This window comes from Chiloscyllium plagiosum, unplaced genomic scaffold (genome assembly GCF_037043375.1).
Source record: "Chiloscyllium plagiosum isolate Xiang-an unplaced genomic scaffold, Cpla_swu_hap1 HiC_scaffold_4, whole genome shotgun sequence".
Taxonomy (NCBI): domain Eukaryota; kingdom Metazoa; phylum Chordata; class Chondrichthyes; order Orectolobiformes; family Hemiscylliidae; genus Chiloscyllium; species Chiloscyllium plagiosum.
The window spans coordinates 148,435,428-148,579,606 of NW_028270142.1; the positions used below are offsets into that span (position 1 = coordinate 148,435,428).

The window sequence follows — 144,179 nt, forward strand, 5'->3', positions numbered from 1 at the left end:
CTCAGACATCATATTCTATACAACTTCCAACCTCTGGGTGATTTTTTAAAAAATCTCAAAACCCCTCTAAACAACTTACTTCTCACCTCAAACTTGTGCCCTCTGGTCTTAGAAATCTACCCTGTCTAAGCTTTTCGTGTTCAAATGCAACAAGATCAGGACATCCAACTTGGACTGACAAGTGGCAAATAACAATTAGTGACACACAAATGCCAGGCTGTGACCATCTTGAATACAAGACCATCTAATCACTGTCCCTTGATATTCAATGGTGTTACCATAAGTGAATTCCTAACCATCAACATCCTGGGAGCTACCATTGACCAGAAAATGAACTGGAGTCACTATATAAACACAGTGGCTACAAGATCAGGTCAAAGGCTAGGAATGCTGCAGTGAATAACTCACCTCCTGACTCCCCAGAGCCTATTTACTATCTGCAAGGCACAAGGCAGGAGTATGATGGAATATTCCACACATGCCTGGATGAATGTATCCCAACAACACTGAAGAAACTTGACACCATCCAGGACAAACCATCCTGCATCCACAAACATCCACTCCCCCCATGACTGACAATCATCAGCAGCAGTGTGTACTATCTATAAGATGTTCTGTAGAATTTCACCAGAAGTCCTCAGACAGCACCATTCAAGCTATCGATCACTTCCATCAAGAAGGGCAAGGGCAGCAAATGCATGGGAACATCACCCCCTGCAAGCTTCCCTCCAAGACACTCTCCATCCTGACTTGGAAATACATCACTGTTCTTTCAGTGTCATTGGGTCAAATATGGGAATTCCCTCCCAAAGGGTATTGTGGGTCTACCCACAGCACATGGACTGCAGCAATTTAAGAAGGCAGCTCACCATCACCTTCTCAAGGGGCATCTGGGAATGGGCAATATATGCTGGGCCCAACCAGCAATGCCCACATCCCACCAGTGAATAAATTACAGGTCAAATGCTTTGAAATGGGTTTGGAGTAAATAGAAGTAAAGATGGTTACTAATTGGGCTGGAAGACCTCTTCCTGTGCTGTAATTCCCTAACTATATGTATTCTGTAAAATGTTAATCAGTTATATTAGACTTTGACAAGTCCACAGTTGGAATATTGTGTACAATCTTTGTCAGCTCTTGTGGTGGAGTGGTAGTGTCCCTACTTTGAAGCCAGGAAATCAGGTTCAATTCTCACCTACTTCAGAAGTTTCTAGCAACATCTCTAAATTGGCTGAGTCATGATGTCTGTTCAGTTTAGAGGGTCACACTTTGGAAGGCTGTGATAGGATTAGAGTGTGAGAAAGACGTTTATGAGAATGATTCCAGGGTTAATGAGTAGTAGTTATGAGGATAGATTGGAGAAGTAAGGAGTAACTTGTTTTGGTGTGAAATGGGAAACTGAGTGACTGATAAATGTCTTCAAAATCATGAGACCTTTGGACAGTAAACTGTTCCTGCACTGAAAAAGCACAGATTTAAAGAGAACAGTCAAATTTAGGCAAGAAAACAAGAATTCTATTAGGGCAAATCATTTCACGCAGTGAATGGTTCAAATCTGAAAGGCATTGCATAAGACAGTTGAGATCACAAATCAACCACGATCTCATTAAATTGCATTACAATTTGACAAACTCCTCATCTTCCACTTCCCATGTACATCACTGACAGTCAATGTATGTGTGTGGGAGTGGACCCCAGTGAGTCAGTGTGCACGTTTGGAACAGTACTTCAGTGAGAGAGAGTGTGTTTGTGTGTGAGAGAGAGATCCAGACCCCAATGCTGCTACAGCAATATGGTTGACTCTTAACCAGAGACGCCCACATCGCATGAATGAATTTTAAAAGCACTGGAGATCACAATTGCAGTGTAATTCCCTGTACTCCCACTAAGTGAGGTTGATGAGCTGTATTGTGATTCGGAGATGCCGGTGTTGGACTGGGGTGTACAAAGTTAAAAATCACCATGGACATCCAGTTTTCACCATCTTCACCATGGACATCCAGTCCCTGTACACCTCCATCCCCATCACGAAGGACTCAAAGCCCTCCGCTTCTTCCTTTCCCGCCGTACCAACCAGTACCCTTCCACTGAGACCCTCCTTCGACTGACTGAACTGGTCCTCACCCTGAACAACTTCTCTTTCCAATCCTCCCACTTCCTCCAAACCAAAGTAGTAGCCATGGGCACCCGCATGGGCCCTTTTCGTAGGATATGTGGAACAGTCCATCTTCCGCAGACACACTGGCACCACACCCCACCTTTTCCTCCGCTACATCGATGACTGTATCGGCGCTGCCTCGTGCTCCCACGAGGAGGTGGAACAGTTCATCCACTTTACCAACACCTTCCACCCCGACCTCAAATTCACCTGGACCATCTCAGACTCCTCCCTCCCCTTCCTAGACCTTTCCATTTCGATCTTAGGCGACCGAATCAACACAGACATTTACTATAAACCGACCGACTCCTCCCACCCTGCCCCCTGTAAAAACGCCATCCCATATTCCCAATTCCTTCGTCTCCGCCGCATCTGCTCCCAGGAGGACCAGTTCCAAATCCGTACAACCCAGATGGCTTCCTTCTTCAAGGACCGCAATTTCCCCCCCGACGTGGTCGATGATGCCCTCCACCGCATCTCTTCCACTTCCCGCTCCTCCGCCCTTGAGCCAAGCCCCTCCAACCGCCACCAGGACAGAACCCCGCTGGTCCTCACCTACCACCCCACCAACCTCCATGTACAGCGTATCATCCGCCGTCATTTCCGCCACCTCCAAACGGACCCCACCACCAGGGATATATTTCCCTCCCCTCCCCGATCAGCGTTCTGAAAAGACCACTCCCTCCGTGACTCCGTCAGGTCCACACCCCCCACCAACCCAACCTCCACTCCCGGCACCTTCCCCTGCAACCGCAAGAAATGCAAAACCTGCACCCACATCTCCCCCCTTACTTCCCTCCAAGGCCCCAAGGGATACTTCCATATCCGCCACAAATTCACCTGCACCTTCACACACATCTATTGCATCCGCTGCACCCAATGTGGCCTCCTCTATATTAGGGAGACAAGCCGCCTACTTGCAGAACGTTTCAGAGAACACCTCTGGGACACCCGGACCAACCAACCCAACCACCCCGTGACTCAACACTTCAACTCCCATTCCCACTCCACCAAGGACATGCAGGTCCTTGGACTCCTCCATCGCCAGACCATAGCAACACGACGGTTGGAGGAAGAGCGCCTCATCTTCCGCCTAGGAACCCTCCAACCACAAGGGATGAACTCAGATTTCTCCAGTTTCCTCATTTCCCCTCCCCCAACTTGTCTCAGTCAAATCCCTCGAACTCAGCACAGCCTTCCTAACCTGCAATCTTCTTCCTGACCTCTCCGCCCCCACCCCACTCCGGCCTATCACCCTCAACTTGACCTCCTTCCACCTATCGCATTTCCAACGTCCCTCCCCCAAGTCCCTCCTCCCCACCTTTTATCTTAGCCTGCTGGACACACTTTCCTCATTCCTGAAGAAGGGCTTATGCCCGAAACGCCGATTCTCCTGTTCCTTGGATGCTGCCTGACCTGCTGCGCTTTTCCAGCAACACATTTTCAGCTCTGATCTCCAGCATCTGCAGTCCTCACTTTCTCCTAAAAATCACACAACACCAGGTTAAAGTCCAACAGGTTTAATTGGAAGCACACTAGCTTTCGGAGCGTCGCTCCTTCATCAGGTGGTAGTGGAGGGCTCAATCCTAACACACAGAATTTATAGCAAAAATTTACAGTGTGATGTAACCGAAATTATACATTTAAAAATTGATTGTTAAGTCTTTCATCTGTTAGAATACTATGATAGTTTCACTGAAAGAAGTGAAACTAACACAGTATTCTTACAGATGAAAGGCTTAACAGACAACCAATTTATCAATGTATAATTTCGGTTACATCACACTGTAAATTTTTGCTATAAATTCTGTACTTTAGGATTGAGCCCTCCACTACCACCTGATGAAGGAGCGACGCTCCGAAAGCTAGTGTGCTTCCAATTAAACCTGTTGGACTTTAACCTAGAGCTGTAATGTGAAAGCTCCAATTGCTGTAACTTTTTTTGTCCCTCATTCAATTGTCCAGGCTATCCTTAACAATTCCCTGTCCTATGGACTTCTTTACTCTTGGCAATTCTGAAGTACAAGAACAAAATATCGCAAAAGTTAAATGACAGATTGAGGTTACTCCCTTCAAAGCGAGAAGTTTAAGGACAGATACAATGGAGTTTTTCAGTTATTAAAGGTGTTGTTCAAATGCACATGGAGAAACGTCTTTGCAGCAGAACGTGGAGAAATTCAGGAACATAATCTGTGATGAAAAGGGGGAGGCAGGCACAAAGTGGCACGAAGTCATAGATTCAGAGAATGACACAATCCTGATGAAGGGCTTTTGCCCGAAACGCTGACTCTCCTGCTCCTCGGATGCTGCCTGACCTGCTGTGCTTTTCCAGCACCACACACTCGACTCTGATCTCCAGCATCTGCAGTCCTCAATCTCTCCTAGCAATGTATAAAGAGTCCATCCAAGTCAATGAGCCTATACCACTCGGAGAGAGTAAGCCAATTAATCCCAGGTCCTTGTACATTTCTTTTCAGATACAGAATGAAGCTTCCTACACTATTTTAAACTGCAAGTAAAGCACCCTGACATTGTCTCAAACACCCCCAGGACAGGTACAGTACGGGGTAAAATCCAGAGAAATGCTTCCTGAACACGGTCCAATCAAACACTCCCAGAACAGAAACTTGCCTGCTGCACTTGGACGCTTACTTTCGGCTACTGGTGCATGAGGACACCCAGGTCTTGTTGTATCTCCCCCTTTCCCAATCTATTGCCATTCAAATAATGATCTGCCTTGCAGCCAAAGTAGATAATCTCACGTTTATCCACATTATACTGCATCTGCCACATATTTAGCATCTCACTCACCTTGTCCAAATCACAGTTCTGCATCCTCCTCACAGCTCACCCTTTTCACCCAGCTTTAGTCATATGCAAACCTGAAGATATTTTGTTTAGTTCCCCCATCTAAATCATTAATATGTATTGTGTATAGCTGGGATCCAAGTACGTGTGATGTAGAATTGCCTGCCCAGGACTAAGGCAGCAAAAATATTTGAAGGACTAGCAAGGCATTTGGAGTTAATGCAAATACAAGAGACTAACTAGGTATTCCAAGGATCGAGACATCAGAATCAGTTAATATCAAGTTAGAGTTAAGATAGCTTGAAATTGAAAAATTAAAAAGCTGTAGACAGAATAATTTTTTGAAAAAACATCTTAAAAGATTGGAATAAGATGAAAAGGGATAAGAAAATGAATTTGAGGCTCAAAGAGGAGTTGTGATACAGAGACGGACGGAAAAATAATTCAAACTTAGAATTATGCATTTAAAATAAGATGCCAGGTGCTGGAATCCATCTGGGTCCTTGGCGCTGCGCCGGTAAACTGTGTAAAGAGATGGCTGCAGTTTTTAGAAAATCATGTTTACTACAGTCCATTGAATCATGTTCACTACTGGAATTCCTGAAGAAGGGCTTATGCCCGAAACGTCGATTCTCCTGCTCCTCGGATGCTGGCTGGTCTGCTGTGTTTTTCCAGCACCACACCCTCCTCTCTGGTCTCCAGCATCTGCAGTCCTCACTTTCTCCCATTACTGTGTATTTCCCGGAACAGTGCAGCAGAAACAGATAACACTGATGGATTCGGAACTAAAGGAATACTGCTTGGGAACAGCTTTCTGATTGGCTTCTGACAAGGTGACCATTGCTTTTCAGAAACAGTGCAGTACAGAACCACCAAGGCTGGAAAGAGAAAGCATCGAAAAATCTCCGTCTCTCTCCTGTGAAGGAGGGACAAAATACCTTTAAAGATGGTGAAAGGACTAATTCTCAGTCAATGAATGAAGAGAGCACCGGTGTGTGAAATAACCATGTGTCAAAAGGAAGGAAGTTAAAAGGAATTGGAGAAAAAGAAAACAATGCATCAATCCCTGTGCTCCAGGCTGATGCTATCGAGCTATGTTTCCATGACTTTTTTCCACCCTTAATATCCATGTCCTGTCTGATCTTGTGTATCTGTCTGCTTGTGAAAGGAAATATTTAAGGGTGACAGAGTTTAAGTTGTAGAGCTATAAGTTAACAATCTATAATTCATTCCTATTTGCCAGTGGCTAAAGACAACTTGTCTGTAAAAAGTTAAGTACAGAAACCCGGCGAGAGTTTTCTTTTAGGTAAGTTGAATACTTTTGACAGTTTAAGTAATTTTTTTTTCACATTTGTTAAATCCTCTTGTAATTAAATATCCCATCAAGCTTCTTGATTAGCTACTGTACCTCCACATTAGTTTTTTGATTAGATACCTCTGCACCTCAAAATTTTAGTCATTCTACCCTGCATCTTGATCTTCCTACCAAAGTCAACAATTTCATGTTTTTCCATATTATATTTGTCTTCTTTACTATTTACTTCCCTGTCTATGTTTGCATCATCTGTAAATTTAGCCACCATGCATTTGCTCATCTCAACTCTGTCATTGACGTACATTATAAGTTGAACATAGTAGACTAAGTACAAAGCAGAGAAGCAATTCATTTTGTAAGAACACGTTCCTTTGTAAGGAAAGACAATATGAAAAGTATAACTCTAAGGAGGGAGCAAGAGCAGAGGGACTGGAGTGTACATAAGTCAGGAAAGGTGGCAGGACAGGTTCAGAGTACAGTTACTAAAGCAGACAGTATTTTAGGCTGTATAATACAGACAAGGAGTTCAAGAGAAAGGAGGTTATATCAAATTTGTAAAGACACTATTTCAAAATCAGCTGGATTGTTGCTTAAGAGTGCAGAAATGATTCATGAGAACAGTGAGCTTTGAGGGACTTTAATTATATGTGGAGGAGATGTCTTCTTTAGTGAAAATTAAAGATGCGTTGAGAGAAGATTTGATCAAGATTCTCAAAACCACGGGACGTCTGAACAGAGAGGGAGAAACTACTCCCATTGGTGGAAGGTTCAAGAACCAGGCAGCACAGATTTGAGGTGATTTGTTAAAAAAAAAGTGACATGAGGAAAAACATTTAAGTTAAAATTGAACATGCTGCCTGTAAACTTAGATAAAGAATTTCAAGAGGAAACTGAATTATCTGAAAAGGAAGAATGTACAGGGTTACACGGAGAAGGTGGGAGAGTGGAACTGGGCAAACTGCTCATTTAGAGAAAAGGTGCTGATCTGACAGGTGGCACGGTGTTTAGCTCTGCAGCCTCACAGCACCAGGGTACCAGGTTCGATTCTAGCCTCGGGTGACTGTGTGGAATTTGCACATTCTCCCCGTGTCTGTGTGGGTTGGTGGGTTTCCTCCAGGTGCTCCGGTTTCCTCCCGCAGTCCAAATATGTGCAGGTTAGGGTATGGACTAAATTGTCCGTAGTGTTAGGTGCATTAGTCAGAGGGAAATGGGACGGGGTGGGTTACTCTCCGGAGGGTCGGTGTGGACTGGTTGGGCCGAAGGGCCAGTTTCCACACTGTAGGGAGTGTAAAAAATAAATAGCCTCCTGCACCCTCAGCATTTTGTGATTCTATTTATTCTATATAGTGTGATGAGAGACCTAGACAACGTGATAATTGTCAGCACTTTCAATACTCAAGTAATGTTCAGTGTCTCAGATGGTTTGAGAGAGAATAAACTCTGACATCTTCTTTGTGTTTATTCCAGAGTATTTTTTTAATCCCAGCAGGTTACACTGGATCATTCCTTAGTTGTGGTGATACAAACAACTTAAAACTAGAAAGAAAGGCCAGCACACCAGTGGATCCGTTCTAAGATAAACACATTTGAAACCTTATCCCCTTTTTCGTAATGCTCCAAACACATATCTTACATTTAAAAATGTGACTTCAACACTCTCTGTGGACTTGGTTTGTAATTTCACCACTTTTTCATTCTATTCACATTTAATTCAGTTTTTAAATCCATGCCATCTTCAAACAGAAGATCCTTTTAAAACCCAAAAACCCACCACTCAAAAATTCACCGAAACATTGCATTTAGCTAAGACCACATCATCCCTGCCAACCCTGTCCCCAATCCAGCCCATCACCAAACTGCCCTCTTCCCAAACCCAGCTGGAATTAAAATTCACTCACATTCTGCGTTCCAGTGACTACCTACAACCCACACATAAACATATGAGCATCTGTTAACTACTGTAATCCAAGTCAGGCAAACTCACCTGGTCATGTTTACCAGGCAGTAGGTCTATATGGGGCACTATATCACATGTCCAACAGGAGGAAGGCAGCTCCAGATTGGTTCCTCACTGAAGAATGGATCCCAATCATTTCACAACTGTCCTTATCTCCTACCTTCCCACAGGACAGCCTCCAGTTAACACCATATTTAGGTAACCAATATTTCCCTAGCAAGTAGCATCACCAACACTGTTACCATAGCAACTACCATCACCAACACCCTCTCCCCTCACAATCATTAATACCAATATCCTCTGCCACAGCAACCACCACTACCAACATCACCTCCCTTAGCAACCACCACAACCAATACCCTCTCCCCTCACCACCACTGATACCAAAACCTCTCCCCTAGCAACCACTAGAACCAGGGTCCTCTCTCCAGAACAGAGTGTCACCAACAACCCCTCCCTAGCAACTACTGGCAACATCTTCTTTCAATGCAACCACTGCCACCTATAACCCCAAACATAACAACCACCATCACCAGCACCCAGCCCACTAGCAACCACTGCTACCAATCCCCCTCCCATTGCAACTACAGTCACCAAATCCCCTGCCCTAGCAGGGGATTCAAATAGTATGGTTTGAATCAAATTCAAATAGTATGGTTTCAGTGTCATTCTCCACTATTATCCTCTCCCTGAGCAATAAGCCACCAAACTCTTCTTGCCTTGCAACTGTCATCTTCACCAAAGTTCCCACCCCTAGCTACCATCATCTCTATAAATGTCCAGCGTGGTCATTAGCCCCACACTGATCATAGTACAGGATATAAAAGATCTTCACCCATTTTAGTCTAATGTCGCCATATTGTTTCAAGTTCTCAAAAAAAATGACATTTACATTATTTGTATCTGAAGGATCTGCTGTTGACTGAAGTGGATGGAATTTCTAGCTCTTAATCAAAAGTGAAATATGGAGTTTTTGTTCTGTGTCAATGCATCCACTGACTTCCTGGATAGGTGGAGATCTAAAAACATTCAAAAAGTTCAATACAACCCAGGACAAAGCAGCCCACTTGATTAGCATCTCATCAATTACCTCCAACATTCACTGTCTCCACCACTGATGCTCAGCTATTGCAGTGTGTACCATTTACAAGATGCACAGCAGAAATTCACCAAGGTTCTTTCAACAGCACCTTCCAATCCAAGACCAAACCATCAGGAAGGACAAAAGGCAACAGCTGGAAAACAATGTCCTACAGAACTGCTCAGGGAGTTCAGAACTGGTTGAGATAGATCTCCTTTGAGCAGTGCGCCAGTATCACAACATCTGAAGTATTTTCCAACTTTGTTGGTTAGTATCCTGACTCTGCATTGTCCACTCCTCAGACAGGAAACCAGGATTGCTAACAGTGCTGAAGCTGGGAGGTCCCTCTATGTTAGAGCCACTCAGAATCTGCTTCCCAGTGCTTTGACTATCCAACAACCTCTTGCCAGTGGAAAGGGTTGCAAAGGTGATTGGAGGCAGATGACGGGATGAAAGATAACCGCAGCAGGAGAGGGCCAATAAACATTGATTAAAATAATGAAACCTCCCTGCAAATTCTCAACTGAACAAAAGTATTATTCACACTCCAAGGCTCTTCATTTAAAAAGCCTATCATCTTCAAGGGTGGTATAAAACATGTGGCAGTAGTTAGCATCTGAACACACTAAAGCAGAAAAAACACAGGAAAGACTCTAACTCCACTCTGAAAAAACAGAGGAAGTGAAGAAAGAGAGAGGAACAGCATTGTCGGAATTCCAATTGTTTCGATGTTGCAATTTCCAGGCATTCTGACTGCTGATGGTCAGGTGGTTCCATTTCACCTAAATAGAAACAGGAGCAGGGTACAAAAAAAATCAACTCTTTGATCGTCATAACTGCACATCCAGGAGTCTTTTCCGTAAATAATGCTTAACTTCCTCTATCCCGTTCAGTTTTTCGAGCTCATGGTAAGGCAGCTGTAGGTGAGAGCAGAGGACAAAGGGACACAGTTAGGTTTGCAGTACGTGCAAGGTGATGGTTAAAGTGCACAGGATTCTTTTTAAACAAGATAGACAACCCTCCCAAACTCAGTTCAAGGACTCATGTAGATCAGATCTGAAACTAGTGCCTAGCTGCTCGCAGGAGGAGCACGGATATGATTAGATTCAGATTAGATTCCCTACAGTATGGAAACAGGCCCTTCAGCCCAACAAGTCCACAATGACCCTCTGAAGGGTAACACTCAGACCCATTCCCCTACATTTACCTCTGACTAATGCACCTAGCACTGTGGGCAAATTTAGCATGGCCAATTCAACTAACCTGCACATCTTTGGACTGTGGGAGGAAATCGAAGCACCCGGAGGAAACCCACGCAGACATGGGGAGAATGTGCAAAATCCAAACAGACAGTCGCCCAAGGCTGGGATCAAACCCAGGTCCCTGGCGCTGTGAGGCAGCAGTGCTAACCACTGAGCCACCGTGCTGCCCATATGGGTGATGTTGTTCAGGCAGTGATGCCATTGAAGCCTTGTCAAAGATGAGTGCTTACATCAGGGACAACCAGACAGTGAGAAACCAGAGTTACATTGACACCCAGACACTGAAGGTGGCAGGTTCCCTTCCATGAAGGACACAAGTGATCCAGTGGGGTTTTCCACAGTACAGCAGCTTTCATAGTGATATTTCCTGGTGTCAAATCACAAGTTATCTGATTGACTCAATTCAATTTTGCAGTTTTTGCTGATGAGGTTTGAGTCACAATTCCTGGATTTGTCGTCCAGGACCTGACCGACTAAGGCCACTTGCTGCTTTGGCTGCCATGGCCAAGACAGCGATCCTGAATTCACGAAGAAAGGTGGAAATAAAAACTGGCCTCGGTTAAACTGATCTTGATGCTGACAGATTGCTGAAAAATATCCAAAAAAAATACAAAACAAACTCTGAAATTGAAGCGAGGTGGCATAAGTCATAGGAGGCTTATACTGAAAAACCTTTGCATACTAGTGGTTGGCACAATGTGCTTTGCTTGTTTGATCGATGAATTCAAATTCATCATAATTTTCAAAAGGAAACTGGACAATTACTTGAAAGAGGAAAAAAAAATGCTGGGGAATGGGACTAACCAAATTCCTCAAACACCAGCACAAAACGATCTCCTTCACTGCTTTTTGACTCTGTGATATAATTGTAAAAGCTTGCTTGAAATACAGGGTGAAAACATGGTTTATCATAAGAACTGCATGCTCTTGAGGGAGCAGAGTCTGTCAGGCACAAAGAAAAGCTTTGGGCAATTTCAGGACAATGAGAAAACAAAAAAAAAATTCTTTTGCAGAAAGAGGCAACAAAAATCAATCCATGTTTCCATGGATGCCAACCAGGTTAGCCTGAAGTCAGTGCGAGTTAGTTCATTGCACTCCAACTGCCCTCTGAACAAACTCACAATCCAGGTTCTGAATGATTGTACACTCTCCAAATTGGTTTCCTGCTTTCCATTCTGTTAACTTCTCCTCAGCAAATCCTGTACACACATCAACCCCTGTGCACTGGGCTCCCAGATAAGCAATCCCTCAACTCTGAAACTGGCATCTGAATTTTCAAATCTATCCAATCCCTTGTTTAATTCTTGACATTTGATAGTAATTAAATTTATATCTTCTCACCCTGTCTCAGCTGATTTCTCTGATGCTTCATTCCTTAGCTCTGGTCTAGGAACTCAAACTGTGACCCATGGATCAGTCCAGTGTCTTTTCACTGCTCTGCCTCTAGTAGCAGAATCTTCCAGAGCAAACAAATTTCGAGAGATCTGGCGATGAGTTGTAAAAGGCAGATCGTGCTTAGCTCATCAAAGTGAGCTTTTTGGCAAAGTATCATTGAAAGTTCATGAGGGGAGTGTGGTGGCTGTTGTCTGTATGTTTTTGACATGGTTAAAAAGGTTGATTAACAAAATTGAGGCTCATGGATTAGGAAGGTCAGGGTTCACTTAGAAAAGCAAATTGGCTTAAGGCCAGAGAGCAATGAGTGGATAGTTTTTTCTGGGATTGGAGAGTGGTACACATAGTGGTGTTTCTCAAGGGTCACTACTAGGTTCATGGATATACCACAAAAAACAATTTCAATATCGAAATCATTCAGAATAAAAGTTCAAAACTTTTTGATACCAAACTTGGAGGAATGTGAACAGCAAGGATGATAACAAACAATTGGAAAAGATCATAATACAGCAGAATTAGGCCATTCAGCCCATCGTATTTGCTCCGTCATTTGATCATGGCTGATATCTTTCTCAACCCCATTCTCCTGCCTTCTTCCCATAACCCCTAATCCTCTTACCAAGCAAGAACCTATAATATCTCTGTCTTAAACACAATGACTTGGCCTCCACAATTGTCTGCAGCAATGAGTCCCACATATTAACCTCTGGCTGAAGAAATTCCTCCTAATCTCAGTTCAAGAAGGTTGTCCTTTCATTCTGAGGCTGTGTCCTTGGATCCTAGTCTCTCCTTCTATTGGAAACATCTTCTCCACTGTGTCCAAGCCTCTCAGTATTTTTTAAGTTTCAATCAGATATCCCTTCACCCTTCTAAACTCCATCGAGTACAGTCCCGGAGTCCTCAACTGCTCTTCATATGACAAGGATCATTCTTGGAAACCCTCTCTGGACCCCCTTCAATGCTAGCATATTCTTTCTTAGATACAGGGTTCAAAACTGCTCACAATATTCCAAATGCAGTCTGACCAGAGCCTTATACAACCTCAGCAGTACATTTTTGAGCTTGCTTTCTCGCCGTCTTGAAATGAATGCTAATCATTAGCAGTGCCCTGTGTGGCACCTTGTCAAATACATCATGTCCACTAGCTTTCCTTTGTCTAACTTGCTTGTTACCTCCTCCAAGAATTCTAATAGATTCTTTCAGGTATGACTTCCTCTTGATGCTGACTCAGCCCTACTTTATCATGCACTTCCAAGTACCCCGTAATCTCATCCTTCATCCCTTCTTAAACAGGGGTGTTTCAAAAGCCATTTTCCAGACCTCTGGGACCCTCCCTTACTCCAGTGATTCTTGAAAGATCACAACCAATGCCTCCACAATCTCTCAGCTATCCCCTTCAGAACGTTGGGGTGTAGTCATTATAGGAGAAAGTGAGGACTGCAGATGCTGGAGATCAGAGCTGAAAATGTGTTGCTGGAAAAGCGCAGCAGGTCAGGCAGCATCCAAGGAGCAGGAGAATTGACGTTTCGGGCATGAGCCTGAAGATTCCTGAAGAAGGGCTCATGCCCGAAATGTCGATTCTCCTGCTTCTTGGATGCTGCCTGACCTGCTGCGCTTTTCCAGCAACACATTTTCAGCTGTAATCATTATAGCCCAGGTGATTTAACCACCTTCACATCTTCAGCTTTCCCAACACTTTCTCATTAATGATTGTCACTACATTCAGCTCTGCCCCACTGACTCATTTGAAACTCTGGTATGATGTTGGTGTCACTCAGTGAATACTTATGCAAAGTGTATTTTCAGTTCCTCCACCATTTCTTTGTTTCCTATTACTATTCCTCCAGCCACATTTTCCAGCCGCTTCATGTCGACTCTTGCTTCTCTCTTACCTTTTAGGCATCTAAAAAATCTGATGCAATCTTCTTTTAAAATAGCAGCTGGCCGACTCTCAGATTTAGTTTCTTACCCTTATTGTATTTCAGTATTGTATTCAGTTGTTTTTTAAAGGCTTCCCATTAATCATTGAACCCCTACAGTTTGGAAGCAGGTCGTTCAGACCATCGAATCTACACCATCCCTGCAAAGAGCATTCCACCCAGACTCCCCCATCTTATTTTTTGAGAAGATTTGTAAATGCCTTGCAAGAACTGTAACAAACACTACATTGGCAAACAGCCAGAAAACTAGCCACCAGGATACATGAACATCAACTAGCCACAAAAAGACATGACCCACTCTCACTAGTATCTTTACATACGGATGAGGAAGGACACCACTTCGACTGGGACAACACATCCATCCTAGGACAAGCCAAACAGAGACATGCACGAGAATTCCTAGAAGCACGGTATTCCAACCAGAACTATCAACAAACACATTGACTTGGATCCCATTTACCACCCCTTGAGAAAAACAGGAAATGACATCACCATAGGAAGTGATGTTACCACAGGAAATGATATCAACTCAAGCATATAAATACAAAATGGGCTACACCACCAGTGTTTCATCCGGAGGCTCACTGAAGATGTTACCTAGTGTATGGGGACAAAACGTCTGAAAACGAACCTTCCAGCTCTGCGAGCAAACCAACATCCAGTCATCCATCCTATTCTTGTAACCCTGCATTTCCCATGGCTAATCTACCTAGCCTGCACATCAATGGACACTATGGGCAATTTAGTATGGCCAATCCACCTAAACCTGCATATTTTTGGAGCAAACTCACGCAGACACAGACGAACATGCAAACTCCACACAGACAGTCGCCTGTGGCTAGAATCAAGCCTGGCTCCCTGGCATTATGCCATGCCACCCTTTTTTAAAGCTTGTTCAATCAGATTTTTGTCCCTTGTCTTCAGAGGTCCCTCTCTCACAGGAAGACTTCATCACATTGTCTGCATTTTCTTTTGCTTTTATGCTGTCCCTGACTTCCCTGGTCAGTCATGATTGCCTCATCGTCTCCTTAGTATGTTTCTTCTTCCTTGGGATGAATTTCTGCTGTGTCTCCTGAATTACCCCCAGAAACTCTGCCATCGCTGCTCCACCATCTTCCCTGCCAGATTCCAATTCCAGTAACTCAGGCCAACTCCTCCCTCATGTCTTTATAGTTACCTTTCCTCTACTGTAATACATGTTATTCCAGCTTCTCCCTCAAACTGCAGGGTGAACTCTATCATATTATAATCACTAGTCCCCAGGGGGTGCATCACCTTCAGCTCGCTAATCAAGTCTGCCTCAACATCAAATCTACAAGTGCCTGTTCCCTCGTAAGTTTGACCACAAGCTGCTCCAAAGACCCATCTTGTAGACATTCCACAAATTCCTTTTCTTGAGATCTGCTAACAACCTAACTTTCCCAGTCCAATAGCAGATTGAAATCCGTATGATTATTGTAGTAGTGCCTGTCTTACATGCCTCTTCTATCTCCTGATTTATTTTCTGCTGCACATCCTGACTACTGCTAGGATGCCTGTACACAACTCCCATCAGGGTCTTTTTTCCTTTCCAGTTCCTCAACTCTCATTGAGGTGTGAAACATTTGGACAGAAGAGATAGCGTGAGGCAATGCAGATTGAAGTGGTGACAACCAATCCTCACAGGTCGCAGGACATACTGAGAGAGTAATCAACAAAGTATATGGGATCTTAGATGCAAATTAAGCATTAACTTAAATGCAGTTATCTGGGACAGTGCTTGAATTTGGGATTGCTCCAGCAAACAGCTGGCACAGAAATGAAATGCTGAATGGTCTCCTATGCTGTAACCCTCTATCGTTATATGGCTTCAGGAAGGGAAGAACTGTACCTGCAGAATGGTATATCCTAGTAGTCGCAGGTGTCGATCCCGCATGGCTCGAGATCCCACCAACACATCCGAGTTGTGGCAGTAATGCCATTTGTCATTCACCGACATCACAATCCTGTGGGAAGGAGAGCCTGTTACTGATGAAACATGCAACTCCACTGCTGGACTGGTTCAGTTTAAGTACTACCACTTCCCAGGTTTTCATAGATCCAAGCTGTCACCACAAATGATGTTGTTTGTTACATCCATTATGGGATAAAGTCATACAGCATGGAAACAGACTCTTTGGATTAACACATCCAGGTCTTGCCAATCAGGAATCCTAAACTGAACAAGGTCCCATTTGTCTGTGTCACTCTAAACCTTACCTTTCCATGTACCTATCCAAATATCTTTTAAATGCTGTATCTGTCTCTACGACTTCCTCTGGCAGCCTGTTCCATAAACACATCACCGTGTGTGTGAAAAGGTTTCCCTTCAGGTTCCTTTTAAATCTTTCCCCTTTCACCTTAAACCTATGCCCTCTAGTTTTGAACTCCCCTACCCTGGGAAAAGACCTTGACTATTCACCTTATCCATGCCCCTCATGATTTTATAAATCTCTCCAAGGTCACCCCTCAGCCTCGTATACTCAAGGCAAAAAAAGTGCCAGTCTATCCAGCCTCACCTATAACCCAAACCTTCCAGTCTCAGTAACATCCTTGTAAATCATTTTTGCATCCTTTCCAGTTTAATAACACCCTTGCTGTAGCAGGGCAACCAGAATTGTACGCAGTATTTCAAAAGTGGCCTTATCAATGTCCTGTACAGCCATAACATGACATCCCAATTCCTATACTCAATGCTTGACCGATGATGGCAAGCATCCAAATGCCTGTCTACCAGCAATGCCACTTTCAAGGAACTATGTGCCTGCACCCCTCAGTCTCTTGAAATTGTTAAGGATGCAAACTAAATAAAAGTAACCCCCACTCTTTGCTCATCCACACAGCACAATGCTATTCCATCCATCACTTCTGTGCCCTCTTTTTGAAGAGCAAAAAACTGTCTTTAAACCATTCGGCCAGGTACATACATACAAACATATGAATTCGGAGCTGAAGTAGACTCTTTTCAAATTCATTCATAGGATGTGGGGTTCACTAGCTAGGCCAGCATTTATTGCCCATCCCCAATTACCAAGAGGGCAATCACATTGCTACGAATGTGGGAGTCATATGTAGGCCAGACCAGATAAGGACTGCAGTCTCCTTCCCTAAAGGATATTAGTGAACAGGATGGCATTTTACAACAATCAACAATGGTTACATGGTCAACATTAGACTCTTCATTTTTTATTGAATGCAAATTCCACCATCTGCTGTGGGAGGATTGGAACCTGGGTCCCCAGAACGTTACCTGGGTCTCTGGATTAATAGGCTTTGCAGTAGAAGGGCTTATGCCTGGAACGTCACTTCTCCCACTCCTTGGATGCTGCCTGATCTGCTGTGCTTTTCCAGCACAATATCCTCTGGATTAAAAGTCTAACAATAGTACCACAAGGTTAGCGTGTCTCCCCAAACCTGCTGCCCAATTTGAGAAGATCATGGCTATGTAAAGATCTCATTGTGAGTTGTGTACAATTTCATCTTATTCTAGCAGTGGGGAAGAGAGATAAAGAGAAGTGTGTGTATTGTAGTTGTTGTGGGTGAGTGTGAATGTGATATCAGTTTTATCCAGAAACAATCCTATTGTGGGCGCAGGATAATAACAACCACTTAACTATTTAATGGGTAGATAACTATGCTGAAACTTTATTGCTGGAACAGCACAGCAGGTCAGACAGCATCTAGGGAAAAGGAGATTCGACGTTTCGGGCACATGCCCTTCCTCATTCCTGAGGAAGGGCATGTGCCCGAAACGTCGAATCTCCTTTTCCCTAGATGCTGTCTGACCTGCTGTGCTGTTCCAGCAATAAAGTTTCAGCTTTGATCTCCAGCGTCTGCAGACCTCACTTTCTCCGGGTAGATAACTATGGCATTGGGTGCAAATCTGAAATATCCAGCTTGTAAAGAGAAAACATCTATCCTTCTTTCTCCTCCCCCTCCTCTTGTGTGGGGAAGTAACAGAAAATCTGGCAGCTGTTCTCACTCACTATAAATTGATCTCTCTGCAACTTCCTTTGCTGAAGAGGAAAAGGTTCAAAATCACCATCAGAGACACCAAAACTGAATCCTCAAACAGTTAATTGAAGTCTGAGAATTGGTTTGTCCACCATCTCCTATCATTAGCAGTCAAAAGAAAAAACACTCATCAACACCTGTAACAAGAACAGAACGTTCTAGGAAAACTCAGTGGGTCTGGCAGCATCTACTGAGTCAAAACATGCATCTGAGGAATAAGAGAGTCTCCTGTTCCTTGAATGCTGCCTGACCAGCTGTTGCCACACATTGCTTTTTTCTCCCTTCCTCTAATGTTTGTGTCTGGCTCTGTCTCTATGTGTATCTGTTTAATTGCGTACAGAATTTCACAAATGGGTAGAGTTCAGATTTTGCAGTTAAAAGTTAGCAATTCATGTATTTTTTTCTTGCCATTGGTTAAAATAATTTATTTTCCTGCTTATGAAAAAAATGGTGTGTATATTTTTTTAACCTGAATTTGACAGGCAAAATGGTGCAATTTGGTGATTTAATCAAATTTTTCACATTGTGATGACTCCTGGAAAAGTGGGACTTGATTTCCAGCATATTACCTCAATGAGCGACGACAGCTGAGGTGATCATAATCTCTCTATTTTCCTGTCCGTCCTCCATTCCCTTGTTAATCAAGAATCAAACCTCACTCAGCCTGAATAATATACAATGATCCTATCTTCACTGCTGAGGAAGAGATATTTTTAAACTGCATCTTCTGTTTGTAGTTTTTCAGCATGCATCCCGTCAAATCCCCTCAGGATCTTGCATGTTTCACTAAGATTACATTTTATTCTTCTAAACTGGGCTGGATACAGCGCAAACCTTCCTATCCTCCCTCATAAGACAAACCCTTCAATGCCAAACTCAGTTGAATGAGTTTTTTCTTAACTGCTTCTAATGAAATTGTATATTTTCTTAAATAAGGACCAAAACTGTATATTGCACTCCAGATGCTGTCTCACCAAAGCTCTGTATAACTGTAGCAAAATCTCCCAAGGGAGGCAGTGGGCATAATGGTCATGTCACTGGATTAGTAATCTAGAATCCCAGGCTGTAATGTTCGGGAGGACATAGGGTTGGATCCCACCATGACAGATGGTGAAATCCAAATTCCATAAAAAAAAGAAATCAAAAGCGAGTCTAAAGTGACTGCTTATTATGAAAACCACTCTGGCTCATTAATGCTCTTTAGGGAAGGAAATTTGCCATCCTGACATGGTTTGGCCTACATGTAACTCTAGACCCACAGCAATGTGGTTGTCTCCTCACTGTCCTCAGAAATGGCTTAGCAAGCCTCCGAGTTCTAGGCTAATTAAGCATGGGCAAAAAATGCTGGCCTAGCCAGCAACACCCACATCCCTCAAACAAATACTAAATATTCAATTTCCCTTGCAATAACTGACAATAGCCAATTCGAATTGCTTATAGTACCTGAATGCTACCATTTTGGGATTCATATCTGGACATCTAGATCGCTCTGTTCTGCATTTTCTCTTCAATATATTACTTTCCAAAGTAGAAAACTAACTTTTCCCCACATGATATTCCATCTTCCAAATTTTCTGCACACTCACTTAACCATCTATAAAATTAATATTGCTGAAAAAAAAATTCTCAAAGCTTTTGGACTTTTACTCATCAGGATAATTCACAAGAATACCAATTCAAGGAGAAAATAACCTCTAGTGGCATCTACTAATCAGAGTCCACTGTAGCACTGTCCTCTTACACAATGCAGATGCTGGTTTTCTCTTTTTATTCACTCATGAAATGTAGGCATCTCTGGCTAGTCCCCTATTTATTGCCCATCCCTAATTGCCCAGATGGTAGTTAAGAGTCAACCACATTACTGTAGGTCTGGAGTCACATGTAAGCCAGATCAGGTAAGGATGGCAGTTTCCTTCCCTCAAGGGCATTAAGAAACCAGAAGTGTTTTCTGATAATTGACAATGGTTTAATGGTCATAATTAGACTCTTAATTCCAGATTCTTTACTGAGTTCAAATTCCACATTTGCCATGGCAGGATTTGAACCTGAGTACCCAGAACATTGAGTTTTTGGATTAACAGTCTAGCAATAATACCACTAGGCCATTGCCTCCCCTTACATTGGTATTTCCTGGAAAACAAAAAGCTTCAACAGACAGTGCATTTCTTCTCATAATAGAAAACCCTATTTCTATCCATACCCCTTTGTACAGCCCTTCTGTCATCTTCACAACTTACCTGGCTTGGTGTTGTTGGCAAGTTTAGCAATCATACATTTATTCTTTGTAAATGATTTGAGTCCCAGTAGATCCTGTGATTTTTGACTTGTTACATCATGCTAACCCAAAATTGCCCATTTCTACCTAATCTCTGTTTGCTGTTCACTAACCAATCCTCAACAAAGACAATTTGTTATCTCCTACACCAGGAGGTCTCATTCTGTGTCGTAATCTTTAGAAACATTTGAAGTAGAAGCAGAAAATACCACTCAGGCACGTGATGCTGCCCATCCACGTAGTTAAGATCATGGTTGATCTACTTGTGTTGTGAATTCCAAATTTCCACCTACTCCAGATAAACTCTGTGCCTGGCAAGAATCTATCCACCTCCATCTTTAAAATGTTCAATTATCCCATTTCCATCACCTTCTGAGATGGACAGTTCCAAAGTTGAATACTCTCAGAGTGAAAGATCAACCCCTGATTTTAAATCAGTTCCCACTGATTCTGGACTGACCCCAAAACACATTTTGAAAATGTGCTTTCCATGTCTAACTTGTCAAGACCACTCAATCAAGGTGTCCTTGTGCATGAATCATAGAAGGTTGGCTTGCAGGTGCAACAGGTAATTATGAAGGCAAATGGAATTTTGTCCTTCATTGCTAAAGGGGTTGAGTTTAAAAGCAGGGAGGTTATGTTGCAGCTGTACAGGGTGCTGGTGAGGCCACACCTGGAGTACTGTGTGCAGTTTTGGTCTCCTTATTTGAGAAAGGATGTACTTGCACTCGAGGGGGTGCAGAGGAAGTTCACTAGGTTGATTCCAGAGTTGAAGGGGTTGGTTTATGAAGACAGACTGAGTAGACTGGGATTATATTCATTGGAATTTAGAAGAATGAGGGCTGATCGTAAATTATGAAGGGAATAGATAGGATAGAAGTGGAGAGAATGTTCCCACTGGTGGGTGAAACTAGAGTAAGAGGGCATAGCCTAAGGATTAGTGGGAGCAGACTTAGGACTGAATAATTGAAAAGGCACTCCTTCACTCAGAGGGTTGTGAAACTGTGGAGTTCCCTGCCCAGGGAAGTAGTTGAGGCTTCCTCAGTAAATGTTTATAAAGCTAAGATAGATAATTTTTTTTGAACAGTAAAGAAATTAAGGGTTATGGTGAGAGGGTAGGTAAGTGGAGCTGAGGCCACAAAAAGATCAGCCATGATCTTACTGAATGATGGAACAGGCTCGATGGGCCAGATGGCCGACTCCTGCTCCTAGTTCTTATGTTCTAAACATGAGAATATCTGCTTTGGTATTGCTGTCAAAATCCTGAAATTCCCTCCCTCATGGCATTGTGGATCTACCTACAAGCAGGTGGACTCTGTGGTTCAAGACGACAGCTCAGCACCACCTTCTCAAGGGGCAACTAAGAAATGAGTAATAAGTGTTCTGAGGAATGGTCATTGGACCCAATTTCTTTGATTTCTTTCCACAGGTGCTGCTAGACCTGCTGAGCTTTTCCAGCAATTTTTTTTTGTTTCTGATTTTCAGCCTCTGTAGTTCTTTTGGCTTTTAATGAGTAATAGGTTCTGGCCCAGCCAGTGACAGGAACATCCCATGAATGAATTAAACAAAGGCCACCTCTCATACTTTTAAAGTCCAACAGCAACAAGCCCAGTCTGTTCAACCTTGTTCCACAAAACTGGCTATTTCAGCTATCATTCCAGTAAATCTCTTATGAATCACTTATAATCCATTTATAGTCTTCCTCAGAAAAGGACACCAAAACTACACACAGTATTTAAGATGTGGTTTCACCAATGCCCTGTATAACTAAAACATGACATTCTTATTTTTACTTGCAATTCTTCTTGTTGTAAAGTACCGCATCCCATTCACCTTCTTGATTGTGCGTGTACCTGCATTCGTAACTTCTTGTGGCTCATGCACTAGAACACTTAAACCCCTTAAACCTCGGAATTCTGCAGCCTTGCTCCATTTAAGTAACACTTTGCTTTTTTCAGTCTTTCTGCCAAAGTGAACAACTTCACTCTTCTCACATTACTCCATTGCCAATTTTTGCTCCCCCATTCAGCCTAACTATACATAGATATAATAGATCTACAGATCTAACGATCTCATTTAATTATATGTATAAAATCTTCATATATGATTTCTTCACAACCTATTTTCCTAGTTATGTTGGTGTAGTTGGCAAGTTTAACAACCTTACATTCATTCATCAGCAAATGTAGTCACTACACTTTTGCTCCCTTCACCTTCATCGACATAAAAAGTTCAAACCCCAGTATAGACCCCTGTAGGGTTCAACATGTCACATCTTACCAATTAGTCAAGACCCAGCCACACAAACACTCTTGTTTTCTGCCAGCCAGCTAATTTTCTATCCATGCTGATATGTTGCCCATACAACATAAGCTGGAAATGTGTTGCTGGAAAAGCGCAGCAGGTCAGGCAGCATCCAGGGAACAGGAGGATCGACGTTTCGGGCATAAGCCCTTCTTCAGGAAGGGCTTATGCCCGAAACGTCGATTCTCCTGTTCCCTGGATGCTGCCTGACCTGCTGCGCTTTTCCAGCAACACATTTCCAGCTCTGATCTCCAGCATCTGCAGACCTCACTTTCTCCTCATACAACATAAGCATTTATTTTCAAAAATATTCCCTGATGTGGCACCTTATTAAATGCCCTTTTGAAAATCCAAATTGTGTCTTCAGGCTCTCCATTATCCACAGCACGTACCCCTTCAAAAGAACTTCAATAATTTAAACATGTCTTCTCTTTGAAGAAACCACACTCAGTCCACATTTACCTTGAGATTTTGAAGTGTGCAGCTACACTCTCTTTAATGATTAATTCTAACACCTTCAACATAAGACATTGAGCCAACCAGTCTGGATTTTCATACTGACTGCCTCCCTTCCTTCTTGAACAGACAGGTTATATTTGCTACTTTCTAGTTGACAGAACCTTTCCTAAATTTAGAGAATTTTGGAAAATTGACACCAACACATTCTCTACCTCTCGAGCAATCTCTTTTTCAACCCTAAGATGAAGCTGATCAGGACCTGGAAACCCGACAGCCTGCAATTCTTCAGTACCCTCAGTTTGCTCAGTACCACAACTCTCTGCTGATTTCCCGTGCCCCTTCCAACCCCTTATGTAGAATTATTCTTAGACTGATTTTTATAATCTCAATAGTGAAGACTGAAAGAATATATATGTTCATTTCATCTGCCATTTCCTTTTTAATTCCTATTAACTCCCCATTCCCACGCACTAGAGGACCAATACATATTTTACACATAAACCGAAAGAACTGTGGATGCTCAAAATCAGAAACTAAACCAGAAATTGCTGGAATACCTCAGCATGTCTAGCAGCATCCGTGAAGAGAAATCAGAGTTAACTTTGCAGGTCAAGTGACCCATCCTCAGTACTGACAAGGGTCACTCAGCCCAATACATTAACTCTGATTTCTCTCCACAGATGCTGCAAGATGTGCTGAGCTTTTTTTTTTTAGCAATTTCTGTTTTTGTACACACTTTATATACCTTTCTTTCTTTTTAAATACTTGTAGAAACTCTTGCTATTCTGTTTGTACATCCCCAGCTGTCTCCCCCTCATTTTCTAATTTATTCCTCCTGATTACTTTTAGCCATTTCTCACTTTTTTCTTTATGTACGATATCCGAGGTCCCTGTGTGGTGGTAATTTCCAAAACTGGAATTCAGTGTGTTGGCACAACAAATGGCATGTGAAGAATCTCAGCCACAGGTTAGAAGGAAAGTTAATTCTGACCAAACATCTGACCTGCTACATACCTTTGCACAGTTATATGCTTTTCCTTACACTTGATGCTTTTCCTAAATTCTTTAGTTAACTATGGATGGTGGGTCCTCATTGTAGGACTTTTATTTATATACAGGTCATTCTGTTATAACGCGACAGTAATGTTCCTCTGCAACCTCATGCTATAGAAAATCATGCTATGGGAAACCGCTGTTGAAATCGTGCTGTGGAAAACTCAATATACCCATTCAGCAGAAAGTTTGCATTTTGCAAACAATGTCCATAATTCATCAGTCAGGTTACAGCCAATTCACACTGAAGAAATGTGTGTTATTGAAGAACTACCTGTACAAGGTACCTGATTTATGAATGTCTGACATACGAGTGCCCATACGTACAGACACAATCCAATACAACGGCAACACTTTATTACCCACCCCTAGTTGCCTTTCAGAAGATGGGGGTGAGCTGCCTTCTTGAACCGCTGCAGTCCACCTGCTGTGGGTTGACCCACAATGTCCTTAGCGAGGGAATTGTAGGATTTTTACCCAAAGACAGTGAAGAAACAGCAATATATTTCCAAGTCAGGATGGTGAAGTGGCTTGGAGAGGAACTTGCAGGTGGTGGTATTCTCATGTATCTGCTGCCCTTGTCCTTCTAGATGGAAGTGGTTGAGGGTTTGGAAAATATCTAAGGATCTTTGGTGATTACAATGTCTCTTATTAGAGATAAACATGGTCTGGCATTTGAGTGGTGTGAATATTACTTGCCACTTGTCAGCCCAAGCCTGGATATTGTCTCAATCTTCCTGCATTTGAACTTCGACTGCTTCAGTATCTGAGGAGTCATAGTTGATGCTGAACATTGTGCAATCATCAGTGAACATCTCCATTTCTGACTTTATGACGGAGAGAAGGTCATTGATGAAGCAGCTGAAGATGGTTGGGCCTAGGACACTACCTTGAGGAACTGGAGCTGATATGACTGACCTCCAACAACCATCTTCCCACGTGCTAGGCATGACTCTAACCAGTCGAGAGTTTGTCCCCTGATACCAATTGATTCCAGTTTTTCTAGGGCTCCTTGATACCACACTTGGTCGAATGTGGCCTTGATGTCAAGGATGGCGGATTTCCTTCCCTAAAGGACATTAGTGAACCAGATGGGTTTTTCCAACAATCAACAATGGATTATGTACATCAGTAGACTCTCATTTCCAGAATTTTTTATTGAATTCAAATTCCACCATCTGCCATGGCAGGTTTGAAACCCAGAACATTATCTATGATTATGGAATAATAGTCTAGCAGTAATACCACCAAGCCATTGCCTCCCTAATATATAACGTATGAATGCTTCCTGTACTTACGAACGGCTACTTTACATTGTCCTGCATTGTGTTCCAACTTGTATACAAGTCAACTTGTGAACGGACCCCAGAACAGAACCCATTCACAATCCGGGGACCACCTGTAGTAGGAATACAATTATTCTGAATATTCTGATATATTCTTTTAATTTTTTCCAATTCTCTGTTGATCTATCCCCTAGTCTAATATCCCAGTTCACTTCAGCTGCTCAACTTTCATGCCAACACAGTTGCCTTTATTTAGATTTAAATCACTAGTCTCAGACCTGATCTTCCTTCTTTCAACTCAAATTTAAAATTCAATCATATTGTGGCTGCTGTTACTTTGGGTTGTCTGGAAAGGGTGAGAGAAAAGGATCTGAAAACAGTAACCAGCACTTAAAGCAGCGAGGAGATCCTTAATAAATATTTTGATTCAGTATTCACTACTGAGAAGGACCTTCTGAGGACAGCATGAAACAGATTGCTGTGCTAGAACAGGTTAATGTTAGGAAGGAGGATGTGCTGAAACTTTTGAAAAACATAAGGATAGAGAAATCTCCTGGGCCAGACGGGGTATACCCTAGGTTACTACAGGAAGCGAGGGAAGAGACTGCTGCGCCTTTGGTGTTGATCTTCATGTCCTCGTGTACACTGGAGAGTGGCAAATGTTATTCCCTTGTTCAAGAAAGGAAATAGGGATAATCCTGGGAATTACAGACTAGTCAGAGTTATGTCATTGGTAGGCAAAGTATTGGTGAAGATTCTGAGAGACAAAATTCATGACTACTTGGAAAACCAGAATTTGATTAGAGATAGTCAGCATGGCTTTGAGAGGGGCAGGTCATGCCTCACAAACCTTATTGAATTATTTGAGGATCTGATAAAACACATTGATGAAGGTAGAGCTGTGGATGTGGTATACATGGATTTTAGCAAGGCATTTGATAAGGTTCCCCATGGTAGGCTCATTCAGAAAGTAAGGAAGCATGGGATACAGGGAAACCTGTCTGGATACAGAACTGGCTAGCTCATAGAAGACAGATGGTGGTGGTAGGTAGAAAGTATTCAGCCTGGAACTCGGTGACCAGTGGTGTTCTGCAGTTCTGGAACCGCTCTTTGTGATTTTTATAAATCACTCGGATGAGGAAGTGGAAAGGTGGGTAAGTTTGCCAATGACATAAAGGTTGTTGGAGAAGTGGATAGTTTGGAGGACTGTTATAAGTTGCAATGAGACATTGACAGGATGCAGAACTGGGCTGATAAGTGGCAGATGGAGTTCCATTTGGAGAAGTGTGAAGCCATTCACATTAGAAGGTCGAATTTAAATGCAGAATACAGGGTTAAATGCAGAATTCTTGGCACTGTGGAGAAACAGAGGGATCTTGGGGTCCATGTCCATAGATCCCTCAAAGGTGCCACCCAGGTTGATAGGGTTGTTAAGAAGGTGGATGGTGTGTTGGCTTTCATTAACAAGGGTATTGAGTTTAAGAGCTGCAAGGTTATGCTGCAGTTCTAAAGAGTCCTAGTTAGACCACATTTGGAATATTGTGTTCAGTTCTGGTCACCTCATTACAAGAAAGGTGTGGAAGCTTTAGAGAGGGTGCAGAGGAGATGTACCAGGATGCTGCCTGGACTGGAGGGGATGTCCCATGAAGAGAAATTGATAGCTGGGGCTTTTCTCATTGGAGCGAAGAAGGATGAGAGATGACTTTATAGAGGTGTACAAGATGTTGAAAGGCATAGGCAGAGTGGATAGCCAGAGACTTGTTCCCATGGCAGAAATGTCTATCATGAGGGGGCTTAATTTTAAGGTAATTGGAGGAAAGATTAGGGTAGATGTCAGAGGTAGGATCTTTACTTAGAGAGTGGTGGGTGTGTGGAATGTACTGCCAGCATTGGTAGTAGAGTCAGATACATTAGGGACATTTAAGCAACTCTTAGAAAGGCACATAGAAGTTGGTACGTAGGTTGGTATGATCAGAGAATAGGATAAAAGACCAGCACAGCATCGAGGGCCGAAGAGCCTGTACTGTGCTATACTGTTCTACATTCTAATACTCCCCACTTACCTGGATGGGTGGAGCTCCAACAACACTCAAGAAGCTTGACACCACCCAGGACACTTGATTGACACCACATCCGTAAACATCCACTCCCTCCACTACTAACGCTCAGTACCAGCAGTGTCTACGATCTAGAAGATGTTACATGACACCAGTTTACAGTTCAATCTTGTCCACCCCAGTCCAACATTGGCACCTCCACATCATATTTATAAGATACACTGCAGAAATTCACCAAAGCACTATCCAAACCCACAAGTGCTTCCATTTAGAGTTTGCACGTTCACTCCATGTCTGCATGGGTTTCCTCTAGGTGCTCTGGTTTTCTCCTGACAGTCCAAAGATATGCAAGTCAAATTGCCCCCTTGTGTCCAAGGATGTGCAAGCTTTGGTGGGTTTGCCATGGTAAATGTGGAGTTATGAGGATAGGGGGGGGCTGAGTCTGGGTAGAATGCTCTTCAGAGGGTCAGTAGAGAGTCCATGGGCCAAATGTCCTCTATCTGCACTGTTGAGATTCAATGATCTTCAGCTGCTTCATTAATGACCTTTTCTCCATCACAAGATCAGAAGTGGGGATTTTCGCTGATGATTACACATGTTCACAACATTCATGACTCCTCAGATTCTGAATCAGTCCATATACAAATGCAGCCAGATCTGGACCATACTAGGTTTTGGCTGACAAGTTCTGGATCAGTGGTGCTGGAAGAGCACAGCAATTCAGGCAGCATCCGAGGAGCAGTAAAATCGACGTTTCGGGCAAAAGCCCTTCATCAGGAATAAAGAAAGAGAGCCTGAAGCATGGAGAGATAAGCTAGAGGAGGGTGGGGGTGGGGAGAGAGTGGCATAGAGTACAATAGGTCAGTGGGGAAGGAGATGAAGGTGATAGGTCAGGGAGGAGAGGGTGGAGTGGATAGGTGGAAAAGGAGCTGGGCAGGTCGGACAAATCCGGACAGATCAGGGGATCAAGTTGCTGGAGGTTAGAAGCTAGGATGAGGTGGGGGAAGGGGAAATGAGGAAACTGTTGAAATCCACATTGATGCCCTGGGGTTGAAGTGTTCCGAGGCGGAAGATGAGGCGTTCTTCCTCCAGGCGTCTGGTGGTGAGGGAGCGGCGGTGGAGGAGGCCCAGCACCTCCATATCCTCGGCAGAGTGGGAGGGGGAGTTGAAATGTTGAGCCACTGGGCGATTTGGTTGATTGGTGCGGGTGTCTCGGAGATGTTCCCTAAAGCGCTCTGCTAGGAGGCGCCCAGTCTCCCCAATGTAGAGGAGACCGCATCGGGAGCAACGGATACAATAGATGATATTAGTGGATGTGCAGGTAGAACTTTGATGGATGTGGAAAGCTCCTTTGGGGCCTTGGATAGAGGTGAGGGAGGAGGTGTGGGCGCAGGTTTTACAGTTCCTGCGGTGGCAGGGGAAAGTGCCAGGATGGGAGGGTGGGTCGTAGGGGGGGCGTGGACCTGACCAGGTAGTCACGGAGGGAACGGTCTTTGCGGAAGGCGGAGAGGGGTGGGGAGGGAAATATATCCCTGGTGGTGGGGTCTGTTTGGAGGTGGCAGAAATGTCGGCGGATGATTTGGTTTATGCGAAGGTTGGTAGGGTGGAAGGTTAGCACCAGGGGCGTTCTGTCCTTGTTCCGGTTGGAGGTGTTGGGTCTGAGGGCGGAGGTGCGGGATGTGGATGAGATGCGTTGAAGGGCATCTTTAACCATGTGGGAAGGGAAATTGCGGTCTCTAAAGAAGGAGGCCATCTGGTGTGTTCTATGGTGGAACCGCTCCTCCTGGGAGCAGATACGGCGGAGGCGGAGGAATTGGGAATACGGGATGGCATTTTTGCAAGAGGTAGGGTGGGATGAGGTGTAATCCAGGTAGCTGTGGGAGTCGGTGGGTTTGTAGAAGATGTCAGTGTCAAGTCGGTCGTCACTGATGGAGATGGAGAGGTCCAGGAAGGGGAGGGAGGTGTCAGAGATGGTCCAGGTAAATTTAAGGTCAGGGTGGAATGTGTTGGTGAAGTTGATGAATTGCTCAACCTCCTCGCGGGAGCACGAGGTGGCGCCAATGCAGTCATCAATGTAGCGGAGGAAGAGGTGGGGAGTGGTGCCGGTGTAATTACGGAAGATCAACTGCCCTACGTAGCCAACAAAGAGACAGGCAAAGAGACACACGTATGGGCCCCAGCTATGCCTGTCTCTTTGTTGGCTACGTAGAGCAGTTGATCTTAAACCAAATCATCCGCCGACATTTCTGCCACCTCCAAACAGACCCCACCACCAGGGATATATTTCCCTCCCCACCCCTCTCCGCCTTCCGCAAAGACCGTTCCCTCCGTGACTACCTGGTCAGGTCCACGCCCCCCTACGACCCACCCTCCCATCCTGGCACTTTCCCCTGCCACAGCAGGAACTGTAAAACCTGCGCCCACACCTCCTCCCTCACCTCTATCCAAGGCCCCAAAGGAGCTTTCCACATCCAAAGTTCTACCTGCACATCCACTAATATCATCTATTGTATCCGTTGCTCCCGATGCGGTCTCCTCTACATTGGGGAGACTGGGCGCCTCCTAGCAGAGCACTTTAGGGAACATCTCCGAGACACCCGCACCAATCAACCAAATCGCCCAGTGGCTCAACATTTCAACTCCCCCTCCCACTCTGCCGAGGATATGGAGGTGCTGGGCCTCCTCCACCGCCGCTCCCTCACCACCAGACGCCTGGAGGAAGAACGCCTCATCTTCCGCCTCGGAACACTTCAACCCCAGGGCATCAATGTGGATTTCAACAGTTTCCTCATTTCCCCTTCCCCCACCTCATCCTAGCTTCTAACCTCCAGCAACTCGATCCCCTGACCTGTCCGGACTTGTCCGACCTGCCCAGCTCCTTTTCCACCTATCCACTCCACCCTCTCCTCCCTGACCTATCACCTTCATCTCCTTCCCCACTGACCTATTGTACTCTATGCCACTCTCTCCCCACCCCCACCCTCCTCTCGCTTATCTCTCCACACTTCAGGCTCTCTTCCTTTATTCCTGATGAAGGGCTTTTGCCCGAAACGTCGATTTTACTGCTCCTCGGATGCTGCCTGAATTGCTGTGCTCTTCCAGCACCACTGATCCAGAATCTGGTTTCCAGCATCTGCAGTCATTGTTTTTACCTCTTTGGCTGACAAGTGGCAAGTAACATTCGTGTTAGACAATGGCCATCTCCAACAACAGAGAATTTAATCATCATGACATTCAATGGCATCACCATCACACCCTGCGTGTTATTTTAGAAACTCAATTAGACTAGCCATAAAAATACTATTGCTACAACAGCATGTCAGAAGCTAGGAATGTTGCAGTGAGTAACTCGCATCCTGACTCCCCAAAGCCTGTCCACTATCTAAAAGCACAAGTCTGGAGTGTGATGGAATACTCCCCACTTGCCTGGATGAGTGCAGCTCCAACAACACTCAAGGAGCTTGACACTATTGGAACATGTGCTTTCATCAGTCATGGCACAGAGTGTAAGAACTAGGAGATAATGTTGGAGTTGTACAGAGCGTTGGTCAGGCCACAACTGGAGTATAGTGTGCAGTTCTGGTCACCTCACTACAGGAAAGATTGATAGCACTAGAGAGGGTACAGAGGACCTTCACGAGGATGTTGTCTGGGATAGAGAAACTGACCTATAAGGAGAGACTGGATAGGCTTGGACTGTTTTCTTTAGAGCAGAGAAGACTGGAGGGTTGGGGGGAATGACATGATTATGAGGGGTATGGACAGGATGAATAGAGAGGAGCTGTTCCCATTGGTTGAGGGTCCAATCATGAGAGGGCTTAGTTTTAGGATAAGAAGCAGAAGATTCAGAGGCGATTTGGAGAAAGCTTTTTCACTCAGTAGGTCATGGGAATCTGGAATGCACTGCCTGGGAAGGAAATGGAAGCTGGAATTCTTACAACATTTTGAAAATATTTGGATGAGTACTTCAAATCTCATAACATTCAAAGATACGCGACAAGTGCGGGAAATTGGGATAAGTACACATTCACAGGTAGTTATATCGGTGCAGACTCGATGGGCCAAAGGGCCTTTTCTGCGCTGTATGAATCTATGAACAATCCTGGACAAAGCAGACCCCTGGATTGGCACCGCATTCATGAGCACCCACTCCTTCCACCACCACACTCAGCAGCGTACACCATCCACAAGATGCACTGCAGAAATTCATAAAAGATTCTCAGACAGCGTCTTCCAAATCCACAGCCACTTCCTTCTAGAAGGTCAAGGGCAACAGATACAAGGTCCCAAGCCACCCATGATCCTGACTTAGAAATATATCACCGTCCTTCCACTGTCGCTGGGTCAAAGTTCCGGAATTCCCTCCCTAACATCATTGAGAGTCTACTACACCAAATTAGACTTCAATGGCAAATGGCACAGGCAATAAATGCAGGTCCAGCCAGCAATGCCCAGGTACACAAATGAATTAAAAACAATAACAGTACGAGATTCTTGCTCCCCAGTGTGGAAATAGCATAGTTAGGGGAAGTAATACTGTTGTCCGTAGTGATGACAGACAGTGTGTTGTGTACCTGGTGCCAGGACATCTCTCCTAGGTTGGAGAGCAACTTTAAGTGGGAGGAGAAGGATCTAGTTGTCATGGTCCATGTAGGTATTGATAGGACTAGTAATGAGGCTCGACTGAGGGATTATAAACAGCTTGGGGCTAAATTAAAAAGCAAAACCACAAATGCAATAACTTCTGGAGGTCACTGAAGATTTGAGAAGTAAATCCGTGGTTCAAAGATTGCGGAGGGAGAAGTGGGTTCCAATTCGTGGGGCACTGGCAGCAGTACTGGAGAATTAGCAAGGCCTTCATTTGAACAATGCTGGGACCAGTGTCCTGATAAATTGTATAACGAGGGACTTTAAACCAATTGGGGGGGTGGGCGGTTGGAAAGAAGTTCCATTGAAGGGAACTTTAAACAAAAAATCAAAAAGAAATAAGAGAGCAGACGGCACAAATGAAATAAATAAATATGACTTTATAGCTATTACAGAAATATTGATACAATTTAGTCAAGACTAGGAACTCAATATTCAAGGGTATTCTACCTTCTGGAAGCACAGATAAAAACAAAAAGGAGCTGGGGTAGCTTTGTTAACAAAGGATTGTCTCAGTGCAGTGAAGTGTAGAGATATAATAGATTATGATGCAAAACCAGTTTGTGTGGAAATAAAGAATAGCAAGAGAAAGAAGTCATGGATGGGGTAGTCAACAGTGAAAAGTAGCCTCATTGCAAGACAAAGTTTAAATCAGGAAATAACGATGCCATGTCAGAGGACTGGACGACAGCTGATGTGGTTCCACTTGTCAAGGATGTCAGATATAAACCAGGAAATTACAGATCAGCGAGTCTCACATCAGTGGGAGGAAAAGCTTTGGAGAAATTTCTGAGGGAGAGAATTAATCTTCACTTGGAGAAGCAAGGTCTGATCAGGTAGAGTCAGGTCACACCTAACAAATATAATTGAATTTTGGCAAGTCTGACATTTTGAAATGTCATAACATTCAAGGCTATGGGGCAAGTGTACAAAGTAGGACTTGTGTAGACTGACAATAGTTTTTTGTCAATGTAGACTCAATTGGCTGAAGCTTCTGTATCATATGGTTCTGAGATGTTTCCACAAATGGAGGCATTCTGAATGAGGGTGATAATTACAGAATAAAAAGGAATGCTGAGATACAAAGTAATTTCTTCTCCCAGAGGATAGTTGAATGCCTGGAATTCTCCACCTCAGAGATCATAGTATTTAAAGAATACTGAGGTAATTAATTAATCCTGTCATATTACAACTATGGAGTCTAACATAAACTGATTGGATCCAAAAATGTGCTGCTCTCAGAAACTACCACGAAAGTATTTTATGAAACCCTCATCCAGGCTATTACCAGCAGTCTGATCCTTTCGGTTTGAACAGATTAAAGTTACCCATGATTATTGCCATTCTTTTACAACAAGCGCCCAATATTTCTTCTTGTGTACTTGGGCCCATGTTATGGTTGATGCTGGCCCAACTTGTCAAACGCTATCTGAAAATCTAACTATAGAGTATCCCCTTTATCCATATGGTTAGTTACTTCCTTACAGAACACCACTAAATTGGACAAAACATTTCCCTTGTACAAAACCATGTTGACTTTGTCTGATCACACTATTTTTTTTTGAATGGCCTATTACTACCTCTAATAGGTACACTGGCCCCACCCCCCCCACCTTTTCCTCCGCTACATCGATGACTGTATCGGCGCCGCCTCGTGCTCCCACGAGGAGGTTGAACAGTTCATCCACTTCACCAACACCTTCCACCCCGACCTCAAATTCACCTGGACAGTCTCAGATTCCTCCCTCCCCTTCCTAGACCTCTCTATTTCTATCTCGGGTGACCGAATCAACACCGACATCTACTGTAAACCGACCGACTCCCACAGCTACCTTGACTACACCTCCTCCCACCCTGCCCCATGTAAAAACGCCATCCCATTCTCCCAATTCCTTCGTCTCCGCCGCATCTGCTCCCAGGAGGACCAGTTCCAAAACCGTACAACCCAGATGGCCTCCTTCTTCAAGGACCGCAATTTTCCCGCCCGACGTGGTCGACGATGCCCTCCACCGTATCTCTTCCACTTCCCGCTCCTCCGCCCTTGAGCCCCGCCCCTTCAACCGCCACCAGGACAGAACCCCACTGGTCCTCACCTACCACCCCACTAATCTCCATATACAGCGTATCATCTGCCATCATTTCCGCACCTCCAAATGGACCCCACCACCAGGGATATATTTCCCTCCCCTCCCCTATCAGCGTTCCGTAAAGACCATTCCCTCCGTGACTCCCTCGTCAGATCCACACCCCCCACCAACCCAACCTCCACTCCCGGCACCTTCCCCTGCAACTGCAGGAGGTGTAAGACTTGCGCCCACACCTCCCCCCTCACTTCCCTCCAAAGCCCCAAAGGATACTTCCATATCCGCCACAAATTCACCTGCACCTCCACACACATTATCTATTGCATCCGCTGCACCCGATGTGGCCTCCTCTATATTGGGGAGACAGGCCGCCTACTTGCAGAGCGCTTCAGAGAACACCTCTGGGACACCCGGACCAACCAACCCAACCACCCTGTGGCCCAACACTTCAACTCCCCATCCCACTCCACCAAGGATATGCAGGTCTTTGGACTCCTCCACCGCCAGACCACAACAACACGACGGTTGGAGGAAGAGCGCCTCATCTTCCCCCTGGGAACCCTCCAACCACAAGGGATGAACTCGGATTTCACCAGTTTCCTCATTTCCCCTCCCCCCACCTTGTCTCAGTCAAATTCCTCGAACTCAGCACCGCCCTCCTAACCTACAATCTTCTTCCTGACCTCTCCGCCCGCACCCCACTCTAACCTATCACCCTCACCTTGACCTCTTACCACCTATCACATTTCCAACACCCCTCCCCCAAGTCCCTCCTCCCTACCTTTTATCTTAGCCTGCTGAACACACTTTCCTCATTCCTGATGAAGGGCTTATGCCCGAAACGTCGATTCTCCTGTTCCTTGGATGCTGCCTGACCTGCTGTGCTTTACCAGCAACACATTTTCAGCTATTACCTCTAATAATAAATTCTATCATTTTCTTTATGACAGATGTTAAGCTAATTGGCCTGTAGTTTCCTTTTCCATTCACCCTCCTTCCCTGAACAGAGGTGTTATGTTCATTATTTTCCAATGTGATGTGGCCTTTCCAGAATCTAAGGAATTTTGGAAAATTAAAAATGATTATCTACCACCTTAGTAGACACTTCCTTTAAATCCCCAGGATGAAGTCCACCAGAAACCCTGAGTTTTGACCATAGCAGAATTCAGCCATTCAGTCAATCACGTCTGCTCTGCCATTCAATGAGCTGATCTGATAACTCTCAACTCCATCATCAGCCTTTAATTCTAATACTTTTTCCAGTAAGGGTAAAGTCACCATAGCCCTAATAGTATTGGGCTGCTTTTTCATTAGAGAGAGAGATTAACCCAAGGGACACCACTCCTCAGGGGAGAGGTTGAGAAGGAAAGCCGTTTGTAGCAATCTCAACCAGTACAGGAATTAAACCCATGAACTAACCGATACCCCTCCCTATTCCCGAGCGATAGTGATTGTCATTGTTTTAAGTTCCTCCTTTCCTTTCATCTCTTAATTTATAATTATTTTCGGTATGTTTATGTGTATCTTCTAAGCTGAAGGCAGAAACAAATTATCCAGAGGAAGAATATGATTGAATCAGAGTCGGTGCAAAGGAGATTTGCCAGGATGTTGTCAGAATAAAGGGCACCAATTTAAGACTGGAATGAGAAGGAATTTCTCCTCAGAGGGTTGAGAATCTTTGGAACTCCTTGCCCCAGAGTGCTGAGGGGTCAGAGTCCTTGTGTATACTTAAGGCTGAAATAAATGGATTCTTGATCAGTAGATGAATCAAGGTTGTGGGGAAACCACAGGAAAGTGAGGGGCCGAATAGACTACTCCAGTTCATATTTCTTATGGTGTTATCTTGGCTGCAGTGATTCAGCTATGAAGTGAGTCCAAATAAGCTGGAGTTGTTTTTATTGGAGCACAGACTGAGGAGGGATCTGACTGAGAGGCATAAATAGGTTAGATAAGAGATGTTTTTCTCCTTTGTACAAGGGTCACGACCAAAATCACAGTCTTGAGTTAAGGAGCAGGAGGATGAAAGGGGTTGTTCAGAGTTGTTGTTTTCCACCTGAAGAGTAATAGGTGTCTGGAACTCACTACCTAAAAGGATGGTAGAAGTGGGCACCCTCCAGACATTTGAGACATATTTGGATGAGGATTTGAAACACTATAGCAAGCATGACAACAGGTGAAGTGCTGGGAGTCTAGACTGGGATAAATAGATGTCTGATGAGCAGTGTGGATGTGATGAGCTGAAATACCTTTACCCATCTTGTAAAAACTCCACGATTCAATTTATTCAATGCTTCTGCTATTTCCTTATTTTGATTATCAGTTGTCCAGATGTATCCTCTCGAAGCCCCACTTTACTTACTCTTTCCCCTTGTTAGATGCCTTCAAAACTTTTACCATCTGATTATATATTTCTATCCAGCTTTCCTTCATACTTGAAATATGTTCTTCCTTTCTTAACTCCTTTTCTTTCTGGTTTTATACACTAGCTAAGGTAAGAATCAAACTCAGGCCAAGCTCACACCTATCGAGTGACATGCCAAGTTCATTCCCTTTTGTGTTTACCTGTTCACTTGCTCCATCTCCAGATGTCTCTGTTTCTCAATTAGTGACGATCGGTTCACAGACGGTGGCACAGTGTTCGCCATGTCCACCTGCCCAATACTGCTCTGGCTCTCAGGATAATGTGGGCTGTCGTAAAAATTTGGAGTTGTCTGTTCTGTTCTGAAGAGATTGTGCTCTTGGTTCTGGGATGGTGTTTCAGTTTGCTCATCTAAGATTTTCTCGATGGGAAACTGAAAGAGGGAACTGGAGCCAATAACTGGTGAGCAGCCAGTGGTGTTAGGGACCTGGTTCAAACAGTCAGACGGACTGCTCAGTGTAGAGCTGTCCTGACTCTCCAGTGACTGCTCCTTGGTCAGGCTAGTGTAGTAGTTCGAAGGAGGGTAATAAGTGTTGTACTCAATGGTTGAGTTGGCTAAGACGGAGGCCGAGCCTGAACGTCCACTACTCACTGCAGGCTGGGTGCGTGTGAGGAAATCCACTTCCGCTGTAAGATCACCATCTCTCTTCTCTTTCACTATCACCTCATCATGTCCAAAGGGAGAGAATTTCTGGAAATCAGCGGTGAGGGTGGGGATATCAGGTTGACCATGGATGGAAGCTGTGTTCTCTGTGGGCTTTGAATTGGAACCAGAGGGGCACAAAGAAGTGCCAGCACTGTGAATCGTCCCATTAATATGCAGAACAGTGCCAGAACCATTTATCCACAGCAAGAAATCTGCAATTGAGCAACAAAGAAAATGTAAATAACAGCATCTAACTCAGTCAATCCGTTCCTTCAATCCCACTACAAGCACTTTACTGCTGAGGGGCAGGGAAAGCAAAGAACCTTGTAATATATGATCAAATATCTAACTTGCAGTTCCAGAAATTTAGGTGTCTCCTCTTTCTGTCCAAACATTACACAAACGGTTTGAATCATTGAGAGGATGTGAAGTAAGTGGACAGTAACAGAGCAGAACTGACCTTGGACTGGGAACCCAAATGCCAGTAATTCAAATTTCTTATTAAGGAAATCTTAGCTGATCTCTTAAAAAAATCCCAGTATGATCAGACAAAACTTCTAAATGTCGATGGTGCACAAGGAACACAACACATTAGCATGCAGCTGCAGCAAGCAACGAGGAAGGTAAATGAAATATTGGCCCCTATTGCAAGGTGATTGGAGTACAGGAATACTGTCTGTGGGGCTATGGTAAGACCACATCTGGAATGCTGTGTGCAGTTTTGATTCCCATATTTAAGGAAGGATGCACCTGCTTTGGAGACATTACCATGAAGATCATTAGGTTAGTCCCTGGGATAAAGAGTCATAGAGTCATAGATATGTACAGCATGGAAACAGACCCTTCGGCCCAACCTGTCCATGCCGACCAGATATCCCAACCCAATCTAGTCCCACCGACCAGCACCCGGCCCATATCCCTCCAAACCCTTCCTATTCATATACCAATCCAAATGCCTCTTAAATGTTGCAATTGTACCAGCCTCCACCACATCTGCTGGCAACTCATTCCATACACGTACTTACCCTCTGCGTGAAAAAGTTGCCCCTTAAGGTCTCTTTTATATCTTTCCCCTCTCACCCTAAACCTATGCCCTCTAGTTCTGGACTCTCCGACCCCAGGGAAAAGACTTTGCCTATTTATCCGATCCAAGGCCCTCAATTTTGTAAACCTCTATAAGGTCACTCCTCAGACTCCGAGCTCCAGGGAAAATAGCCCCAGCCTGTTCAGCCTTTCCCTGTAGCTCAGATCCTCCAACCCTGGCAACATCCTTGTAAATCTTTTCTGAACCCTTTCAAATTTCACAACATCTTTCCGATAGGAAGGAGACCAGAACTGCACGCAATATTCCAACAGTGGCCTAACCAATGTCCTGTAGAGCCGCAACATGACCTCCCAACTCCTGTACTCAATACTCTGACCAATAAAGGAAAGCATACCAAACGCCTTTCTTCACTATCCTATCTACCTGCGACTCCACTTTCAAGGAGCTATGAACCTCCACTCCAAGGTCTCTTTGTTCAGTAACACTCCCTAGGACCTTACCATTAAGTGTATAAGTCCTGCTAAGATTTGCTTTCCCAAAATGCAGCACCTCGCATTTATCTGAATTAAACTCCATCTGCCACTTCTCAGTCCATTGGCCCATCTGGTCAACATCCTGTTGTATCCTGAGGTAACCCTCTTCGCTGTCCACTGCACCTCCAATTTTGGTGTCATTTGCAAACTTACTAACTGTACCTCTTATGCTCGCATCCAAATCATTTATGTAAATGACAAAAAGTAGAGGGCCCAGCACCGATCCTTGGTCACAGGCCTCCAGTCTGAAAAACAACCCTCCACCACCACCCTCTGTCTTCTACCTTTGAGCCAGTTCTGTATCCAAATGGCTACTTCTCTCTGTATTCCATGAAATCTAACCTTGCTAATCAGTCTCCCCATGGGGAACCTTGTCGAAAGCCTTATTGAAGTCCATATAGATCACATCTACTGCTCTGCCCTCATCAATCTTCTTTGTTACTTCTTCAAAAAACTAAATCAAGTTTGTGAGACATGATTTTTCACACACAAAGCCATGTTGACTATCCCGAATCAGTCCTTGCCTTTCCAAATACATGTACATCATGTCCCTCAGGATTCCTTCCAACAACTTGCCCACCACCGAGGTCAGGCTCACCGGTCTATAGTTCCCTGGCTTGTCTTTACCGCCCTTCTTTGCCAACCTCCAGTCTTCCGGCACCTCACCTGTGACTATCGATGATACAAATATTTCAGCAAGAGGCCCAGCAATCACTTCTCCAGCTTCCCACAGAGTTCTCGGGTACACCTGATCAGGTCCTGGGGATTTATCCACCTTTAACCGTTTCAAGACATCCAGTACTTACTCCTCTGTAATCTGGACATTTTGCAAGATGTCACCATCTATTTCCCTACAGTCTATATCTTCCATATCCTTTTCCACAGTAAATACTGATGCAAAATATTCATTTAGTATCTCCCCCATTTTCTGTGGCTCCATACAAAGGCCACCTTGCTGATCTTTGAGGGGCCTTATTCTCTCCCTAGTTACCCTTTTGTCCTTAATATATTTGTAACAACCCTTTGGATTCTCCTTCATTCTATTTGCCAAAGCTATCTCATGTCCCCATTTTGCCCTCCTGATTTCCCTTTTAAGTATACTCCTACTTTCTTTATACTCTTCTAAGGATTCACTCGATCTATCCTGTCCATACCTGACATATGCTTCCATCTTTTTCTTAACCAAACCCTCAATTTCTTTAGTCATCCAGCATTCCCTATAGTTACCAGCCTTCCCTTTCACCCTGACAGGAAAATACTCTCTCTGGATTCTTGTTATCTCATTTCTGAAAGCTTCCCATTTTCCAGCCGTCCCTTTACCTGCGAACATCTGCCTCCAATCAGCTTTCAAAAGTTCTTGCCGAGTACCATCAAAATTGGCCTTTCTCCAACTTAGAACTTCAACTTTTAGATCTGGTCTATCCTTTTCCCTCACTATTTTAAAACGAATAGAATTATGGTCGCTGGTCCCAAAGTGCTCCCCCACTGACACATCAGTCACCTGCCCTGCCTTATTTCCCAAGAGTAGGTCAAGTTTTGCACCTTCTCTAGTAGGTACATCCACATACTGAATCAGAAAATTGTCTTGTACACACTTCACAAATTCCTCTCCATCTAAACCTTTAATACTTTGGCAGTCCCAGTCGATGTTTGGAAAGTTAAAATCCCTGACCATAACCACCGTATTATTCTTACAGATAACTGAGATCTCCTTACACATTTGTTTCTTAATTTCCCTCTGACTATTGGGGGGGTCTATAATACAATCCCAATAAGGTGATCATCCCTTTCTTATTTCTCAGTTGCATCCAAATAACTTCCCTGGAAGTATTTCCGGGAATATCCTCCCTCAGCACAGCTGTAATGCTATCCTTTATCAAAAATGCCACTCCCCTCCTCTCTTGCCTCCCTTTCTATCCTTCCTGTAGCATTTGTATCCTGGAACATTAAGTTGCCAGTCCTGCCCATCCCTGAGCCATGTTTCTGTAATTGCTATGATATCCCAGTCCCATGATCTAAACCATGCCCTGAGTTCATCTGCCTTCCCTGTTAGGCCCCTTGCATTGAAATAAATGCAGTTTAATTTATTAGTCCCACCTTGTCCCTGCCTGCCCTGACTGTTTGACTCACTTCTGTTCTCAGCTGTACCCATCTCAGACCGATCTCTTTCCTCACTATCTTCCTGGGTCCCCCCACCCTCCCCCCACCTTACTAATTTAAATCTTCCCAAGCAATTCTAGCAAATTTCCCTGCCAGTATATTAGCCCCCTTCCAATTTAGGTGCAATCCGTCCCTCTTGTACAGGTCACTTCTACCCCAAAAGAGATTCCAATGATCCAAAAATGTGAATCCTTCTCCCATACACCAGCTTTCATCCATGCATTCATCTACTCTATCCTCCTATTCCTGCCCTCACTAGCTCGTAGCACTGGGAGTAATCCAGATATTACTACCCTTGAGGACCTCCTTTTTAAATTTCTGCCTAACTCTCTGGAATCTCCCTTCAGAATCTCAACCTTTTCCCTTCCAATGACGTTGGTTCCAATGTGGACAATGACCTCCTCCTGGCCCCTCTCCCGTGAGAACATTCTGCACCCTCTCCGAGACATCCTTGATCCTGGCACCAGGGAAACAACACACCATTCTGCATTTTCTCTGCTGGCCACAGAAATGTCTGTCTGATGAGAGGCTGAGTAAACTGGGACTACATTCTCTGAGGTCTGGCACACAGATAGCAGTGATCTCATAGAAACATATAAGATGCTGAAGGGGTTTGATAGGGTAGAGTGTGACACTTTGGGCTACATTTTACGTTCCACCGCTGATGTGTTCAGAGGAGAAAGGGACAATTTGTGAATCTTGCAGATGGCCACACTCTTCCCTACCTATCCCCACCCTATATGGGGTTTTACAGTAACAATGAAAGACTTAGGGCTATTGAGGCCCCTAAGGAACCAATTAAGACTCATTTTTATTCATTCACAGGATGCGAGCATCACTGACTAGACCAACATTTATTGCCCATCCCTTAGTGCAGTGCAGAGCAGAGGGCAGTTCAACATCAACCATATTGTGGGTCTGGAGTCACATATTGGCAACGTGGCAATATTGACACATATGGTTTCCTTTCCTGAAGGACTTTAGTGAATCAGATGGGTTCTTCTGACCATCAGCTATAGTTTACTGGTCATTGGACTCTTAATTCCAGATTTTTAATGATTTAAAGTTGATTTAATCCCTTTATTTTGATTTGTTCATGAGATGGGAATCTCCCGAGTTTTGAGAAGATTTGTAGCTCAGGTTGAGGTTTTGGATGTAGGTTTGCTTGCTGAGCTGGAAGATTCATTTCCAGATGTTTCATTACCCTACTACGTAACATCTTCAGTGGGCCTCAGGTGAAGCAATGCTGAAAATTCCTGCTTTCTATTTACATCTTTGAGTTGGTGATGTCATTTCCTGTGGTGATGTTATTTCTTGTGGTAAAGTCATTCCGGTTCCTTCTCTCGGGGGTGGTAGATGGGGGTCTAACTCAATGTGTTTGTTGACAGAGTTCCGTTCGGAACACATCGAAATAATATCACCACAGGAAATGACATCAGAAACCCAAAGATATAAATAGAAAGCAGGAATTTTCAGCATTGCTTTGCCTGAGGCCCACTGAAGATGTTACCTAGTAGGGTAATGAAGCTTCTGGAAATGAACCTTCCAGCTCAGCGAGCAAACTTACATCCAGAATGGGAACCTACCTACTGCACATGGACTGTTCAAGAAGGCAGCTCACCACCACCTTCTCAAGGGGAATTAAGGATGGGCAATAAATAGTCACCCAGCCAGTGATGCCCGCATGTTCTGAATGAATGAATGAACAGGATGTTTTGATTCAATTATGTAGAATATTGGGAACAGTAGGTCGTGAATACTGTTCAGTTTTGGTCTCCTTATTTAAAGAACACCGCAAATGCACTAGAGGCGGTTCACAGGTGGTTTACTAGATTGATACCTGGAATGAGTGGTTGGCTTATGAGGAAAAGTTATACAGACTGGGCTTGTTTCCACTGGAGTTTAGAAATGTGAAGGGAGACTTGATTGAAGAATACAAGAGGAGCTTTGACAGGATCAAAGTAGAGAAAATGTTTCCGTTTGCAGATAATCGAGAATGAGGAGCCACTGTTTAAAAATCAGGAGTTGCCCATTAAAACTGAGGTGAGACAAAACATTTTGTCTTCCTGAAAAGGTGGTGGAAACAGTGTCCTTGAATATTTTTAAAGTAGAGGTGATGAGATGATTGTTAAGCAGGGGATTGAAAAGTTATCAGGGTAGGCAGGAAAGTAGATTTTTAGTTTTAATCAGTTAGTTTTTAGTTATATATGATCTTACCAAATGGCAGCGCAAGCTTAAGGGGCTGACAGGAACACTGTTCCTTGTTCGTATACTCATAAAACTCTTTCTACATGCTGAAGATAGAAGGACCGGGGAGACACAGGTTTGTGGTTTTGAGTGAGAAATACATGAGAGAATCTATGGAATTTATTTTTTAAACACAGTGAGTGGTAATAATGTGGAACAAGAGGATGATCGAAGTGGAAATGATCAATAATTCCAAAAGAAATTTGAAAGGGAACTTATAGAAAATAACTTACAGGGATATGGGGACAGAGTGAGCAAATGGGCTGATTAAAGTGCGATAGAGAGAGCTGACATAGACAATAGACAATAGGTGCAGGAGTAGGCCATTCTGCCCTTCGAGCCTGCACCACCATTCAACATGGTGATGGCTGATTATCCTTAATCAATATCCTGTTCCTGCCTTATCTCCACAACCCTTGATTCCACTATCTTTGAGAGCTCTATCCAACTCTTTCTTAAATGAATCCAGAGACTGGGCCTCCACTGCCCTCTGGGGCAGAGCATTCCACACAGCCACGACTCTCTGGGTGAAGAAGTTTCTCCTCATCTCTGTCCTAAATGGTCTACCCCGTATTTTTAAACTGTGTCCTCTGGTTCGGCACTCACCCATCAGCGGAAACATGTTTCCTGCCGCCAGAGTATCCAATCCTTTAATAATCTTATATGTTTCAATCAGATCCCCTCTCAGTCTTCTAAACTCAAGGGTATACAAACCCAGTCGCTCCAGTCTTTCAGTGTAAGGTAATCCCGCCATTCCAGGAATTGACCTCGTGAACCTATGCTGCACATAATCTCCATAGGACAAACATAATAATTTATGGCACAGAAAGAGGCTATGATGGGTTATTAAACTGAATTGAAACAACCGGGTAACTTGTGGTCTGTCACTATGAAAAATAAATTTGCAGGAAAACTGCTGATGGTCATAAAAATACAATTGGGCTGCTGATGTCTTTCAAGGGCATCTAGGGAACAAAATACATAACTTTGCTCAAGTCACCTACATACTAAAAATAAAATTAGAAATCAGGATTACTCCAAGTCTTATTTTCCTCCTTTTGTTTGCTCGAATCTTCCTGATGCACAGCCTAAGGCCACTGGCTTCATTTGAGACAGCCAAGTACCAGCCTTTAAACATGAGCTTAGATTTAGAGCACAAACAATTCAACTGTGGGTGGCATCACAACCAATGCTAATTCATCCACAGACAAATCACACTAGGTTGCTGTCTGGCTGGACCACATAATCACACAGGGGCAATTAGAAACGGGCCACTTTCAACATTACTTGGCCCTAAGCTCAAGAAATATTCAACTGTTCATTGAGCACCCATCAGAGATCAAAGCGAGAACCCACTGATAGAGGGTCCATCTCTCTTTTTAGATTTTAAATCAAGGGCTTCTTTCCCATTCTTCTCTCCTTGTTCAGAGGAATGCAAAAGATCCTATTGCCAGATTTGAAGAAATGCAAAATCCCCCTAAGTGTCCTACTCAATGTTTATCCCTCAAACAGCATCATCAAAACAAGACAGATTAACTAACTATAAATTGATTATTACAGAAAGAGCAAACCAGGCACTGGGTTTTATGAGATAGGGAGAAGATTGTGAACCAATAGTAAACTTTGGTTAGACCACATTTAGAGTACTATGATAATAATAAAAGCAGAAAGAGCCAGAGAAACTCAGCAGGTCTGGCAGCATCTGTGGAGAGAAAAACAGAGTAAACTTTTGAGTTCAATACGACTCTTCTTCAGAACTGGTTAGACTGACGCCACTGGACCAATTTCACCATCAAATCAACATTCCCAGAACTGGGGCTCTGGATTACTGATCCAGGGACATTAACACCATGCCACTGCCTCTCCTTCCACCAATGGGAACAGCTTCTCTCTCTCTCTACCTCCAGACTCCTCATGATTTTAAAATACCTCTTTCAAATCTTGTCTTCTTCTTGAAGAGAAGATTAACAGTCCCAATTTCTCAAATCTATCCTCAAAATTGAAGTTTCCAGTTTCAAGAACCATCCTTGTAAATTGTTTCGGTACTCTCTCCAAAGCATTTACATCTTGCACCCAGAACTGTACATTATACTCCAGCTGAGGTCTAACAAGTGTTTAATATCACCACCCTGCTCTTGTACTCTATGCCAATTAATAAAGCTGGGGACATCGAATGCTTTATTAATTGCTCTCTCTTCCTGTTTTGCCACCTTCAGTAATCTGTGCATATCTTTACCAAGAAATTTGTCCATATGATAATCAATTTTGTCCAGAATCAACTAAAGTCAGCCACTATCAGCTCTAATTAGCAGCTATACATTCTCCCAGGATGACCTTCCCTCATTCCTTTGTCTGTCCAATTGTTGTCTCTCTCTCTCTCCCTGGGCTCCATCTCCACCTATTGTTTACTCCTCTCCCCTCCCTCACCCCATTGTCAGCAAATACACCAAGAACAGTCACTGGACCCTAAAGATTAACTTTGCTTTCTCTCCACAGATGCTGTCAGACGAGCTGGGGTTTTCCAGTAAATCCCATTTTCTTTCAATTCCAGCATTTTCAGTTCTGTGGTTTTCTTGTTTAATGAAAAACTCATTATTGCAGCCAATGGACCTCCCCCAAACTGTATTAGAAGAAATCTCCATGGCTACAGAAGCACAGACAACTTAAGTATTAACTTCAGACACATATTGTATATATATTGCTAGTCCAAACTTAAAAGAACCAATATTAAATGCATATAAACTATGCAATTTATATATCACAATACTGGGATAGCAGAGTTCACAAGTTACTCTTTAAGTGATGCAGTGTATTAAAACAGGAAGACAGCTCATTTAAGGATCATTACCTGTATAATACCCTGGGGGAAGAACCTCGTCTTGTTTGTAACACTGATCCCCAATCAGCTGTCTCAAAGCTTCCGCCACCAACCCTTTGTAACTGGAAAGCATAATAGGTAAGATAGTGAGGCATATTTCAGCTCAAAAGAAAACCAACAGCAGCCTATACTAACATTACACCTTTCAGAGAGAAATCCATCATGGCCTTTTCCAAAGGGGTCACAAATAAAAGGCCATTTGTTGCAGGAAGGCAGCTTTGCAGCTGGACTCCCTTTGACCATATAAGACCTGCGTAGTAACTTCATATTTTATTTCATACGGAAGCTTGATGGTCTTGAAATTAATTAGAAAACCAGTGAGCTCAGAAAAAACACTTGGTGCCTCACCCTCCACCTCACTGACTTCACCATTTCTTCAGCAAAACAGTAAGCTCTGTGGTGGATAGGGCAGCAGGACAGGGCGGGAGAGGGCTAGCAGGACAACCAGCGAGTGGTCAAGTGTTTCTGTGTGCCAGTGTGGTATCGCCACAGCCAACTCTGCCTCCCGCAGGCAGCTATCTTTGGCAGTGGTAACTTACCACAGAGGGTGGAAATGTGGGATGGTGATCAGAATCAAAGGGATGAACCAAAGGCAGGAGAAACAAAAGAGTTGCGATAGGAAGGTTCCAACCAGGAATTTCCTGCACCTGGTTTCTAGGAGGTTGACTACAACGCCCTGAGTAGCCAAGCAGCTAGGAGAATGGATTGAGACGAGATTTAAAGAAATTGCAAATTGTGAGAAAGCTTGTACGGCTATGGGATATTACAGGAATAGGAAACAGAAGGGAAAACCTGTAGTAATCTGTGAGGAGAGCAGGAATTGTGTCTAATTGGATAGCTCTTTCAAACACTTGGTATTGGAATGTCAGGCCAAATGGCTTACTTCTGTACTTTAAGATTTGGCACCAATTCTCAGTAAATTATCCATTGGTGTAAAGATTAAAAGCCTGCAGAACTTCATTAACACTGACTGTCTTCAGAGGTGTCATACTCAGAATGACTTCAAGGAATGGCAACAAATGCTAACCTTGCCAGCACCATTTACATCTCATGAATAAATTTTAAAAAGCTCTAGTACTGTGTGAGCTGACTGGGTCTTGAAGGGTATATGTGCCAGACAGGGCCTGCGTTAGGTATGATTTTTTAATTAGGTATTATTTATAGTTTGAATAAAGTTTCCTGAGTTACTGCACTAGACTACCTCCTATTGCTTGATTGGTTAAAGTTTCAAGTGCATAATTTAATATTGGGGTAAGTGTCATTATATAAAATGCCATAACTTATAAGGGGTCACCCATTTAAAATGGAAAGGATGGGGGGGGGAGGGGGGTTCAAGATGGCAGCGACCCAGTAGGTCTACTTTGCTGAGCTCTGCACTAGAGCCAAGGGAAAGTGGGGCACTCACCCTCCCTTCATTGTCCAATTTGTTGAAAATAGTTATTTCCTGACCTCTTGAACTAGTTTGGTGCAGTTTAAAGGATGACTAAGGGAAAGGAGCACGAGGGAACCACCCCCTGCCTCCCCTGCTGCAGCAACAGACGCACTAGTAGCTGCAGTGTTGGCCTCCCCAGCCACCCCAGAGAACTCACCTGCAGAGCGGAGCCTGATCTCGGAGTTCGCAGAGATCTTGGGGGGGGGGAACCGTAGCTGAATCCTCAGGGTTTAGGCTCTGGAATGTCAAGTGCGGGCCTTGGAGGAGTAGGTCGACGACCTTGAAAATCGAGGTCTTCGGAAGAACATCCAGTTGCTGGAGTTTCCCAAACGGGAGGAAGAAGGCCACCTCGTCAGCTTTCTGAAGCAATGGGTCTCACAGTTTCTAAGGCTGGAGGTTGAGGTGTGCTGGGTGTGGGTCAAGTGTGCTCACCAGGTTGCTGTGCGCAGGCCCAGCTCAGACCAGCGCCTCCGCCCAGCCCCTGTGCAACTCCAGCACTATAGAGACAAACCAATGATGCTGGAAGGATCCCTAGGCTATGGTATATAAAGGATCACAAATCATCCTTTTTCAGAGCTTCTCTCCAGTTGTGATTCGCAAGAGGAAGCCATTTGATGAGGTAAAAAGGCGGCTGAGGGACCTGAATATCCAGTATTCTGTTAGATATCCGGCGATACTGCGTTTCAGCCACAGAGGGTCCATGTTCAACTTTGATTCACCAGAAGAGGTAAAGGACTTCTTGGATGCGCTAAATTAGACTGACAGGCCCGAATTCTATTCTGCTTTTCTTTTCTGTAATTTGCCTGGTTTACCTGGTTGTCGGGGGGTGATCTTGGTCTTCCTTTTAAAATATGTCGGGGTCATAATTAACTCTTTTCCTTTGTTTTTGTTCCCTCTCCCCTCTCTTCCCCTCCGCGTCATCCTTTGCTTGGATGGGGGGAGGGACGGTTGGGAGAAGCAGGGAGAGGTCTTTTTTTGTTGTTCTACCAGGAGTGCCTAGGATTACAGTATGGAGGGATGGGTTGGGTGCCAACTTTTAACTTTCTTGTCATAAAATATTGTTTTTTTTCCCTTACTTTGTGTTGTCTGGGGCAGGGGCATGGCTTCGGCTTCAGTTAGAAGGAATCATGGTGGGATTAATGGGTGGTATGAGTGCTCCCTGTGAGCAAGGGGGAAAAGTCTCCTTTCAGTTATGTTTTATGCTCTTATGTTGTAGAAGTAGTTGTTAGAAGTTTTGATTGAGTAGTTTTGGAAGTTGCCTTTTTAAACTTAAATGTACTGTTTATAGTTTTAACTCGGCATGCTCTGAGTGGGGTTCTTCCTCCCGGGGGGGGGGGGTCTCAGACTGTTTTGGATGATAATGGCTAACTATTCGTTTAAATGGTACATCTGGAATGTTAAGGGGAGTTACGCACCAATTGAGAGAAAAAAAGATACTGTCAAGCTTTAGAAATGAGATGGTCGATGTAGTCTTGTTGCAAGAAACACACTTAACCAATAAGGAGCATTTCAGTTGCAACAAGGAGGATTCGGCCATGTGTTTTTCTCATCTTTTAACTCCAAAAGCAGAGGAGTTCTTCTCATCCGGAAGAACCTCCTGTTTCAAATGCTAGGCCAAATAAAGGATGAGTCTGGGCGATACATGGAGAGTCTCATGGGATTCTTAATGTATATTGCCCCCGGCACATCCCTTTAAATTTGTAACGGATACGCTTTTTAGATTGATGGCCAATGGGGCGTCATACAATTATAGGGGGAGACTTTAACCGCATTATTGACTTCGAGGTGGACAGGATGCCTAGGGGTCTTGCGGGTATGTCTCCACAATCCAGGCAGTTGGTGGACTTGAACAAGGAGTTGGGATTGGTGGATGTATGGAGATGCCTCCACCCCGAAGGTAGGAATTATATCTTTTTTCCTAATCCACATAAGTGAAATATCAGAATTAACATGTATTTTGCCCCATCGGCCTTTTTGAACACGGTACTGCCCTGCAGAATAGGGAATATAACCATTTCTGATCACGCGGTAGTGTTTATGGAGGTCAAGGCTGGAGCTGGTGGGGTGGGTTCTCGGCACTGGCGCATTGACCCTTTCCGTTTATAGGGTTTTTTTTGCAGTAGTTTAAAATGCTTTGGGATATCAATTCAGGTACGGCCAGCAACCCATCGGGAGACTGCTAAGGCCTATACACGGGGTTTAATTATTTCTTACTCTGCAACCCGGAAACGACAGAGGGGAGAACAGCAACGTTTGCCCAAGGCCTGCCTGAAGGCAGCTGAGTTAGCATATTTTGATAGGCCATCTATAACTAAATTACAGAGGATTACAGTCCTTAGGGCTACTTTAAATGCTGCATTTACCCAAACAGCAAAGAGGAAAATCTCTTTTGCAAAACAGAGATTATTTGAGTACGGTGATAAATCGGGTAGATATCTAGCGTACTTGGCCAGAAAGAAGAATGCCCCCCAATCTATTATATCCATCAGAGAGTGTGCTGGTACTCTGACTTGCAATGCCAAAAAGATTAATGCAGCATTTAGAAAATTTTATTTTGACCTGTATCAGTTAGAGGGCTGTGAGGATCAAATGATGAGGATGGAGTCTTTTTTTAAGACCTTGGACCTTTTGGGTGTAACCTTAGAGCAGGTGTCCTTTTTGCCAATTCAGGAAGTACAGGAGGCAGTAAGGCTGCTCTAGAGTGGTAAAGTGCCTGGACCAGATGGATTTATAAGGGGTTTATAGACAAGCTGGCTGGGCCACTCGTGGATATGTACAATTACTCATTCAGTCATGGCTGTCTCCCATCTTCTTTGAGAGAAGCAACTATTTCTCTTATCCTTAAGAAAGGAAAAGTCCCAGAGGATTGCACTTCGTACAGGCCCATATCATTACTGAACGTGGATTTTAAAATCCTGTTGAAAATGCCAGCATTAAGGGTGGAAAGGGGATTGCCTTTTATTGTAAAGGAGGACCAGACGGGTTTTATTAAGGGTCATAGGTCTACCAATAGTATTAGGAGAGTTTTAAAAATGGTCCAAATATGTCAGCAAACAACGACCCCAGGTTTGGTAGTCTCCCTGGATGCAAAGAAAGCATTTGATCAGGTGGAATGGCCATACCTCTAATGTACTGGAGCTGTTTGGTCTTGGAGAGGTTTTTACCAAATGGGTGGCAGTGCTGCATGGTGATCCGAAAGCAGCGGTGCTCACTAATCGTATAAGGTCAGATAGTTTTAGTGTCGGCAGGGGCTGCTGTCAAAGGTGCCCTCTCTTGCCACTATTACTTACACTGGTGATCGAGTCGTTGACGGAAGTCATTCAGACGGATCCTAATATAATTGCCCCGGATGTAGGGCCAGGCAGGCATAAAATTATCTTCTTTGCGGATGACATCCTTCTCTTTTTAACCGATCCAATGGCATCTGTGCCCCGCTTAATACAAGTAATTAATCTATTTGGTTTGTTTTCAAGGTATAAAATTAATTTCATGAAATCAGAGGCCATGCCTGTGGGGTATCTTACGAGATTATCCAACTTTGGGGATGGAACCAGTTTCCCCTTCCGGTGGTCACATGGAGGTTTTCTGCATTGAGGCATTTTATTACCCCGGTTTTTGGTCAATTATACAAAGGCAATTAAGAGCAGCTGCGAGAGAAAATCAGGCAGGACCTTCGGCACTGGGAAAATCTTCCGATATCTTGGTTGGGCAGGATATCCCTGGTTAAGATGAATGTTCTTCCACGCTTATTATATCCCATGAGAATGCTCCCTTTGATGCTGCCAAGGCAAACACTGTGCAGGCTTTACAGCTGGCTTGGATCTTTTATTTGGTATCATAGGCCGCCTCTTATTAAGCTGGGTAAATTGCAGCTTTCGCAAAGGGTGGGGGGGGAGAGGTGGGGGGGGGGGGGGGCTAGATTTTCCAGACTTTAGGAGGTACCAAATTGAGTTCCTTGTTATCCTATGTGGCTGAATGGGCCTGTCACGATCCGTGATCAATTTGGCCAGATAAAATGCCCTCTCATTAATTTGTTGCTTATGGACAAGATGAGAATTATTATGGATCTCTGTAAAAACTCGATTGTCCTAAACACAGTTAAAGCATGGAGAATGATGCTGCAGGGCAATGGCAATTTACAAAAAAACTTCCCCTTTCACCGCGATAGTGGGAATGTCAGGATTCCAGCCGGGTTCGATGGCCTCTGGCTTTAAGCTCTGGGAGTCCAGAGGAATCTCCTGTTTGGGAGATCTGTTTGACGGGGAGGTCATGATAGGAGAAAGTGAGGACTGCAGATGCTGGAGTACCAGAGTTGAAAAATGCGGTGCTGGAAAAACACAGCAGGCCAGGCAGCATCCGAGGAGCAGGAGAATCGATGTTTCGGGCATAAGCCCTTCTTCAGGGGAGGTCACGATGTCCTCCAAAAAGCTGAGTCAGAAATTCAAGCGACCTAGGAATGACATGTTTCGTCACTTCCAGGTTAGAGACTTTGTACAAAAAAAAGACTACACTGACGGTTAATCCCTACAAATTGGACATGGAGAGGAGAGTGGGTCGGTCTACAGGTGCCCTCTCGGTTAGGAGACTCTATCCCTTGTTAGGTAGTAATGTTTCGAAGGACATTGAATGGCTATATAAAACCTGGACTCAAGAATTAGAGGTGGAAATCTCCTCAGAGATGTGGGAGGATATCTGGGAAAATGTTAGGAAGGTCTCGATTTGTAATGCTATTCAACTGAAGGTACTCCACAGGGCTCACCTAGCACCAGAACGGCTTGTGAAATTCAAGTGTTCCCAATGTGCCCCAAGTGCAAAATAGCAGTTGGTACTCTTACTCACTGCTTGCGGTCATGCCACAAGATCACCAGGTATTGTGATGACACAGCGAGTGATTTGGTAAAGGTTTTGGGAACTGAGGAGTTAACTTGGATCTGGTATCCCTCTTTTTGAGTCTCCAAAAGCTTCCCTCCCTGGATGTGCATGGGAAGAAATTTTTAATACTCTTTCTTTTTGCGCGAGGAAGAATATTCTGATAAGCTGAGTGTCGGAGAATCCCCCAGGACTCTCACGTTGGCGTAAGATAGTCGTGGAACACATACCCCTAGACTTCCTTACGAATATGGTGCACCAGAAAACGGAATTGTTTTACAGAACGTGGCGGCCCTTTTTTGGATTATATTAGAACAAGGAACAAAGAAAATTTACAGCCCAGGAACAGGCCCTTCGGCCCTCCAAGCCTGAGCCGATCCAAATCTACTGTCTAAACCTGTCGCCCATTTCCTAAGCATCTGTATCCCTCTGCTCCCCACCTACTCATGCATCTGTCCAGACGTATCTTAAATGAATCTACTGTCCCTGCCTCTACCACCTCTTCTGGCAATGTGTTCCAGATGCCCACCACCCTTTGTGTAAAGTACTTGCCGTGTGTATCCCTCTTAACTTTCCACCTCTCACCTTGAAAGCGTGACCTCTCATTATTGAATCCTTCACCCTGGGAAAAAGCTTGTCTCTATCTACCTTGTCTATACCCTTCATGATTTTGTAAACCTCAATCAGGTCCCCCCTTCAATCTCCTTTTTTCTAATGTAAACAAACCTAATCTACTCAACCTCTCTTCATAGCTAGCACTATCCATATCAGGCAACATCCTCACAAACCTTCTCTGCACTCTCTCCAAAGCGTCCACATCCTTTTGGTAATGTGGCGCCCAGAACTGTACACAGTAGTCTAAATGCAGCCAAACCAATGTCTTGTACAACTTTAACATCACTTGCCAGCTCTTATACTCAATATCCCGTCCAATGAAGGCAAGCATACTATATGCCTTCTTGACCACTCTATCCACCTGTGCAGTAACCTTCAGGGTACAATGGACCTGCACTCCCAGATCTCTCTGCCCATCAACTTTTCCCAAGTCTCTTCCGTTCATTGTATAATTCGCTCTAGAATTAGTCTTGCCTAAATGCATCACCTCACATTTGTCTGGATTGAAATCCATCTGTGACTTTTCCGCCCAACTCTCCAGTCTTTTTATATCCTCCTGTATTCTCTGACAGTCCCTTATGCTTTCTGCTACTCCACCAATCTTTGTGTCATCTGCAAACTTGCTGAACATACCAACAGTGCCCTCTTCTAGATCATTTATGTATATCACAAACAACAGTGGCCCCAATACTGACCCCTGTGGAACACCACTGGTCACCTTTCTCCATTTTGAGAAACCTCCTTCAACTACTACTCTCTGTCTCCTGTTGCTCAACCAGATCTTTATCCACCTAGCTAGAACATCCTGCACACCATGTGACTTCACTTTCTCCATTAGTCTACAATGGGGAACCTTATCAAACGCCTTACTAAAGTCCATGTATATGACATCAAAAGCCCTTCCTTCATCTATCAACTTGGTCGCTTCCTCAAAGAACTCTATACGTTGGTAAGGCACGATCTCCCCCGCACAAAACCATGTTGCCTATCACTGATAAGCCCATTCTTTTCTAAATATAAATAGATCCTATCCCTCAGTACCCTCTCCAGCAACTTTCCCACTACTGATGTCAGGCTCACTAGTCTGTAATTACCTGGAATATCCCTACTACCCTTATTGTACAGGGGGATAACATGAGCAACCTTCCAGTCCTCTGGCATCTCACCTGTATTTAAGGATGCCACAAAGATATCTGTCAGGGCTCCAGCTATTTCCTCTCTCGCCTCCCTCAGCAACCTGGGATAGATCCCATCCGGTCCTGGGGATTTGTCCACCTTAATAATCTCTAGCCTACCCAACACATCTTCCCTACTTATGTCAACGTGATCCAGACTAATCAAACTTCTATCTCTAATCTCAAGATTCATCATGTTCCTCTCCTCAGTGAACACTGACCAGAATCTCAGGTTTGACACACTGCCTTCCTTCATTATCCTTTAGTGGGCCAATCCTTTCTCTCGTTACCAGCTTTCTTTTTATATAAGAATAAAATGCTTTGGGATTCTCCTTAATTCTGCTCGCTAAAGCTATTTCATGACCCCTTTTAGCCAGCTTGATTCCCCATTTAAGACTTGTCCTACTCTTCCGATATTCCTCCAGGGCCCATTCTGTTCTTAGCTGCCTAGACCTTATGTATGCTTCCCTTTTCCTCTTGGCTAGTAGTACAATTTCTCTTGTTATCTACGGTTCACAAATCTCGCCCTTCCTATCCTTTGTCTTCAACGGGACATGCATACCCTGCACTATCTTTAACCTATCTTTGAAAGCCTCTCACATATCAAATGTGGATTTCCCTTCAAATAGCTGTGTCCAATCCACACTTCCGAGTTCCTGCATAATTTTGATATAATTGGCCGTGGCCCAGTTTAGTATTCTTCTCTTAGAGCCACTCTCATCTTTATGTATGAGTATTCTAAAACTTACAGAATTGTGGTCACTGTTCCCAAAGAAATCCCCCACCTCAACTTCTACCACCTGTCCTGGCTCATTCCCCAGTACCAAGTCCAATATGGCCCCTCCCCTTGTTGGACTATTTTGATGTAGATATATTGGCTATATTACACAGGGCCTTTATTTAGCTGTGAAGACTGTGCCTGTCGGTTTGGGGGGCCCCTGGGGGGAAGAATCCCGAACAAATATGGGTCTACTTACTATTGCTCCCAATGGTGGGGAGCTGTGATGAGATTGCGCTAAGTGCAGTAATTTAATTGAATATCATTTAAGTTACTTTGTTACAACTTGATTTAATTTTATTTCATCTGTTTATTTATTCTCCTTGGTTATTTATTGAACTGTAGTTTTTATAGGGTTTGTTTGTTTTTTTTGTTTCTGTAGTCTGTGGAGTAGAGTAGTAGTTTGTTTTCTATTGTTGCTATTATATTATAAAGTTGCCATACTATTTTGTATTGGTTTGTAATTTTGTAAAAAACCTAAGATTTTTTTTTCTATATTAAAAAAAAACAAAGGATTTTTCTGTCTGAGTGGGTAATCAACCTGCGAAATTCATAACCACAGACAGCTGTTGAAGCTGGGTCATTTATTATATTCAAGGCTATAGATTTTTACGAGAGCATAAGATACAGGAGCAGAATTAGGCCAGTTGGTCTATCGAGTCTGCTCTGCCATTCGATCATGGCTGATATGTTTGTCAACCCCATTCCCCTGCCTTCTCCCAGTAATCTTTGATCCCTTTACTAATCAAGAACCTATCTGTCTTAAATACAAGAACTGAGAGGAGGAGGAACTTCTTCAGCCAGAGGGTGGTGAAACTCATTGCCACAAAAGGCTATGGAAGCCAAAACATTCAGTGCATTTAAGACAGTGATAGATAGATTCTTGATTAGTAAGGGGATCAAAGGTTATGGGAAGAAGCCAGGAGAACAGAATTAATCAATGGTTCCAGGGTAAAGACAGGAAAGTGGAGCTGAGGGTTACCAGATCAGCCATGATCTAATTGAATGGCAGAGTCGACTAAATGGGCTGATTGACCTTTTTCTGATCCTATTGCTTAAGAAATCCCTCAAGCTGCCCCCACCATTCCATAAAACCATGGGTGATCTGCCCCAGGCTTCAACTTTTCCTTGCCAACTTGTCATCATCCTTATGTCATTGACACTTCAAACATCTATCCACTTGCCCATTAATTACTTTCAGCGATCTAGAATTTCAGATATGTAACATCCTCTATAAAACAAACTTCTTCATATCTCAGTTTCAAATAAATATCCCCTTATTCTAGAACTACATCTCATAGTTCGAGATTCCGCGCAAGAGTGGAAACACATTCTCAACATCTACCTTGTCCAAGAAAACACACTGTAAATCCTGTTCAATCTTGAAATTGGCTAAACACTTCCATCTCTTCCAACTTCTTTCACAGTGTAATTTTTGGAGATTATGCATTCCCAACATAGGTAACGAACATACTTAACATGACACTCAACTGCATTACAATCACTGAATTCCATACTATCAATATCTTAAGAGCTGCCTTTGGCAGAAACCTAACTGGAGCAGCTGTATAAACACTATAGCTACAAACACAAACCCTGTTCACCATGTACCGGGCAGAGGTCAGGCATGAGATGGAAGATTTCCCAATTGCCTAGCAGACTGCAGCTCCAACAACAGTCAAGAAGCTCAACAACATCCAGGACAAAGCAGCTAACTTGATTGGCATTACATCCCCAAACATTTGCCCGCTCTACCATCATACTTAGCAGCCACAATGTGCATCATCTACAAGATGCATTGCAGAAATTCATCAATGCTCCTTTGAAAGAACCCTCAAAACTAATGACTTTTAGCAGCTAGAAGAGCATATGTGTGGAACTATCACCATGTTAATTGGGATACATTTCAAATAGATCTGACAACTGAAGACTGGGAATCCATGAGGCACTGTGGGCCATCAACAACAGCACAGTTACTCCAATCAAAATCTACAACCTCTGGTGCCGGCATATTCCTCACTCAATCAATATCAACAAGCCAGGATAGCAATTATGGTTCAATGAAGAGAGCAGCAGCCTTCCCAAAGCCTGTCCACCATCTAAATTAACAACAACAATCTTCAACAAAACAGGTTGCTTGATTTGCACCACATCCACCACAGTCTCCCAAACATTCACTCCCTCCAGCACTGACTACGGACGGTCAATAAATGCGAGCCCAACCAACAAAACCCAGATCCCACAAATGAATCAAGAAATACATGTAAGCACAGGTCTCTTCAAGATCCCCCTCCAAGGCATTCACCAGCCTGACTTGGAAATATCTCCATTCCCTTCTCTACGTCTTCATTGTCACTGGATTAAAAGCCTGGAACTCCCTTCCTAACAGCGCTGTATGGGTCCTTACACCGTATGGAGTGCAGTATTTCCGGAAGACAGCTCACCATCACATCTCCAAGGGCAATTAGCGACGGCCAAGAAACATTAGCCTTGGCAGCAGCGTTCAAATCCCAGAAATGAATAAGCCAGGGTTAATCCTCTGGCTTGGATGGCAATGGTAGAGTAGGGAATATCTCTAGCCATGATGTTAAATATTTTTGAATCATTCCACTTTAGAGTTGACCTCAAAACATCGCTGATGGGATCAAGCATATCCACTGACTCATGGGAGACCCTGCCGTGTGAAAAGGTTCATCCAGGAATGCACCAAGCAGATCAAAAACATTCATTGGGAATGTGCAGAGGCAAAGTTAAGGTTTCTGAAGGAGCACATAAACCTTCAAACCTTCCATTTGCCCAACTCTATAATTATCACTACCCTGAATGACTCAGAGTCAGTATCACTGGATTTATCAGCATTGCAGAACCCAATGAACTGGAGAAGAAACAAGTCATCCTCGATCCTGAAAGACAGGCAACAACTCAACACCTTAATTCATAAAACTCAAGGTCCAATAAGCTTTGATCTCTCATTACTGCCTCTGTCTTCAAAACTCTATGCACAGGAACCTCACCTCCATGCCACCAGGATCCCTAACCCTATACACTCTTTAGAAAAATGTCATTCAGTCTGTATAGACGATCCTTAACCCTTGTCTCAAAATGGATCACTCCATAATTTTCTGGATTAAATTCCGACAGCTACTTGTTTGCCCATTTTCCTAGCCTATGTCCTGCTGCAGTCAATTGTGATCATCCTCACTGTCCATCAGATCTTCAAATGTGGTATCATTAAGTAATTTTGAAATAAAGCAATGAATCAGGTGATAATTTTAAATCTGACTTAAATATATTTTTGATAAGCACAGGTATTAGGGATATGGGCCAAAAGCAGGTATATGGAGTAAGGCCACAGATTAACCATGATCTCATTGAATGGTGGAACAGGCTCATAGGGCGAAATGATCTATTCCTATTCTTATAGAGTCATGGAGTCATAGAGATGTCCAGCACGGAAACAGACCCTTCGGTCCAATCCGTCCATACCGACCAGATATCCCAACCCAATCTAGTCCCACCTGCCAGCACCTGCACTTATCCCTCCAAACCCTTCCTATCCTATAACCTGAAAAATGACCATTTACAACACTAACCGTTTTATGTCCTTATGTCAATTTTTCTCTAAGCTGACATTGATTCATTTACTTGAAAATCCATTTAAATGACATAAAGTAGATTTTTTTCCTTCATGTTAGTTTTGTCACAGAGCAAGTTTATAACAGCATAACGGTTCATTAATAACTAAATTTTGTTCCCGGTAATTATCTAAATGACCACTGACCTGTACTTCCTGTTCACCTCATCTGCAGTCAGTACACGGTCAAACATCATCACTTTGTATCTGTCCTCCAGTCGAGGTCCCTTGTAATCACTGTGCTCCAGCTCCACTGCAGCATCAAGTAGGGACAGGTATCGGCGAACAATCAATCCATACGGACTGTCTGAAAAAACAGAAAACACTGCAAACAACTAGAATTACTCTTGGAATTCACACAGTTTCTCTCAGGATCCTATAATAAGAGATTTGTGCAGTTAATCTTGGGAGCCCTAGAGTGGGGAATTTACAGAGTTACTATCAGCATTCCACAATAGAAGGTTTATATTGACACTCGTGCAATCACAAATTAAGGGATTTGTGCAGTTAATTCTTGGATCTCACGACAAAAAAATTACGCAATTACTCATAGTGAGGACTTACACACAATTACTCTCAAAATTATGTTTCTCTTTATTCTTTCATCTGGCATGAGCATCACTGGCTGGGCAGGTACTTGTTGCCTAATCCCAATTCCTCCCTTGAACTGTGTGGCTTGCTTGGCCATTTGAGGAGGCAGTTAAGAATCAGCCACGTTGCTGTGGGTCTGGAGTCACGAGGAAGTGTGATCGGTTAAGGACAGCAGATTTCCTTTCCCAAATGTCATTCAGTTTTTATGACAATCAATGATAGTTTTGTGGTCACTATGACTGAGATAACTTTCAATTTTAGAATTAATGAGTTAATTTAATTCCCACCAGCTGCCATGCAGTGGTTTTGCATTCTTTTAACTAACCACACCTCAGTGCTTGAAACAATGCCACCTTGAGAGGATCACCTCCTTGACAGTCTGTTAACTGACCCTCCTTTCCAACACTACCTGGAGTAAGACCTAATTCTTTTGATCCTACGGGAGTTATGAAGGAAAATCATACTCATCACGTTGTTGATGAAAGCGGCAGAGAAGACTTTGTCAAGTATGGATCCTGGAAAATGTCCCAGTTGGAACATGGACATGAAGATATTGACTGTGGCCAGGGGTGAGTTCATGGCTTTGACCTCCAGCACGGACTCCAGCTTTGCAAAAAACTTGGCTTCATGGGAAGGTTTGTAGTTCATCCGACTGAATGGGAAGACGAGCTTCTGAATTATCTGCAACATGAAACAACTCAAAGTCAAACACTGTCATACCTGGTTTCAAGCCTGTGGCTTGGGCAATGCCCAAGCTTCACACTCAACAGTCCACAGCTGGGAGCAATAAGTTGTAACATCACATTAACCTGAGGCCCCAGGTTCAGTGCCCACAATCAGGTTATGAACTGATGGCAGCAGCATCAGTTCATGTAAATAATTACACATGGGGATTCCTGGGAATGCCCTGTGAATAATCACACACTCTCAGCGATCCTTTTAGATATTCATATCTGCCCAGGGGCACCCTTTAAATATTTTACACACTCCCCAGACCCCTTGTAAATATTCACCTTAGTTGAAACCTTCACTATCTTTCAGTTGTTTGATTATTTGCACTGGATGTGTAGAAATTTCCTCCAATTAAATGTCAAAGTTTATTATTTTCAGATCTGCTACAAACTCTACTCCACAGATAGTGATTCCATCCTTTTCCCTGGTAACTGTTGAGGTTAATCAGACCATTCACAATCTTGATGTCATATTTGATTATAAGATATATTGCTGACCATTCAATCATGGGCAGCTACACCTTCAGCTGCCAAGGGCTTGAGGTCTGGAACTCCCTCCAGAAATCTCTGCTTTGTGAAAGTTTTCATAAGGTCCCTCATTAAAGGTTAGTGGCAAAGTTAAAGCACACGGGATAGAGGATAATATATTGGCATGGATTGAGAATTTGTTGACAGACAGGAAACAGAGAGTGGAATAAGCTGATACCAGGGAAGATAGGTCTGTCCTATGAGGAGAAATTGGTTTGGCTGGGCCTGCATTCAGGAGATAGTGAGGGCTGCAGATGCTGGAGAATCAGAGTCGATAAAGTGTGGTGCTGGAAAAAGGTCTGCAGGTCAGGCAGCATCTGAGGAGCAGGAGAGTTAACGTTTCAGGCAGGAGGATGAGAGGGAATCTGATTAAGACAGGGCCCAACAGACTATGTGCAGGGAGGATGTCTTCACTGTTTGGTGAGTTGGCACGGATGCAGTTTTAATATATGGCTCGACCAGTTAGGACGAAGACGAGGAAACATTTCTTCATTCACAGGGTAGTGAACCTGTGGAATTCTCTACCATTGAAAACTGTGGAGGTCAACTAACAGAATCTATTCAAAAAAGGAAGAGAATAATTTTTCAGATTTTAAAGACATCTAGGGGTATGGGAAAAAAAGCAGGAATATGGCATTGAGATAGAGGATCAGCTGTGATCCTATTGAATGGCAAAGCAGGCTCAAATGGTCTACTCATGTCTCTCATTTCTATTTTTCTCCGGTTCGCTCTCATTTAAAACATCCCCTTAAACAGGCATTTTTAACAAGCATTTGAACATTTGATCTAATGTCCCCTTGTACCCAGTGCCAAACTTTGTAAAAAAGGCTCCTATGGAGTGCCTTGGGTCAATTAATGGAATTTAAAGATGCCATATAAATGCAAGATGTTGTTGTTTTATTTTCCTTTCAATCCTCTCAATCATGGCTTACCCCGAACTCCAACACTGTGTTTCCTAAAAATATTTTCTGTTTTGATAAAGAAACTATACACAATTACCTTACTGTCCAGGTTTTCACCCTTTTTGATGAGGAAATCTGCGATCGTGTCCAGAAGCCTGGTCTCACGTAGTCGATGACGCGCAATATATTTTGCAATGAGTGCCATGGTGTAGGGGGTGATGCTATCCACTTTCTTTGGGAGTTCCTCTAAAGTAGAAAGAAATGCTCTTATATGAGAGGGTGGAATTTTTGTCAGTTCAATGGCTCAGTAGGGTCCTATAGTGGCTTCTGTCACTGTGGAATAGGCAGTAGGATAATAGATTCTCACACCTGACCTCTGCTGAGAAGGTCACAAGCAATTAGGGCCAAAAAAGACACAAACAGACCCAACTGCAAAGCCCTCCACAACCAAATTAACATCTAGCTGTTTGTGCACAGGATCATGCACTGAATGAGGTTCAAAGGCCAGGTCAGTAAATGTAAAACTGAAACATTGGCAAAGACACAGAATGGTCTGGTATCATAGAATCATAAAGTCCCGACAGTGTGGCAGCAGTGCTAACCACTGAGCCACCATGTCGCCCTCATCATTGATGTGGTTTAAGTGAGAAATAAAATTAGATTATAAGGAATGGCAAAAGAAAGTAATTTTCTGCCAAAACAGCAAAAGACACTTGGAATTGTCATGGGGTGGGAGACACACAACAATCAGTTACCTGTTCCAATGCAATGACCATGCGTCACAAATAAAAGATAGGTTTTAGAGACTGACTAAACATTTTTGTACATACCAGTTACACTACAGTGCTGGATTAAGTACTACTATATTTTTCCCAGTTACTGTACAGTGCTGGATTAAACACTGCCTGTATTTATCCCAGTTACAACAAAGTGCCTGATTAAGTGCTATCTGCATTTTTAGTGCAGTTATATTTCAGTTATAGTGCAGTGATATACTGAATACTCTCTGGATTTACACAAGTAAGAAGTAATGAAATATGAAACAGAGGAGGAGTAGGCTGTTAGACCCGCCAAGCCCGATCATCCAACCCAGTAGCCTGTACTCACTTTCTCACAATATCCTCTGATCCTTTTAGCTCCAAGAACTACACCCAATTCCTTCTTGAAAACATTCAATGTTTTGGCCTAAATTACGTTCTGTAGCTGAGAACTCCATAGGCTCTCTGCTCTCTTGGTGAACAAATTTCACCTCATCTCAATCCTAAAAAACCTACCCAGTATCCCTAGACAGAGACCCCTGGTTTTGGACTCCCTGATCTTCAGGAACATCCTTCCAACATATACCCTGTCTAGTACTACATTCCAGTAGTTTTGTCAAGCATGATATCCATTTTGTAAACTCATGCTGATTCTGTCCAATTCTGTTACTGTTTTCCAAATCCTCTGCTATTACATCTTTTGTAGTGGACTCTAGCATTTTCCCTATTACCAACATTAGGCTAACCAATCTATATTTCCCTGTTTTCTCTCTATCTCGCTTTTCAATTAGAAGGCTTACATTAGTTACTCTCCAATCCATAAGAACTACTCCAGTGTCGAAAGCATTTTGGAGGATGACCACCAATGCAACCACTATTTCTCAGGCAACTTCCTTAATTACTCTGAGAAGTAGATTATTGGGTCCTGGGTATTTATTGACTATTAATTGCATCAATTTCCCCAACATCATTTCCCTACCAATACTAATTTTCTTTGGCTTCTCCATCTCACTAGACTTTGTGTCCCCCACATTTCTGGTGCATTATTTATGTCCTCCCTGTGAACACAGAACCAAAATTGGTCTACCATTATTAATTCATCTATTCCTGACTGTCATGGACCTACATTTGTCTTAATTATTCTTTTTCTTTTCACATACCTGTAGAAATTTTACAATCGGTTTATACATTCCCCATAAGCTTACACTTCTTTATCAATCCCTTTATCTTCCTTTGCTGAAATCTAAACTACGCCAAATCCTCAGGTTTGCAGGTTTTTTTGGCCAATTTGAATGCCCCTTCCTTGAACCTAATATTATCCCTAATTTCTCTTCCTAGTCATGATTAGGCACCTTTCCCAATTTATTTTTGTGTCAGACAGGAATGAACAATTGTTGAAGTTCTTCCATAAACTCTTTAAATGTTTGCCATTGCTTATGCACTGTAACTTTACAGTACAAAGCTGGGTTAAATACCTTCTGTACCTATACTAGTTACAGTGTTGTGATGGATTACCCACTGCACATGTTTCTCCCAACTACACTTCAATGCCATGCTGGTTTAAGTGCTATGATTCATTATAACAGTTACGATGAAATGCTGGATGAAGTGAATATGATCTGTGAAAAGGTTGATACTTAAACTCTGAAGTCTATTTGCACCCTACCTGCCAAGCTATTGATGAACTTTTCCTGCCTGTTCTCATAGAAGAGTTGAGAACTAAAGATCAGCTCCAGTGACTTGTTGCTGGTCTCCCGGGCACACGTAGCCAGCATCTCGTCCAGGAGGGTCATCTCGTGGTCTCTTACATTGGTGACGTGCCCCAGTGTGTGCTTGACCAATCGGAGGATCTTACGGTTGTTGAGAAGCTGTTCGCTGCTGTAGCCATCAGACTGCAGTGCCTGAGCCTTCAGTTTGTAGTAAGAGAGCAAGAGGAACAAGGTCTGGGGGTGACGTTCCTTCTCAATGTTCTTCTCCAGGCCAGTGAGACAGCTTTCAATTAATGGGTGCTCAATGGATGGATGTAGCTTCATGACACTGCTGAAAACCATGGAGATATCCTTTTGATTGAACTGTGAGAGCCGGATTCGGGATTCCTCCTCCAGGACCTGAACAATCTTGGAATCACCAGGAAGACCTGGCAACCCAAAAAGAAGAGAAACTTCAGTGACATGGAGCAAGGAGTAAAGACAAAATATTCTCTGTCTAAGGTCAGGCATTGTCTGATGATAAAATAAGATATGCTGGGCAGCAGGATTCATCTTCGGCTGTTTTTCCAGCATGCAAACTCAGACAGAGAACCTGGATTTGCAAACTCTGTTTCGAAGGCATGCTCAAGGCTGAACCTATGTGAGGCTCGAGGGCTGGAATGTCACGCATCACCCTCGTTTCTCCTCATAAGTTGATCCTCTCATTCCTCATATCATCTTATTCAGTCTTTCTCTCTCCAAGGCTGCACTTATGCAACTAGTGCAAACTTCACTGGAGAGCTTTCAGCATGCAACGAGCAGGGGAAGATACAGGGGAAATCAGTAGATGTGCTGCATTTGTATTTCCAAAAGCCAGTTGATAAAACGTTACGTAAAAGGGTCATGATTAGAGATTATGGTGTTGGAAGTGATGTAGTAGCACAGATAAAGGAGTGCCCAACCAGCAGTAAACAATATCAAAACAGAAGTTGTTGGAAAAACACAGCAGATCCGGCAGCATCTGTGGATAGAAATCAGAATTAACGTTTCAGATCCAGTGACCATTCTTCAGTGAACGTTGTTGGAATAACAGGGTCATTTTCAGGTTGAATATCCAGTGGAGTGCCAGGGAAATGAGCTCTTTAACTTTAGAAGGTTTCTGCGGTGAAAAACGCACGAGGCATATTAAGCATGTACTTATGCTTGTTTCTGCAGCATTTCTTTCCTGTAACATGTCACGAGACTATTGTAAACTATTTACCACCTATATTAATGACCTGCATGAAGGGAATGACTGCAAGGAAGCCAAATGTGCTGCTGATATAAAGGAAGGTTGGTAAGCTGGTTGAGGAAAAAGATACAAAAGAGTATATAAAGATCTACAGATTGTTTAAGTGAGTTGGCATAAACTTGGCAGATTAAGTATAAAATAGGAAAATATGAACTTGCCTGTTTGGGCAGGAAGACTGGAAATGCAGACTATTATTTAAGTGGAGACAAACTGCAACATGCTGGGGTACAGTGGCACTTTGATGTCTTGGTTCATGAATCACAAAACATTAGCATGCAGGCACAGCAAGTGCTTAGGAAAGAAAATAAAGTGCTGACCTTTATTGCTAAAAGATGGTGTTTAAAAGAAGGGAAGTCATGTTACAATTGTACAAAGCATTGTTGAGACCACATCCAGAGTACTGTGTACAGTTCCTATTTAAGGAGGGTAACCTTGAATTGGAAACAGTTCATAAAAAGGTTCACTAGACTAATTCCTGGCATGAAGGGAATGTCTTATGCTGGAGAAGGTGGGCTGGTAGATAGGCTGATACTGGTTGGAGTTTGGAAAAACAAGAGATGATCTTACTGAGACATACAAGATTCTGAGGGTTTTGGCAGGGTAGATGCTAACAGGATGTTTCTCTTCATCATAGAATTTAGAACTAGGGGCACTGCTTGAGAATAAGGGGATTCCTGTTGAAGATGGAACTGAGGAGGAATTTAATCCCTCACAGGGTTGTGAATATTTGTAATTCTCTGCTCCAGACAGCAGTGGAAGTTGGGTTAGTCAGATTTTGGATGAAAAAGGGAATTAAGGGTAATGGAAGCAAACAGCAAAATGGATTTGAGACCACAATCAAATCAGCCACATTCTTATCAATTAATGGAATAGGCTAAAGAGGCCGAATGACCAACTGGAGTTTCTAATTCTCACGTTTCCCCAAATACAAAACTTCTGAACCTAAAGAGTATTTGATTGTGTGTGAAATACAATGAAACACGAGACATTATATGACCTTTTTAAAAAATATTTTGATGGGATGTCACTGGCAAAGCCAGCATTTTTTGCACATCCTGACATGTTCCTGAACTGAGTATTTCAAGGGCACTTTTGATTGAAGGATAAAGCTGTGGTTTGGGGTCACATATAGGCCAGACCTGATAATGGTGGCAGACTTTCTTGTCTAAAGGAGACTGGGCTTTTACCATAATTGATGATATTTTCGTGGTCTTCGCAATTAGGACTAGCTCATTTCAGATTTTATTAAATGAATTTAAGTCACTGGCTTACGTGGTTAGGTTTGAATCCATGCCCCACAGCATTAGCCCAGGTATCTCAATTGCTAACCCACTTACATTAGCATTCTGTAACGATGCTGCTGTCTCCCTCATCTAGACTAATATTACTAATACGTTTATGTAGGCTGCAGGCTTCAAATGAAAAGGGAGAGCAGGTTAAGGGAAATTTAGAAATCTAAAGAGAAATGCTGAGGCAACAGAGCAGTAAAACTACGTGGGTAAACACAGGACAGAACACTGACAGTAATAAAATGTCAATGAGTGAAATTCATGTAGAGTCATAGAGATGTATAGCATGGAAACAGACCCTTCGGTCCAACCTGTCCATGCTGACCAGATATCCCAACCCAATCTAGTCCCATCTGCCAGCACCTGGCCAATATCCCTCCAAACCCTTCTTATTCATATACCCATCCAAATGTTGCAATTGTACCATCCTCCACCACTTCCTCTGGCAGCTCATTCCATACACGTACCACCCTCTGGGTGAAAACGTTGCCCCGTAAGTCTCTTTTATATCTTACCCCTCGCACCCTAAACTTATGCCCTCTAGTTCTGGACTCCCCGACCCCAGGGAAAAGACTTTGCCTATTTACCCTATCCATGCCCCTCATAATTTTGTAAACCTCTATAAGGTCACCCCTCAGCCTTTGATGCTCCAGGGAAAACAGCCCCAGCCTGTTCAGCCTCTCCCTATAGCACAAATCTTCCAACCCTGGCAACATCCTTGCAAATCTTTTCTGAACCCTTTCAAGTTTCACAACATCTTTCCGATAGGAAGGAGACCAGAATTGCACGCAATATTCCAACAGTGACCTAACCAAAGTCCTGTATAGCTACAACATGACCAATAAAGGAAAGCATACCAAATGCCTTCTTCACTATCCTATCCACCTGCGACTCCACTTTCAAGGAGCTATGAACTTGAACTCCAAGGTCCATTTGTTCAGCAACACTCCCTAGGACCTTACCATTACGTGTATAAGTCCTGCTAAGATTTGCTTTCCCCAAGTGCAGCACCTCATATTTTTCTGAATTAAACTCCATCTGCCACTTCTCAGCACATTGGCCCATCTGGTCAAGATCCTGTTGTAATCTGAGGTAACCCTCTTCTCTGTTCACTACACCTCCAATTTTGGAGTTATCTGCAAATTTACTAACTGTACCTCTTATGCTCGCATCCAAATCATTTATGTAAATGACAAAAAGTAGAGGACCCAACACCGATCCTTGTGGCACTCCACTGGTCACAGGCCTCCAGTCTGAAAAACAACCCTCCACCACCACCCTCTGTCTTCTACCTCTGAACCAGTTCTGTATCCAAATGGCTAGTTCTCCCTGTATTCCATGAGATCTAACCTTGCTAATCAGTCCCCCATCGGGAACCTAGTCGAACGCCTTACTGAAGTCCATATAGATCACATCTACCGCTCTGCCCTCATCAATCCTCTTTGTTACTTCTACAAAACATTCAATCAAGTTTGTGAGACATGATTTCCCACGCACAAACCATGTTGACTATCCCTAATCAATCCTTGCCTTTCCAAATACATGTACATCCTGTCCCTCAGGATTCCCTCCAACAACTTGCCCACCACCAACGTCAGGCTCACTGGTCTATAGTTCCCTGGCTTGTCCTTACCACCCTTCTTAAACCATGGCACCACGTTAGCCAACCTCCAGTCTCCCGGCACCTCACCTGTGACTATCGATGACACAAATATCTCAAAAAAGGGCCCAGCAATCACTTCTCTAGCTTCCCACAGAGTTCTGGGGTACACCTGATCAGGTCCTGGGGAATTATCCACCTGTACCCATTTCAAGACATCCAGCACTTCCTCCTCTGTAATCTGGACATTTTGCAAGATGTCACCATCTATTTCCCTACAGTCTATATCTTCCACAGTAAATACTGATGCAAAATACTCATTTAGTATCACCCCCATTTTCTGTGGCTCCACACAAAGGCCGCCTTGCTGATCTTTGAGGGGCCCTCTTCTCTCCCGAGTTACCCTTTTGTCCTTAATATATTTGTAAACACCCTTTGGATTCTCCTTCATTCTATTTGCCAAAGCTATCTCATGTCCCCATTTTGCCCTCCTAATTTCCCTTTTAAGTATACTCCTATTTCCTTTATACTCTTCTAAGGATTCACTTGATCTATCCTGTCTATACCTTATATATGCTTCCTTCTTTTTCTTAACCAAACTCTCAATTTCTTTAGTCATCCAGCATTCCATATACTACCAGCCTTCCCTTTCACCCTGACAGGAATATACTTTCTCTGGATTCTCGTTATCTCACTTCTGAAGGCTTCCCACTTTCCAGCCGTCCCTTTACCTGCGAACATCAGCTTTCGAAAGTTCTTGCATAACACTGTCAATATTTGCCGTTCTCCAATTTAGAACTTCAACTTTTAGATCTGGTCTATCCTTTTCCATCATTATTTTAAATCTAATCCAATTATGGTCGCTGGCCCCAAAGTGCTCCCCCACTGACACATCAGTCACCTGCCCTGCCTTATTTCCCAAGAGTAGGTCAAGTTTTGCACCTTCTCTAGTAGGTACATCCACATACTGAATCAGAAAATTGTCTTGTACACACTTAACAAATTCCTCTTCATCTAAACCTTTAACACTATGGCAGTCCCAGTCGATGTTTGGAAAGTTAAAATCCCCTACCATAACCACCGTATTATTCTTACAGATAACTGAGATCGCCTTACAAGTTTGTTTCTTAATTTCCCTCTGACTATTGGGGGGTCTATAATACAATCCCAATAAGGTGATCTTCTTTTTCTTATTTCTCAGTTCCACCCAAATAACTTCCCTGGTTGTATTTCCGGGAATATCCTCCCTCAGCACAGCTGTAATGCTATCCTTTATCAAAAATGCCACTCCCCTCCTCTCTTGCCTCCCTATCCTTCCTGTAGCATTTGTATCCTGGAACATTAAGTTGCCAGTCCTCCCATCCCTGAGCCATGTCTCTGTAATTGCTATGATATCCCAGTCCCATGTTCTAAACCATGCCCTGAGTTCATCTGCCTTCCCTGTTAGGCCCCTTGCATTGAAATAAATGCAGTTTAATTTATTAGTCCTACCTTGTCCCTGCCTGCCCTGACTGTTTGACTCACTTCTGTTCTCAACTGTACCCATCTCAGATCGATCTCTTTCCTCACTATCTCCCTGGGCCCCACCCCCCCACCTTACTAGTTTAAATCCTCCCAAGCAGTTCTAGCAAATTTCCCTGCCAGTATATTAGTCCCCTTCCAATTTAGGTGCAATCCGTCCCTCTTGTACAGGTCACTTCTACCCCAAAAGAGATTCCAATGATCCAAAAAAGCGAATCTTTCTCCCATACGCCAGCTCCTCAGCCATGCATTTATCTGCTCTATCCTCCTATTCCTGCCTTCACTAGCTCGCAGCACCGGCAGTAACCTAGATATCACTACCCTTGAGGACCTCCTTTTTAAATTTCTGCCTAACTCTCTGTAATCTCCCTTCAGAATCTCAACCTTTTCCCTTCCTATATCGTTGATTCCAACGTGGACAATGACCTCTTGCTGGCTCCTCTCCCCTGTGAGAACATTCTGCACTCTCTCTGAGACATCCTTGATCCTGGCTCCAGGGAAGCAATACACATTCTGCTTTTTCGCTGCTGGCCATGGAAACGTCTGTCTGTACCTCAGACTGGAGAGTCCCCTAACACAATTGATCTCTTGTAAGCCGACGTACCCCTCGTTGCATTAGAGCCAGTCTCAAGACCAGAAACTTGACTGTTCGTGCTTCGTCCCCCTGAGAATCCATCATCCATTTTCCAAAACAGCATACCTGTTTGAAATGGGTATAGCCACAGAAGGCTCCTGCACTAGCTGCCTACCTCTCTTACCTTTCCTGGAGTTAACCCATCTATGTGACAGTCTGAGGCTTTCCCCCCTTCCTATAACTGCCATCCATCACATAGCTGTTGCAAATTCCTCATTGCTTCTAACTGTCTCTCCAACCGATCCATTCGATCTGATAAGATTCGCAGCCAACAGCATTATGGCAGATATAGTCTGCAGTAACCCTTAAACTCTCTTTAAACTCCCATATCTGACAAGAATTACATATCATTCTATTAAAGGCCATTTTTGCTCCTTCACAATCTACAGACCCAGAAAATAACACCGTCTTATTCCTCTCCATACACTGCCCCAGGTTAAATTAATAGTTATGGCTTATATTTTAAGTTTAATCAAGAAACATATCTCCAAAAAAATATAATCAAGAAAGTACACATTCTACTCACTACTGCAGATTCTCTGTAGGCCACACTTAAAACAATGATTAACTTATCTGATTCTGTGCTGTGAACTTGGCCCAACAGTTCCTCCAAGATCAGTTGTAAACAGTCACTAAAACATTCAACTAAAGGTTCTTCAACTTACATACTTTCACAATAAGGTAGCTGAACAAGTGGCACAATTGGGTATCATATTTAAGGAAGGACATTAAAGTTTAAAGAGAGAGTTTAAAAGAGATTCACTAGAATGATAATATCAGGAATGAAGGATTTTAGATACAAGAAAAGATTAGAGAATTGGGCTTATTGTCCTTGGAGCAGAGAAGATTAAGAGGTGACCTTATCGAGGTGTTCAATATTATGAACAATTTTGACAGTGTAAAGAAGTAAATTCTGTTTTCACTACTTAGTATGTCAGTAACTAGGGAGTCGCAATTTCAAGACTGTCAGCAAGACAGTTAGGAGTAGGATGAAGAGAAACTTCTTTAATCAGAGAGTTGTTAGGAATTGGGATGCACTGCCTGGGAGAGTGATGCAGACAGATTCCAAAGGAGGCTTCAAAAGAGAGGTAGATATATATTTGAAAGGGATGAAGTCAGAAGGCTACAGAGATAGGGCTGGAGAATAGGTCTAGCTGGGTAGTTCTTTCAGGAGCCAGTACAGACATGATGCGTCTAGTGGTCTCCTTCTGTACTATAAATTTCTATGATTCTAAATACAGGTAAATGATTTTGATCTAATTGCCATATAAAGAAATTATTATAAAGTGATCAAGCATGGGAAAAAATGTACATTTTGTAAAGACTGACATGAATGTAAGAAGTGGGGTAGCCATAATAGGAAAGGATAATATAAGGACATTAGTAAGATGTTATCTTGGCTGATAAAGTCAGGATGTAGAATTGGCATGGTGGAGATCAAGAATATCTGAAGTTCAGGAATAATTAACAAAGACAGAAATTGCTGAAAAAGCTCAGCAAGTCTGGCAGCATCTGTGGAGAGAAATCAGAATTAATGTTTCAGGTCGAGTGACCCTAATTTCCAGTATCTGCAGTTCTTTTGGTTTTTATTTGGTGGGAATAATTTCTGGGTTAAAGTAGCAGTCATGGAGAATAGGGACATGTTTCTTGTTCAGGAAAGCAATGGCCCATTCAGTCCCTCGAGTGTGCCCTGCCACTCAATGGCTGTTCTGTCTGTAAGCTCACATCCACATGCCTTTCTACCCTTGATATTTAGATGTGCAATTGCAATGCCAAGGCATACAAAACTATGGGGAAAGTACTGGAAAATGAGATTAGAGTAGTTAGGTGGTTGTTTTTGACTGGCACAGACACCATACACCAAAGAGCCTTTTTCTGTGCTGTGGATTCCTATGATCCTCTTGCATAACTAATATCTATCCATCCCCCTCCCCCCAACTTTAGCTTTAAAAAAATTCAAAATCTCTTTTTCCACCTCCATTCAGGAAAAGGGTTCCAAAGACTCTCAACCCTCTGAAAAAAAGCATTCTTCTGATCTCTATTTTAAAAGGGTGACCCCGAATTTTTAAACAATGGCCCCTAGTTATAGATTGTCCCATCGTGTCCAGATTCACCCTGTCAAGACCCTTCAGGATTCTATATGTTTCAATCAACTTGCCTCTCAGTCTTCTAAATTCCAGCAGACACAAGCCTAGCCAGTCCATTCTTTCCTCAGAAGACAATGGCTCCATTCCAGCTATTACTCTGTTTAACCTTCTCTGAGCTGCCTCCAACACAGTTACATCCTTCCACAAATAAAGTGACCAATATTGTACACAGAGTCCCAGTTGTGGTCTTACCAGCATAACTGAAAGAATCAACAGATATTTAACAAATATTTTGCCTCATTACTGTCAAAGACAGCAACAGAGGGCAACCAAGGGACTAAGTGAAATGCAAAGCCGAAACCTAAGAAATTAATATCAGCGCAGCAAGAATTCCTGGAGAAAATTAAGGGACTGAGATTTGACAAATCTCTAGCACTTCAATGCCTGTATCCTTGGGGTCTGAAAGACATAGCTTTTAAGGCAAATCAGTATATTCTTTTTAGTCACTCATGGGATATGGGTGTCACTGGCTGGACCAGCATTTATTATCTATTCCTAAGTTGCCCTTGAGAATGTGGTGGTAAGCTGCCTTTTTCATCTACTGCAGTTCATTTGTAGTAAGTAGATTCACAATGCCCTTAAAGAGGGAGTTCCAGGACTTTGACCCAGCAACACTGAGGGATTGCTGATATATTTTCTCGACAGGATAATTAGTGACTTGGAGGAGAACTTGCAGAAGGTGGTGTTTCCATGTATCTGTTGCCCTTGTCCTTCTAGATGGAAGTGGTTGTGGGTTTGGAAGGTGCTGTCTGAGGAGCCGGGGTGAATTTCTACAATACATCTTGTACATAGTGCACCGTTGCTACTGATTGATGGTGCAGGAAGTGAATGTTTGTAGATGTGCCAGTGGGTTGCTTTGTTGTAGTTGGTGTCAAGCTTCTTGACTGTTGTTGGAGCTGCACTTATCCAGGCAAGTAGGGAGTATTCCATCACATTCCTGACTTGTGCCTTCTCTATGATGGACAGGCTTTGAGGAGTCAGGAGGTGAGGTACCTACTGCACGACTCCTAGCCTCTGACCTACTATTATAGCTACTGTGTTTACATGGCTAGTTCAGTTCAGTTTCTGGTCAATCTTAACCCCAGGGTGGTAATTGTGAGGAATTTAACCATAGTTATACCGTTGTATTTCTAGGGGCAATAGTTACATTTTCTCTTGCTGGAGATGGTCATGACTTTGGAGTTGCCTGGTATCAGTATTCCTTGGTAATTGTCAGCTCAAGACTGGAAATTGCCCAAATTACTTCATTTAGAAATGAACTGTTTCAGTATCTGAGGAGTTGTGAATGGTGCTGAACATTGTGCAGTCATCATTAAACATCTCAATTTCTGACCTTATGATGGAGGGAAGGCCATTGATGAAACAGCTAAACATGACTGGGCCGAGGTCACTACCCGGAGGAACTCCTGCATAGATTAGAGATGTCCTCAAGCTGGGATGACTGACCTCCAAATTCATCAATCACCTTCATTTGTAACATATTATGATTTTAACCAGCAGACAGTTTTGCCCTAATACCCACTGACACAAGTTTTACTTAGACTCGTTGATGCCACACTTGATGTCAACAGCAGTCACTCTCACCTCACCTCTCGAATTTAGCTCATTTGTCCATGTTTGGAACAAAGCTGTAATGAGGTCAGATATAGTAGATATTTTCTAATCTTCCTGTTCCGTGATGTTATTATACACTTCTGAAGTAGATCGGACTTGAACCTGAACCTCTGGCTCAGAGATAGGGGCACTACTACAGCAGTGTGTTCAGAGATGTGCAGTTTAGTTGCATTGGTCAGGGATAAATGTAGAATAATAGGGTAGGGGAATGGGTCTGGGTGGATGTGGACTTGCTGGGCCGAAGGGCCTGTTTCCACGCTGTAGGAATTTAATGATTCTATGACTAGCGAAGCTCTTTTCCATAGGGTGGGTGAGTTCAAAACTATGGTGAGAGGAGAAAAATTTAAAAGGGACCTGAGGGGCAATGCTTTCATGCAGAGGATGGCAATGAACTGTCACAGGAAATAGTGGATGCAGATACAGTTCCAACATTTAAAAGACGTTTGGATAAGTACATGAAAAGAAAAGGGTTAGAGGGATATGCGCCAAATGCACTCAAGTGGGGTGAGTGTAGTTGGGAAACTAATCGGTAGTTGTGCCAACCTGTGAAATTAATCTGATACCCAATGTTGTGCCAATCTGTGAAATTAATCTGATACCCATCTAACCTACACCGTTCTATTATTATCCAAATGTATGTCCAATGCCCATTTAAATGCCCTTAGCATCGGCAGGTCTACTACTGTTGCAGACAGGCTGTTCCACACCCCGACTGCGCTCTGAGTGAAGAAACTACGCGTACTAACTGCCCTAAATCAATCACCCCTCAATTTAAAGCTATGTCCCCTCCTGTTAGCCTTCACCAGCTGAGGAAAAAAGGCTCTAATTCCACCCTATCTAAACCCTGATTATCTTATACGTCTCGATTAAGTCACCTCTCAACCTTCTTCTCTCTAATGAAAACAGCCTCAGTTCCCTCAGCCTTTCCTCGTAAGAGCTTCCTTCCATACCTGGTATCATCCAAGTTAATCTCCTCTGAACCCTTTCCAAAGCTTCCACATCCTTCTTATAATGCGGTGACCAAAACTGCATGTAACACTCCAGGTGTGGCCTTACCAATGCCTTGTACAGTTGAAGCATGACCTCGTGGCTCCAAAACTCAATCCTCCGACCAATAAATGCCAACACACAATATGTCTTCTTAACAACCCTATCAACCTGGGTGGCAGGTTCAGGGATTTATGCACCTGGACACTGAGATCTCTCTGTTCATCTACACTGCCAAGAATTTTAACATTAGCCCAGTACTCTGCATTCCTGTTACTTCTTCCGAAGTGAACCTCACATTTTTCCTAATTAAACTCCATTTGCCACTTCTCCGTCCAGCTCTGCATCTTATCTATGTCCCTCTTTAACCCACAACATCCTTTGGCACTATCCACAACTTTGCCTACCTTAGTGTCATCCGCAAATTTACTAACCCAACTTTCTATGCCCACATCCAGGTCATTTATAAAAATGACAAACAGCAGTGGCCCCAAAACTGATTCTTGCGGCACACCACTGGTAACTGAACTCTAGGATGAACATTTTCCATCAACCGCCACCCTCTATCTTCTTTCAGTTTGCCAATTTCTGATCCAATTCACTAAATCACCTTCAATCCCGAAACTCCATATTTTGAGCAATAGCCTACATGTGGAACCTTATTAATGCCATACTGAAGTCCATTTACAACACATCAACCACTTCACCTTCATCCACCTGTTTTGTCACCTTCTCGAAAAACTCAATAAGGTTAGTTAGGCACAACCTACCCTTCACAAAACCGTGCTGCCTATCTCTAATCAAGTTACTCCTTTCTAGATGATTATAAATCCTCTATCTTAGAACGCTTCGAACACCTTACCCACAACCGAAATAAGCCTATAATTACCAGGGTTGTCTCTACTCCTCTTCTTAAACAAGGGAATAACATTAGCTATCCTCCAGTCTTCTGGCACTACTCCTGTCGACAATGATGACAAAGATCAAAGCCAAAGGCTCTGCAATTTCCTCCCTGGCTTCCCAGAGAATCTGAGGACAAACCCCATCCGGTCCCTGGGTCTTATCTATTTTCAGATCTTCCAAAATTGCTAATACCTCCTCTTTGTCAACTGCAATCCCATCTAATCTTGAAGCCTGTATCTCCATGTTCTCACTAACATTGCCCTTTTTCATTGCGAATCCTGACAAAAAAGTATTCATTAAGCACATCCCTATGTCCTCAGATTCCACACACAACTTTCCACTATTATCTTGATTAGCCCTAATCTTACTTTAGTCATTCTTTTATTCCTGATATACCTATAGAAGGTCTTAGGGTTTTCCTTGATCCTATCCACCTACAACTTCTCTTGTCCCCTTCTGGCTCTTCTTCACCCTCTCTTTAGATCTTTTCTGGCTAACTTATAATTCTCAAGATCCCTAACTGAGCCTTCACCCCTCACCCTCACATGAGCCTTCTTCTTCCTCTTGACAAGAGCTTCAACTTCTTTAGTAAACCATGGCTCCCTCCCTCGACAATTACCTCCCTGCCTGATAGGTAGATACTTACCAAGGACCCGCAGTAGCTGTTCCTTGAATAAGCTCCCCATGTCCCACAAGTGCGTCCATCCTCTGCAGTTTCCTTCCCCAGCCTATGAATGTTAAATCTTGCCGAATTGCATCATAATTGCCTTTCCCCCAGTTATACCTCTTTCCCTGCGGGATATACCTATCCCTGCCCATTGCTATTGTAAACATAATTGAATTGTGGTCACTATCGCCATAGTGTTCATCTACCTCCAAATCTAACACCTGGCCGGGTTCATTCCTCAGTACCAAATCCAATATGGCATCACCCCTTGTTGGCTGTCTACATACTGTGTCAGAAAACCCTCCTGCACACGTTGAACAAAAACTAACCCATCTAAACAACTTGAACTATAGTATTCCCAGTCCATATTGGGGAAGTTAAAGTCTCCCATAATAGCTACCCTGTTACTCTTGCTCCTATCGAGAATGATCTTAGCTATCCTTTCCTCTACATCCCTGTAACAATTTGGAGGCCTATAAAAAATTCCCAACAAGGTGACCTCTCCTTTCCTGTTTCTCACCTCAGCCCAAACTACCTCAGTGGATGAGCCCTCAAATGTCTCAGCTGCTGTAATACTACCCCAATTAACAATGCCACTCCACCCCCCCCCACCCTTTTACCATCTTCTCTGTTCTTGCTGAAACATCTAAATCCTGGAATCTGCAACAACCATTCCTGTCCCTTCTCTAGCCATGTCTCTGAAATGGCCACAACATTGAAATCCCAGGTACCAACCCATGCTGCAAGTTCACCCACCTTATTCCGGATGCTCCTGGCGTTGAAGTACACACATTTCAAACAAATAGCCTGATTGCTGGTGCCCTCTCATGAGCCTGTAACCTATCCCTGACCTCACTACTTTCGACCTCCTGTACACGGGAACTACAATTCAGATTCCCATCCCCCTGCTGCATTAGTTTAACCACCCCCAACCACACATACACCCCCACCAAGTTTAATCCTTCTCTTATTTCTTATACTAGGAGCGAGTGTAGGCCATTCAGCCCATCAAGTCTGCTCCACCATTCAATATGGTCATGGCTGATTTCATCTCGGCCTCAACTCCACTTTCTTGCCTGCTATCCATTTCTAATTAAAAATATGTCTACGTCTTCCTTAAATTTACTCAGTGTCCTGTAGTCCACTACAATCTGGGGCAGTGAATTCCAGAGATTGACGACCCTTAAGGGAAGAATCTGTTTTAAATCTGCTACCCCTTAGCTTAAAGTTATGACCGCTTGCTCTAGATCGCCTCACAAGGGGTACATCATCTCTACGTGTACTTTGTCAGTTTCCTTTAGCATCTTTATACCTCAGTTAGACCTCATCCCACCTCATCGTTCTAAACTCGAGCAAGTACAGGCCCAAAATACTCAGTCTCTCCTCTTAAGACAAATTTCACATCTTTGGAACTATTCAAAGGAATTCCTCTGAACTTCCCCCTCGCTTGGTGAGCATTGTAAATTGATAACCTCAAATAGAGGAAATAGTCTGTGTTCATGGTACCCCCATCCAATATAGTGCCACACATGTCCTCTTCATGGCTGCATATCATGGACAAAATATTTAGATATAAAGACTGCTTTATGCAGAACACTTCCCTATTTGACAACGCAACTTTAAAAACGTTGGCTGGAAAATATAGAATTGAGAATTTTCCTTACCCAGAGCAGCGACAGCGTACAGACAATTCACGATGCTGAAGTTGTCAAATTTGGAGCAATCACTCACGATGGATTGGCAGAGCGTTTGGAAATCTTCCAGCTCCAACATCTGGCTATAATACGCTGCCATGGTGGATCCTGCTGGCAGCTGCTGCAGGACCTGACCAATTTTTTGCAGGGCAATGGGGTAATGATTGTAGGAGATCTTACCAGGGTTCTGTGTCACCCAGCGCAACACCTCTCCCACAGTCCGTGAGCGGTCAATCAGCCGCTTCATGGTGAAGAAAGTGTCATAGCTCATCTTCTCATGGATGAAGTTCCAGGTTTTCTTCTTGGTGGGATGGTGATGGTAATGAGGTTTGTGTCCATTCCGTCTCCCCTGGTAGAGATGTGGGAAATGCTCTGGATAGGCTGCCCAGATGTGCGGCTTGCAAGTGTGGTAGCGAGCTGCGTACATGGCAGCCGGGCTCCTCGGCAGGCAAGCAGCAGCTGGGCGGCAGGCCAGGCGGAGGAAACGGAGAATGCAGCCCAGGCTGAGACAAGTCAGTCCGTCTAACAGCAGAACACTCTCACCCCTAGGCAGCAGAGAACTGAAGCAACACAGAGGCAACCTTTGCATCTTAGGTATTGCTCACCTCGAGGGAGTATGGAGAACAGCAGAAACCTGAAGAACAAAGCAGCACAGACCACTCAGAACAGCAAAGTATAACGTTTGAAATCATAAAGTCAACCTAAATGAAATTAAATTTATCCAACATCACACAACAGATAATTGGATGTCCAGCAAAAGGTGAGCTGACATACAGGCATAGGTGAACACACTCAGTCTTTTTCCCATGGTTGGGAAATCAAGGACTAGAGGGTATCAGGTTAAGGCAACTAGGAGAAAGTGAGGACTACAGATGCTTGAGAATCCAAAGTGAGAAGGATGGCGCTTCAAAAGCAGCAGTTTAAGGGAAAAAATAAAATGGAACCTGAGGGGCACTTTGTTTTTACACAGTGGGTGGTATACATATGGAATGAGCTACCAGAGGAAGTGGTTGAGTTGGATACATTAACAACATTTAAAAGGCACTTGGACAAATACATGGATAGGAAAGGACTGGAAGGATATGGATATGGACCAAGTGCAGGGAAATGGGTTTTGCATATAGGGGCATTTTGGTCAGCATGAACCAGTTTGGGGCAAAGGGCCTACCTCTGTGCTGTAGGTCTCTACAGCACAGAGAGGCTCGAGGCCACACTCTGGAGTCGTGGAGGTTGAAACTGTATTTACACACCCCTGGAACAGGAGATGCCGGTGTTGGATTGGGGTGTACAAAGTTAAAAATCACACAACGCCAGGTTATAGTCCAACAGGTTTAATTGGAAGCACCTGCTGGACTATAACCTGATGCTGTGTGATTTTTAACCTGGAACAGGTGAGACTTGAACCCTGGTCTCTCTGGCCCAGATGTTGGGGCACCACAAGGGCCCCATTCCTGGAAGTTAAACAACGAGTAAGAGCATTGAGAAGATGAATACTGACTTGTAGAATCCCCTTCTGGGAGAGATTCAAGCTAGTGGACCATTTAACAATAAAGGGTTGGACATTTAAAGCAGTGTTTCTTTCAGAACCTCCAGTATTCTCGACCACAAAGCAAGGGATTGAGACAATCTCATGTTTAAAACCAGGCTGATTCTGGCCGACAATGGAAGGAGTATAGGAGACAGAGAGGAATGTGGAGTTCAGGTCAGATTCAGACTGACCTTGGTCTGTGTGAATGGGCAGTCAGAGCTGGAGGAACCAAATAGGAACAGGAGGAGGGTGATGTTGGAGAAAGTTAGAGAGGGCAGACAGGGGAACAAATCTCAATGAGAGGGGGCAGAAGACCCTCAGACTATTTCATGTTTAAAATAAAAATCCATCCAGATTACACTAATAGCGAAGAAGGTTCAAAGAGGAATTTTAAATAAAAATATTTTGCTGTACTACCAATGACTTGGATTATATGAAAGCGGAGGGACTTGGGGGTACTGTTGGGGACATGAATAATGTTCAGGTTTTATATCCATTATAACCTGCAGACTACCCCCGGCCACAGAGCCACCGCTCCGACCTCCCCAACCACCCCGCCTCGCCAAAGGCCGGGACACCTCGACACTGCCAGCCGCCGACTCCAGGCCTCAGCCTCCCCCAGGCCTAAGGCCCCGGCTGACGGTTACACTCACATCCTCGGCCCGAGCGGCCTGGGCTAAAGCCGCGGCTCCTTCCTGATCCTGCAGCCGGCGCCGCGCCACCAGCTGCGGGCTCCGCGCGCCCCCGACACACGGCCAAGGGCGCGGCCCCTGAGCGCGCTCCACGCACGCAGCGCTCACACGCAGAGCGCGAGGCCGCGCGCAGAAGCCGCTGAGACACCGCGACGACATCCACACCAGGTCAGAGGGAGCGCCGCACTGTCGGAGGGTCAGTGCTGAGGGAGTGGGCACTGTCAGGGTCAGTGCTGAGGGAGTGGGCACTGTTGGAGGGTCAGTGCTTGGGAGTGTGCACTGTCAGAGGGTCAGTGCTGAGGGAGTGCCGCACTGTCGGAGGGTCAGTGCTGAGGGAGTGGGCACTGTCGGAGGGTCAGTGCTGAGGGAGTGGGCACTGTCGGAGGGTCAGTGCTGAGGGAGTGGGCACTGTCGGAGGGTCAGTGCTGAGGGAGTGGGCACTGTGGGAGGGTCAGTGCTGAGGGAGTGGGCACTGTCAGAGGGTCAGTGCTGAGGGAGTGGGCACTGTCGGAGGGTCAGTGCTGAGGGAGTGGGCACTGTCGGAGGGTCAGTGCTGAGGGAGTGGGCACTGTCGGAGGGTCAGTGCTGAGGGAGTGCCGCACTGTTGGAGGGCCAGTGCTGAGGGAGTGCCGCACTGTCGGAGGGTCAGTGCTGAGGGAGTGCCGCACTGTCGGAGGGTCAGTGCTGAGGGAGTGGGCACTGTCGGAGGGTCAGTGCTGAGGGAGTGGGCACTGTCGGAGGGTCAGTGCTGAGGGAGTGGGCACTGTCGGAGGGTCAGTGCTGAGGGAGTGGGCACTGTCGGAGGGTCAGTGCTGAGGGAGTGCCGCACTGTCGGAGGGTCAGTGCTGAGGGAGTGGGCACTGTCGGAGGGTCAGTGCTGAGGGAGTGCCGCACTGTCGGAGGGTCAGTGCTGAGGGAGTGGGCACTGTCGGAGGGTCAGTGCTGAGGGAGTGCCGCACTGTCGGAGGGTCAGTGCTGAGGGAGTGGGCACTGTCGGAGGGTCAGTGCTGAGGGAGCGCGCACTGTCAGAGGGTCAGTGCTGAGGGAGTGCCGCACTGTCAGCGGGTCAGTGCTGAGGGAGTGCTGCACTGTCAGAGGGTCAGTGCTGAGGGAGCGCCGCCCTGTTGGAGGGTCAGCGCTGAGGGAGTTGGCACTGTGTGAGGGTCAGTGCTGAGGAAGCACCGCAATATCAGAGGGTCAGTACTGAGGGAATGCCTCTACCCAGGTCACTTTACTCCTGCACCTTGTTTAGAATTGTATCTGATATTTTTCGTTCTTTTTCAAACTCCTTCTCACCAAATGCATCATTTCACATGTCTCTACTTTGTACCTTGCGGGCCACGTATCCATGTGCTCTACCAACTTCCCAATGTGTTCCCCACCAGAGTTTACAGTTCTTCTAGGTTTGGTGTCATCTGCACCAGGGTCTCCTGTACACCAGGGTCTAGTTTGTTATGTCTGGAAAAGCAAGGATCTAAATCCCGACCCTAGGAAATTCCACTGCAAACATTCCTCTGGCTTGCAAAATATCCATTGACTGTTACCCTCTGTTTCCTATCGTTCAGCCAATGTTTTATCCACATTGTTAATGAATCTTTTATACCCTGACCAACAACCTTCCTCACAAATAAGGCCAAGAATGACAGCTGGAGAAGAGGACGTCTCAGATGGAGCTCATCCGCTGTATCGATTTCCTTTTGTTTTATTTTTCCTTTTTCTCTCTTCTCATGCTGTAAGGTTGAGTGAAATAGGAGTTGATGGGAAGGGTGAGGGCAGTAACAAATTAAAAATACTATACATGAATGCACGAAGCACTAGAAATAAGATGGATGAGCTTGAGGCTTTTTTGGAAATTGGCAGACACGATATTGTGGGGATAACTGAGACATGGCTTCAAGTGGAAAGAGCCTGGGAAGTGAATATTCAAGGCTACACATGCTATCGTAAGGACAGACTGACGGGCAGAGGGGGTGGGGTGGCCGTAACGGTAAGGGATGATATTCAGTCCCTTGCACGGGGGGACCTAGAATCAGGGGATGTAGAGTCAGTGTGGATAGAGCTGAGAAATTCTAAGGGTAAAAAGACCCTCTTGGGAGTTATCTACAGGCCCCCAAACAGTAGTCTGGATGTCGGATGTAAGTTGAATCAGGAGCTGAAATTGGCCTGTCGCAAAGATGTTACTACAGTTGTTATGGGGGATTTCAACATGCAGGTAGACTGGGAGAATCAGGATGGTATTGGACCTCAAGAAAGAGACTTTGTGGAGTGCCTTCGAGATGGATTCTTAGAACAGCTGGTGCTGGAGCCTACCAGGGAGAAGGCAATTCTGGATCTGGTATTGTGCAACAAATCAGAATTGATCAGGGACCTCGAAGTGAAGGAGCCATTGGGAAGTAGTGACCATAATACAATAAGCTTCAATCTGCAATTTGAGAGGGAGAGGATACAATCGGAAGTGATAATATTTCTGTTGAATAAAGGGAACTATGGAGCTATGAGGGAGGAGCTGGCCAAAGTTCCTTAGCAGGGATGACAGTGGAGGAACAATGGCAGATATTTCTATGTATAATGCAGAAGATGCAGGATCAGTTCATTTCAAAAAGGAAGAAAGATCCTAGGAGGAGGCATGGGTGGCCGTGGCTGACGAGGGAAGTTAAGAAACATATAAAGTTAAAAGAGAAAAAGTACAACATAGCAAAGATAAATGGGAAAATGGAGGACTGGGAAGCTTTTAAAGAACAACAGAGGATTACGATGAAGGTGCTCCGGTTTCCTCCCACAGTCCAAAGATGTGCGGGTCAGGTGAATTGGCCATGCTAAATTGCCCATAGTGTTAGGTTAAAGGGGTAAATGTAGGGGTATGGGTGGGTTGCGCTTCGGCGGGTCGGTGTGGACTTGTTGGGCCGAAGGGCCTGTTTCCACACTGTAAGTAATCTAATCTAAAAAAAAAATATGCAGAGAAAAAATGAGGTACGAAGGTAAACTGGCCAAAAATATAAAGGAGGATAGTAAAAGCTTTTTTAGGTATGTGAAAGGCAAAAAAATGGTTAAGACTAAAATTGGGCCCTTGAAGACAGAAACAGGGGACTATATTACGGGGAACAAAGAAATGGCAGAAGAATTGAATTGGTACTTCAGATCTGTGTTCACTGGGGAAGACACAAGCAATCTTCCTGAGGTAACAGTGGCTGAAGGACCTGAACTTAAGGGAATTTATATTTGCCAGGAATCGGTGTTGGAGAGACTGTTAGGTCTGAAGGTTGATAAGTCCCCGGGGCCTGATGGTCTACATCCCAGGGTACTGAAGGAGATGGCTCGAGAAATCGTGGATGCGTTGGTGATTATTTTCCAGAGTTCGATAGATTCAGGATCGGTTCCTGCGGATTGGAGGGTGGCTAATGTTGTACCACTTTTTAAGAAAGGTGGGAGAGAGAAAGCAGGAAATTATAGACCAGTTAGTCTGACCTCAGTGGTGGGAAAGATGCTGGAGTCTATTATAAAGGATGAAATTACGACACATCTGGATAGTAGGAACAGGATATGTCAGAGTCAACATGGATTTATGAAGGGGAAATCATGCTTGGCTAATCTTCTGGAATTTTTTGAGGATGTAACTCTGAAGATGGACGAGGGAGATCCAGTAGATGTAGTGTATCTGGACTTTCAGAAAGCTTTTGATAAAGTCCCACATAGGAGGTTAGTGAGCAAACTTAGGGCGCATGGTATTGGGGGCAAAGTACTAACTTGGATTGAAAGTTGGTTGGCTGATAGGAGAAAGTGAGGTCTGCAGATGCTGGAGATCAAAGTTGAAACTTTATTGCTGGAACAGCACAGCAGGTCAGGCAGCATCCAGGGAACAGGAGATTCGACGTTTCGGGCACAGGCCCTTCTTCAGGAATGATAGGAAACAAAGAGTAGTGATAAACGGCTCCATTTCGGAATGGCAGGCAGTGACCAGTGGTGTACCGCAGGGATCAGTGCTGGGACCGCAGCTTTTTACAATATATGTTAATGATATAGAAGATGGTATTAGTAATAACATTAGCAAATTTGCCGATGATACTAAGCTGGGTGGCAGGGTGAAATGTGATGAGGATGTTAGGAGATTACAGGGTGACCTGGACAGGTTAGCTGAGTGGTCAGATGCATGGCAGATGCAGTTTAATATGGATAAATGTATGGTTATCCACTTTGGTGGCAAGAACAGGAAGGCAGATTACTACCTAAATGGAATCAATTTAGGTAAAGGGGCAGTACAGAGAGATCTGGGTGCTCTTGTACACCAGTCAATGAAGGTAAACATGCAGGTACAGTAGGTAGTGAAGAAGGCTAATAATATGCTGGCCTTCATAACAAGAGGGATTGAGTATAGAAGCAAAGAGGTTCTTCTGCAGCTGTACAGGGCCCTGGTGAGACCACACCTGGAGTACTGTGTGCAGTTCTGGTCTCCAAATTTGAGGAAAGACATTCTGGCTATTGAGGGAGTGCAGCGTAGGTTCACGAGGTCAATTCCTGGGATGGCGGGACTACCTTACGCTCAAAGACTGGAGCGACTGGGCTTGTATACCCTTGAGTTTAGAAGACTGAGAGGGGATCTGATTGAGATGTATAAGATTATTAAAGGATTGGACACTCTGGAGGCAGGAAACATGTTTCAGCTGATGGGTGAGTGCTGAGCCAGAGGACACAGCTTAAAAATACGGGGTAGACCATTTAGGACAGAGATGAGGAGAAACTTCTTCACCCAGAGAGTGGTGGCTGTGTGGAATGCTCTGTCCCAGAGGGCAATGGAGGCCCGGTCTCTGGATTCATTTAAGAAAGAGTTGGATAGAGCTCTCAAGGATAGTGGAATCAAGGGTTATGGAGATAAGGCAGGAACAGGATACTGATTAAGGATGATCAGTCATGATTATATTGAATGGTGGTGCAGGCTCGAAGGGCAGAATGGCCTACTCCTGCACCTATTGTCTATTGTCTTCTCTTGGCTGCGAACTCCCATCCTCGGACACAGTGCACACCCGCTGTGGCAGCCTCTTAGCCCGATGTGGTGATCTCTTAGTGGTCCAGCGTGGCACACTCTTGGCCCGGCATGGCCTCAGTGTGGACTTCCAGTCTGAGGTGATTCTTCAAACTTTGGTCCCACTGTGGCTAAGCCCTTAAGAAAGACTGTAATGTTTGAACTTTCAGCTTCATTTCTCTGTTTCTCTACTTAAAACTAAGAAGGTCTGCAATGTGTAACTTTTACCCTTATTTTGTGTGTTTTACACAGTATTATAACCACTTAAACAACTAACTTTTTACTTTGTTGTTTCATTCTACCTTGTTCTTAAGATCCTGTATGTAAATACTTGTACCTAAGATGGTGCCTTGTGTGGTGACATTATACACTTTTCACTGCACTGCTGTAGTTTTTGTACTTGAGTACATGTGACAATAAAATCAAAATCAAATAAATCTTGTTGCATGGCACTGTGTCAAACACCTCGTAATGCATGTATACCATATAAACAGCTTAACCTCTTCAATTCTTTGTGATGCCTTTTCAAAAAAATTCCAGCAAGTTAGTTAAACTTGACTTCCCCTTTGAAATCAAGGCTGACTCTTCCTAATCAATCCACTTTTTTTCCCTGTGGTCACTGATTCTATCCTGGATAATTGTTTCTGGAAGCTTCCGAACTACTGAAGTTAAACTAACAGGTTTATAATTGCTGGGGTTATCCTTACAAGCTTTCTTGAACAAGGCCATAGTTTGCAATTCTCTAGTCTTCTGGCATCTCCCCAGAATCCAAGGTCGGCTGAAAGATTATGGCCAGTGCCCACAATTTCTATCCTCACTTCCTTCTAAATTCCTTGGATATACCCGTTAAATGTGTAGAAGGCCTTATGCCCCGAAACATCGATTCTCCTGCTCCTTGGATGCAGCCTGACCTGCTGCGCTTTTCCAGCAACACATTTTTCAGCTCTGATCTCCAGCATCTGCAGTCCTCACTTTCTCCTCTACCCATTAAATTTTGCTGAGAAATTTAAAAATTGAAAAGTGATCATCTTCTCATGGAGTTTATTTATTCAATCATTTAATGTGGATTGTTCACAATGCTAGGGAGCATAATGTAATAGCCAATGCATTATCAAGATTGTGGTTGTGGTTAGACATAGAGCAATGCCAAAGACATTTTGCAAACTGCAAAACTCAAGTGAGTTTTGGAAAATTAAAACCAATTCATCAATTATCTCGTTAGCCACTTCTTTTAAGACCCTAGGCTGAAGTCCATCATCCTTGTCAGCTCACAGTTCCAACAATTTGTTTAATCCCATTTCTTTGATGATTATATTTTCCTGAGTTCCTCCCTTCCTTCCATTTCATGATTTATCACTTCTTCTGGGATATTACTTGCATCCTTTTTAATTAAGAGTCATGCTAAATATGTGTTCAATTCATCAGCCTTCTCCTTATTTTCCATTGTCAATTCTCCAGACTCATTTTCTAATGGGTCAATTTTTTCTTTAAACATTTGTTGAAACTCTTACTATTTATTTCAATAATTCTGGCAAGTTTTCTCTCATTCTCAAAATGTTTCCTCATTATTCTTTTGGTGACTCTGCTTTTTTTATATATATTTCATGCACTCTTCTGTCTTTGCAAAATGATTTACTTTTTCTTTGAGTTTGATACTATCTTTAACATTTCTAATTAACTGCAGATGGTAGGTCTGTCCCTTGTAAAGTTTCTTGCTCATTGACATGTATTTCTCTATTCCATGTGTTATAAATATCCTGGTGTGGCCCACATTTGACTCCAGACACACAGCAGTATGGTTGACTCTTAACTGCCCTCTGAAATAATGTAGCAAGCCAGCAAGTCTCTCATTCCATGAAAGAGTAAAGGTTCAAAAAGGATGTAAAAATAAGCCAAATGTATGTACAATCAAATGAGCAGAAGTAGACCATTTGGCCCGTTAAGCCTGCTCCACCATTCAGAATGACAATGATTGATCTTTTTGTGTTTTGAATTCCATATCCCCATTGAGTTCTCATCTATCTCCTGATAACCCTTGTCTGCCTGCCTATCAAACACTACCCACCTCTGTCTTAAAAAATAGTCATTGGTGCCCATCTCCACTGCTTTTTGTAGTTCCATAGCCATACAATCTTCTAAGAGAAAAGAAAACAATCTCCTCACCTCTAAGTTGAAAAAGCAGCCCCTAATTTTACAACAGTGCCCACTAGATCTTGACTGACCCACAAGAGGATTTCCTCGGATGGTGAAGGCTAACATGGGGGGACATAGCTTTAAATTGAGGGGTGATAGGTGTAGAGAACATAGAACATTATAGTACAGGCACATTGGCCCTAGATTTTGCGCCAACCTGCGAAATTCATCTGATGCCCGTTTAACCTACACCGTTCCATTATTATCTTATGTATATCCAATGCCCATTCAAATGCCCTTAACATCTACTACTGTTGCAGGCAGGCTGTTCCATGCCCCTATTACTCTGAGTAAAGAATCTACCTCTGATATCTGTCCTAAATCTATCACCCCTCAATTTAATGCTATGTCCCCTTGTGTTAGCCTTCACCGTCTGAGGAAAAAGGCTCTCACTGTCCACCCTACCTAACCTCTGATTATCTTAGACAACTCGATTAAGTCACCTCTCAACCTTCTTCTCTCTAATGAAAACAGCCTCAGTTCCTTCAGCCTTTCCTTCCATACCTGGCAACATCCAAGTTAATCTCCTCTGAACCCTTTCCAAAACTTCCACGTCCTTCCTATGATGCATTGACCAGAACTGCACGTAACACTCCAGGTGTGGCCTTACCAGTGCCCTGTATGGCTGAAGCATGACCTCATGGCTCTGAAACTCAATCCCCCTACCAATAAACGCCAACACACCTTATGCCTTCTTAACAACCCTATCAACCTGAGTGGCAACTTTCAGGGATTTATGCACCTGGACACCGAGATCTCTCTGTTCATCTACACTGCCAAGAATTTTACCATTAACACAGTACTCTGTATTCCTGTTATTTCTTTCAAAGAGGACTACCTCACACTTTTCTGAATTAAACTCCATTTGCCACTTCTCCGCCAAACTCTGCATCTTATCTATGTCCCTCTTTAACCCACAACATCCTTCAGCACTACCCACAGCTCTGCCTACCTTAGTGTCATCTGCAAATTTACTAACCCATCCTTCTATGTCCACCTCCAGGTCATTTATAAAAATGACAAACAGCACTGGTCCCAAAACAGATCCTTGTGGTACACCACTGGTAACTGAGCTCCAGAATGAACATTTCCAATCAACCACCACCCTCTGTCTTCTTTCAGCTAGCCAATTTCTGATCCAAACCGCTAAATCACATTCAATCCTGAAGCACCGTAATTTGTGCAAAGCCTGACTGAAGTCCATATACATCACACCAACTGCTTTACCCTCATCCACCTGTTTAGTCACCTCGAAGAACTCAGTAAGGTTAGTTAGTTAAGCATGACCTACCCTTCACAAAACCATGTTGACTATCGCTAATCAAATTATTCCTTTGCAGATGGTTAAAAATCCTGCCTCTTATAAGCTTTTCCAACACCTTACCCACAACCAAAGTAAGGCTCACTGACCTATAATTACAAGGGTTGTCCCGACTCTCCTCCTTAAACAAGGGAACAACATTTGCTATCCTCCAGACTTCTGGCACTATTCCTGTTGACAGCGATGAGATTGAAGCCAAAAGCTGTGCAATTTGCTCCCTGGCTTCCCATAGAACATAGAACATTACAACGCAGTACAGGCCCTTCGGCCCTCGATGTTGCGCCGCCCTGTCATACTAATCTGAAGCCCATCCCACCTACACTATTCCATGTACGTCCATATGCCTGTCCAATGACAACTTAAATGCACTTAAACTTGATTCGAAGATAAATCCCATCCGGCACTGGGGTCTTATCTATTTTCAGATCTTCCAAAATTGCTAACACTTCGTCTTGGTCAACCTCAATCCCATCTAATCTTGAAGCCTGTATCTCCATATTCTCACTAGCACTGCCTTTTTCCAATGTGAATACTGATGAAGTATTCAAGTATTCATTCAATGCTTCCCCTATGTCCTCAGATTCCACACACAACTTTCCACTACTATCTTTGATTGGCCCTAATCTTACTCTAGTCATTCTTTTATTCCTGATATACCTATAGAAGGCCTTAGGGTTTTCCTTGATCCTGTCTGCCAACAACTTCTCATGTCCCTTCTGGCTCTTCTTAGACCTCTCTTTAGATCTTTTCTGGCTAACTTATAACTCTCAAGTCCCCTAACTGAGCCTTCACGCCTCATCCTCACATAAGCCTTCCTCTCCTCTTGACAAGAGCTTCAACTTCTTTAGTAAACCCTGGCTCCCTCCCTTGACAGCTACCTCCCTGCCTGATAGGTATATCCTTACCAAGGACCCGCAGTAGCTGTTCCTTGAATAAGCTCCACATTTCAAGTGTATCGATCCTCTGCAATTTCCGTCCCCATCCTATGTATCCTCTATCTTGCCTAATCGCATCATAATTGCCTTTCTCCCAGTTATATCTCTTTCCCTGTGGTGTATATCTATGCCTGCCTATTTCTGTTGTAAACATAACAGGGCAGATATCGGGTAGTTTCTTTAGTCAGAAAGTAGTAAGGGCGTGAAAGGGCCTGCCTGCAACAGTAGTAGACTGGCCAACATTAAGGGCATTTAAATGGGCATTGGACGTACATATGGATAATAATGGAACGGTGTAGGTTAGATGGGCGTTAGATTAATTTTGCAGGTCGGCACAACATCATGGGCGGAAAGGCTTGTACTGCACTGTAATGTTCTATGTTCTATGAAACGTCCTTTCCAGCTCCACTTTGTAAACTTCATTAAGGATCTTATACATGTCACTTCACACTTCAAAATGCCAATGGAATCAAACTCAGCCTGTCTTATCCTCATAAGACAACCTGTTCGTTCCAGATATAAATCTCAAAAGTCTTTTGCACCAACTCCAAAGTATTTACATCCTTCTTTAAATTTGAGATGAAGTGACACCAATACTCTGTCCATCCTTCCTTTTATGTTCAATTCCTTGTGTAATCAGGAATATAATTCCATTAGTGTTCTTAATCACTTGCTGAACCTGCACTTAGTTATTTGTGACTCATGCAATAGAACACCTGCACCGGTCTATACCTTGGAATTCTAAAATTGTTCACTGTTTCAGTAATGCTATGCTTTATTCTACCTGCCAAGGTGAAATATTCCATGTTTTCCCACCATGTACTCGGTGGCAGTAAGTGAGATGCTTATTGGATGGAACCAGTGCAGATGGGATGAGTTGAATTACATCCTTCTGCACTACCACAGTTCTATACTTCTGTGAAATGACAAATAGTTTGGTGCTTGCAGAATTTATCAACAACTTCTAGTGTTGTAATGTCAATGCTGACAGGTCTCAGTCTGGCAATATCTTTGATATTTTTCTTCTTGACATTTTGGTCAATCAAAACTTTTCAGGTATGAGGAGGTCTGTGCATTTACCATTGAAGAGGTTCCTTGGTGTGAAACATTAGTGCAGGATCAGCTTTGATTAAGACTTGGCCTGGGTCTCAGTAAGCAAATTTAAACCCAGTCTGGTCAATCAGCGAACATGCTGGGCAGTTGATCTTAACTTGACCACAGAAAACTGAAGAATATGCTAAATTGTCCATATCACAAGGCAACTCCATTTGACCCCACTGAAGATCTTAATGGGTACTGATGTTGCTGTAATAACTAACTTTACCTATTCTGTTGTCAGACAGAGAAGGAGTTACATTGAGCAGCTTTTATGACCAGTCAGTTTTCTCCAATAGCTTCAATAGACCATCTCTTCTCCCATAAGAACTTAGAACAGGAATAGGGCCTTTCAGCCCTTCAGGCCTGCTCTGTCATTCAATACGATCATGACTGTTCTCATCTCGGCCAAAATTCCACTTACCTGCCTGCGCTTCATAACCCTTTGACCCATGACTAATTAAAAGTTTGTCTATGTTTACTCAATTTCTTGGCATCTGCTGCAATCTGGGGGAGTGAATTTCACAGGTTCACCACCCTTTGAGAGAAACAATTTTTCCTCATCTCTGATTTAAATCTACTATCCCTTATTCTAAAACGATGACCCCTGTTTGCCACAATGAACAGTTATCTTGTTAAGTTTAGAAATCTAGTGAATTTCTCACTCAGGTAAATTGGGAACTTTTGATATTTGACTAAGTATTTTTCTCATTTGTGACAACTCTAGGTATAGTGGGGTTTGATTTCCAACGCAGTACCCCAGTGGGATGTGACCAAGTTTGAGGGCTATTTTGAAACAAAGACAACTCAAGATTGAGTTTGGAGCTAGTATTTGACAAAAGGATAAAAGAAAACACAGCTTTTGACCTGTAAAAAGTAAAATGGCATTAGAAACTGTTAAAGCCTTCCACCAGGCAAAGTTACAAGCAATCCCAGTAGCCAGTTAGATGGATTTGCAAGAAAGCTGGAATGGAGGTTACCTGCTAGGGCTAAGAAAATTAAAAGAATGGAAGACTAACACAGCACAACTATGAACCAAGCAAAAAGCACCTTTTCTCCTCTGCACCAAATTACCTCAATGCTTCAAATTCCCTAAACACACAAAAGTGCCTCACTTCGGATTTGTGATGTCTCAACTGCTCCTGCAAACCTTACTGGTTGGGTGTTTTCAACAGTCCCTTTCTTAAATAGAGCTGAAGTGATCTGAAATTATTCACACTAGCTAAGCTTCTTGAGGCTAAAGGGATCAAAAGATACAGGAGAAAAGTGGAATAGCCTATTGAAAAGGATGATCAGCCATGATCATAATGAATGACAGAGCAGGAGTGAAGGGCTGAATAGCCTACTCCTCCTATTATCCAGGTGTGAGGCATTTTTCATATTATTTGAGAAACTAGCTTCACAAATTAATTGGCCAAAGGACATTGTCCTTGCAGAGTAAACTGATAAGAAAAGCACAGATTTTCTGTGCTTTACTGTCAGAGGACATTTCTAGGGATTATGATACTGTAAGAAAAGCTGTATTGGGTGCATATGAGTTATTCCACAAAGCATACAGGCAATAATTTTGAAATTTAAAGAAGCTGCTCGGACAAACACACTGAATTTGAAACAGTTAAGCAAAGTAGTTTTGACAGGTGGTATGAGTATTAGGAATTGAAAATGTGAAGTTCTCAGAGAGATCATCGGGAAAAAAAGGGGTTCATTCGTAAGAACCCCAATAGGGGTTTCAAACTAGCACCTTTGATACCTAGACCAGTTTTTGAAGAACAGTCGAGTGTTTGTAGATTGTAAAGGACTATTACCCGAAATGACAGTAGGACTTCAACATATTCTTACAAATTATGGGTATGACAACCCAAGTTCCAGAAGCAATTATTTTAAGGACACGTACATGTCAGGTAGTGGAATTTTCTCATTTGGCTGTGGTCTACAAATTGAAATGCAATCTGACCAATTCATACTAAAATTTATATATAAACTTTAACAGAACATAATCAGTAGTTTGGTTATCAAACAATTGAAGTCAACAGCAGATCATCAGAAAAAAGAAGAAGTTTTGGAGAGGTACTATCAGACTGTTCAAACTACATATAAAACCTGTTGTCATTAATATGCACAGGATTAGAAAAAAGGTTTAGAGTTCTCATTATTTGCGACCAGGGGTTCCTGAAATGAATCTGTTGGATTTAATTCATTTGAATTTATCTATGGCTATGAGATAACAGGTTTATCAAAATTGATTAGACTTTTTAAAGCAGAAAGATGAATCTTCAATGTTGGGTTGTGTGTCCATAGTTCCAGAGAGACTTGCAGGAGCATGTAAGGTAGCAAAGAGCATTTAAAACTTCACAAACAAAAATAAAAGAATTGGCAGACAAGTTGAACATTCCACACAGGAAGTGAACTAAGGGCAACTGCTTTGATCTCTTCATGTATGCCCCAGATGTTGATTAGTCATTGCAAGCGAGCCTGGAGATATAATAATCAGTAAGGAAAACACATGAGGATCTGACTAAAGGAATAAATATATTTTGTTACAGTCAGGAAGGAGTTGCCCTGGGAGTCCTCAACATTGACTCTGGACCCCATGAAGTCTCATGGCTTCAGGTTAAGCATGGGGAAATAAACCTACTTCTGATTACCATGGACCGTCCTCCCTCAGTTGATGAAATGGTACTTCTCTGTGTTGGACAACACTTGGAGGAAGCACTGAGGGTCGTGAGAGCACAAAATGGACTCTGGGTGGGCGATTTCAATATCCACCATCAAGAATTGTTCAGCAGCAGCAGTACTACTAATCAAGCTGGTCTGGTCCTAAAGGACACAGCTACTAGACTGGTGGTGAGGTGGTGAGGGAACCAACAAGAGGGAAAACGATACTTGACCTCATCCTTACCAATCTGCTAGCTGCAGATGCATCTGTCCATGACAGTATCAGTAAGACTTGTGGAGACAAAGTCTCACCTTCACATTGAGAATACCATCCATCCATGTTGAATGGAATTATCATCGTGCTAAATGGGACAGACATCGAACAGATCTAACAACTCAAGACTGGGAGTCAATGAGGCACTATGGGCCATCAACAACAGATTTCTACTCCAACATATTCTGCAACCTCATGGCTTGGCATATCCCCCACTCAACCATTACCATCAAGCCAGGGGATCAGCCCTGGTTTAATGGAGAGTGTAGGAGGGCAAGCCAGGAGCAGCACCAGGCATACCTGAAAAGAAAGGGTTAACCTGGTGAAGCTATCAAACAGGACTACTTGCTCACCAAACAGCATCAGCAGCAAGTGATACACAGACCTAAGTGATCTCAATCTGATCAATGGATCAGATCTGAACTTTGTAGTCCAGCCACATCCAGTTGTGAATGATGATGGACAATTAAACAATTCACTCGAGGAGGAGGCTCCATAAATATCTCCATCCTCAATGATTGGAGAGCCCTGCACATCACAGAAATCTTCAGCAATAAGTGCCAAGTAGATGAATCCAATCAGCCACCTCCAGTGGTTCCCTAGCATTACAGATACTAGTCTTCAGTCAGTTTGCTCACTCCATGTGATATCAAGAAATGTTTGGAGGCACTAGATACTACAAAGGCTATGGGCCCTGAGAACATGAAATAGTACTAAAGACTTATGCTCCAGGACTTTCTGGTCACCTAGCTAAGTTGTTCCACTAAAGTTACAACACTGGCATCTACCTGACAAAGAATAGAAAATTGCCCAGCTATGTCCTGTATGCAAAAAGCAGTACAAATCCAACCCAACCAGTTACTACCCCATCAGTCTACTCTTGATCACGAGGAAAATAATGGAAGGTATCATCAGCAGTGCTATCAAGCATCACCTGCTCAGCAATAACCTGCTCAGTGATGCCCAGTTTGGGTTCCACCAGGTCCACACAGCTCCTGACCTCATTACAGCCTTGGTTCAAACACGGACAAGAGAGCTGAATTCCAGAGGTGAGGTAAGATTGACAGGCTGCATTTGACTGTGTGTTATCAAGGTGCCCCAGCAAAACTGGGATCAGTGGATATCAGGCAGCAAACTGTCCACTGATTGGAGCCATACCTGGTACATAGGAAGGTGATTGTGTCTGTTGGAGGTCAGTCATCTCAGCTCTAGGACATCCCGGCAGGAGTTCCTCAGGGTGATATCCTAGGCCCAATCATCTTACCTCTTCATCAATGATCTTCCCTCCAACAACAATATTCAGCACCATTTGCGACTCTGAAGATATTGAAGTAGTCTATGTTTAACTGCAACAAGATCTGGAAAATATACAGTTTTGGGCTGACAAGTGGCAAGTGACATTCATGTTACCCAAATACCAGGCAAAGACCATCAATAATTGGAGACAATATAATCATTGCCCTTTGACATTCAATATTGCCAGTGTTGCCAGCAGAGGTAGTAGAAGCAGGCACAATCATGTCATTTAAGATATATCTAGATAGATACATGAATGGGCAGGGAGGAGATTGTAGAGTCTTTGGCTTTGAGACAAATGTTGTCATTGTCTACAAGAATAGTGCCTGAAGACTGGAGGAAAGCAGATGTTGTTCCTTGTTCAAGAAGGCAGGTAGAGTCAACCTTGGCAATTATAGACCAGTGAACCTTACTTCAGTTGTGAGTAAATTGTTGGAAAAGGTTATAAGAGATGGGATTCATAATCATCTAGAGAGGAATAAGTTGATTAGAGATAGTCAACATGGTTTTATGAAGGGTAGATCGTGTCTCACAAACCTTATTGAATTCTTTGAGATGGTGACCAAACAGGTGGATGAGGGTAAAGCGGTTGATGTGGTGTATATGGATTTCAGTAAGGCATTTGGTAATTTGCCATCCCTGCAGTAGGCTATTGCACAAAATATGGAGGCATGGGATTGAGGGTGATTTAGCAGTTCGGATCAGAAATTGACAAGCTTAAAGAAGACAGAGGGTGGTGCTTGATGGGAAATGTTTATCCCGGTGTTCAGTTACTAGTTATGTACTGCAACGATCTGTTTTGGGGCCACTGCTGTTTGTCATTTTAATAAATGACCTAGATGAGGGCATAGAAAGATGGGTTAGTAAATTTGTGGATGACACTAAGGTCGGTGGAGTTGTGGATAGTGCTGAAGGATGTTGCAAGTTACAGAAGCACATAGATAAGCTGCAGAGCTGGGCTAAGAGGCGGCAAATGGAGTTTAATGTGGGAAAGTGTGAGGTGATTCACTTTGGAAAGTGTAACAGGAATGCAGAGTACTGGGCTAATGGTAAGAGTCTTGGCAGTTTAGATGAGCAGAGAGATATCGGTGTCCATGTATAGAGCCCTGAAAGTTGCCACCCAGATTGATAGGGTTGTTAAGAAGGCAGAGAGTGTGTTAGCTTTTATTGGTAGAGGGATTGGGTTTCAGAGCCACGAGGTCATGCTGCAGCTGTACAAAACTCTGGAGCAGCCGCACTTGGGAGTATTGTGTACAGTTCTGGTCACTGCATTATAGGAAGGATGTGGAAGCTTTGGAGAGGGTTCAGAGGAGATTTACTAGGATGTCGCCTATTATGGAGAGAAGGTCTTATGAGGAAAGGCCAAGGGATTGAGGCTGTTTTCGTTAGAGAGAAGTTTTAATGGTGACTTAATTGAGATATACAAGATAATCAGAGGGTTAAATGGGAGGACAGTGAGAGCCTTTTTCCTCAGATGGTGATGGCTAGCATGAGGGGACTTAGCTTTAAATTGAGGGGTGATAGATATAGGACAGGTGTCAGAGGTAGTTTCTTTACCCAGAGTGTAATGGGGGCATGTAATGCACTGACTGCAACAGTAGTAGTCTCGCCAACTTTAAGGGCATTTAAATGGTCATTGGATAGACATATGGATGAAAATGGAATAGTGTAGGTTAGATAGACTTCAGATTGGTTCCACAGGTTGGTGCAACATCGAGGGCTAAAGGGCCTGTACTGCACTGTAATGTTCTATGTTCTGTGTTAAACCTTGATTTTTGGGGCCAATATTTATTTACACCCTTGCTTAATTAGCTAGGAAGCATTTTATAATGTTCTGTAATATTTTAGAACAAATTATCGTATGAGCCACCTCCCACTGTGTGCTGTTACTTTCCACATCCCCACACTGATCCATCTCATCCCTCAACACAGGAGATGATTTGTTCCATTGAGTCAATGTTGGCCCTTTCTCTAGAGCAATCCAGTAGGTCTCACTCTTCCATTTTATACCTGTTGACTTTCATTACAATCAAATGTCCATCCAGTTTCCTTTTACTGTCATTGATAATCATGGTCAGCTTCATAGTCACCCAATACCATGCCAATACCAGCATTGTGTTATAAGATTTTCCTCACATCCTCCTTGCAGCTCTTGTCTAAAGCCTTAAATCCATGTTCTCTAATCCATTAAATGTCAGCTACAGGCTATTAGTTAAAATGCAGCTCTGAAAGCCAAATATTTATCCCTTTGGAAGATATGGGCATCCCTCTGAGAACCGAGTAAGTACACAATGAAGAGGCCATTCATGGTCTGATTCCAGAGCATGGAATAAGTTTGAATTGTACACCCACAGGACCCAAACTCATTTAAATGTTTTAAGATTCACACCACAACCTTCCCCCAATTCCCCACTTTCAGATCTCCCTGTCTTCAAGATACAAACCTGCCTGTTTCACCAGTGAGATAGAGTAGGAATTCTCTCTCCAAGAACCTACAGTCCAAGACTTATGAACCATCAAGTCGGAGTGATGGAGCTAGATGATGTCCTGTGCACTGAATAATAATATAATGAAATGTACTTGAGCTAATTTGGTAATATTTGTAAAGAACTCTCCTGTAGTTGGAGTTGGCTCCATTAATTCTACCAAACCAAAAACTGGGAGGTTTGTTTTCACTAAATCCCAGTGACTGAATCACAGGAGTGAGATTGAGATTCCATTTAGCATTAGAGAGCTCTGTCAATTCCAGATCAAGTCTCAATCCTACATCCCTTTATACATTTGTTTTACTGACCCTCCAATCTAATGCCAGGTTCCTTGCTCCCAAGGTTGCCAGATTTTGATTTTTCATTAACAGGATGTGGATATCACCAGTTACACCAACGTTTATCACCCATTATCGGTTTCCCTTGAGAAGGTGGCGGTGAGCTACATTCTTGAATTGCTATACTGTATCCATGACCTGTAGGCTGATCCTTAGAGAAGGAATTCCAGGATTTTGACCCAGTAACAGTGAAAAAAAATAGCTATTTATTTCCATGTCAGTATGCTGAGTGGTTTGGACAGGATCTTGCAGAGGTGGTGTTCCCACATATCTGCTGCCATTGTTCTTCTAGATGGAAGTGGTCATGGGTTTGGAAGGTGCTGTCTATGGAGCCTTGATGCATTTCTACAGTACATCACATAGATGGTACACACTGCTGCTACCAAGAATCAGTTGTAGAGGGAGTGAATATTTATGGATGTGGTTTTCAGCTGATTTCTTGAACTGTTGCTGTCTACATGGTGAAAATAGACTCACGATACTGTTAAAGAGGTGTAGTTATTGTAACAAGGTCAGCCAGGTGGACCTCACAAAATCTGAGTTTCCCGATTGGAGCTGTAAATCTGGTCCGATCAGAGAGCCCTGGCTGACAGATATAAACAGGAGGGTCAGAGGTTCTGTTCACTCCAAGAGCTGGCTCTGAGGGAGCTGGATGATTGTCAAGGAATCGCCTCATGTAAATAAAGGGTGGCCTAGTGATGAGATACCAGCATCTGTGGAGTTATTTCAGTGGTGATGAGAGTGAGATTAATGATGCAATTACACAAAAGCACCTACTAGCTGAAGCTCAACAGGACTTTAAACATGCACTACAACTGACTTTAACATTGGAAAGTGCAGCAAGTGGAGCATGAGAGTGGCAAGGTATTCTGATGGAAGAGGACACCCTCACCAGTCCAATTGAGCTTGGGGAACACTGCTTGAGTGATGGCAATTGCATAAACCTCACTCAGGACCTTTCCTGAACAGAGGGTCTCTAGGTCAGGCCACAACAAAACACCAAAACAAAGCCAAGACTTAGCCAAATGGTTAAAAGTTTCTTCAGGATCTGCACTGGCAAGCCATTGTAGTTGCTGCTGGTATGTGGACTCGAAACAGCAAGAGTTCCACTATGTCTGAACTGAGTAAGAGAACTCATAGCCTGGTATCCAGGAGAGTGCAAACCCTGGATCGAAGATATAGAATGTAGGGAAATAGATGGTGACACCTCGCAAAATGTCCGTATTACAGAGGAAGAATTGATGGATGTTTTGAAACGCATAAAGGTGGATAAATCCCCAGGACCTGATCAGGTGTACCGTAGAACTCTGTGGGAAACTAGAGAAGTGATTGCTGGGCCTCTTGCTGAGATATTTGTATCATCCATAGTCACAGGTGAGGTGCCGGAAGACTTGAGGTTGGCAAACGTGGTGCCACTGTTTAAGAAGGGTGGTAAGGACAAGCCGGGGAACTATAGACCAGTGAGCCTGACGTCTGTGGTGGGCAAGCTGTTGGAGGGAATCCTGAGGGACAGGATGTATGTGTATTTGGAAAGGCAAGGATTGATTAGGGGTAGTCAACATGGCTTTGTGCATGGGAAATCATGTCTCTTAAACTTGGTTGAGTTTTTTGAAGTAGTAACAAAGAGGATTGATGAGGGCAGAGCAGTAGATGTGATCAATATGGACTTCAGTAAGGCGTTCGATAAGGTTCCCCATGGGAGACTGGTTAGCAAGATTAGATCTTATGGAATACAGGTAGAACTAGCCATTTTTATACAGAACTGGCTCAAAGGTAGAAGACAGAGGGTGGTGGTGGAGGGTTGTTTTTCAGACTGGAGGCCTGTGACCAGTGGAGTGCCACAAGGATCGGTGCTGGGTCCACTACTTTTTGTCATTTACATAAATGATTTGGATGTGAGCAAAAGAGGTACAGTTAGTAAATTTGCAGATGACACCAGAATTTGAGGTGTAGTGGACAGCGAAAAGGTTACCTCAGATTACAACAGGATGTTGACCAGATGGGCCAATGGGCTGAGAAGTGGCAGATGGAGTTTATTCCAGATAAATGCGAGGTGCAACATTTTGGGAAAGCAAATCTTAGCAGGACTTATACATGTAATGGTAAGGTCCAAGGGAGTGTTGCTGAACAAAGAGACCTTGGAGTGCAGGTTCATAGCTCCTTGAAAGTGGAGTCGCAGATGGATAGGATAGTGAAGAAGGCGTTTGGTATGTTTTCTTTTATTGGTCAGAGTATTGAGTACAGGAGCTGGGAGGTCATGTTGCGGCTGTACAGGACATCGGTTAGGCCACTGTTGGAATGTTGCGTGCAATTCTGGTCTCCTTCCTATCGGAAAGATGTTGTGAAACTTGAAATAGTTCAGAAAATATTTAGAAGGATGTGGCTAGGGTTGGAGGATTTGAGCTATAAGCAAAGGCTGAACAGGCTGGGGCTGTTTTCCCTGGAGCATCGGAGGCTGAGAGGTGATCTTACAGAGGTTTACAATATTATGAGGAGCGTGGATAGGATAAATAGACAAAGTCTTTTCCCTGGGGTGGGGGAGTCCAGAACTAGAGGGCATAGGTTTAGGGTGAGAGAGGAACAATATTAAAGAGACCTAAGGGGCAACGTTTTCCACACAGAGGGTAGTACGTGTATGGAATGAGCTGCCAGAGGAAGTGGTGGAGGCTGGTACAATTGCAACAATTAAAAGGCATTTGGATGGGTACATGAATAAGAAGGGTTTGGAGGGATATGGGCCAGGTGCTGGAAGGTGGGACTAGATTGGGTTGGGATATCTGGTCAGCATGGACAGGTTGGACCAAAGGGTCTCTTTCCATGCTGTACATCTCTATGACTACATCTGGCATGGAACAGTTAAATTGCTTAGCAATGGGGGATTCAAAATGGCGGTGATCTGCTCGGTCTGCCTTGCTATGCTTTGCACCATAATCCAAGCAAAGTGGTGCTTTCACTCTCCTCTTACTAGCCATTTATAAAAAAAATTAAAATTGGCAGAATAAAGCCCCCAGAACCTTTAAATACTAATTTTAACATTTAGGGAAGAAAAAGATGACAAAAGGAAAGGGATTGCAAGGATCATAATATCCATGGCACTCCCTACATCAATGGACGCACCCATAGCTGCTGCGCCAACTCCAGGGATGGCGCCTTTGAACTTACCAGAGCAGCAGAATGTAATCTCAGAGGATCATTAAACTCCGAGAGAGGATTGAGTTGGCACTGGAGGAGTCCCGTACTAAACTAGAACCGATCTCTGCTATGCTACAAAAGCATGAGCAGGATATCCAACATCTTGATCAACATGTAGAGGAGGTCAAACAGAGAGCCGTGGTGTCGGAGACCTTGGTGGGGTGGATCCAGGCGCTGGAAAGTCAAGTGCAAGTCAACACCTTGATAATCAAGGTTGAAGAAAGAACATACGTACAGTTGGGTGGCCAGAATGAGAAGAAGGTGAGTAACTAGTCACCTTCCTGGAGCAATGTCTCCCACAGCTCCTGGGACTGGGAGTTGAGTTGGGCTGGGTGTGAGTATAGCAGGTCCACCAGATCGCAGTGTGCAGGCCTGGGTCAGATCAGCATCCCCGCCCGGTCCTAGCACAACTCCAATGTTAAAATGAGAAACAAATGGTTAGGGAAGCCTCCAGAATGCTGAGGAAAGACTCACAGGCCCTAATGTACAAGGGGTAAATAAAAATCATGTTTTATCAAGACTTTTCTGGGGCTGTGATCCGAAAGAGGAAATTCTATGATGAAGTAAAGAAGAGGCTGAGAGACTTGAACATTTAATATTCTGTGAGGTACCCGGCAGTATTGCACTTCAGCCATGAAGGGTCCACTTATAACGTTAACTCAGCAGAGAAGGCAAAGGGTTTCCTAAAATAGACTAGCTGGGTCAAATATTACAGACAACAGTGTATTCTTTGCTCTCTCGGCTGTTTATTTTATATGCCTGTCTTTGTTCTGATAATATGTGGGGTTGTTTTTTTTCTTTCCCTTGTGATTTTTGCTAATTCCTATTATTCCCTTTATTCTGTCTTGGCTTGGGGTGGTCATTTCTTTTATTGATAACAAGCGGGGTTGACGTATCGGTGTGGGAGGTGGGAATGGGTTGGATGCCCACTTTGAATTTCCATGTGATTAAGATATATGTTATCTTTGTATTTGTATTGTTTGGGTTTGGGGCTCGGCTCTAGCCGGAAGGAGTCATGGTGGTATAAGCAAGCTGGGTGAGTGCCCCCTGTGGGCAAGAGGAGAAGTATCCAGCTATTTGTCTTTTGGTTAGTTTATGAGTAGTGATTAGAATTTTTGTTTTGGTAGTGTCTGTAGTGGTAGCTTCTAGATTTTACAAATCCTGTTTTGTCTCCACTCGCTGCTGTATGAGTGGGCTACTTCCTACGGGCCACCTTAGACGGTTATGGCTAGTTGTTCGTTTAGATGGTGCATCTGGAACATAAAGGGGAGTCACTACCAGTCAAAAGAAAGAAAGTGCTCTCAAATCTCAGAAAGGAGAGGGTTGACATTGCTTTGCTACAAGAAACACACTTGTAGGGTGTTCTTTTTGTCTTTTAAATCTAGAAGTAGAGGAGTGGCTATATTAATACAAAAGGACCTTCCATTCCAGGTAATAGACCAAATTAAGATTGAACATAGGTGGTTTGTTATCCTCAAAGCCTTAATATGTGGGGAGGAGTATGACATCTTGAATGTTTACTGCCCCCCAGCACACCCTTTTAAATTTTTAATTGATGCACTCTCTAGATTGATAGCGCTTGGGGTGCGCTGCACGATTAAAGAGGGAGACTTTAACTGTCTCATGGATCCCAAGGTGGATAGGATGCCAAGGGGTCTCTCGAGTATCTCCCTGCAACCCAAACAGTTGGTGGACTTGTGTGGGGAGTTGGGGCTGGTGAATGTGTGGCGGTGTTTTCATCCTAAGGGTAGAACATTTACTTTTTGCTCCAACTCGCACAAGTGTCACACAAGGACTAATATGTTCTTTTTCTCATCGATCTGTCTGGATTCGGTACTACCCTGTAGGATTGGGAATATAGCCATTTCGGACTATGCCGCAGTGTACTCAGAGATTAAGATCGGGGTAATAGAACAGATATGTGGCATTGGCACATGGATCAGTTTCTTTTGAAAGACAGCAAGTTTACTGAGTACTTTACAAGAGAATTTAAGACATTAACTCGGATACAGCCAGTAACCCATTGGTGCTGTGGGAGACTATGAAGGCTTATTTAAGGGTTTAATTATTTCATACTCAGCGACAAGGAAGAGACAGAGGGGAGAGCAGCAGCATATACTTGAGGCCCGGCTGAAGGCAGCCGAGTTGGCATACTATAACAGACTGTCTGTGACTAAGTTATAGCGGATTGTGGCTCTCTGGGCTGCTCTGAACTCCGTACTCACCCAGCAGCAGAGGGAAGTCTCCTTCACGAAGCAAAGACTATTTGAGTATGATGATCTGGCCAGGAAGAAGAACGCCCTGCAATCTATTATGTTCTATAGGGAAGGTAATGGTATTTTTGCCCGTGAGTTGAATAGGATCAATGCAATATTTAGAAAATTCTATGCAGAATTATACCGGTTGGAGAGTTGAGAGGATGGGTTGGCAAGGATGGAATCTTTTTTTGAGAATCTGGATCTCCCAGGTACGATTGCAGAGCAGGCCTCCTTTTTAAATGCTCCTTGAACAGGACAAAAGATACAAGAAGCGGTTAGGTAGCTCCAAAGTGGCAAAGCACCCGGTCCAGATGGTTTCCCGAGTGAGTTCGATGAGTTTATAAATAGGTTGGCTGAGCCAGTGTTGGCCATGTATAACCATTCAGTCAGAATTGCCTTCTGCACTCTCTCAAGGAAGCTAATATCTCTCTTATTCTTAGGAGAGGGAAAGATCCTGAGGATTGTACCTTGTACAGACCTATTTCACTGCTGAATGCAGACTTTAAAATCTTGTCTAAAATGCTAGCATTGCAATTGTAGAAGGTACTGCCCTTTATTGTAAAGGACGAGCAGACAGGTTTCATTAAGGGTTGCAGTTCTTCTCACAATATCAGGAGAGTGTTGAATATGGTGTAGGTGAAGCCAGCAGAGGTCATCCCGGGCTTGGTGGTCTCCTTAGATGCAGAAAAAGAGTTTGACTAGGTTGAGTAGCCGTATCTCTTTAATGCAAGGTTTGTGAAGGTTTGTAGCTCAGGTTGAGGTTTAGGGTGTAGATTTGCTCGCTGAGCTGTAGGTTTGATATCCAGACGTTTCATTACCTGGCTAGGTAACATCATCAGTGGCGACCTCCAAGTGAAGCGAAGCTGTTGTCTCCTGCTTTCTATTTAAATGTTTGTCCTGGATGGGGTTCTTGGGGTTTGTGGTGATGTCATTTCCTGTACGTTTTCTGAGGGGTTGATAGATGGTATCTAGACCCCTTCAGAAAATGAACAGGAAATGACATCACCACAAACCCCAGGAACCCCATCCAGGACAAACATTTAAATAGAAAGCAGGAGACAACAACTTCACTTGGAGGTCACCACCGATGTTACCTAGCCAGGTAATGAAACGTCTGGATATCAAACCTACAGCTCAGCGAGCAAACCTACACCCTGTATCTCTTTAATGTCTTGGAATGTTTTGGTCTTGGTGGGACCTTCACCACGTGGGTGACAGCATTGTATAGCAATGCCATGGCGGCAGTCCTTACAAATGGCATAAAATCAGATAACTTTAGTATTGGGAGAGGCAACTGACAAGGTAGCCCTCTTCCGTCGCTGTTATTCATTTTAATGATTGAACTGCTGGCAGAGGCTATTCGGAAGGACTTTAAAATAGCTGCCCCAAAAGTGGGAATAGGAGAGCACAAAATTACCCTCTATGCTGACGACAAAATCAATGCCCTGGCTAATACAAAAGATTAATTTATTTGGTACTTCTTTGGAGTATAAAATTAATTTTATGAAATCGGAAGCCATACCCGTGGGGGGCCTGGTGGGGAGTACCTGACGTGGAAGATGGAACACTATTTCCTTTGAGGTCGTCACAGAAAGATGTCCTGTATTTGTGTATTTTCATTACCACTGCTTTTGACCAATTGTACAGAGATAATTTGTTTGAGAAAATCAAACAAGACCTTCAGCTTTGGGAGGGGTTACCAATATCCTGGTTAGGTCTAATAGCTCTGATTAAAATGAATGTTCTTCCTCACCTACTATATTCCATGAGGATGTTCCCATTGTTACTGCCTAGACAAGCGCTGCAGAGGCTTAATGACTGGCTTGGATCTTTTATTTGGCACCACAGGTGTTTTCTTATTAAATTTGCTAAGCTGCAACCTCCACAGGGAATGGGAGGGGTAGATCGCCCAAACTTTAAACGATACCAAATAAGCTCCTTATTGTCTTACGCGAGTGATTGGACATGCAAGGATCCAAAGTCAATACGGCTCAACATTGAGGCTCCCAGGCAAACTGTCTCCTTCTTAATTTGTTATTCATGGATAGGATGAAAGCTGTTGCTGAGCACTGTAAAAGATTGTTATAAACACAGTCAAAGCGTGGAGAATGATGCGGTAGAGTGCGGGTAATCTACATAAGACCTCCCCGTTGGAACACCAGCATTCAGGCCAGGATCATTGGATTCTGACTTTAGGGTATGGGAGGTCAGGGGAGTTTCCTGTTTGAGACCTCTCCCTCAAATAGGTCTCCCAAAGTCTTTTGACTAGTTCAGTTATAAGTATGGGTTATCTAGTAGGGACCTCTTCTGTTATTTTCAGATCAAGGGCTACATACGGAAAAGGACCACACTCTTGGCTCAGTTCTCAAAGTCCGATATGGAGAAAAGAATGCATCGGTGTGTGGGCATTCTTTCCGTCAGTACCTGATGTCAACTACAGGGAGGGGGTGTCTTGGAAGATATGGAGAGTTTACGGAGTCTGGAATCAGGAATTGGGAGCAGAAATCTCATTGGAAGCATGGGAGGATATCTGGGAGAACATAAAGAAAGATTTTGAGTTGCAATAAAGTGCAGGGGCAGGCTATGCAACTAAAGATTCTCCACAGGGCCCATTTGGCTGCAGAATGGCTAGCAAGATTTAAGAAAGGAGCATCTCGAAGGTGCCCTAAATGCACAACAGATAGCGGTACTCTCACACTGCTTGTGGTTATGCCATAAAGATCCATAGGTACGAGTGAATGTATTGGAGGGGATCTTGGGAACTGAAGTTAAGGCAGATCTAGTATCCCTTTTTCTGGGATTGCTGAATCTACCTTCGATAGATGAACATGGGAAGAGACTATTCAATATTCTCACACATTGTGCAAGGAAGAACATTCTGATGAGTTGGATCTCAGAAACCCCCCCAGGTCTTATGGGATAGCGTAGGTTACGGATGGAGCATGTCCCCCTAGATTTTCCGAAGAACATGGTGCACCAGAAAACAGAGTGTTTTATGAGACAGTGTGGCCCTTTTTGAATCACATAGATGCGGACTTGTCAGCCATATTGATTAGGGCCTTTGTTTAGCCACGAAGACTGGATTTGGCAGTCCAGGGGTCCTAAGGGGAGGAAGTCTGAATAAATATGGGTATATTAGATCAGATTCCCTACAGAGCGGAAACAGGCCTTTCGGCCCAACAACTCCACACCGACCCTCCGAAGAATACCCACCCAGACCCATTTCCCTCTGACTACCACATCTAACAGTTTGGGCAATTTAGCATAGCCAACTCATCTGGCCTGCACATCTTTGGACTGTGGGAGAAAACCGGAGTACCCGGAAGAAACCCACGTAGTTGGATTACAGAGCTGACAAGACTGGGTGATACCCACTCGAAGATAAAATTAGGGCGATCATAGGCGCCCTGGCTTCCATGTCAAAACCGGAGCTTAGGTCTTTCCTTGGGCTGGTGAATTATTACAAAAAGTTCATACTTAACCTGGGCTCCCTCCTGACATCTTTGTACCAACTGTTAAAATAGAGTCAGTCTTGGAAATGGTATTATCCTCAAAGATGTTGGCACACTATGATCCCATGCTAGATCTGGGATTACCATACGATGTCTCCCTGTGCAACATGGGAGTTACATTAGCTCATAGATGAACGCCCAATTGTGAATGCATCCAGAACTTTGGTTAATGCAGAGCATTAATAAGCCCAGTCAGAGAAGGAAGGTTTGGTGGTCATATTTGGAGTCAGGACATTCCACCAAGAATTTTATGGATGCAAATTTGTAATAATAATAATAGACCACAAACCCTGCCAAATCTACTTAAAGGCGACAAGGCAGTGCCACCCATAGCTTCAGGCGGAATTCGGCAGTGGGCTCTAATACTTAGTGTGTACAATTACAAGTTGGAACACCAGCTGGAGGCCAAGTAGCAGATGTGGATGCATTGAGCCGCCTCCTGTTGGCAGATACACCAATGATGGTACCACCACTGGAAGAGTCTACAATGGTTTTAAATTTTCTGGACACTCTTCTAGTCACAGCTGACAATATCAGACTTTGGATGCAGAACAATCCGGTCCTGGCCAAACCAAAACAGCTGGTGGTGTTGGGGGAAACCAAAGGGCTGTCACAACTAGAATTGAAACCATTTTGGACCTGGAGAGACCAGCGAATGAAGTTCACCTGACTGACCTCGTTCTAATCACTACAGGAGGAAGTTTCAGGATTTCAGCCTTCTGACCCATAATAGGAACAGCTTTCTTTGGTCCATCTTATTCAACTTCATCATAATCTTGTACACCTCAATCAAATCTCCCCTCAACCTCCCTTGTTGCAAAGGGAATAAATTCCAACTTCACTAATTCAACCTCGTAGCCAAAATCTTCATCCCTAGAACTAATTTGATAAGTTACCCCTACATCCTCTCAAAAGGGCGTCACATCCTTCCTCAAGTGTGGTGATCAGAACTGGATATAGTGTCCTCACCACAGCCTTATACAGAATCAAGACAACTTGCTGCTTTTGTATATACCATTTTGTAGTAGGCCATTCTATAAAATTGTGATCCCAGGTCCATATTCTGCCTACCTGGATAAGCTCTGACTCCCTTGTTTGTCAAGAATATGTTCACCACCATCTAAAAAATATTCAATGATGGCACCACTCTCTGATGAAGAGATTCCAAACTCTTAACTGTCAAAGAAAATATTTCTCCTCACTGCTATCTGAAATGGGAGATGCCTTAAAATGTTTCGCTTCATTCTAGTGACAAACTCCAGCAGAGACAGGACCAGCCTGTCCAACCCTTCCACATAAGCCTCCATCCCATGTATCAATCAAGTGAACCTTCTCTGATATATTCCTAGTTTATATTTATTCATTCATGTGATGCACAGCTCCCTGGCTAGACCAGTTTTTATTGTCCATTCCTAGTTGCCCTTGAGAAGACAAACAGAACAGTACAGTGTAAGATCAGGCCTTTCAGCCCACCATGGTTATTAGATTTAGATTACATTACAGTGTGGAAACAGGCCCTTCAGCCCAACAAGTCCACACTGACCCGCCAAAGTGCAACCCACCCATACCCCTACATTTACCCCTTACCTAACACTACGGGCAATTTAGCATGGCCAATTCACTGACCAGCACATCTTTGGACTGTGGGAGGAAACCGGAAACCCACGCAGACACGGGGAGAACGTGCAAACTCCACATAGTTAGTCGCCTAAGGTGGGAATTGAACCCGGGTCTCCGGCGCTGTGAGGCAGCAGTGCTAACCACTGTGCCACCGTGCCGCCCGTGGTTATGTTGACCACGATTCCATTGTAAACTAATCCCATCTGCCCCAATGTTCTTATTCCTCTATTCCCTGCCCCATAAATATTGCTATCGTATTGACTTGTAGCAGCTCTCTTGACAACATATTCCAGGCATCTACCTACTGTGTGTAAAAAAATTACTTCGCACATCTCTTTTAAAGACTTTTCCCCTCTCATCTTAAACCTATGCCCCTAGTATATCATTTTCATGGCTCATTGGGAAGAAAATTCCTACTACCCAACCTATCCATACCTCTCACAACTTTCTATACTTCTATTAGGTTGCCCCTCAGTTTACAACTGTCCAGTGAAAACAATCCAAACATTCCAATCCAGGTAACATCCTGATAAAACTCTTTTGCACCATCTCCAAATCTTTCCTACTGTGTGGCAATCAGAACTGCACACAATATTCCAAACATAATTAATGTTTTATATAGATGCAACATGATTTGTCAATTTTTTACTCCGTGCCCCAACTGATGAACACAAACCTTTGCTACCTGACTTGCACCTCAAGATCCCTCTGTCTGTCAATGCTCCTCAGGGCCCTGCCATTTACTACATACTTTGCTCTTGCATTTGATCTCCCAAAATGCATCACCTCACACTTGTCTGGATGAAACTCAATCTGCAATTTCTCCGCCCAACTTTCCAACTGATTTTGACAAATGCTAGAGATCACAGCGGGTCAGGCAGCATCCATGGAAAGAGGGCAAGCTAACATTTCGAGTCTAAATAACTCTTCACGAGAGTTACTTTCTCTCTCCATGGATGGTGCCTGACCCAATGTGAACTCAAGTATTTATTATGTTCAGTACAGATTACTGCATCTGCAGTAATTTGATTACTGCAGATTAAAAGATCATCTGATCTTTATTGTTCTCTATCCTTCAATGAACTTCCTCACCATCTGCATCTCCACCAACTTAAGAGGTGCCAGCACTGATCCTTGCGGAACATCACTGGTCACAGACCACCAGTCAGAAAAACACCCCCCCCAACTATCCTTTGTCTTCTCTGATAGAGCCAATTTTGTATCCATCTTACCAACTCACTATAGATCTCATGTGACTTAATCTTATGGAACAGCCTACCATAAGGAAGCTTGTTAAATGCTTTAGTAAAGTCCACATAGTCAACATTCACTACCCTATTCTCAACCATCCTCGTAATTTCCTCAGAAAACTCAAATTTATGTGACAAGACCTACCCCACACTGCTGACTATCCCTAATATAAGTCCATTCTTTTTCCAAGTGTGAGTAAATCCTGCCCCTAAGAATCCTCTCCAACAATTTCCCGACCACTGATGTAAGGCTCACCTGCCTAATTTTCTAGATTATCCCTGTTGCCCTTCTTCAACAAAGGAATTACATTGGCTACTCTCCAGTCTTCTGGAACCTTGCCTGTAGCTAAAGAGGATACAAAGATCTCTGTTACAACCGCAGCAACCTCCTTCCTTTCCCTCCCTCTGAATCCTGGGATCCCATTATCTACCTTAAGGTTTTTCAAGACACACACCACCAACTCCTTAATGTCAATATGAGCTGAATGTCTCAGCCAAGAGAGCTCTAGGCAACTATTTCACCTCCTCCTGTCATCTCAATTTAAAGATCTGATAGAGGTTTGGAAAAATGCCAGAAGTATCCAAAGGAAACAATGAACAACTGATGTCTTCTGGCACCCATTGTGCATGAAGCTAAATCACCTTCATATTGGGACCATGTTAAAGTGTCAAATAGGTACTATGTCTACAAGAGCAGGTCCAGAGGCTAGAAATCCTACAGTAATTCCCCAAATAATTCACTAGTCTGGAACTTGATGAAACTGAAACATGCAAGCTTGACAGCTATGTTTCCTCACATTTTTCCTGTCATCTCACAGATCTTCCGAGACCTGAAGTCAACATGCCTGCACTTCAACTGGCATGTGTAACTCTGAGCATTTGTGGGGTCACATTGTTTTTTGTTAACATCCAAAACAGCCCACCTGCGTGGTAAGACATCCACTCCCTCCAGCATCACTATGCACCATCTACAGGATACACTGCAGAAATTCACCAAGGCTCCTTAAGCAGCACTTTCCAAATCTATAATCTTTTCCACATATAAAAACAAAGGCATCAAATACATGGGAATATAACAACTTGCAAGTTTCCCTCTACACCACTCAGCAATGACATGGAAATATATCACCATTCCTTCACTTTCACTTAGGTCAAAATCCTGGAATTCCCTTCCTAAGAAATGTGGATCAACCTACAGCTCATGGACTGCAATAGTTTAAGAATGCAGCTCACCAGTACATTCAAGGGAACTAAGAAGGACAATAAATGCTGACCCATCCAGTGATGCCCACATGCCATGAATGAACTAAAAAATGGTTGACTGTTAACTGTCTTCTGAAATAGCAGAACAAGCTAGTCAGTTCATGGGCAAATTAGAAATGGAGGACAAATTCTGGCTTTGCTAGCAACATCCAATCATGTGAAAGAATAAAAAAAATCTTGACCTTGTTGGGAAATGGACTGAAAATCTGCAATCAGAGAATGGGAATAATAGGCAGGTAATCCTAGCAGCAACATAATTCGCGTGTCCCACAAGAATCTATCAGGGCCTCACTATATACCAGGTTTATTCACAACTTGACAATGGGGTGTAAAGCCACGTTTCCAAGTTCACCGATGACACAAATACAGGTGGCAGCTTAAGCAACGTAGATAAAAGAGCAAAACTCAAATACTATTGGATTGTGAATGGGAAAGTGGAGTTCATTTTTGCCCAATAAGAGGTCCCAAAAAGAGTAGAACAGAATATTTGGTCCACGGTGAAAAAATTGTAAATGGTGAGTGAGACACTTGGGGACCAGGCAGATGTACAGATCAAAAAAAGTGAACAGCTGCAGAAATCAATAAACCTCATGGATGCTAACCCTTATATACATAGGGCAAGAATACAAGGAAGTAGAAGTCAAGCTTCAGCTGTGTGAAGTCCTGTTTAGACGTAAACCTGGAGCATTATGTGCCAAACAGGCACCACACATTAGGAAGGATGTACTAGCCTTCACAAGAGGGCCATGTAGATTTACCAAATTGATACCTAAATTTAATTTACACTGATGTTACATGGGGTTAGTCCAATTTGAGTTGATATTTCCTGACATTTAGGTTACATATTTGATGGAAGGATGAAGATATCAAGAGGAACAGAGTGACTACAAAGAATTTTCATTAGTTATGGAGTTTAGAACAAGGGAGGAAATTGAGAAACCACTGCCAGACTCTCTGGTCCATTGGAAAATCAATTTGGGATTGACCCAAAGAGCTAGCAGGGCTATGATGGGCTGAAGGGCTTCACATTTGCTGTAAAACTTTATAGTTCCAAATGGTCAGTCCATAGTATGATGGAAAAGCCAAGTCCTCTAGCAGCAAGTCCATTTAATAAGGACAGGAGCTGCTGCACAGTCTCCACTTCCTTTTGAATGGTTCTGCCTCCAGATGGCCTCCAGGATAAAAGTTCCACTGTTCGCTCTGTGAAAATGATGGGGGATATGGAAAATCCAGAAAATGCCTGGACTCCAGCCTCGAGCTACAAAGAGCTTTATGGATGAAAATAACATGGTCAGTCATTGCACTGTCAGAAAAAAGGTTCAATCACACTGCAATAATATAATCATCAGACCTTCTAAATCATTTTGAATTTAATAGATAAAAAGAAGAGCTTGTCAGTCCCAAGTCTGGTGGCTCTGGTAACTGGTTCCAGGATTGGCTGTGGTCAGAATCTCACCGCCTGTAAGCTCCAAAGGCCACAAAGCTGAACAGAATGGTGATGCCAACAAGCGAGATGGTAGCAGGTGCAGTGAAAAACTGCCGGTAGTTGATCTGGTAATACCACAACACCGAAAGCATGAGGAAGAAGATTGGCAACATAAGGCCCCCAATATTGAGAGTGGTCTCAGTATGCTCAGCTGCGTGACTCCCTGCAGGTGACTGAGGTGTGGCATTCTGCGAGATGTGGCAATGAATGACACAATTATTGACAATGTGAAGCGAGGAGAGCGTCCGTGTGTCGTCTCCAAGTAGCTGCCCCTGGTAGATCAGCCGGATCTGATGTTCCTGTTGAGGGAAGTGAATCCTGGTGGAAAGGTTTAAAGAGAGGGGAAACAAACAGATTAACAAGCAGCCAAAACGTAGAGGCTGGGAGACAGCACCAATACTCCTGACACAAACCACACAACTGCTTCAGCCACAGATTACAGATTACATTTATGTAAGAACAAATACTTTAGTTGTTGCTCTCCTGAAGATTCTAACACGCGCTAGGTTTTAACACCAGAACAGGACATCCTCAATATCTTTCCTGCCTAATCACCATGCTCCAACTCTGAACTGGGACATGCTGTGCTGGCAACATGCATGATATCAACATTGATTCAAGTTTGTCTTCACTGGGGATTGAGAGGTGGTGGTGGTTTGGAGGATGGTGGTAGGGGAGGTGGGGGGGAGGGGGCGGAGGGGAATACACAGACACAGCACAAAGGAGACACAAACATGTGTCTCAGGCTTCATGGGCTAACTTCTTTTCTAGGTTACATGGTTTTGTGACATGCATACAAAAAACAGCTGTGTACAATGCGCAAACACTAAGCAGCATCTGACTGTGACAAAATACAAACAGCACAGAATATGTAGCACTCACCTGGAGTATCCCGCTCACCCTTGACCCACACCTGCTCTCACCCCGACCCCTACTCACCCCTGATACGTGGGGGTTCCAGCCCTCACCCCTTACTTACAGGAGCATCTGCACTCACTTCTGACCCACCCACACCCTTGACCTGATCCAGCAGGACCCTCAACCTGCCCTACCTCCTGATCTGGCAGGAGTACCTACACTTACCCACAAACTACAAGGGGCACCTAGCCTATAAATGGCTGCAATAGAAATACCACAGACATAAACTGAGTTTACAGAATGACAGAATTATTATGGTACAGAAGGAGGTTGTTCTGTTGATACAGCCTACAGCAGTTCAGGAACAGTGGAGGACTTTCAAAGTGAACAGCAAGTATACCAGTGAAAAGGAATAATCAGCCATGGATGACCAAGGAAATAAGGGAGGCTATCAAAGATAAGACATACAAAGTGGCAAGAGACCAGGGGGAAACTAGAAGATTTTCCCAACAGAAAGCCAGAAAAAAGCTATAAAGAAAAGTAATATAGATTGAGAGTAAACTAGCTCAGAATATAAAGATAGCAGAAGTTTCTCCGAGTATATAAAATTAAAAAGAGTGGCGAAGGTCCCTTACACGACAAGAGGAATTTAGTAGTGGGAAATGAGAAAATAGCCGAAGCATTGAACAGGTATTTTGTGTCAGTCGTTACAATGGAGGACACAATCACGCCAGTAATTTATAAAGAGACGAAGATGTGTGAGTATCTAGAAACAATCATTATCACGAAAGAGGTATTGTTGGGCAAGTTAATGGAGCTAACGGTAGACAAGTCTCCTGGCCCTGATGGGATGCATCCCAGGGTCCTAAAATAGATGGCGGGAGAAACAGCAAATGTGCTTGTGTCAATTTTCCAATATTTGCTGGACTCTGGGGCAGTTCGAGCAGATTGGAAAACAGCAAATATCACACAACTGTTTAAAAAGGATAGCAGACAAAGATGGGGAATTATAGGCTGGTTAGCTTAATTTCTGTAGTGGGGAAAATGGTTGAATTTATCATCAACAAAGAAATAGCAAGGCATCTCAATAGAAGTTGTCCCATTGGGCAGAAACAGCATGGGTTCACGAAAGGCAGGCCACGTTTAACGTTTAACTACAGGAATTCTATGAAGACATTATAAACACGGTGAACAGTGACCCAGCAGATGTGGTCTATCTGGATTTCCAAAAGGGATTTGACAAGCCACACAAAAGGCCGCTGCGTCAAATAAAGATGCATGGCGTTACAGGCAATGTATTAACATGGATAGAGGATTGACTAACCAACAGAAAGCTAAGAATGGGATAAATTAGTGTTTTTCTGATTGACGATTGGTGACTAGTGGTGTGAGTCAGGGATCAGTGTTGAGACCACAATTGTTTACAATTTACATAGATGATTTGAAGGTTGGATTGCAGGTGCAATAGGTAATTAAGATGATAAATGGAATTTTGCCCTTCACTGCTAAAGGAATGAGTTTAAAAGCAGGGAGGTTATGCTGCAGCTGTATAGGGTGCTCGTGAGCCCAAACCTGCAGTACTGCGTACAGTTTTGGTCTCCTTACTTGAGAAAGGATGTATTGGCACTGGAGGGGGGTGGGGTGCAGAGGAGGTTCACTAGATTGATTCTGGAGTTGAAAGATTTGGTTTATGAGGACAGACTGAGTAAACAGGGATTGTATTCATTGGAATTTCGAAGAATGAGGGCGGAGCTTTAGAAACATACACAATTACAAAGGGAATAAATAAGATAGAAAGAGGAAGGAGGTTTCCACTGGCAGGTGAAACTAAAACAAGAGGGTATACCTCTAACTTAGGGGGAGCAAACTTAGGTGGAACTCCTTCACCCAAAGGGTTGTGAATCCGTGGAATTCCTTGCCCAGTGAAGCAGTTGAGGCATCCTCATTGATTGTTTTTAAAGCAAAGATAATTTTTTTTGAACTGTAAAGGAATTCAGGGTTATGGTAGGAGAGCAGGTAAGTGGAGCAGAGGCCACGAAAACATCAGCCATGATCTTACTGAATGGCAGAGTGGGCTCGAAGGGCCAAATGGGCTACTCCTGCTCCTGGTTCTTATTTTCATGACAGCAACCTCTAAATAGAGAAGTGCCAGAGGGATCAGTGCTAGACCCTCAATTATTTACAATATATAATAATGACTTAGAATAGAATAGAATCCCTACAATGTGGAAACAGGACCTTCAGCCCAACAAGTCGACACCGACCTTCCGAAGAGTAACCCGTCCTATTACTCTACATTTACCTTGACTAATGCATCTAACCGACATATCCCTGAACACTATAGGCAATTTAGCTTGATCAGTTCACCTAACATCTTGGACTGTGGGAGGAAACCAGAGCACCTGGAGGAAACCCATGCACACACAGGGAGACTGCACAAACACCACACAGACGGTTGCCCGAGGCTAGAATCGAACCCGGGTCCCGAGCGCTGTGAGGCAGCAGTGCTAACCATTGAGCCACCATCTCGCCTTGGATGAGGAAAGTGAATTTACTATCGCCAAGTTGTGGCTGACACAAAATTAGGTGGGAAGGCAAGTAGTGGGGATGACACTATGAATCTTAAAGGGAGCTGAGTATTATTTAAATGAGGAAAGACTCCAAAAAAGATACAGAATGGTGTTTCTGAGCCTTTGTGCCTAAATCACAAAAATGCAGGCTCATCAGTATTGTGGAAGATAAATGGAATGGCCTTTATTTCCAAGCAAATTAGGTATAAATATTTTGTATCAGTATATAGTTTTGCTAAAACTATACTGTCAGAAAGGTCACACACAGTTGGATGACTGTGAACAATTTTCATCCCCTAATCTAAGGGAAGGATCTGTACTCCGAGTTTAGAACGCTGACAGGGGATTTGATTGAAACTTAGAGAATACTAAGAGGTCTAGATAGAATGGTCATGGAAAAGATAGGACCTGAGGGCACAGCTTCATATTGAAGGGAGACCCTTTAAAACTAAGATAAGAAAGAATTTCTTCAGCAAGAGGGTGGTTAATCTGTGGAGCTCATTGTTGCTAAGGGCAGTGGAGGCCAAGTCATTGCATTTCAGACAGAGACAGATAGGTTCTTGACTGGCAAGGGGATCAGGATTACGGGGAGAAGGCAGGAGAATGAGGTTAAGAAACATATCAGCCATCATTGAATGGCACAGCAGACTTGATGAGCTGAATGGTCTGATTCTGCTCCTATATCTTATGGTCTTTAGATATACTAGCTTTGGATACAGTGTAGAGAAGGTTCTTTTTACCTTATTCATTGACGTGGCCATTACTGGCTAGGCCTACTCTTAGTGTCCAGAGGGCAGTTCAGAGTGAACCACATTAGGGATAACCCTAGTAACTATAGGCCGGTGAGTCTCACTTCTGTTGTGGGCAAAATCTTAGAGAGAATTGTAAGAGATAGGATTTATGAACATCTGGATAGGAATAATGTGATCAAGGATAGTCAGCATGGTTTTGTGAAGGGCAGGTCGTGCCTCACAAACCTTATTGAATTCTTTGAGAAGGTGACTAAGGAGGTGGACGAGGGGAAAGCAATAGATGTGGTGTATATGGATTTTAGTAAGGCGTTTGATAAGGTTCCCCATGGTAGACTACTGCAAAAAATACGGAGGTATGGCATTGAGGGTGAATTGGAGGTTTGGATTAGGAGTTGGCTGGCTGGAAGAAGATAGAGGGTAGTAGTTGATGGCAAAGGTTCATCTTGGAGTGCCGTCACTAGCGGTGTTCCGCAAGGATCTGTTTTGGGACCATTGCTGTTTGTCATTTTTATAAATGACCTGGAGGAGGGGTTAGAAGGTTGGGTGAGCAAGTTTGCGGATGATACGAAAGTCGGAGGAGTTGTAAACAGTGAGGGAGGATGTGGCAGGTTACAGCGGGATATAGATAAGCTGCAGAACTGGGCAGAAAGGTGGCAAATGGAGTTCAATGTAGCTAAGTGTGAGGTGATTCACTTTGGTAAGAGTAATAAAAGGATGGGGTACTGGGCTAACGGTCGGATACTTGGTAGTGTGGATGAGCAGAGGGATCTTGGTGTCCATGTACACAAATCTTTGAAAGTTGCCACCCAGGTAAATAGTGCGGTGAAGAAGGCATATGGCGTACTGGCTTTTATTGGTAGAGGAATTGAGTTCCGGAGTACTGAGGTCATGTTGCAGTTGTATAAGACTCTGGTGCGGCCACATCTGGAATATTGTGTGCAGTTTTGGTCGCCATACTATAGGAAGGATGTGGAGGCACTGGAACGGGTGCAGAGGAGGTTTACCAGGATGTTGCCTGGTATGGTAGAAAGATCGTATGAGGAAAGGCTGAGGCACTTGGGGTTGTTTTCATTGGAGAAAAGAAGGTTTAGGGGTGACTTGATAGAGGTGTACAAGATGATTAGGGGTTTAGATAGGGTCGACAGTGAGAATCCTTTTCCACGTATGGCGTCAGCTATTACAAGGGGGCATAGCTTTAAATTAAGGGGGGGGTAGGTTCTTTACTCAGCGAGTCGTGAGTTCATGGAATGCACTGCCAGTAGCAGTGGTGGACTCTCCCTCATTATGGGCATTTAAGCGGGCATTGGATAGGCATATGGAGGATAGTGGGCTAGTGTAGGTTAGGTGGGCTTGGATCGGCGCAACATCGAGGGCCGAAGGGCCTGTACTGCACTGTATTCTTCTATGTTCTACTGATGTGGATCTGGAGTCACAAGTAGGCCAGGAACAGGTAAGGAAGGACTAAAGGACATTAGTGAATCCGATGGGTTTTTCTGACAATCAACAGTGGTTTCATGGTCATCATTAGACTCTTAATTCCATACTTTTATTGAATTCTAATATTACCATCTGCCATGGTGGGACTTGAACCCAGATTCCCCAGAGCATTATGTGTATCTCTGGATTAATAGTTCAACAAAATACTACTAAGACATTATCTCCGTAGTGAAGTTCAGAGTGGCTTTCTTATGAGGACAGGTTGAGTAGATTGTACCCACTGGAGTTGAAGTGAATGAGGAGACTTTATTGAAATATATAAGGCTTTTAATGGGCCTGATACTGTAGATGCAGAAAGGCCATTTCCCCTTGTGGAAGAGTCTAAGATCAATGAGTATAATCAGAGATTAAGGGGTTACCCATTTAAAACAAAGATGAAGAAATTTTTTTTCTCCGGGAGTTCTGAATCTGAAATTCTTTAATGCAAAGGCTTGTAGAGGCTGGGTCATTAATTATATTTAAGGCTGAGAGAGACAGATTTTTAGTCAGAAGGGAATCAAGGATTATGTGGTAAAAGCAGGAAAGTGGAGTTCAGGATTATCAGATCGAGTCACGGTGGCACAGTGGTTAGCACTGCTGCCTCACAGCGTCAGAGACCCGGGTTCAATTCCCGCCTCAGGCGACTGACTGTGTGGAGTTTGCACGTTCTCCCCGTGTCTGCGTGGGTTTCCTCCGGGTGCTCCGGTTTCCTCCCACAGTCCAAAGATGTGCAGGTCAGGTGAATTGGCCATGCTAAATTGTCCGTAGTGTTAGGGAAGGGGTAAATGTAGGGGTATGGGTGGGTTGCGCTTCGGCGGGGCAGCGTGGACTTGTTGGGCCGAAGGGCCTGTTTCCACACTGTAAGTAATCTAATCTAATCATGATCTCATTGAATGGCAGAGCAGGCTCAATGGGCTGAATGGCCTACTTCTGCTCTAGTGTCTTATGGTCACAATAGATACCAAAAGAAAGGGGGTCTGTGGAGGAAGAGAGACAGCATTAGAAAGCAATATGCACCAAGAGAGGAATGGTGCAGAAATGATTTACAAGGATGTTGCCAGGATTGGAGGATTTGAGCTTAGGGAGAGGCTGAATAGACTGGTGCTGTTTTCCCTGAAACTTTGGAGGTGAGGGGTGACCTTATATAGGTTTGTAACATCATTAGGGGCATGGATAGGGCCAAATGCTGGCAAATGGACTAGACTAGGTTGGGATATCTGGTCGGCATGGACGAGCTTGACCAAAATGTCTGTTTCTGTGCTCTACATCGCTATGACACGATAAGAGACACATGATAATGAGTCATGCTATAAATTGCCTGCCTGATGGAATAACTCCATGAATTGATGTGTCACAGAATCGAAGCAGTGCTGAGTAGGGTTTTTACCTCTTTATCTCTCCAATTGTGTCTTCAGGTCTAACCCGAGCTATTCTCTCAGTGTCATTCAAAAACTTTAGCCTCAGCATTATGAAGCTGTCCTCAGTACAGTCACTGTCTGAGCTTTGGTCACCAACGTTTAGAGTTTCAAGTCCCTCCCCATCACCAGCAGAGGTCAGACGCTGACGTAACTGCGCAGTATCAAGTGGTGAGGTGAGCAATTCAGACACATCATCTGTATCCAGCCCCTCAGCTCCTTTTTCAGTGGGAGATGTTTCATGTTTGGCTAAAGTCTCTTCTTCCACCTCATTCCCTTTTGCTTTTTCCTGAGCCTCCACCTCCTCATAATGATTCGATCTCTCTTCCTCCTCGCTCCTTTTCTCCCTTTCCTCTTCCTCTGCTTCCTCCTCCTCGCTCTCCTTCCTCTCCACTTCCTCCTCCTCCTCGCTCAGCTCTTCCTCCTCCTCTTTGCTCTGCTTGTACTCCTCAGCAATGCATTCAGACTCTGATGCGTTGGATGTAGTTTCTCCTTGGTGTGATAAGTGGTTGGGCGGAGAGGTGCAATGGGTCTGCTGCTCCTGTGTGACAGCTACAGGGGGATCCTCAGCTGGTTGTAGCTCCTGATCAGCTCGTTCCACAGTGCGAGTGGAAGCCCAGGCTAGGACTAACACCAACACCATGAGAAACAAGCTGAAGAGTATGGTCACCTCATCACCGATTCCTTCAATCACTGCCATGACACAGATTACCGCCTGCCAGAAACATTCAACTGGGAAACTGAAAAGCAAAAAGGAAGACCATGAGCTGCAATATACTCAAAGATGATTTCAGGAAACAATCTGAGTGAAAACAAAATGATTAGGAAACCTGGTGAATTAACATGAACATCATTCAGAAAGTATATTTTTCATGTTCACAGTAAATGACCATGGCTATCTGGATCAGCATTTACTGACCATTCTAAATTGATGAGGAGGTATTTGAGAGTCATCCACATTGCTATGGGTCTAGATTCACACACAGGCCAGACCAGGTAAGGACAGCAGTTTCTTTCATTAAAAGGACATGACTAAACCTGATGGGTTTTTCCTGACAATAGAGTGGTTTCACGGTCATCATGAGTCTCAATTCCAGATTTTTATTGAATTCTAATCCCGTCACCTGCCATTGAGAGATTCGAACCCAGGTCTGGAGAACATTACAAGGGTCTGTGGGTTAATAGTCTAGGCCAGCAACTCCCTTTCGAACACTGGTTATTCGAATGGAATTACTGACTGTGACAATAGATGCTCTGTCAAAGACAGCCAGCTCACATTTGAAAAGGGGAATTCAGATTAGGGTATATTGCATTTTTTTTTAGTTAACTTGAAATTTATAATCTTAAAAATTCCTTTATATCTGACATTTAAGAGAATACAAGACCAATATGTGCAATCCACCCACGCAGTCAAACTGTTTTAGCTGTTACCCAGTGAATCTACAATGTATGGTACATGCTTCAAGGTCAATCTCTCCTCCTCGAGATGCAGGGCCCATAACTGACCCCACTCATTCAAGATACAGTCTGACCCCACAGCTCAGTCTGATTGCAGCTTTGCTTCAGCCCTCACTTTTCAATTTACATAACCCCTAGCTTTATTGTTATTCTACATTTTACCTCTGCATCTCTGTAACACTCAGACTTCCAGGGTTGCACCACTGAGAAATTTCTCTGCTCTTCTTTCAGTCGAAAACAAATGACCCTACATTTCCCCACATGGAATTCCAGTTCGAGTTTTATTCCTCCATGAATCTATCAATGTCCCTGTGCAATTTATTGCTGTGCATGAGTCACCTGACTCAATGGAAACAGATAGAAACTATTTCCTCTGTTGGGCGAGCCCAAACAAAACATTAACTAAAAAACAGTGACAGGCCATTGAAGAGAGGATGTGAGGAAGCACTTTGACAGACAAAGGGGAATGTGGATATGTAGAGCTCTCTCTTTGTGTTGATACATGCGTCTGATAGATCTTTGCTGGGTAAGGGTTACAGTATGAAGTCCAATGAGTTAGACATAGATCAGCCATAATCGTGTTGATTGATGAACAGGCTCGAAAGTCAAGAGTGTGGTGTTGGAAAAGCACAGCCTGTCAGGTAGCATCTGAGGAGCAGGAGAACCAATGTTATGAGCATAAGCTCTTCATCAGGAATCATAGGGCTAAGTCACATTCTCCTGCTCCCTACCTCACCTAGACCCACATGCGACTCTATAATTCTTACAACTAAAAGTTTTGACAAAGCAAGAAACGTAGAAGGGTCTGCAGAGTAGAACAAAGATGGAACAGCTATTCAAAAATTAGAATGTATAGGAAGACATCACTTGATAAATGTTAAAACAAAGGAAACACTTTTAGGAATCATGACACATTGGGCCTATTACAGCCTCTGAAACAGATGAGCAGTTACCAAGAGTTTCTTGTGATGCAGTGGTAGCATCCCTACCTTTGAGCCAGGAGGCTCAGGTTCAATTCCCACCTGTTCCAGAAGTGTGTACTAACATTTCTGAACAGGTTGATTAGAACATAAATTTTTTACAACCATATCAGGACAACCAGGGAATGGCCTGCATCACCACCTTAAGAACAAATAATTGTCAACTTTTTAAAGAGATTACTGTATATTGATACCCAGCACATTAGGATAACAACAGTATACCACATAGTACACTCTGGCTAATTGCCAGAGAGTTGTTGATGTTCTGCAGATATGGTTCACTGAATTCCCCAACAGAGTACTGTGCACCTACCTGGCATAGGCCAGCATCCACACATCTTGTTGATGCTGAACTGAATACAACTGTATGCGTCATAACCGGAATCCTCTGCTGAACATCTCTCTCTGGAATCGGCTGATTGGGCCATGTTCAATCAGTCCACAGGTACCTTGGACGAGTACGCCACCACTATCACAGACTTTATCAGCAAGCCTGTGGAGGACTGCAAACCGAGGAAGTCAATCCGGGTGTTCCCCAACAGGAAACCCTGGATGAATCAGGACAAACAGAACCTGCTAATAACCAGGGGTGAGGCCTTCAGATCAGGAGACTCACTCAAATATTAGGAATCCAAGCATGACCTTCGCAGAGCCATTAAGACAAGGACCAATACTGATCCAAACTAGAGACCCAGACACCCAGCGACTATGGCAAGGGCTGAATGACATCACAGGTTCTAAAAAGAGACAGTGCAAGATAGCAGACGATGACATATCCCTCCCACATTGTCTCAATGCCTTCTATGCTCACTTTGAGCAGAATTTCTGTGGAGACTAACACCTATTCTGACACGTCCTGACGAACCTATGCCAACAGTCACTGCATCAGAGGTCAGATCTGTTTTCCTTTACGTGAATCCAAGGAAAGCGATGGGACCAGACTGAGTACCAGGCCGTGCATTCACAGCATGCATAGATCAACTGGCAGAGGTCTTCTCGGACATCTTCAACCTCTCCCTGCAGCACCTGCCTGTTTCAAGAGGGCAAACATCATCCCTGTGCCTAAGGCTGCTCATGCAGCATGTCTCAATGACTACCGCCCAGTCGCCCTACCTTCAGTGGTCATGAAGTGCTTTGAAAGGCTGGTCATGGCATTAAACAACTCCAGTCTCCCCACTACTCTTGACCCATTGCAATTTGCCTTTCGGACCAACAGATCCACGTCAGATGGCAGATCACTCCTCTGATATCTTGACACCAAGAACAGCTACATAAGAATCCTACTCATTGACTACGGTTCAGCCTTCAACACTATTATCCCCTCGAGACTGATCACTAAAACTTAGTGATCTCGGACTAAGCCCCAGTCCCTGCAACTGGATCCTCAGTTTCCTGACCCACACGCCACAGTCAGTGAAGATTGGGGACAATATTTCATCCTCACTAACACTCAACACTGGAGGCCAGGGGTGCGTACTCAGTGCGTACTGTACATACCCATGACTGTGTCACCAAATACCAGACTAATGCCATTTACAAGTTCGTTGATGACACCACCATAGTCGGTGGAATCTCAGATGGTGACGAAACAGACTACAGACGGAGGTGGAAGACCTGGAAAAATGGTGCACTGAGAACAACCTAGCTCTCAATGCCAGCAAAACTAAGGAACTCATTACTGACTTTCAGTGGGATGTTACACATGTGCCCCTACACATTAACAGCACAGAGGTGGAACAAGTGGAGACTGTCAAGTTCCTGGGAGTGGTCATCCACAACAAGCTTTCTTGGACTCTGCATGTGGACGCTCTGGTTACAAAGGCCCAACAATGTCTCTTCTTCCTCAGGCAGCTGAGGAAATTTGGCATGACAGCAAATACTTTAACCAACTTTTATAGGTGCGCCATCGAGAGCATTCTGTCTGGATGTATCACTACCTGGTATGGCAACTGTACCATTCAAGATCGGAGATGGTTACAGAGAGTGGTGAACTCAGCCCGGACGATCACAAAGTCCAACCTCTCAACTATAGAATCTATCTACCAGGCCCGCTGTCAAAGAAAGGCCGCCAGCATTCTCAAAGATCCATCACACCATGGCAATGTTTTTTTACAACCTCCACCGGGGAGAAGGTACCGAAGCCTGAACACACATACAAGCCAGTTTCGTAACAGTTTCTACCCTACGGTTGTTAGGATACTGAATGGACTCTCAAACTCTTAGCATTCGTCTGTACCTGTGTTTTTGTTTTTGACACTGTTTACCTATTATTTATTATCTATGCTACTTAACTATGTGATCTGCCTGTATTGCTCGCAAGACAAAGCTTTTCACTGTGCCTCGGTACACGTGACAATAAATTCAATTAAATTCAATTCTCCTAGCTTCCTGTCCTCACAATATCACTCCCTCACACATCCAGCGACTTACCAAAAACCACCAGCTAATTCAAACCATCTGTGCTGCCCCTCTCTCACTCACGATGACATGACCAACCCACCTTTATGGCTAACAGTGGCTAGCACTGTTGCCTCACAGCACCAGAGACCCGGGTTCAATTCCCCCCGCAGGCGACTGACTGTGTGGAGTTTGCACATTCTCCCCGTGTCTGCGTGGGTTTCCTCCGGGTGCTCCGGTTTCCTCCCACAGTCCAAAAATGTGCAGGTTAGGTGAATTGGCTATGTTAAATTGCCCGTAGCAGTAAGTGAAGGGGTGAAATGTAGGGGAATGGGTCTGGGCGAGTTGCGCTTCGGCGGGGTCGGTGTGGGCTTGTTGGGCCAAAGGGCCTGTTTCCACACTGTAAGTAATCTAATCTAATCTAATCCTTCTTCCCTGATTTCATCTCAGCACTCTAAGGACCACATATCCTGAGCAAGCAGGACTCCTGCAAACATCCTCTACATCAAGGAATGGGAGACACAGGAAGTCATTAACAATTTTCTTGTGGAAAACTCCATCAATTGAATGACTTGTTTTGAACAGCCATAGCGACAGGGTCAGGACAAGCCAGGGCCCCTGTGCAGTCATCCTGCCCTGCTGGGGCCTCAGTGCAAATCCGAAATGAATTTGTGGAGAGAGACAATCAATGCTCCACATTGCTAAAGAGTGAGCCATCTACAGAGATGATAATTTGATTCTTGTGATTTGCAATCACTAAATAATAAATTAGTCCCCTAGACCGGTGTGGGGAATTGAGACAGGACGCAGCAATGAGCTATGGCACTGTGTACAAGCTTAGAGTGAATGAATCTCAGGACAGATAAGGTGCATGAAGGTTGTGAAGAAAATAAAGGAAATTGCAGGAACACAATTGCACAAATGGCCCACAACTCAGTAAATACTAGAGAGGAAAAGGCAGAAGTTTGCCCAGGTGTGTTCTGCACACAAAGTGCAGCACAGTTCAACACGGCTGAAGGGAATTTTTTTTCTTTTGCTGAATGTGGGTATCACACTGGGTCAGCACTAGTTGTCCATCACTAGTTGTCTTCAATAAGGTGGTGGTGAACTGATTCTTAAACCTCTGCTATCCTTAGGATGTACCAACATATACAATGCAGTTAGGCAGGAAGGAATGGTGATATTTCCATGTCATGATGATGAGTGGCTAGGATGGGAACTCCCATGTATTTGCTGTCCTTGTCCTTCTGCAGGGTTTAAGCCACAAATTTGGAAGGTGCTGTTAGAGGAACCTTGGTAAATTGCTTCAGTGTAAATGGTAAATATTGCTGTGAGTGAACATCAGGGTGGAGGGAATGAATGAAGGTTTTGATGCCAATCTTTTGAGTATTGTTGGAGATACATCTATCTGGGAAATCTGAAAGTATTCCACCACCCTCCTGACCATGCCCTGTAGACTGGCTTTGAAAAGGTGAGTTGCTCACTGCAGGATTCCTAGCCTCTAGCCTGCTCTTGAAACCACAATAATTATGTAGATCATCCAGTTCAATTTCTGGTTAATGGAAATCCCCAGGATGTTCAGTGAAGATTCAGTGATGGTAAGGCCACTAAATGCCAAGGGCATTGGTTAGAGTTGGAGAAGGTCACTGCCTGGTAATTTTGTTACGTAAGCATTTCTCGCCACTTGTCAGCCCAAGCCTGGATATCGTCCAGAACTGGCTGCACTTGGATATGAGTGGATAAAGAGTGGAGCTGGAAGAAACACAGCAGTCAAGCAGCACATTCTATGTGACTGAGATATTGTTCCAAGGTGAAATGGAATGGAATCTGAATATTGAAGGAGATTTAACAAGAGCAGGATCCTAGAAGATAGAGAGGTGGCTCTCTTAGTTAATATTACGTCCAAGTTTACAAAACAAGTAAGAGAAGAGCTTTGGGTAGAGATGAGAAATTAAAAAGTCAAGTCAGTCGCGGGAGTGTGCACAGACATCCAAACAATAACCAAGCAGTAGGATGAAATATAAAGTTCTTAAAATATTTTAAAGACAGTTTCTTAAATCAACACATTCTGGGACGACCCAGAGGTCAGGCTATACTAGAACAGGCATTGCATAATAAGATAATATCAATCAATAAAGTCATACTGAAGTAGGGGCCTGTATTTAAAGAGAGAAGACAAAATTCAAAGGAGATGTGAGGAGCAGGTCTTTTTTTGCAGAGAGCGGTAGGTGTGTGGAGCGTGCTGCCAGGGGCAGATGCAATAGGAACATTTAAGGGGCTTTTAGTTAAGCAGATGAATGTGAAGGATATGGACCAAGAGATTACTGCAGTGGAATTTGGCATCATGTTCAACACAACATTGGCAAAGATGGCCAGGTCAGAAAATAGGACAAAACATAAAAGGATGCAAAAAGTGATCAAAAGCAACGATGTAAAAATGACAGTATGTGAATAGGCTCGCTAGAAACGTAAAATAATAAGGGTCTACACACCGACTTAGAAAGGAGGAGTTAGCAATTGGTCTTACAGATCATGACTCTGGATGATTAATCCTAGAAAATAAGCAAATGGCAGGTGAACCGAGCAGACATTTTGCATCAGCCTTCACGGTGGAGGATACAAGTAACAGCCTAGAAACACAAGAACAAAGACTAACATTTATACTTCATGCTGATTGGTAGGTAAATGGAGTCACTGGTGCACAGGGCCTTGATCTTTGCAGATAGAACACATTGAATCTGTATCAACAAAGCAGGTGACAGCCATTCTCTGGTTCATTCCAATACCATGACTAATCCGGGTCAAACTGTATGGTTCAAAACAAAGTCTGTCAATCAGCACTGACAGTGCTTTCTCCAAGGCAACATTGCTACTAATCCAAGAGTCCACTTGCTAATGAAATAGCCCTCTCCACTCAAAGTATGAATGTTGGCTTTTTCCTTAAAATGGTATTCTTGTGAATTGCCCTGATAAGTGCACGACAAAAAGCTTCACCAAAATGTATTTTAGGACTTGGGTTTTGGCAAAAATGGCTACATGACATAGTTGATGTGTACAGTTGGGTATAGTTCTCCAAAATTAAATATAATGAGAAGTTTCTATCAGAATGAAAAACAGCGAATGTTATGCCTGAAATGAAGCATATAGGTCCTGCAGGCAGTGTGTTGGCCATCACTGTGAGAGAATTCAAGCACAGGAATGGGGATGCCTTCCTGCAATTGCACAGGGCTATGAAGGGAGTGCAAGAAGCATTTACCAAACTGATTACTGGAACGGTAGGACTGACGTATGAACAGATACTGGATCAGTTGTAAAGTCATAGTCATAGAAATGTACAGCTCGGAAACAGACCCTTCGGTCCAACTTGTCCATGCTGACCAGATATCCCAAACCAATCTAGTCCCATTTGCCAACACTTGGCCCATATTCCTCCAAACCCGTTCTATTCATATACCCATCCAGATGCCTTTTAAATGTTGCAATTGTATCAGCCTCCACCACTTCCTCTGGCAGCTCATTTCCCTCAGCGTGAAAAAGTTGCCCCTTGGGTCTCTTTTCGATCTTTCCCCTCTCACCCTAAACCCATGCCCTCTAGTTCTGGACTCTCCCAACCCAGGGAAGAGACTTTGTCTATTTATCCTATCCATGCCCCTCAATTTTATAAACCTCTATAACATCACCCCTCAGCTTCTGATGCTCCAGGGAAAACAGCCCCAGCCTATTCAATCTCTCCCTATAGCACAAATTGTCCAACCCTGGCAACATCTTTGCAAATCTTTTCTGAATCCTCTCAAGTTTCACAACATCCTTCCAATAGGAAGAACAGAATTGCACACAATATTCCAACAGTGGCCTAACCCATGTCCTGTATAGCCGCAACATGACCTCCCAACACCTGTACTCAATACTCTGACCGATACAGCAAAGCACACCGAACGTCTTCATTATCCTATCTACCTGTGACACTACTTTCAAGGAGCTATGAACCTGCACTCCAAGGTCCTTTTGTTCAGCAACACTCAATACGACCTTACCATTAAGTGTATCATTCCTGCTCTAATTTGCTTTCCCAAAATGCAGCATCTCGCATTATCTAAATTAAACTCCATCTGCCATTTCTCAGCCATTGCCCCATCTGATCAAGATCCTGTGTAATCTGAGGTAACCTTCTTTGCTGACCACTACACCTCCAATTTAGTTGTCATCTGCAAACTTACTAACTGTACCTCTTATGCTCATATCCAAATCATTTATATAAGTGATGAAAAGTAGTGGACCCAGCACTGATCCTTGTGGCACTCCACTGGTCACAGGCCTCCAGTCTGAAAAACAATCCTCCACCACCACCACCCTCTGCCTTCTACCTTCAAGCCAGTTCTGTATCCAACCAGCTAGTTCTCCCTGCATTCCATGAGATCTAACCTTGTTAACCAGTCTCCCGTGGGGAATCTTGTCGAACACCTTACTCAAGTCAATAATAGATCACATCTACTGCTCTGCCCTCATCAATTCTCTTTGTTACTTCTTCAAAAAACTCAATCAAGCTTGTGAGACATGATTTCCCACACACAAAGCCATGTTGACTATCCCTAATCAGTTCTTGCCTTTCCAAATACATGCACATCCTTCCCTCAAACAACTTGCCCACCACCGATGTCAGGCTCACTGATCTGTAGTTCCCTGGCTTGTCCTTACCACCCTTCTTAAACAGTGACACCACACTGGCCAGCACCTCACCTGTGACGATCGATGATACAAATACCTGGGCCCAGCAATCATTTCCCCAGCTTCCCACAGAATTCTAGGGTACACTTGATCAGGTCCTGGGGATTTATCCACTTTTATGTTTCAAGACATCCAGCACTTCCTCCTCTGCAAATTGGACGTTTTTCAAGATGTCACCATCTATTTCCCTACATTGTATATCTTCCATGTCCTTTTCCACAGTAAATATTAATGCAAAATACTTGTTTAGTATCTCCTCCATCTCCTGCAGCTCCACACAAAGGCCGCCTTGCTGATCTTTGAGGGGCCCTATTCTCTCCCTAGATACCCTTTTGTCCTTGTATTTGTAAAAACCCTTTGGTTCTCCTTAACTCTATTTGCCAAAGCTATCTCATGTCCCCTTTTTGCTGTCCTGATTCCCTCTTAAGCATTCCCTACTGCCTTTATACTCTAAGGATTCACTCGATCTATCTTGTCTATACCTGACATGTTTCTTTCTTTTACTTAACCAAAACCTCAATTTCTCTGGTCTATATTGTCTCTGGACTCTCGTTATCTCATTTCTGAAGGCTTCCCATTTTCCAGCCATCCCTTTATCTGCTAACATCTGCCCCCCAATCAGCATTTGAAAATTCTTGCCTAATACTGTCAGAATTAGCCTTCCTCCAATTTAGAACTTCAACTTTTAGATCTGGTCTATGCTTCTAAATCTGATAGAATTATGGTTGCTGGCCCCAAAGTGCTCCCCCACTGACACCTTAGTCACCTGCCCTGCCTTATTTCCCAAAGGTTGATCAAGTTTTGCACCTACTTCAGTAGGTACATCCTCATACTGAATCATAAAATTATCTTGAGCACACTTAGCACAATTCCTCTCCATCTAAACCCTTAACACTATAGCAGTCCCAGTATATGTTTGGAAAGTTAAAATCCTACTATTCTTACAGATAACTGAGATCTCCTTACAAATTTGTTTCTCAATTTCCCACTGACTTATTAGGATGTCTATAATACAATCCCAATAAGGTGATCATCCCTTTCTTATTTCTCAGTTCAACCCAAATAAATTATCTGGATGTATTTCCTGAAATATCCTCCCTCAGTACAGCAGTAATGCTGTCCCTTATCAAAAACACTACTCCCAGTCCTCTCTCGCCTCCCTTTCTGTCCTTCCTGTAGCATTTATATCGTGAAACATTAAGCTGCCAGTCCTGTCCATCCCTGAGCCACATTTCTGTAATTGGTATGATATCCCAGTCCCATGTTCCTAACCATGCCCTGAGTTCACCTGCCTTCCCTGTTAAGCCTCTGGCATTGAAATAAATAGTTTATTTGATCTCTTGGAATCTGATGTACCCCTTATTGCATTAAAGCCAGATTCGATACCAGAAACTTGGTGTTCATACAACATTTCCCTGAGAATATATCACCCTCTACATTTTCCAAAACAGTATACTTCTTTGAAATGGGGATAGCCACAGAAGACTCCTGCCCTACCTGCCTACCTGTCTTACCTTTCCTGGAGTTAACCCATTTATGTGATTGTATCTGCAACTTTTCTCCCTTCCTATGACAGCCATCCATCACATCCCCTTGCTCTTGTAAATTCCTCATTGCCTCTAACTGTCTCCAGACATAAATTTAATAGAATGACCAGTAAGTTTGCATTTTACACAAAAATTGGTGGTGTGGTAAATAGTGAGGATTAAAGCCTTAGAATTCTACAGGATGATATTGATGGACTGAACAAAGCAGATGGAATTTAAACTAAAAAGTGAAAGATGTTGCATTTCAGGAGACTGACAAGGTAAAGTAGTACACATTGAATAGTAGGACCACAGGAAGTACAGAGGTTCAGATGAACCTTGGTGTACGTGTCCGTAAATGCTTGAAGGCAGCAGAATAGGTAAATAAGAAGGTGAAGAAAGCCTACGGGATGTATATCTTTGTTGATTAAGGCACTGAATGCAAGAGCAAGGAAGACGCTGTTCATAACTCTGTCTGAAAATTTCTTCCTGAAAAGGTAATGGAGGTGGTAGAGTCCTTGAATATTTTTAAAACAAAGCTGAAGTAGCAAGATTTTTAATGAGTCAGGGAGTCAAGATTAGGAGGAAAAGGCATTCTTAATAATAGATCACAGCATAAGTCCTATTGCAGTTCAGTAATAGCTTGAATTCACATAGAATAGCAAAGTATTGATAAGTAGGAGGTATGAGAATGATTGTCTTTCATTAAGATATAAGTGACCAGATCCATCTAATATACTGAGAGAAGTCAGATGGAAATTGCAGAGATACTGGCCATAGTTTGAGTTCTTCTTGGATACAGTTGTGTTGCCAAATTTGGAAAATTCAACATGCTATAGCTTTATTCAAAAAAGCATGCAAAATTAAATCCAACAACTCCAGGTTAGTCAGTTTAACCTCTGTAATGAGAACGCTTTTATAAATGATTGAGTATTGGAGTTGGGAAGTCACGTTGAGGTTGTACAAGTTATTGGTGAGGCCTCTTCTGGAATACTGTGTCCAGTTCTGGTCACCCAGTTATAGGAAGGCTATTATCAAGCTGGAGAGGGTTCAGAAGCAATTTACCAGGATGGTGTTGGGTACAGAAGGTTTGAGTTATGAAGAAAGATCAAATAGGCTGGGACATTTTTCACTACAGTGTAAGGAGGTTGAGAGGCAACCTGATACAGGTTTATAAAATAATGAGAATTAATGGTAGCTGTCTTCATCCGAGGATGGGGGATTTCTAGACTAAGGGGCACATCTTTAAAGTGAGAGGAGAGAGATTTTAAAAAGACACAAGGCAATTTTTTTTTAACACAGAGTGTGGTTCAGGTGCTGCCTGAGCTTCCATACCTGAAGTGGTGGATGTGGGTACAATTACAATCTTTAATTTGGATAGATACATGAATAGGTGAAAGCTGATACCACATGAGACCCAGCTATGCCTGCGTCTTCATTGGGTACGTGGAACAGTCCATCTTCCACAGCTACATTGGCACCATTCCCCACCTTTTCCTCCGCTACATCGATGACTATATCAGTACCACCTCGTGCTCCTACAAGGTGGTTAAATAGTTCATCAACTTCACCCAGACCTCAGGTTCACCTGGACCATCTCTGACACCTCCCCCCCCTTCCTGGACCTCTCCATCTCCATTTCCAGCGACCAACTCAACACAAACATCTACTTCAAACCTACAGCTACCTGGACTGCACCCCCTTCCACCCTGCCTCCTGTAGAAACGTTATCCCTTATTCCCAATTCCTCTGCTGCATCTGCTCCCAGGAGAAGCAATTCCACCAGATGGCCTCCTTCTTCAAAGACCACAATTTCCCCTCCCACCCCTCCCCCCACCATTTCCACCACCTACAAACAGACCCCACCACCAGGGATAGATTTCCCTCCCCACTCTTATCTGCGTTCCAGAGAGACTATCCCCCTCAGTGACTCCCTTGTTAGGTCCATGCACCCCACCAACCCAGCCTCCACTCCAACGTTCACCTGCCACCAAGAGTGCAAACCTGCACCCATGCCTCTTCACCTCTCTACCATCCCCCCTCCCCACCAAAAGCCCCAAAGGATCCTTACACATTTGACAGAGATTTTCCTGTACTTCCACACACGGCATCTGCTGAGTCCGTTGCTCCTTGTAAGTGGAGTCACAGGTAGATAGGATAGTGAAGGCGGCATTTGGTATGCTTTGCTTTATTGGTCAGAGTACTGAATACAGGAGTTGGGAGGTCATGTTGCGGCTGTACAGGACATTGGTTAGGCCATTGTTGGAATATTGCGTGCAATTCTAGTCTCCTTCCCATCGGAAAGATGTTATGAAATTTGAAAGAGTTCAAAAAAAGATCTACAAGGATGTTGCCAGGATTGGAGAATTTGAACTATAGGGAGAGACTGGATAGGCTTGGGCTGTTTTCCCTGGAGCGTCGGAGGCTGAGGGGTGACCTTATAGAGGTTTACAAAATTATGAGGGTCATGGATAGGATAAATAGGCAAAGTCTTTTCCCTGGGGTCAAGGAGTCCAGAACTAGAGGTCATAGATATAGGGTGAGAGGGGAAAGATATAAAAGAGACCTAAGGGGCAGCTTTTTCACACAGAGGGTGGTACGTGTATGGAATGAGCTGCCAGAGGAAGTGGTGGAGGCTGGTACAATTGCAACATTCAAGAGGCATTTGGATGGGTATATGAATAGAAAGGGTTTGGAGGGATATGGGCCGGGTGCTGGCAGGTGGGACTAGATTGGGATAGCTGGTTGGCATGGACGGGTTGGACCGAAGGGTCTGTTTCCATGTTGTACATCTCTATGACTCTATGTTCTCCTCTGCACTGGGGAGACGGGATGCCAACATGTGGATTGTTTCAAAGAACATCTCAGACACCTGCACTAAACAAGCCCACCACCCCGTGGCTGAACGCTTTAACTTCCCTTCCCACTCCGCTAAGGACATGCAAGTTCTAGGCCTCCTTCACCGCCAAACTCTAGCCACTCGATGCCTGGAGGAAGAATGCCTCATCTTCCACCTTGGGACCCTCCAACTATACAGGATCTTTGTGGATTTCACCACTTTCCTCATTTCCCCTCCCCCAATCTTATCCCAGATCCAACCTTCCAACTCTGCACCGCTTTCTTGAGCTGTCCTGTCTATCCATCTACCTTCCCACCTATCTGCTCCATCCTCCTCTCCAACCTATTACCTTCACCACCACCTTCATCAACCTATCGCATTCCCAGCTACCTTTCCAGCCCCACACACTTCCCAATTATCTTTCAGCTCCCTTGGGCCACCCCCCATACCTGATGAAGAACTTACGCTTGAAACATTGACTCTCCGGCTCCTTGGATGCTGCCTGACTGGCTTTGCTTTTCCAGTACCACGCTCTTTGACCTAGATACACAAATAGGAAAGGTTTGGTGCTATATGGACCAGGAGCAAGCAGGTGGGACTAGTTCAGTTTGAGATTATGTTTGGAATGGACTGGTTGGACCGAAGGCACTACTGCATGATTCTATGATTTGGACAAGTAATTCAGATATTGCTGAACTCAGAGGAAAGCCAGCACAGATTTGTGAAAAGTGAAGTTTGGTTAAATAACTTGATTGGGATTTTTGATTAGCCTAACAGAGAAATGGATGAGGTTAATGCATTTAATGTGGTATGACAAATTCCCAGAAGGCTTTTGATGAAATGCCACATAACACACCTGCCAGTAAAGTTTAGATCATGGAATTAGAGGCTTATTGGCAATATGACAATTGACTGATTTGGTAAAGTGAACACTAGATCTATATTGATGACAACTTGGGTGCACAGGGTACGGCCAAATTATTCAGAATTGTGAACTGAAGAGGACAGTGATAGAATTTGGAATGACACACAGATTGGTGGGACTGGCAGATGACATTTCATATAGTTAAAAATAAAACATTTTGGTGGGAAGAGGAGAGACAATATACAGAGGATGGAACTGTTTAAAAAAAGACACATTTGCAGAGGGACCTGGAGATATATGTACACAAGTAGCTTAAGGAGAAAGTGAGGACTGCAGATGCTGGAGATCAGAGCTGATAAGCGCAGCAGATCAGGCAGCATCCAAGGAGCAGGAGAAGGACTCATGCCCGAAACGTCGATTCTCCTGCTCCTTGGATGCTGCCTGACCTGCTGCGCTTTTCCAGCAACACATTTTCAGCTCATGTAGTTTAACACAGGTTGAGAGAGCAGTTACTAAAGCATTGGGTATTCTGGCATTTATCAATAGGGGCAGAGAGTACAAGACAAAGGAGGTTATGATGAACTTGTTTAAAATAGAGGCTCAGCCTCACCTTGAGCAGTGTTTGGGTAAGGGCTATTCAATTTGGAGAGGAGACATCTGCGTAATGATCTTCTCAAGCTTACAGTAGAGAATCATCTTGATGCTTTCAGTATTAACTGGTGAATTGGTGAAGAGATAGCAATGTGTACCAACTACAAGATGCACTGCAGAAATTCACCAAAGACAATGATCCAACACGTTGCAAACCCACGATCACTTCTATCCAGAAGGACAAGGGCAATAGACAAATGGCCCGTGCAAGTTTCCCTCCAAGCCACTCTCCATCCTGACTTGGGAATATGTTGCCGGGTCAGAGTTCTGGAAATCCCTCGCTAAGGACATTGTGGGCCTACCTACAGCAGGGACTGCAGCAGTAACAAGAAGGCAGCTCACCCCCATCTTCTCAAGGGGCAACTAGGTACGTCCCAGCAAAGATCATTGTGTCGCACCTACTTCACGGGAAGATCCCACACCCCGAATAAAGGCGGCACCACCACCCGCGGCTCAGGCCAGGGGAGGGCGGGTGCTGAGACCTGCTCCAGGCCTCGCCCACAAGCACCCGGCCCCGCGGACCGACCGGGTTCCCGGGGGGAGATCTAGGCCCCAGGAAGAGCAGTCTCCCCGGTTCTCCCGGCAACAGGCTGTACTCACGGTACGGGGTGGCGGCTCCATACTTCTCCCGGGGCTGGGGCTGGGGCTCGGGCTCTGGATCAGGCTCAGGCTCGGCGTCGGCCACAGGCCGCGGAACGGTGTCCCATCATGACGTCAGCGCCACGGACTCCCCGACTCACGGGCTGGCTCTGACGTCAATACGCACACAGGGTCAGGACGCCGGGATGCGCATGCGCACCGTCCGAGGATCGTATACCGAGCTGGTGGACAGAATGGTTGTGGCTTTTTAACCTCCTGCTACATTTCTCATTGAGGCGGGAAGCATCCGCTATTCTGGCCGTGGGCAATGGAATATGCGCAGCCTCTGTTCCGTCGAAAGGTAATGGCGGATGCTATTCCCAGCGTACACCGCGAAGGGGAAAGTCATCTATTGAACCAATGGGCGCCTCGGATTTCATTGGGAGCCTACACCGGCGCGAGGCCCTCTGGGAGGTAAACGCCGCCATTCCCTGTCCCAGTGAAGAGGTAAATTCTCCATTCAATAGCATTTTTTCTAACCTAAGTGCGCCCAATATGCCTTACACCCAATCAACGGTGGTCACTTCATAAAATTCTGTAAATATTTGCGACTGCGGGAGGGAATTTAAGATGGCGGCGACCCAGTAGGTCCGAGTTTGCTGAGCTCTGCCCAGGGCCCAGATGGAGTTTGTTTTCTTATATCTTACTTTGTGTTTTGTTAGTTTGTAGAGTAGATTAGTAGTTTGTTTCCTTTATTTATATTGATGTTGCTATTATATTGTAAAGTGGTTACACAACTTTTTATTAGTTTTGTAATTTTGTAAAAAAAACAAAAACTTTCTTTCTTTCCAATAAAATAGAAGTATTTATTTAAAAAAATTGTGACTGCAAGTCCTTTGTCCGTCTGCAGCTTCCTGCGAACACCAAAGAATCTTTCAGGTCAAGAGCGATCATAGTTTGGTAGAAAGGCTTGAAAAGCTCGATAGTCCTCATCAGACAGAACACAGTAGGTTCAGTTGGCTGGACGACAATGCAGAGCGATGCCAATCGCATAGTTTCATTTCACACAATGGCTGAGGTTACAGTGAAGGATTCTCCTTCTCAATCTCTCCCCTCACCTGTGGCGTGGTGACCTGTGGGGTAAACCACCACCAGTCAACTCTCTCTCACTCTCTCTAATGTGAGATTAGCCTATGATCTGGTAGGGCTAAGGTGATTTATCTTTGCTTTTACAAATTCAGCAGTGAAGGGAAATAGAATGTTTTTATTTCAAAATGAGATGGAATTTTAAAAAAGGAAGTCTTGCAAAAACTACATAAGGCAGTGGTCAGATCATAGAATACAATGAACAGTTTTGTCCCCTTGTCTAAAAATAAATATACTGGCATTAGAGACAGTCCAGAGAAGGTTCACCTGTTAGTGAGTTTTGAGAATGTTTGTAGCTGAGGTTGAGGTTCTGGATGTAGATTTACTCACTGAGCTGGAAAGTTTGTTTTCAGATGTTTCGTCACCATACTAGGTAACATCTTCAGTGAGTTTCTGGACAAAGTGCTTCTCATATTTCCTGCTTTCTATTTATATGTTTGGGTTTCTTTGGGTTGACCATAAGACCATAAGACATAGGAGTGGAAGTAAGGCCATTCGGCCCATCGAGTCCACTCCGCCATTCAATCATGGCTGATGCGCATTTCAGCTCCACTTACCAGCATTCTCCCCGTAGCCCTTAATTCCTCTAGACAACAAGAATCTATCAATCTCGGCCTTGAAGACATTTAGCGTCCCGGCTTCCACTGCACTCTGTGGCAATGAATTCCACAGGCCCACCACTCTCTGGCTGAAGAAATGTCTCCGCATTTCTGTTCTGAAATGACCCCCTCTAATTCTAAGGCTGTGTCCACGGGTCCTAGTCTCCTCGTCTAACTGAAACAATTTCCTAGCATCCACCTTTTCCAAGCCATGTATTATTTTGTACATCTCTATTAAGTCTCCCCTTAATCTTCTAAACCCCAACGAATACAATCCCAGTATCCTCAGCCGTTCCTCATATGTTAGACCTGTCATTCCAGGGATCATCCGTGTGAATCTCCGCTGGACACGTTCCAGTGCCAGTATGTCCTTCCTGAGGTGTGGGGACCAAAACTGGACACAGTACTCCAAATGGGGCCTAACCAGAGTTTTATAAAGTCTTAGTAGTACATCTCTGCTTTTATATTCCAACCCTCTTGAGATAAGAGACAACATTGCATTCGCTTTCTTAATCACGGACTCAACCTGCATGTTTACCTTTAGAGAATCCTCGACTAGCACTCCCAGATCCCTTTGTGCTTTGGCTTTATTAATTTTCTCACCATTTAGAAAGTAGTCTATGCTTTTATTCTTTTTGCCAAAGTGCAAGACCTCGCACTTGCTCACGTTAAATTCCATCAGCCATTTCCTGGACCACTCTCCCAACCTGTCTAGATCCTTCTGTAGCCTCCCCACTTCCTCAGTACTACCTGCCTGCCTTGGCGTTGTCATTTCGTGTGGTAATGTAATTTCCTGTTCTTTTTCTCAGGGAGTGGTAAATGGGGTCCAAGTCAATGTGCTTATTGATAGAGTTCTGTTTGGAATGCCATACTTCTAGGAATTCTCTGTTTGGCTAGTCCTAGGTTGGATGTGTTGTCCCAGTTGAAGTAGTGTCCTTCCTTATCTGTATGAAAGGATACTAGTGAGAGAGGGTCATGTCTTTTTGTGGCTAGTTGATGTTCATGGATCCTAGTGGCTAGTTTTATGCCTGTTCGTTACAGTTCTTGCACATATTTTGTAAATGGGATTAGTTTTGCTTGTTGTCTGTATAGGGTCTTTCAAGTTCATTAGCTGCAGTTTTAGTGTTGATGGGTTTGTAGGCTACCATGATGCCAAGGGGTCTGAGTAGTCTATCAGTCATTTCCGAGATGCCTTTGATGTAGGGGAGAGTGGCTAGGGTGTCTGGACACGTTTTGTCTGCTTGTTTGGGTTTATTGCTGAGAAATTGATGGACTGTGTTCATTGGGTACCCAAGGTTCACCTGGTTGGTGCCAGGTATCAAGGGATTGTTTGAAAAGGAGTGGTTGAGTGGGTTGGGCCTGTAATCATTGTCATTTTAAGGAATGAGGGGAAACCTTATTGAAATATATCAGATTCTAAGGGATTGACAATGTCGATGTACAAAGATTGTTTCCCTTTGTAGGAGAATCTAGGACTAGAGGGCATAATCTCAGAATAAGGGATCATATATCTATGAGACAGAAGAGGAGGATTTTTTTCTCTCAAAGAGTAGTGAATCTATGGCATTCTTTACCACAGAGGGCTGGCTCATTGAGTTCTTCAAGGCTCAGATTGAAAGATTTTCAATCAGTCAAGGCATTATGGGGATAACACAGAAAGGTGAAGTTGAGGATTGTCAGATCAGCCATGATCTCATTGAGTGGCAGAACAAACTTAATGAGCTAGATGACCTACATTTGCTCCAAAATCTTACAGTCTTATAAATCTATGAAACATTGAAATGGAGTAAATAATTAAAGGGAACAGTTTCTAATGCCTGATTAGTGGAATTTGAGGACCTGGATTTAAGGCAACTTGCAAACAAACCAGTGGGGAGATGAGGAAATTGGTTGGATTGTTAGATTGATTGTATATTTCCAATGCTTTTATAGACAATTATTCATACAGAAGAAACATAGAGATGATATCAGAAGTGCATGGGTAAATTTCAAGAAAGGACAGTAAAATGTTTAATAGGTCTTATTAGTAATATTCTGTTGGTTGAAGCGGAGTAACATTTGGTCAAATTAGTGGCTTTGAGAACAAATACTGTAAATTCATACCTGAAATTTCAATGTAAAAGTCCACTTACTGACGATATGCAGTACACCTCCATTACTTGAATGAAACAATTGAAACAAACAGATCCATAAGACTGTAAGATGGAGGAGCAGAACAAAACCATTTGACCCATCCAATTTACATTCAATGAGATCATGGCTGAACTCCAATTTCCTCTCTGTTACCCGTAGTCCTTGATAACCTTACTCATTGAAAACTATCTACTTCAGCCTTGAATATATTTAATGGCAAGCATTAACAGCCCTCTGAACTAAAGATTCCCACAGATTTGCTACCCTCTGAGAGAAGAAATTCTTCTTCATCAATGTCTTAAACAGCTGACACATTACTCAGAGATTCTGCTATCTCATCCTGAACTCTCTTACAAGGAGAAACACCCTTTCTGCATCTACGCTGTCAAGTCCCATAAGAATCTTGAATGATTCAATAAGTGGGCGGCACGGTGGCACAGTAGTTAGCACTGTTGCCTCACAGCGCCTGAGACCCGGGTTCAATTCCCGCCTCAGGCGACTGACTGTGTGGAGTTTGCACATTCTCCCCGTGTCTGCGTGGGTTTCCTCCGGGTGCTCCGGTTTCCTCCCACAGTCCAAAGATGTGCAGGTCAGGTGAATTGGCCATGCTAAATTGCCCGTAGTGTTAGGTAAGGGGTAAATGTAGGGGTATGGGTGGGTTGCGCTTCGGCGGGTCGGTGTAGACATGTTGGGCCGAAGTGCCTGTTTCCACACTGTAATGTAATCTAATCTAAGTCTGCCACTCATTCTTCTGTATTCCAACAGGTCCAATCTACTCAACCTTTCTTTATGACATTCCCTCCATACTTGGTATCAGTCTAGTGAACCTTCTATGGACAACCTCCACAGTCAATGCATCTTTCCTTAGATAGGGGTCCAAAATTGTTCACAGTATTCCAACCATGGTCTGACTAGTGCCTTGTTTAGCTATAGCAACATGTTTCTAATTTTATAGTCCTTTCCATTTGAAATAAAGGCCAGTAATCTATTTGCCTTCCCTATTACCCACCGAACTTGGATGGTAGCCTTTTGTCATTCATACAGAATAACTCCCAAATTTCTCTATTCTGTAGCTTTCTGTAAGATTTCCTCCTTTAAATATTTTTCAGCTCCATTATTCTTCCTGCCCAAGTTTCCCCACATTATCATATCTGCCAAATTTTTGTCCATGATCTTAAGCTCTATATATTCCTCTGCAGACTCTCTGCATCATCCTCACCACATGCCTTCCCATCTATTTTTGTATCATTCTGAAACTTGGTGATAGTATGCTCACTTCCCTCATCCAAGTCATTAATATATATTGTAAAAATATGTGGTCCCAGCGCTGATCCCTGTGGTGCTCCACTAGTTACAGGTTGCCATCATGAAAGTGCTGCCCTTATCCCAATTCTCTGTTTTCTATTAGTTAACAGATCCTCTATACCACTTACAATACAACAGGCTCTTCTTATAAAGGAGGTTCATGTGTGGTACTTTAGGAAGGACATACTGGCAGTGTAACATGTCCAGTGGAGATTCACTGGAAGATCCCAGGAATGGTAGGCCTAACATATGATCAGATGAGGACCCTGGGATTGTATTCATTAGAGTTTAGAAGGTTGAGAGGAGATCCAATAGAAACTTACAGGATAATGCATGGCTTAGAAAAGGTGGATGCTGAGAAGTTGTTTCCGTTAGGTGGGGAGACTAGGACCCGTGGGCACAGCCTTAAAATTATAGGATGGCAAATTAGAACAGAAATGAGGAAACATTTCTTCAGCCAGAGAGTGGTGGACCTGCGGAATTCATTGCCACGGAGTGCAGTGGAGGCCGGGACGTTAAATGTCTTCAAGGCAGAGATTGATAAATTCTTGATCTCGCAAGGAATTAAGGTGACAGCAGGGTATGGATAAGTGGAATTGAAATGCCTAACAGCCATGGTTAAATGGTGGAGTGGATTCGATGGGCCGAATGACCTTGCTTCCACTGCTATATCTTATGGCCTTATGGTATCTTATCAAACGGCATCTGAAATTCCACTGCTTCCTCTTTTTCAATCCTGCTTGTTACTCCTCAAATAATTCAATAATTTTTCCGGCATGGTTTTACATCTTATTGTGAAAATGTTAGTTAACTGGCCTCGAGTTACTTGTTTTTGTCTTCTTAATTTTTGAATAGAAGTGTTAGATTAAAAGTTTTCTAATGGTACATGACCTTTCCAGAATGTAAGAATTGTTAGATAATTATACTTCCTTTAATATCTTAGAATGCATCCATCTGGTCCAGGAGACTCTTTGGTATTTAGCCCAATTAATTTCCCTCGCACTTTTCTCTACTGATAGTTGTGGTATTTATTTCCTCTCCTCTTTTGCACTTTGATTATTTAATTATTTTGGAATACTATTTATGCTTTCTACTGTGAAGACTGATGCAAAACGTTTATTCAACTCCTCTGCCATTTCTTGGATCCCCATTATTATTTCCACAACCTCATTCTCTGAGGGACTTATATTCACTTTGGCTTATCTCTTCCTTTTCATATATTTTTATATGAACGCTAGCCTCCCAGCCTGCCTGGTTGAGCTGCAATTTTCCTACCGATGTAACAGGTCCACTGTGGATGCCATTTCCCTAGCCCTGCACTCGTCCTTGGAACATCTGGACAACAAGGACACCCATGAGGTCATGCTGCAGCTGTACAAAACTCTGGTGCAGCCGCACTTGCAATATTGCGTGCAGTTCTGATCACCACATTATAGGAAGGATGTGGAAGCTTTGGAAAGAGTTCAGAGGAGATTTACTAGGATGTTGCCTGGTATGGAGGGAAGGTCTTACAAAGTAAGGTTGAGGGACTTGAGGCTGTTTTCGTTAGAGAGAAAAAAGTTGAGAGGTGACTTAATTATGACATATAAGATAATCAGAGGGTTAGATAGGTTGGATAGTGAGAGCCTTTTTCCTCAGATGGTGATGGCTAGAACGAGGGGGGCATAGCTTCTAATTGAGGGGTGATAGATTCAGGTGTCAGAGGAGGTTTCTTTACTCATAGATTAGTAGGGGCATAGAACGCACTGCCTGCAACAGTTGTAGACTCGCCAATTTTACAGGCATTTAAATGGTCATTGGATAGGCGTATGGATGAGAATGGAATAGTGTAGGTTAGATGGGCTTCAGGTTGGTTCCACAGGATGGTGCAACATCGAGGGTCGAAGGGCCTGTACAGTGCTGTAATGTTCTGTGTTCTATATTCATGTCAAACTCCTGCCCATCAACTACAGCTCCACCTTCAACACATTATCTTCTCCGGATTGATCTCAAAACTCCAAGACCTAGATCTTGGCTCTGCCCTCTGCAACTGGATCCTCAGCTTCCTGACCCATAGACTACAATCTGGGAAGATAGACAACAGCACATCCTCCACTATAATCCTCAACACTGGAGCCCCCCCCCAAGCATGTGTTATCAGCCACCTACAGTACTCCCTGTACACCAATGACTGTGTAGCCAAATGAATGCTATCTACAAGTTTGCTGACAACACCACCATGGTAGAATGAATATTAAACAATGATGAGTCAGCAAACAGAAATAAAGGGATTGGTGATTTTGTGTTATGATAACAACCACTCTCTCGATGTCAGCAAAACTAAAGAACTGATCATTGACTTCAGAAAGAAAGGAGGAGAACACTCCCCACCCATCTACACAAAGGAGTGGAGGTTGAGAGAGTTGAGAATGTCAAATTCGTAGTAGTGACAATAACTGATTACCTGTCCTGGACTTCCCATATAGATGTGACAGTCAATAAGGCACAACAACATCTCTTAATCCTCAGGAGCTCAGGAAATTCTGCATGTCCATAAGGACCCTCACCGAGTTTTACAGATGCACCATAGAAAGCATACTTTCCAGGTGCATAATGGCCTGGTATGGCAACTGCTTTGCCCAGGACTGTAAGAAACTACAGAAGGTTGTGTGCACAGACCAGACCATGGGAAGCCAATTTCTCATCCATGAACTCTAATTATGGGTCTTGTTGCTGCAGAAAGGCTGCCAGCATCATCAAAGACCCATCCCACCCAGGTAGTGCTCTCCTCTAACCTCTTCTGTCAGGCAGAAGGTACAGCAGTTTGAACACATGCACTAGCAGATTCAAGAACAGCTTCTTCCCGGATGTTATTAGACTGATGAATTGACTGTCTAACTTCAAATAATGCTACTCTTATTAATGTTGTTCTTACCTCGCACAAGTCCTGTGTGTTGTAACCTGTATGCCTCACTCTGTTCAAGTTTTTTTTAATCCTGTGATCTGTATATCCTTGCTTCCAATGGTGTGCCTGTATGCTCACAGACAAAGCTTTTCACTGTACTTAGGTACATGTGACAATAAATCAAACCAATCAATCAATATATTTAAACAAGCTCTTCCTGTCTTTCTTGATATTAATTGCAAGTTATCCTTAAAGTTTATCTTTCCCACTTAATTTTTGTTTTGGTCATCTTTTGTTGATTTTTAAAACCTTTCCAATCCTCTGGATTATCACTAACCTTTGCCACATTGTATGTTTTCTTCTTTCAATCCGATGCTATTCTTAACTTTGCTGATTAACCATGTTTGGCTTATCCTCTTCCTAAAATCCTCCTCCCTAAGTGGGACGTATCTTTGCTGTGAGCCATGAACTATTTTCTGCCATTGATCCTCAACTGTATTTGCTGCTAAGGTCCCCTGGGTGGG

At 43.6% G+C, this 144,179-nt stretch overlaps 2 protein-coding genes across 6 annotated transcripts; both read right to left on the reverse strand.

Annotated features, from left to right (window-relative positions):
- Positions 1-7,725: 7,725 nt before the first annotated feature.
- fastk (Fas-activated serine/threonine kinase) lies at positions 7,726-80,408 on the reverse strand. 3 transcript variants are annotated; one of them, XM_043687552.2, is made up of 10 exons: positions 80,268-80,408; positions 78,057-78,720; positions 63,718-64,188; positions 61,391-61,539; positions 59,597-59,813; positions 58,689-58,848; positions 46,009-46,100; positions 36,673-37,387; positions 15,784-15,898; positions 7,726-10,236 (listed from the first exon to the last, which is right to left on the reverse strand). In XM_043687552.2, exons 2-10 carry the CDS (start codon positions 78,673-78,675, stop codon positions 10,150-10,152), a joined length of 2,625 nt encoding a protein of 874 aa, XP_043543487.1. In that variant the 5' UTR covers positions 78,676-78,720; positions 80,268-80,408; the 3' UTR covers positions 7,726-10,149. The 3 variants fall into 3 exon arrangements, with proteins under 3 accessions (XP_043543487.1, XP_043543490.1, XP_043543488.1); XM_043687555.2 differs by lacking the exon at positions 63,718-64,188; XM_043687553.2 differs by lacking the exon at positions 15,784-15,898.
- A 31,951-nt stretch (positions 80,409-112,359) lies between these two features.
- LOC122548784 (transmembrane and ubiquitin-like domain-containing protein 1) lies at positions 112,360-135,765 on the reverse strand. Of its 3 annotated transcripts, XM_087986783.1 has the most exons (4): positions 135,610-135,707; positions 133,959-134,033; positions 119,541-120,308; positions 112,360-112,815 (listed from the first exon to the last, which is right to left on the reverse strand). In XM_087986783.1, the coding sequence occupies exons 2-4, from the start codon at positions 133,967-133,969 to the stop codon at positions 112,464-112,466; spliced, it is 1,131 nt and encodes a 376-aa protein (XP_087842909.1). In that variant the 5' UTR covers positions 133,970-134,033; positions 135,610-135,707; the 3' UTR covers positions 112,360-112,463. The 3 variants fall into 3 exon arrangements, with proteins under 3 accessions (XP_087842909.1, XP_043543486.1, XP_087842910.1); XM_043687551.2 differs by lacking the exon at positions 133,959-134,033 and having other exon boundaries at positions 135,610-135,765; XM_087986784.1 differs by lacking the exons at positions 133,959-134,033; positions 135,610-135,707 and adding an exon at positions 126,896-126,914.
- Between the last annotated feature and the right edge of the window lie 8,414 nt (positions 135,766-144,179).

What these genes read in the sequence shown, in the direction of transcription:
- fastk (XM_043687552.2), bottom strand. Translation starts at nt 78,675, where the DNA reads ATGCAAAGGTTGCCTCTGTGTTGCTTCAGTTCTCTGCTGCCTAGGGGT. An exon ending in GTTCATCAATAGCTTGGCAG is followed by an intron (nt 61,540 to 63,717) that starts GTAGGGTGCAAA and finishes TTTCTACTTTAG; the next exon opens with AGGAACTCCCAAAGAAAGTG. An exon ending in GAGATGGAGCAAGTGAACAG is followed by an intron (nt 15,899 to 36,672) that starts GTAAACACAAAA and finishes TCCTTCCCACAG; the next exon opens with GATTGTGATGTCGGTGAATG.
- LOC122548784 (XM_087986783.1), bottom strand. An exon ending in ACAATTGGAGAGATAAAGAG is followed by an intron (nt 112,816 to 119,540) that starts GTAAAAACCCTA and finishes CCTTTCCACCAG; the next exon opens with GATTCACTTCCCTCAACAGG.